This window comes from Sus scrofa, chromosome 10, assembly GCF_000003025.6.
Source record: "Sus scrofa isolate TJ Tabasco breed Duroc chromosome 10, Sscrofa11.1, whole genome shotgun sequence".
Classification (NCBI taxonomy): domain Eukaryota; kingdom Metazoa; phylum Chordata; class Mammalia; order Artiodactyla; family Suidae; genus Sus; species Sus scrofa.
This window is the reverse complement of record NC_010452.4, coordinates 40,759,516-40,903,694: the sequence shown is the minus strand read 5'-3', so window position 1 is coordinate 40,903,694 and position 144,179 is coordinate 40,759,516. Positions and strand designations below refer to the sequence as shown.

General features: G+C 43.0%; 1 protein-coding gene and 1 long non-coding RNA gene across 4 annotated transcripts; one reads left to right on the top strand and one right to left on the bottom strand.

Moving 5' to 3' along the window:
• LOC106505145 lies at positions 18,948 to 22,442 on the top strand. Its single transcript, XR_001299271.2, has 2 exons — positions 18,948 to 18,989; positions 21,608 to 22,442. It is a non-coding gene; the product is annotated as an uncharacterized LOC106505145 (long non-coding RNA).
• MTPAP (mitochondrial poly(A) polymerase) lies at positions 34,087 to 139,597 on the bottom strand. 3 transcript variants are annotated; one of them, XR_002336108.1, is made up of 11 exons: positions 139,125 to 139,597; positions 131,940 to 132,112; positions 131,192 to 131,425; positions 129,648 to 129,872; positions 123,931 to 124,142; positions 121,231 to 121,457; positions 117,158 to 117,250; positions 117,003 to 117,076; positions 114,656 to 115,334; positions 112,782 to 113,015; positions 34,087 to 37,026 (listed from the first exon to the last, which is right to left on the bottom strand). XR_002336108.1 is itself a non-coding variant. In NM_001317082.1 (11 exon segments), coding segments are annotated over 11 exon segments (1,743 nt in total). In that variant the 3' UTR covers positions 114,672 to 114,980.

Genomic DNA, 144,179 nt, shown 5'->3' with positions numbered 1-144,179 from the left:
CAATGACGTCCTGCTGTACAGCACAGGAAACTATATCCAGTCTCTTGGGATGGAACATGAACGATAAATAAGAAAGGGAATGTATATATAGGTATGACTAGGTCACTTTGCTGTATAGCAGAAATTGACACAACACTGTGTGTCAACTATACTCTAATTTTTAAAAACATGGTGGCTGATCAAAACCAGAGTCCTTTCAACAACCTTTAGTTCAAGTTCAATTTTAAGTCATCTATTTCCTCCCCTTATCTTCCACCTGATGACTTTGGAGTGAATCCTCAGTGTCATATGACTTAACTGATTCATGTTTCATATATTTGAATAGGCAGAATTATGGTCCAAAATAAAGTCAATGTGTTATAAAAGCAAAAACAAAACCAGGTTCCTCAGTGGCTGCAGGTGCCTCTTCCTTGTTCAGTCTTGGAGCCTTGTCTGAGCCCCCTGCAGCAGCTTTGGCAGCACATAGCTCCATGCCTGTCCTCTCTCTAGGTCAATGTTTTCTCTGAAATGGGGTCTTATCACCTGCTGGGCAGGCTTCTCATTGGCCACATCTCACTGTCTGCATGCTGATTCCTGGGCCAGAGTAGACTCACTACTTTTAGGAAGGGGAGCCTGCAAAAAGGGCCAGATCATAGGACCTTAGAGGGCAGTTGGAGGATTACAGTTTTTTGATGTGTGTGTGGGATTTAGCGTAGAGCCTGGCACGTGAGAAGTTGGCTAGCTGGTATTCACATTCCCACTGGTAGTCAAACTAGAAGTAGCAGCATTTCATTAAGAGCTTGCAGTTAGAAATAGCCCCAGGAAAAAATTTCCTTCAGAAATTAGGAGCAAGAAGTTCAGTTTCTTCTGTCTTCTCCCACAAACGTACCTAATTCTAGGAAACTCGTATACTTTCCTTTTAGCCCAAACTGCAAGAAGTCTCCATTCTTTTAGTCCAGCTTCTTTTAGTTATTCTTTTTTCCTATCCCATTTCTTACCCTCTTTCTATCTTGCTTCCTATCTTGGGTTTTGTACCTTGTTTGGTATCAAATCTGTGCTGGTGGAGTTTCCGTTGTGGCGCAGTGGTTAACGAATCCGTCTAGGAACCATGAGGTTGCAGGTACGGTCCCTGCCCTTGCTCAGTGGGTTAACGATCTGGCGCTGCCGTGAGCTGTGGTGTAGGTCACAGACGTGGCTCGGATCCGGTGTTGCTGTGGTTCTGGTGTAGGCCGGGTGGCTACAGCTCCGATTGTACCCCTAGCCTGGGAACCTCCATATGCCGCAGGAGCAGCCCAGGAAATAGCAAAAAGACCAAATAAATAAATAAATAAATAAAAATCTGTGTTGGAAGGAGATAGAATATAAATTAGTTAGGTATAAATTACAAAATAAATCAGGTATTTACTGAACATAGCTCAGCTGATCGAATAGGCATCTTTCATTTCCTTGTTAGATTGTGAATCAGTCAATTTACACAGCAAATGTTAAGTCTGTTTACTGAAAATAAACAATATTTGGCATGTGAGATTTATTTAGTTACTGCTTTATAAATGATGGCAACCAATAATGCAAAGATTAACATTAATAAGAAGGTATGCTCTCCTAAATTTCTCAGATTGCTTCCTGATAAAGTAAGTTCAAACTTCATTGATGAAAAAGTCGTGTGTGTGCTTGTGTGTGTGCATGTTTTTTTCTCTTGAGTATGCTCTACCTTATTCCAAAGCATAATTCATAACTTACCATAACTCACTTATTCGTTTGACAGGTTTTATTGAGTACCTGCTAATATGCCAGGCCCTGTAGAGTAATTTTCAGTTTGTTCATGGTCAAGGCTTCCTCCAAAGCCTCAGAGTGATTAGTGCTTGGGCCATTCATTTGGTATTTGGTGTCTGCTGTCTGGCTTTGTAAATTGCTTTTTTATGGCTGGCATTCTGGCTCTCCCCTCAGTGCATGGCCCTCTCTAGAGCAAGGACCTTTTCTTGCTAATCTTTGAAGCCCCAGGATCTACTCAATACCTTCCCTTTCACATATTAAGTTCTCAGTAAATGGTTTTATTATTGATATTATGTCATCCTGGTAATTCAAAAAAAAAATAAGTGTATATTACATGGGAGGTGAAATTTGATGCCTCCCATCTCAGGAAAGTTTCTCATGTGTACATATTAAGGCACATCCAAGGCTCAAGATTAGAGGTTTATGGAACAGTCAAAGCCGCAGATTAGCAAGAATGCAGGCAAACCTCTGGCTGTAAGAGTCCAAAAGTTGGAGCCTGAAGTCTCTACTATGCCTGAGTGGATGAATGGATGCCCTGCCTAACCCTGCAATTCAATAGGCACTGGCTAGAGAAGTGTGATGAGTGTTGCAATGCTAGAGGCTGCGGGCGTCCCTCTTCAGAGTGGACAAATGTGTCACGTACAAAATTATTTTTAAGTCCTAATCTAAATAGAATGTATCCTGTATGTTGGCCAAGAAAGAGCCATCTTGCAAAGTTGGGGGGGAGGATAATAGTTGCCCAGCAAAGCCTTGTTCATTCAATGTAAAATCGATTAGCTGGTAAGAGCCATGGTATTTAGCGTAAGGGTGATGTGATGCAGGATATAAAAATAATTAATTACATAAGTATCTCTGGATCACAATGATGTGTACAGTGTCACAGCAGCCCAATGTTCCCATGGCCCCCAATACAAAGACTCACAGAGAACCTCCTAGGGTGGTTTTTTTTTTTTTTTTTTTTTTTTTTGGTTTTATGAGGCCAACCTCAAGTCTCAGCAGCTCTACCTTATAAGTACCTTAAAAGTACCTTAGGAGTTCCTGCTGTGGCACAATGGGATTGGCAGTGTCACTGCAGGCCTGGAATGCAGATTCAATGCCTGGCCTGGCACAGTGGGTTAAGGATCCAGTGTTGTTGCTTGGATCTGATGCTGGCCCAGGACTCCATATGCTACAGGATGGCAAAAACAAACAAAGAAACAAACAAAACAACAAAAGCAAAAAAAAAAAGAAAGAAAGAAAAAGAAAAAAGAAAAAACCCTAACATGCAAAAAAAAAAAAAAAAAAAAAAAAAAGAAGTAGTACCTTAGAAGTACCAAGAATTTGATACCTTACACCTTAAGTAGTTCTCAAACTTGATTGATCACCAGATTTACCTCCTGAAACATTTTTTTTTTAATAATATTCTTTTTTTTTTTTTTTCTGTCTTTTTGCTATTTATTGGGCCGCTTCCGCGGCATATGGAGATTCCCAGGCTAGGGGTCCAATCGGAGCTGTAGCCATCGGCCTACGCCAGAGCCACAGCAACGCTGGATCCGAGCCGCGTCTGCAACCTACACCACAGCTCACGGCAACGCCGGATCGTTAACCCACTGAGCAAGGGCAGGGACCGAACCCGCAACCTCATGGTTCCTAGTCGGATTCGTTAACCACTGCGTCACGACGGGAACTCCTCCTGAAACATTTTTAAAAAACAAAACAAAACAAAAAAACAGATGCTGGGGCCATGCCTCCATAAATTTTAATTCAGTTGATCTCAAGTAAAAATTTTCCAGGTAATTCTGGACACTGGCCATGTTTGGGGTCCACTGGCCTGGATCACTCTCTTCTGCAGCATGCTTTGCTGGGAACTAAGGATTGGAAAAGAAGTGTAGCCACTGGCTGCCCCTGAGTCGCCTAGAATTATGAGTTCTTAGAAAGACAAAACTTGCACATGTAAACAAGCAGAGAATGACAGTGAAGCAGGAAAGTGCAGGGTGGATTTAAAGGCCGTATAGGACATCCCTGGACAGGAGAAGGTAGAGCATCCTTGGCAGGAAACAGTATCAGCAAAGACACAGAAATGAGCCTCACTAGGGGGCAGCTGCCTGGGGTGGAGGAAACATACTGGAGAAGATGGAAATCGATCTGACTTATGGCTGTTTCACAAGGGGCTGTGTAATTCTTTTTGAGGAACAATAAATGCTCAGAGACAGTGACCCAGCGGAAAGTGTGACTTGAACCAGTAATCCCCAACCCAGCTGCAGTTATAGGACATTATAATTGTCGGTTTGGTTTCACAATGTCCCACTTTTCCCCTCCCCAGCCCTCCAAGGAGTTCATCAGAATGGCATCTGGGCCCCTAAGCACATCAAGTTTTCCTTCTGTGAGGCTTCGCAAATGCTTCTTGAGAATTTCCAACTCGAAGATAAAGTAACACTTGGGTAAAAAACATCCAAGAAGCACATTCCCACGTGGGCACGGGCTGCTTGAGAGAAGTCACAGCTCTCCACACACTTCCCAGCCACGTCTTCGGTGGGGGGGGATATGGGAGAGAAAGCCCTTCTGGAAATGTCACCGTAGGGTCCTAACAGGACCTAATGCCTCACATTGCTAGTGATGGCTTAGGAAGTGTATCTACTTGTGTATTCTGAAGATCTGACACAAATCCGGTGTCATGCTGACCACTGGGAGGTAGAGCTCAATGTCTTACTTTAAGGAACTTACCTCATCTCTATGAGTTCAAATTGGTTTTTATTTTTTATTGACGTATAGATGACTTACACTTTTGTGTTCATTTCTGCTGCATAGCAGAGTCATTCAGTGTTTTATATATATATATATAAAATATAGTTCAATATATATTTATATATTATATATAGAGAGAATATAGTTCAATATATGTTGAATATAGTTCCTGTGCTATGCAGTAGGACCTTATTATTTATCCATCCTACTAGTTTTCATCTGCTAATCTCAAAGTCAGTCCATCCCTCCTTCAACCTCCTCCTTCTTGGCAGCTACAAATCTGTTCTCTATGTCTGTGGGTCTGTTTCTATTTCATAGCTAAGTTCATTTGTGTTGTATTTTAGACTCCACATATAGTGATATCACATGGTATTTGTCTTTGTCTTCACTTGGTACGATCTTCTCTAGGTTCATCTATGTTGCTGCAAATGGCATTATTTCATTCTTTTTAGGGGCTGAGTAGTATTCAATTGTGTATATGTACCACATCTTCATAACCCCTTCATCTGTAGATGGACATTTAGGTGGCTTCCATGTCTTGGCTAATGTGAATAGTTCTGCTATGAACATAGGGGTGCATATGTCTTTTTGAGTTAGAGTTTGGTCCTGGTAGATGCCCAGGACTGGGATTGCTGGATCATATGGTAACTTTATCCTTAGTTTTCTGAGGAATCTCCATACTATGTTCCACAGTGGCTATGTGGTATAGTGTAGGAGGGTTCCCCTTTTCCCAAATTTGGACGTAGTCTAGCATTTTAGACAAGCTAAAAAGACCATAAGAGCCCCAAATGGTGACTGACAGATAGAAGAAAGTGATAAGACACTGGAGAAGGTCAAGAAGATTCTCTTCCATTGATGTGTGAGGGTCATTCATTAGTATCTTTGACTGTGGCCATGAACACAAGTACCAGGTACTGAATAGGAAGAGAACGGGTGAGAGCTGGGAAGGAATCTCTCTTTCACCTTCAGCATCAGCAACAATTCTCATCACTTGCTCATTTCATGGTACCCTTTGTTTCTAAGAGCAATGTGCAAAAAACAAGAAAGCAAGAGCAAAAACAGTTCAAGTAGGTAATTGAAAGGAGCCTTAGAGAAAAGTTAAGTGACTCCAATTCTCTCCAAGAAAAGAAAAGCCAGAAGAAGGATTTAATAGAGCATTTAAACATGGGAGAGTTATTTTAAGGAGAAAAGCTAAAAGTGGCTTCAGTGAGAGGAAATGGCTTTCATTACAAAAAGAGAGGTTAATGAACTTGCAAAAAAAAAAAAAGTTTCTGATGTGAAGGACCATTCCAGATCTGATAACAGAGGAATTGGTGGGCTCTCCCTTCCTTAAGATCAGGAGAAACAGACTTGTGTCTGGAATGATGGAATTCTGGCAGAGGAGGAGGGAAGAGGTGGGTAAATGGCAGCCGGGGCTCTGGCATCCTACAGAATGAAGAAGGTAGGGGATGGGGTGTAAGGAAAATCTCAAACCCTGGGGCAGTTTCACATAAGGGAAAAACGCCACCCGAAACGCAGTACAACATACATCCAACACGGTAGGAATACCCAAGAACCTTATTGCAGCCCCATTTTTTTTTCCAAAAATACATTTTTTATTAAAGTATATTTGATTTACAATGTTCTGTCAATTTCTGCTGTACAGCAGAGTGAGCCAGTCTTATATATATATATTCCCTTTCTTACATTATCTTCCCTCATGGTCTGTCCCAAGAGACTGGATATATTTCCCTGCGCTGTACAGCAGGACTTCATTGTTTATCCATTCTCAATATAATAGTTTGCATCTATTAATCCCAAGCTCCCCATCCCTCCCACTCCCTCCTCTCCCCCTTGGCAACCACAAGTCTATAATCCATGTCTACGAGTCTGTTTCTGTTTTGTAGATAGGTTCATCTGTGCCATATATTAGATTCCACGTATAAGTGATATCATATGGTATTTGTCTTTCTCTTGCTGACTTACTTCCCTTAGTATGAGATCTCTAGTTGCATCCATGTTGTGGCAAATGGCCTGAGTTCATTCTGTTTCATGGCTGAGTAGTTCACTTTGCAATGTGCTGGGCGAGCAGAGGAGAAGAGAAGGTGTTCTGGTGTGAGAGTCCTCCCAGCCTCTTGGTCCCTGCGTCCCTGAGCCCACACTGCACTGTGGCGGCTCCAAAGGGATTATGGGCAACCCAGGCACCTGGGAAATTCCAGCCTAAGCCAGTAAGCCCTTTTCCTCAGGCCCAGCCCACCATCTCCATTTAAGAATATCTCCTAGGGTGCAGCCATCGCAACAAGCCACGTGTCTCCCATTCTCTCTTGATCTGTAAGTCAGTTGCATGTCGCAGGTCGAGGTGTCCAGGGAAAGGGGAGGTGATGGAGGAGGAAGGTGGAGGAGGGGCAGGGGGAGAGGGAAGGAGGAAAGAAGACAGAGCATCTCTCCCAACTGACGCTTTGGGTGTGGAACGTCACTTCCTACGTTGCGGGGGAGTTAGGATTCTGGACCTCTGCTTTTCTAGATGCACACTTAACTGTGGTAACCTTGGACTGTGTGTAAAAATTCCAGGCTGAACCAAACTCATCTTCATCCTAAGGGAGCAAAATGGTTCCTCCCTGCTGTTGGCAGGAACGAGGCGAGGCCAAGCCCAGGCTGGTATCCACGTCTGGGCAGCACCCACAGGTCCCTCAGAGGGAGAGGCAGGCGGCATATGGCTTGGACTTCATGGCAGATCAGGGCAGTAGTTTATCAAAACCAGAAGACTGGAAGTTCCCATTGTGGCTCAGCGATAATGAGTTCAATTAGTATCCATGAGGATGTGGGTTCGATTCCTGGACTTGCTCAGTGGGTTAAGGATCTGGTGCTGCCGTAAGCTATGGTGTAGGTCACAGATGAGGCTTGGATCCCACGTGGCTGTGGCTGTGGCTGTGGTGTAGGCCAGCAGCTGCAGCTCGGATTCGACCCCTAGCCTGGGAACCTCCATATGCTGCAGGTGCAGCCCTAAAAAGAAAAAAAAAAAAAAAAAAAGAAGAAGAAGAAGAAGGCTTCCATCTGGAGCTTGTATTCTAAAGCTTCTCTGCAATCTCTTTTCCTGCCTTGGAAATAACACCGTAACAAAACCAGCCAGGGAGGGAGAAAAGAGGCCACTCAGGGTGGCAGGAATCTAAGCACAGACCCCTGTTCCCGAGCCGACAGTCACTGTACAGTCTTGTCACGCTTGGAATCCAACTAGAGAAAAGGTGACTGAATATCCCAGCTGTTGATGCTGGTCTCTTCCACCCACGCACCCTCCTGCACTACAAATGACACTCGGAGGATAAGCCATTTACAAAAGGCCCAGTGATCCCAGAGACCTGGGAAGGTTTAATCTGGGGACCACAGAATCAGGGCCAAAATCATCCTCAGAACTTGCCTCTGACAGTGGAACCCCCACCATTCGGGGGCAGGGCTGGCTGGGGAGGCCATAGACCTGGATGCTGCTCTGAGCCAGGCCACTGGAAAGAGGCTGAGGTGGCGACGGCTCGGCTGAGGTCCCTGGATGCTTGAGAAAAGGAGTAAACACTAGGGCAGGAAAAGGTGGGGCTTCTCATTGTGGGGCTCAGGAAAGGCCGCTGTGCTTTGAAGCGAGGAATGCAGCTGGCGTGTCCCCATCTCGGGCAAAGTCTGCCCCAGAGGCTGAGCTGAGATCCAGAAGCGCAGGTGCCAGGGCCAAAGCCCTTCAGCGAGGCCGGCTGGACGCCGACGTGGGGCTGCTGCCTAGATGGGGCAGGAGCTGACACTTGGGAAGTGCCCTGCTGGACAGAGGTGAGAATGTCATGTGCACACTCACGTGCATGAACATACAGACACACACCACATACGCACCACACATCACACACGCGTACCCCACATGCTACACACCACACATCACATGGCACACCATGCCATGAGCACAGACCACACACATACCACACACACACACCACACACAGAACCATACCACACATCACATGCCACATACATACCACACACAGACACACATATATCACACACAGAGCACACACACACACCCCACACTCTACACACCACACACACACACCACATGGCACACGGCACACCATACCACATAACACACCACACACACACAAGCCACACCACACATCATACACACTACATACACCACATACATACCACACATAGACACGCATATATCACACGTGCAGCACACGTACCCCCCACACACTCTACACACCACTCACACACACCAAACATCACATGGCACACTATACCACAGGCATAGATCACACATCCACACATCCACCCCATAAACACACACATGCCACATACACACACCACATACATACTGCTCACAGACACACACATATCACACACACACACACAGAGGCCAAGGCCTACTTTGGAAAAGCCAGGTGCTCCAGGGAAAAGGGCCTTCAGAGCAGACAGACCCCTGCCCCCTCTGTTTCCTGTAGGCCCTGCCCCAGGGAGTGGCCACATGACCCCCGGAGGACCCCGGGTGCCCGTCTCCTCTCAGCCCCAGACAGGCCCTGGTGAGCCTGCTTCTGGCAGCCAGAAACAGGGGTCCCATTAAGGAGCCGCGTGGAGGGAAGCGGGGGTCAGGGGGTGGCAGTGACTACGCCCCCGAAACACACGTGTTCCGTCACCTGGGCTGATGAGGAAACTGGACATTATAACATGGAAGAACCCCGAAGATGGGCAACATACAGGGAGAACATTTCTTTTCAGAAGTAGTTTTTTTAAATCATGTGTGGCACCCCTGCTCTGGTCCAGACACGGGGCTGGGTGCGTTACCACAGTTGCCCCTCACCCTCTGAGTCCTGGGTGGGGAGGTTCTCACATCTTCACTTTGCAGATGGAGAAACCAGGGCAGAGGGTGCCTCAGACGTGGCACGTCCAGTTAAAGCAGAACCTGAGCCCATCTGTGTCACTGCAGAGCCCAAGTGCTCTGCCTCCGAGAGCAGAACTGTCCTTGAGCAGATCAGGACAGAATGTACCAGCGAGTCGGGGGAAGAGGTACTCCCGATGCATGTGCTATAAAATTTGTTTCCAATTCAGTCTGATAAAAAATTTTTAAACATGCGCTTATACTGAGTTGCAAAACAAAGCAAAACAATAACAACAAACATTGTTTCCAATCACCAGGCACAGCCACCAATTTCTCAGAGCTGGTAGCATCCAGCCGGCTTTGTATCTGAAGGCAGATGCCCAACTGCAAGACTGAATTGGCCACATGTCTAAAAAAGAGCCTTTTGTTGGAAGATCAGCAGAATGGTTTTTAAGTCTTAAAAACTTAAAACCCAGGAGTTCCTGTGGCTCAGCGAGTTAAGAACCCAACTAATATCCATGAGGATGTGGGTTCGAACCCTGGCTTCACTCAGTGGGTTAAGGATCTGGCGTTACCGAAAGCTGCAGTGTAGGTTACAGAAGCAGCTCAGATCTGGCGTTACTGTAGCTATGGCGTAAGCCGGCAGCTGCAATTTGGATTCGACCCCTAGCCTGGGAACCTCCATATGCCATGGGTTAGGCTGTAAAAAGAAGAAAAGAAAAGAAAAGAAAAGAAAAGAAAACTTAAAACCTGTGGGTGTCAGAAAGCTGCTCACGAAAATATCTCACGCTTAGCTGATTCTCAGTGCCGTCCCTGTGGTCACCCCATGCTATTGATGTCAACAAGACACACTTGTGTGACATGCCTCCCAGACAATTGTGGTCCTCTGCCCCTGTCACTTGATGGCTCCATCTCCTCCACCCCCATCCTGAGGCTGGGGACCTCGTGGGGACAGCTCTATGACTTACCATGATCGGATGCTAGAGGTCTTCTCCAGTTAATGCCGTGTGCCTGTTTTCTAGACTTTGCCTCCCACAGGCCTTTGGTCCATGCTCAGCTGGAGAAAGTCACAGAGCCACACTGGTCAAAGATAACATGGGAAGGAGTGTCCTCTGTGGCACAACAGGATCAGCAGTATCTCTGGAGCGCTGGGTCACAGGTTCAATCTCTGGCGGGGCACAGTGGGTTAAGGATCTGGTGTTGCCGCCTAGGTTGAAGCTCCAGCTCAGATCTGATCCCTGGCCTGGGAACTCCATATGCCCTGGGGTGGCCAAAAAAGAAGGAAAAAAAAAAAAAAAAAAAGATAACATGGCAAGGCCAAACTCTGACTTTCTTTAAGAAATTTAAATCAAGAGTTCCTGTTGTGGCGCAGCAGAAACGAGTCTGACTAGAAACCATGGAGGTTTTGGGTTCGGTCCCTGGCTTCGCTCAGTGTGTTAAGGATCTGGCATTGCCATGAGCTGTGGTGTAGGTTGTGGATGCAGCTCGGATCCCGAGTTGCTGTGGCTGTGGCGTAGGCCGATGGCTACAACTCCAATTAGACCCCTAGCCTGGGATACTCCATATGCTGCGGGTGTGGCCCTAAAAAGACAAAAAAAGAAAAAAAAGGAAATTTAAATCAATGAAGTAAGAATCTCCAAAGAGAGCCAGTTGGGCCCCTGTAATCCTGATGCCGGCATCCCTAGTAATCATATTCCTTTTAGGGCTGTTTGAGGCCAGCTTACAAGGGCCTGCTGTTCTCTAAAGCTCTGACCCAAATGTGGACACACACTCCCTGCATTTATTCTCACAACATAGTGGGTAGCACTCTGGAGTATTAAAAGGAGGCTTATGGGCAACAGAAGAGAAATGAGCCAAGAAACTAACATACACCCAGGCCATCTGGCATCGAAACACCATCAATCTCCGCCTTCCACAGATGCCTGCCTCTTTGAGCTGCTCCCTGCCTGATCCCAAAGGGCCTTCTTCATTGTCCGGAAGCATCGCTGATGGTGGTTAGGTACCTCAAGATCCAAACTCCCGGGGAAAGATCCAGAGAGACAGAAGCAATATCTCTGCCATGTCCAAAGTCCCCACTTGTCAGGTGATGCATTGATTCCTTCTCTCAATCATCATGTCTTTACGGAGCACTTCTGACATGCTAGACATCTGGATGGGCTCCAAAGACGAAGAGGTGGACATAACACCACCCCTGCCACCATTCTGTACTGCTTTGGCAACCCTGAGGCTCTTTCACAAGTCAGTGTGCATCTACCATGAATAAGGTTGATGTTGCCACAGAAGTTCCCCCTAGCTGTTGCCTTCCACTTACCTCAGCCTCTGCCTGAAGATCAAACTTTGAATTTAATCTTCAGAAAGAATCTCAATGGTTACTTCCACTTGGGTTGGGAGTTGATAGGCCACTGGATGGATGGTTGTCTGAGTTTTCTTAGTTCTATGTACCCAACAGCACAGGTAGTGCCAAGACAGGGAGAAGGGACTGTTCCCTTTAAATGAACTTTTTTTCTTTTTTTTGTTTGTTTGTTTTTTTAACCTCCTTACAGCTCATCTGTGGCATATGGAAGTTCCCAGGCTAGGGGTCTAATTGGAGTTGCAGCTGCCAGCGTAAACCACAGCCATAGCTATTCTGGATCTGAGCCACATCTGTGACCTACACCACAGCTCAGAGCAACGCCAGATCCTTAACCCACTAAGCAAGGCCGGGGATCAAACCCACAGCCTCATGGATACTAGTCAGGTTCTTAACCCACCTGAGCCACAGCAGGAACTCCCTAAAGGAAGTTTTGTGGTCTCTCATTGCAATGGATTAAGCATTGTAGCCACATCTGTACCACAAAATTGCTCTCTGGGTATCTTGAAGCTCCAAAGGAATCCCTTGGCCCTGGAAACTTGTTGCTGGATGTGTTCTACCTTGTGATGTTGACAGGGCCTCTGTCCCCAAACATAGCCTAGTCCCGGAAGTCTAGTCAAGCCAAGATGAAGGAAGCCCTGAGTCTCAATTCAAGTCTGAGACCAGCAACTAGCTTATGTGGGGAGAGGGGTGAGAAAGGAGTCTGGAAGCCAAAAAAGCCGAGTCAGGCACGGGGAATGCATCAGAGAAAGCTTTACAATCAAAGGGCACGTCCAAGGTCTGTGTCAGAGGAAGACAAGAGTGGAGGATGATGTTGGACGTGGTGTCCAGGTGGCCGCCTCCTCGGAATTGCGAGAGTGTGACTCAGGGCTGTACTCTGCTGTCCTTGCCTCCCTCCTTGAGTCTAGAGTGGTCAGACCCGGTTCTGCAGGCAGCTGGAGGGGGCAGAGTGCCCAGCTCTGGGTCAAGGCTTCCTACATTTACACCATGCCCCCCCTCCCCGAGTTCTTCCCACATTCTGAGCTCCGTCCTCAGCCCCTCCCCCTCCTCTGCTCCCCATCACCATAGGTTTCCCAGGGTTCCAGCCTCGCCCACTACTTCCCTCAAATGGAACAAACAAACAACTAATGGCCACCATTGCATTTTATCTAAGTTTCTCACGATGGTTTCCATAAATTTGCAACAAGTTCTAGCCCGTAGTTTCCTGTGTATTCTGGAGTGTACGGTATCTCATTTCCTGCCAGCCAAGGAGGTAACTCCCCATTGGGTTACTAATTGCTCTTTTATTCCATTCACGAGACTTGGCAGTTTTTTTGGCGTGATTTGTTTTACCTTGTAAGTAGATGTGAATACGTTAAAAGAGTTGTAATGTGATCTTAGGATTTTCTTTAACTATCAATCTGAAGGATGAAATGATCAAAGAGTCAGCGAGATGGAAATGTAGGAGGGAGTTGTCTGGTTCTCAAGGTGTGGTCTGGGAACCTCCGGGAATCACTGGGACTTTTCAAGGGAGTCCGGGGGCACCAAACTGTGTCTTTATTGGCATTAAAATGTTATGGACCTTTGCTACCCTCCTGACCTTTGCGTGGAAGCAATGGTGGGTGAGACTGCTGTGGTCTCAGCACACACCACTTAGGCAGTGGCCCCAAACTTGACCAGGAGTCATTATGTCCTTCAGTACCACACATTCAGGGAGGCAAAAAGTCCCAATTAAGGACAATGTAGGAGTTCCCTGATGGCCTGGTGGTTAAAGATCCAGTGTTGCCACTGCTGTGGCTTGGGTTAGATCCCTGGCCCCAGAACTTTCACATGCCATGGGCATGGCCAAAAAAAAAAGTTCCTACACCACAGCTCACAGCAACACCAGATCTTTAACCCACTGAGCAAGACCAGGGATCAAACCTAAGTCCTCATGGATACTAGTCAGGTTCATTACTACTGAGCCACGAGGGGAACTCCCTAATGGACTTTAATGTAGCAGAGTATTAATAGCTCATGGTTATGGTTTTGGATTGCACATTGTAACTAACCTTTCAGAAACTACCACTTGTTGAGTTTGGATGAAGTAACAAAGAAGAATAGCCGCAATTATCCAAAAAAAGACTAGGAAAATGTTCTCTCCTTTCCATAGCAGAGATCCAGTGTCGTCTAGACATTAAAAAAGGTTTGCAAAAATAGAAAATAATGCCACTCTTCTCCTAAGTATTTTTGCCTTGGAAAATACAGGTTTTTAAAAATTAAAATACAAGGTATATGTACTATATTTTTAATGAATTGATGCATTTTAAAAAATGTCTCAGTTTTAATTCCTAATCTGATAAATATTGACAGATAGAACCCACACAAACTAAAGTTCTCTGGGGTCCTCAATCATTAAGAGTATAAAGGGGCCCTTAGAATAGAATCATTGGAAACGATGATCTAAAATGCACACATACACATTCCTCTGTTCTTACTGGGCCAAAGCATCTCACTGCCTCATGGAGAAGAAGTCCTGGAACTGCTCATAAAAGAAGAATCCATCTTAACTAATGAGAGCTACAATGACACTCTCATCTCCCCAATAGTCACCACAGTGACCAAGGCAGCCTAGAGGAGAAAAAAAACAAAACAAAACAAGACCCCCAAACAGGAATTTGGGACCAAAGAATGGGTGTTGCCAGCACCTCGACAATAGCAAGTTTGCTCTGAATAATCAGAACTGTTCTATCATCTCTGTTCTTAAAGTCACATTTCCTAATTTCTCCATGACTTTTCCATGATACCTGCCCTTCCTCTTGATGTTGCTGCTCCAGGTTGATGGGCAGACAGAGACATGTATTTTGTGTTTTAAAACCTACTCAGGGAGTTTCTATTGTGGCTCAGTGAGCCAAGAACCTGACATAGTGTCCCTGAGAATGTGGGTTTGAACCCCTGGCCTCGATCAGTGGGTTAAGGATCCAGCATGGCCACAAGCAGTGGCATAGGTCACAGATGTGGCTCTGATCTGGTGTTGCCATGGCTGTTGCCTGGGCCAGCAGCTGCAGCTCTGATTCGACCCCTAGCCTGGGAACTTCCTGAGGCAAGAAAGAGAGAAAGAAAGGAAGGAAGAAAGAAAGGAAGAAAAAGAAAAAAAACTGAAGGTGAGGCCAGCAGTCTGTGTTGTAACAACCCCTCAGGTAACTCTGTCCACATCAAATGTGGGGACCACTGCCCCAGATCACCAGGAGAAGGGGCGTGTTTGTCTCAGACATCCCGCACCCACCAGGTCAGGGTATCTGACCCTTCCCAACTGGGCTTTTCTGCTCCCAGCCACTTCTCTTACTTCACATAATGACAGAACATCATTTTTATCTCCCTGCTAAGCCTTTCCCAATTGAAATGTGAGCAAAGAAGGCTTAAGGTATCAAGTTTTATTTCCAAAGTAATTCATGCCTAGAGACCTTAGTCTTTCTCTGCATCTCTGACACTTTCCATGAAGTCCTCGTTCTTTTATGGTTTTTACCCCCTCTTTTTGGAAGTAGTCACCTTTAATCTCTCTTTAGTTTAAACATTACTCATAGAAACATACCCGGGCAAGTGAACCTTGCAACTTGCCCTAATTTCTCCTGCCAATTTGAGAGCAAGAGTTGAAGATTTCTGTACGCTCATTTCTTGTAACACGGAGGCAAAGGAGGATTAGCTGAATGACCAACACGTTGGACACTCTTGGCTGGGACCGTGTTACTGTCACCAGCTGAGAGCATCTGAGGCTAATTCAGCATCTCAACTAGAACTGTGAAGCCTGGCCAGCTACCTAAAAAAACACTTCCAGTCAGTCAAATGTTTTACCTCTACTGGAAGAAGAATTCACATTTTATTTATTTATTTATTTATTTATTTTGTCTTTTTGCTTTTCTAGGGCTTCTCCTGTGGCATATGGAGGTTCCCAGGCTAGGGGTCCAATCAGAGCTGTAGCCACTGGCCTGTGCCAGAGCCACAGCAGCAACGCGGGATCTGAGTCGCATCTGCGACCTACACCACAGCTCACGGCGACGACGCCGGATCCTTAATCCACTGAGCGAGGCCAGGGATTGAATCTACAACCTCATGGTTTCTAGTTGGATTTGTTAAGTACTGAGCCACAATGGGAACTCCAAGAATTCACATTTTAGATTCTCCTGTTGGGGATTCAATAGTCTACTTCCTGCTGGAAGCACAAGACTGACTTAGCCAGATGGAACGGGACACAGGAAACCATGACAGTGGTCCCCCACCCCACAACATGCCAGAGAAGACCAAGAGAAGTGCGGAGGGCCTCCAAACCACCTTCAGATGTGGGCCATTCTGCATCTTCCTGCACTGATGGATGCTGTTGGGATAGTTCCCCAAGCAAGACTCAACTTTGGAACCTGTCACATCTAAAATATGCCATTGAATGCTGCTTCTGTTTTGTCTGCTTCCATGAACCATATCATGAAAAGTCTGCTATACCTTAATCAAAATGACCCGGTTTTGAATGCCAAATAACTGTATGCACACCCCTTACCACCTTCCAGGATGCATGTCTGCCTATCGCCAAAATTTCTGCCAAAAAAAAGTTTATGGATTTCTATAAGTTTGTTGGGAGGTAGGTTCCTGGCCTGGCAAGGCAGACATATGTGCGGAACTTTGAAAGGAAGTCTAGGTTTAAAATACTAAATGAATCTTTCTCTCCTCTGGTGCCTCAGGGAGGAAAGGACAGGATGGAGGGTGTTGGGCACAGAGACCTGTGTGTTCTTAGCCTCCACTCTCCTGCTGAACATCTGCAACACACATTAGGCACCTCATCTCAGGAGGAGGAAGGCATAAAAGGTCACATCCCTTATCTTGTTGGCAGGACCACCCAAGGTCAGATCCACGTCATCATGTTCTTCAAGCCCCCCCAGAAAAAGAGTCCACACCTTCATCCCCTCCATCTCATGACAGGATGCTCTGGGAAATGCCTTCCTCTCCATGGTGGTACCACTCATCCCATACGAGATGCTCTTGAATCAGTGAGGGTTCCTGGCAACAAGTACTAGAAATAGCTTCTGGCTCTTTGAAGCACTGAGGGGTTAACAGGAAATTATGTGAAGCTCTCGGGATTGGTGGGAAGCTGGAAGGACAGGTTTGGGATGGCAAGAACCATGAAAGGCCTGGCGAGAAGGGTCATAATGCATAAAAGAAGGCAACAGTCTTGTTGCAGGGTGATTGAGACGTCACTGGGACAGTCATGGGGACCACTGGGGTGAACCCAACCTCTGACCCTCCTCTCCTTCTGTATGTCACACGTACAGTGTGCAGTATCTAAGAGCAAGCATCTGATTAGTCAAGCTTAGGTCACTGGCGCAACCTATAGGGAGAGGCAGGTGGAGGAAGCCTTTGGCCATCTTGGCCTCCCTCGTAGGGAGAGGGATAGAGCAGCAGGAACCAGGTTGGGGGGCCTTCTGGCCAAGAGAAAGCTCACCAAGAGGCTGTAATTCCCAATAAGAAAGCAGAGTGGTTGTTTGGAAGGAAATGTATATGTTATAGCTGGTAACAATCAGAGAGCAGTCCTTCCCCCAGAGAGATGTAGGTATTGAATGTCGTGGTTTCAATAAATTCTGGCACGAGAGTATGAGCTCCTGAAAGGTATTCGTGGGAGTTCCCGTCGTTGCTCAGCGGGCTAAGAATCAGACTAGTGTCTGTGAGGATGTGGATTCCATCCCTGTCCTCGCTCAGTGGGTTAAGGATCTGGCATTGCTGCAGGCTGCAGCCTACGTCACAAATGTGTGTTGTGGTTATGGTTGTGGCTGTGGTATAGGCTGGCAGCTACAGCTCCAATTTGACTCCTAGCCTGGGAAGCTGCAAGTGTGGGCCTGAAAGAGAGAAAGGAAAAAAGGAAGAAGGAAAAGAAAGAAAGAAAGAGAGAGAGAGAGAGAGAGAGAGAAAGGAGAAAGAAGGAAGAAAAAGAGAAAAAGAAAAAAAGTTATTCGTGTCCCACCTGGTTAGATTTCCATGACCTTTGGTTGCAGTATTTCCTCCTCATACACTTTCCCTACATTTCTCAAGGCTGCTGTCCTGCACAGGGTCATCCAGGCTGCGTTTGACTAGCCGATCTCGGAGCTTTTGTTTCTTACAAGGTGCAGTGATTAAAAAAGGCTTTATCAGAGTTCCCTCTGTGGCACAGTGGGTTAAAGATCTGGCACAGCTGTGGCAGTGACCCAAGCTGCCTGAGAGACTATGCTGCCAGATCCTTAACTCGCAGCATCAAAGAGGGAACTCCAAGACACCTTTTCTTTCTTTCTTTCTCTTTCTTCCTTCCTTCCTTCCTTCCTTTCTTTCTTTCTTTCTTGCTTGCTTGCTTGCTCTTTTTAGGGCTGCCCCTGTGGCATATGGAGGTTCCCAGGCTAGAGACTGAATTGGAACTGAAGCTGCTGGCCTACACCACAGCCACAGCAATTTGGGATCCAAGCTGAATCTGTAATCCACACCACAGCTCACGGCAACACTGGGGATCCTTAACCCACTGAGCAAGGCCAGGATCAAACCTACATCCTCATGGATACTAGTTGGGCTCATAATCTGCTGAGTGACAATGGGAACTCTCCAGGACACCTCTTCTGAGAAAGAAAGAAGCACCCACCAAACAATGAGGCAATGTTTTTGGCGAATTTTTATTGTGTATATTTAAACAGCTATTTTAGTCTTATTTAGACATTGGTCTTATATATGCTTGCATTTATAAAAAGGAAAACACCAGAGAGAGAAATTAGAAACATCTTCATATTCATACGCTAACTTTTCCAAATTGCTTTTTAACTCAGAGTCGCTGAAAGCTGTGTTTTACTACATAAACTGTCCTCTGTGCCATGAAGAGTTTTAATGCAACAGTGCTTCTGAAAAGAATCCATCAAAGAGCTGAGAGCCAATGGTCCTGATCTCCTAAGCTGGCTCCACAATTATTTAGAGTTGGCCTTCTTTCGAATTCTCCTTTAAGAATTGCCAAATCCATCTGATTCACCATCTTTCCCTCTCCTCCACCCCCACTGAAGAATTTGGCCCCCAGGGATGCTTGTCCCCCCGGGACTCTTCCAGGCTGCCGCCAGCCATGCCCTTGACTTTGATGCTGGTGTTTTTAAAGGTTAAGCAGTGACAACAGGTAACAACTGACACTTGGTCTATAGTGATTGCAAAACACTGATTGCAAGATGCCTGGAGGAGAGACGGGATTAAGATGGCGGAATAGGACTGGAGCTCAGCTTTTCTCATAAAAACAACAAAATTACAACCAAATGCTGAGCAACCTTCAGCCGAATGGACTGGAAATTTTCAAAAAGATATCCTACTTCAGAAGACAAAGAGGAGGCCACATCAAGAGGTAGGAGGGGTGATTGCTTGATATAAGCAACCCCATACCTCCTGGGTGGGAAGCCCCAGGGACTGGAAAGTAACTCTATCACAGAGATTCACCTACAGGAAGTGAGAGTTCTGAGCCCCGTGTCAGATCCCCAGGGCTGGAGATCTGGCACTGGGAGAAAGAGCCCCCGAAGCATCTGGCACTGAAGGCCAGTGGGGCTTGTGCACAGGAGCTCCTCGGGACTGGGGGAACGGGAGACCCCATTCTTGAAAGGCGCACACAGACTTTCACGTGCACTGGGTCCCAGAGCAAAGCAAAGGCTCCATAGGAATCTAGGGCAGACCTGACTGCAGTTCTTGGAGGATCTTCTGGACAAACAGGGGGTGACTGTGGCTTGTTGTAGGGGGAGGACATTGGAGGCAAAGCTCTTGGGATCATTTATCAGCTTGCGTTTCTCTGGAGGTGGCCATTTTGGGAAAATCTGGCCCCACCCATCAGCTCTGAGAAGCCCCAGGCCAAACAATAATCCTGGCAGGATCACAGCCCACCCATCAGTAAACAGGCTGCCTAAAGAGCCCCCCAGGCCCACAGCCGCCTCTAATCTCACCCAGAGACAAAACCCCACTTACCAGTGCGCAGGCACCAGTCCCTCCAATCAGGAAGCCTACAGCAAGCCCCCTACCAACTTCAGCCACAAGGAGTGCAGACACCAGAAGTAAGAGAGGCTACAACTTTATTGTCTGCAAAAAGGACACCACACCAAAAACCTATAAAATGAAAAGACAGAGAACTTTAACTCATATAAGGGAGAAAGAAAAAACCCCAGAAAAACAGCTAAGTGATCAGGAGATTCTCCAGGAAAAAGACTTTAGACTGTTGATGCTGAAAATGATGCAAGACATTGGAAATAAACTGGAGGCAAAGATGGATAATTTACAGAAAACACTGAGCAAAGAAATACAAGATATAAAACTTAAGCAAGCAGAGATGCAAAATACAATAACTGAAATAGGATGCATAGAGATTTCAGAAGTATTAAAATATACTTTTAAAAAAATGTATCTTAGGAGTTCCCACTGTGGCACAGTGGGTTAAGAATCCGACTGCAGAGGCTCAGGTCATGAGCGAGACTTGGGTTCGATTCCCTGGCCCGGCACAGTGGGTTAAGGTGTTGCCACAGGTGTGGTTTAAGTCACAGCTGCAGCTAGTACTCAGTCCCTGGCCCAGGAACTTCCGTGTGTCATGTGTGCAGCCATAAAAAAAAAGTATTTTGCAACTTTAAAATCAATTAAATATGAGAAGGCAAGGTATGCTACCAAACTGATAGCTATTAATGCTGCCTTGTAGTAGTTATTATCACACAAGACATAGCCAGTAGAAAAGCATGAGTTTGTTTTTGTTTTTCATTTTTGGCTGTCCCGAGACCTATGGAGTTTCCTGGCCAGGGATCAGATCCAAGCTGCAGTCGTGACCTAAGCCATAGCTGTAGCAATGCCAGATCCTTAACCCACTGTGCTGGGCCAAGCATCAAACCGGCATTCCTGCGCTCTCAAGATGCCGCCAATCCTGTTGCGCCACAGTGGAAACTCCAGGAGTGCATGTTGTTTGGTGCCGTCTTTTTTTCTTTTTAGGACCACACCCGTGGCACATGGATGTTCCCAGGCCAGGGGTCGAATTGGAGCTGCAGCTGCTAGTCTACGCCACAGCCATGGCGATGCGGGATCTGAGCCACGTCTGCAGTCTACACCAGAGTTCATGGCAATGCCGGATCCTTGACCCACTGAGCGAGGCCAGGAACCGAACCCGATTCCTCATGGTTCCTAGTCAGGCTCATTACTGCTGAACTATAATGGGAACTTCCTATGGCATCTTGATGCCATCTTTTTGATGAATTTATTTTGACATCCATACATATTTCATATTGTCATCACACCATTAAACATCCAACTTTGTACATTACCAGGGAATGTAGCCAGCAGACACTCACCTTCTCTCATCTCCATCCTATTGTTCATCCCATTCTGGAGTCTGACCGTATCCTTCACCCCACTTCCCCTCTGAGCTTGAGTTTCACCCGGAGGGAAGGTGGGGTGCAGTCAAGGATGGGCTAAGGCTGAAGCTGACATCAGTGAGCCGATGGGCTTTGTGTGGCTGCTGGAACTAGAAGAGGACTGTGGTCTGGCCCTAAAAGGGAAAGTTTAGGGTGAGGAAGAGTGTGACAATCAAAGATTAAAAACCAGGCTAGAGTGTAGGTGATTGAACCAAGACCACAGCACCAGAGCACAGCTGATCTTGAGTAGAGTTGAACCAGAGTTTAGGTGGTTGGAGCAAAATCAAGGGCTTGGCGGTTAGCATTTGCCAAGAACAGGTGGGGGGTCCAGGGAGTGAAGCAAATCAAACCACAAGCAGCACCGATGATCTGATACAGATCAGCAAGTCTTGGTTAGACTTCATTATACTTCCTGCCAGAGAGGTGCTGGGCAGGGCCCAGGCGGACACAAATGAGCTGTAGATGAACTATAGCTGGAGGAGGTGAAGGGCACTGGGCCTCTGGTTGACACTGGGTCCTTCAAGCATCTTGGTACAATGAGGAGTTTTTCCGCTGGCTCTCAGCATGATTTCCTGATCTCTTTCCACAGCCATTCCCTGGAGTCACCCTGACTGTCCTTCGGTGAGAGAACTAAGTTCCAGAGGCAGAAACACACCTCTGGGTAGGTTTTCATCTGATGTTGTTGAACCCAGTAAAAGATGATGACAACTTGAAACAGAAATGAAACTTTCTTGAAGTCACGGCCACTCCACCTCCACCCACGCAGCTGGAGTTTCCTGCTAACGTGATGCTGGGGCATCTAGAGGTCCTGGCCAACTGACAAAACAATTTGCTCATGATGGTGGCTCCATGACAAAGCGGAAATCTCTTATGGACTGCTGGGGCAGCAAAAAGCGTCCAAAGAACACAGCTTTGTGTTATCGTAGCCGCAGGGAACAGTGGGAGTAGGAATACCTTTATTTTCCACTGTGAATGCTCCAAAGATGACAAACTCGGTGGGAAATCCCAGTCCTATAGATACATATGTTTCTACTATAATCCTTTTCAGTCCTAATCAAGGCCTACATTATCCATGAGCTTAGCCACCTTGGAAAAGAAGAAAAACAAAACCCAGGTTGCAAAACCCTACACACAACTTGCTCTGGACAGCACTTCTCAGCGCTCTTGGGGAGATAGGAAGCTTCGGAAATGTTTGCACAAGCAGCCACAGGGCCGAGAGCTAGCAGGAAGCTCAGTGTTTCGGGGGTTGTTTTTTCCGTAGCTTAGTAGAGTTCATTCTGATTACCCTTTGGTCTGACGCAGGGTAAAGCCGTGAGGTCTGTGAAGTCAATCCTTTTTAGAAGTTGAAGATAAAGGACCCAGCGTACTGATACACCTGAGTGTTTTCTGATCTCTCCTGAAATAAAATCCAGAGGCAAAAAAATTTTATCCAAGGCTTATTTACTTCACACCAGACCAGAATCTGTTCCATGATTTATTAATAATTTCCTTGATGGAGTTCCTGTTGTGACTCAGCGGGTTAAGAACGTGATATAGTGTCTGTGATGATGCAGGTTTGATCCCTGCCCTCACTCAGTGGGTTAAGGATCTGGCATTGGCATGAGCAGTGGTGTAGGTCGCAGATGTGGCTCGAATCCCATGTTGCTATGGCTGTGGTGTAGGCTGGCGGCTGTAGCTCCGATTTGACCTTCAGCCCAGGAAATTCCATATGCCACAGGTGCAGCCCTAAAAAGAAAATAATAAGAATTTCCTTCAGATTGTTCACTTTTGCCTGATAGGATGGTCACTCTGTATTAAATATTATATTATAATTATAATTTAAGACTCCATCTTGGAGTTCCTGTTGTGGCTCAGTGGTTAACGAACCTGACTAGCATCGGTGAGGACTCGGGTTTGATCCCTGGCCTCACTCAGTGGGTTGGGGATCCGGCATTACTGTGAACTGTGGTGTAGGTTGCAGATGCAGCTCAGATCCCGAGTTGCTGTGGTTGTGGTGTAGTTCAGAGGTTACAGCTCCGATTGGACCCCTAGCCTGGGAACCTCCATATGCATTGGGTGGGGCCCTAAAAAGACAAAACAAAAACAAAAAACAGAGATTCCATCTTTGCAAGTGCTCATGGAGAAAGAGAAAACTCCTGCTGGCCTTCAAGAATTGAGCTGCTGTGTTGAGGGAACCCTGTGTCTGGGGACTGTGGGCAGCTTCCAGAACTGAGAGTGGTCCCCAGCTGACATTCAGCAAAGAAACGGGGACCTCAGTCCTACAACCTCAAGGAATTGAATCCTGCTTGAGTTTGTGACAGGATCTAGGGCTCCAGAAAGGAAGGCAGACGCCTTGACTGCATTTCTCTCTTACAAGCACAGCCATAAAGTGTTTCTGAGGGATACAAAGTGGATTTTGTTAGTAAATATTGCCAAATAGCCCTTCATGGTGGTACCAACTGACACTCTCACCACGACCAACCGTGTGGAGGGGCCCAGTCCCCGCTATGAGATGAACGGGTCTCTGATCACTAGTAAAGTGGGACCTCTTTTCATATATTTATTGTCCACTTAGTTTTCCTCTTCAGGATAGCATCTGCAGCATATGGAAGTTCCCAGGCTAGCGGTCAAATCGGAGCTGCAGCTGCTAGCCTAACCACAACCACAGCAAAACTAGATCCAAGCTGCATCTGCGACCCACACTGAAGCTTGCAGCAATGCTGGATCCTTAACCCACTGAGCAAGTTCAGGGATCAAACCTGCATCCTCATAGACAGTATGTCAGGTTCTTAACCCACTAAACCACCAGGGGAACTCCTCCTCTTCATTTTTTGGTTGGACTATTTATCCTTTTTTATGGGTTCATAGAAATGCTTTATTCATTCTGAATATTAATCCCATTTCTCTCATATATGTTGCAAATATATAATATTTGCATATCAAAATCCATAGTTCATTTTCCCCCTAAAATTTGTCTCTTAATCATATGGAAGTTTTTCATTGATAGCGTAGTCAAATTTATTCATTTTTATGGGGGTTTCTGTTTCTTTCAGAGCCTTCCTACCCCAAGAGTATTTTAAAAAAACCAAAAACCCAATATTTCTGTAGTTTTGTTTTTGACTTTTATTCCATCAGGGATGTATTGGGAGCTCCCCACGCTTTCACCCACCCAGGTCTGGTGGCCACCCTACCTATTCATCTGATATGGCTTTGGGCAAGGTCCCTAGAGATTTCTGTATTGCTGAATCAAAAAAGACAGTCCTGTGGCTTAATTTTACTTGCCTCCTTGGCAGTACATGTGGGAGTCAGTGGAGCACTCTTTCTTTGGCAATGCTTCCCTTCCTTGGCCTCTGGGACGGCATCCTTGCCAGGCTTTCCCTCCATCTCACTGGCCTTCCTCCGGCTCCGTTATTGGATCATCATCTTTTTTTGGACCACAACCCATGACATGTGGAAGTTCCAGAGTCAGGGATGGAACCTGTGTCATAGCAGTGACCTAAGCCACAGCAGTGGTGCCAGATCCTTAGCCCACTGCACCACCAGGGAACTCCTGGATCACTGGATCATCTTCTTCCCAATCTCTAACTCTTGGTATTTCTTTCTTTCTTTTTTTTTTTTTTTTTCGTCTTTTTCCCTTATCTTGGGCCGCTCCTGCGGCATATGGAGGTTCCCAGGCTAGGGGTTGAATCCGAGCTGTAGCCGTCGGCCTACACCAGAGCCACTGCAACGCCAGATCCTTAACCCACTGAGTAAGGCCAGGGATCGAACCCACAACCTCATGGTTCCTAGTTAGATTTGTTAACCACTGAGCCATGACAGGATCTCCACTCTTAGTATTTCTTAAGGTTCAGGTCTGAGCTGTCTTCTCTGCCTCCCCTCGGGGACCTGAACTTTATTTAGTCTGTATAGAGATGGTTTCATTGCAATGTCTCTAGCCTGTATCTTTCCTTTGCTGCAGCTTTATATTCAGACCCTCGTCTGATTTTTCTCCCTGGACAATCCACAGCCATCCCAAACTTCACACGTTCCAGACCGAACTCTTCGTCCTCATCCCCTGCTCCAAACCTGTTCTCCCTCCAGGCTTCCTCACCATCCACCCTTGGACTTGGATAAGACACCTAGCAGTCATCCTTGGTTTTTTCCTTTCTCTCCCGCCATATCCAGTCTATCAGCAGGTCCTGTCCATTTAGTCCACCTGAAACATCTCGATTGGATGGGCTTCCCTCATCATCAGCATCAGCCTCATCCAGGCCACTGACCTCTCTCACTTGTACTTTGGCCTTGACTTCCTGGCTTCTCTTCTCTTGCAAGAGCAGCCTCCTTTTAAAACATAGCTCATGGAGTTCCCACTGTGGTTCAGAGGGTTTAGGACCTGACACTGTCTCTGTGAGGATGCAGGTTGATTCCTTGGCCTTGCTCAGTGGTGTTGGATCCAGTGTTGCTGCAAGCTGCAGTGTAGGTCTCAGACGTGGCTGGGATTCAGCATTGCTATGACTGTGGCATAGGCCTCAGCTGCAGCTCTGATTTGACCCCTAGTCTGGAAACTTCCATCTGCTACACGTGAGGCTATTAAAAAACAACATAGGTCATGGTCGTTCCTGCTTTCAGCATTCCTGTGGCTTCTCATTGTTCTTAAAAGAACCCAAACTTCTCTTCAGGGTCTCTAAATACTTCATGGGGCCTGGACCCTAATCTGAAGATACCCTTCCTCATGGGTGCTCCTTCAGATCTTTGACCAAACCCACATCTCCCCCATTTCAGGGTTGTATTTGTTCCCTGGGTCTAATGGAAAAAAATACCACAAACTCGGTGGTTTGAAGCAACAGAAGTTTATTCTCTCAACAGTTCCAGGGGCCAGAAATCCAAAATCACGTATTTTACAGAAGAGAAGCTGGGGTTTAGAGAAGGCCTCACATCTTCAATAACTCTTCCCTATTTCCTGGTTCCTTCCCTCAAAACTAAATATCTGCAATAAGATCAATTTTTTGTAATAAGAGCAACAAATCTTTTTTTTTTTTTTTTTTTAGGCCACAGGTGTGGCATATGGAAGTTCCCGGACTAGGGGTCGAATCGGAGCTGCAGCTGCCAGCCTACACCACAGCCACACCAGATCCACGCCACATCTGTGACCTACACCACAGTTCACGGCAATGCTACATCCTTAACCCACTGACTGAGGCCAGGGATCGGACCCACATCCGTTTACTAGTTGGGTTTGTTTCCACTGAGCCACAAGGGGAACTCCAACAAATCACTTTACAGGATCAAAGGGCAGAGAAAATATTTGTCATCTAGAGTCATACAGTGCAGCAACCAGACTACAACCAGATCAAAAAAAAAAAAAAAAAAAAAAGCTCTATGACTGGGGATTAAGTTATGGAAATAACACTAATGCAAGGTCTGTGGACTTGTGGCGTTTATGTTTATACAAAAGGAGCATTTGAGCTCTAGGAGGTAGGGCTGATCCATGTGTATTGTCTCATACGAGGAGGATTTCCCTGGACATGTCTGAACCTCCAGTTCTGTGTTTCATTCTGAGTCTCGTCTGTCCCCAAGGCTTTTAAATTGGCCCAAGAGAGGGATTATAACTATTTATGACTCTGCCTATAAAACACCACAGGGCTTAACCTTCCAGCAGGCGCAGGGCCGGCTCCATTTACACTTCAGTCTCCCTGCGGCTGCTTTGAAAGGGTCTGCTTTTCTTCTCCGAGGCCTGGGGATCTGGGCAGACAGACACACACGCTGGAGTTATCCCCTCTTAAGCAGATAATTCAAGGATTAATTTAGCTCGGTAAACACAGGGATCCCAGAGAGACAGCCAGTGGCCTCCTGGGGGCATTGGAAAACCTCGAGGGAGAAAAGCCATTCCAGATCAGCCCATCCAGCAAACATCACAGAGCTGGAGCCTTCTGGAAAGGTCTGGGGTCACCTTTGTGCACTGGATACCACTGTGGGTGCAGTGGCCTTTGGCAGGGAAGTCTGTCCTGGAGCGCTCTCGGCTTCCTCTTGCAGCAGAAGAGCTGGAACTGGTGATCAGTTCCCTGTGCAAACCTGGAAAGTATGATTTCATGGTTTCCCCAAGCCCCTACCCACCCCCAACACTCACCCTCCCAGGGGAAAAGTGACCCAACTGGCGGCAGCCGTCACTGCTGGGAGCTGCTCTTCCAACTGCTTTAAGAGGCAGCTGGTGGCCAACATCTTCATCTGCTTTTTCGATGCTTAGTGTCCCAACTCCCATCACTTCCTCCCTTCCGCCTGGCTTCCCCCCACCCCTCTCCCACCCTTGACTACATCAAGGATTTCTACTGGTTCAGGGTTGGCTGTATCACATGCAGTAAGGGTTCAGTGAATAGGGGGGATTTGGGTTAAAGAAATTTAAACCTGGGAGTTCTCATTGCAGTTCGGTGGAAATGAACCCAACTAGTATCCATGAGGATGTGGGTTTGATCCCTGGCCTCGCTCAGTGGGTTAAGGATCCATCATTGGTGTGAGCTGTGGTGTAGGTCACAGACACAGCTTGCATCTGGCTTTGCTATGGTTGTGGTGTAGGCTAGAAGCTGTAGGACTGATTTGACCCACAGCCTGAGAATCCATATGATGCAGGTGCAGCCCTAAAAAAAAAAAAAAAAAAAAAAGAGAGAGAGAGAAAGAAAAAGAAAATTAAATCTGTTTGTACTACAGGGCTTCTCCAAGGCTCCAACAGGCCAAAATGTATACATGTGCTCTCTTGGGGTCCAAGAGTGATGGACAGAACACAGTCTGGGGAACCCTGTGCTCAGGAGGCTGGGGAGAGGGAGCAGAGAATTTATGTGAGTCTGTACCTGCCAAGTGCTGCGTGTGCCTTGGGCAGGCATTGCCAGGGCGTCTATAGCCTCTTGACAATCCATGGAGATGGGCATGGTCAAGGCCACTCCTTAGATATGAGATGATGCCATGTGCACTCATAGTAAGGCTCAAACACTAGAAGCATCCAAACAACAAAACTGCCCCCAAGGATGGTTTTCTGATCATCCATTTAAAAAATCAGGCCATTGTACTGAGTGGTGCACCATCTGCTGTGGTGCGTGGTGCGTGGCCGAGGCGTGCTCTGCCTGCTGGGCCTGAACGCCTGGTCAGTGAGGTCATGGTGGCCTTGGCTGTGGCATATGGACACAGTGGGGGTGGGGGTGTCCAGAGATGCATCACAAACGGCTCAGTCAGAAGACACTTTGTAATGTGAAAATCTCAGGAATTCACCCAACAAAGATCATCTGCAGTCGAACAGGAGCTGCTGCTCATTCCAAGGCAGAAGGAGAAATTCTGGAAAGAAAAAAATGGCCAGAGCCAACTAGGGCTCTTGGGGGCCGTGGACCTGTTTGCAACATCAAAGGGAAGGAGTATGTGGATGAATTTCTGGATTTCAGAAAGAGAACTGATAAACAGTATTCTTGCTTTTTTTTTTTTTTTTTTTTTTGGAAATAAGCTTTTCATTTCAGAACCATTTTGGATTTCCAGAAAAGTTGCAAAGAGCCCTGAACGCCCACACCCGGTTTACCCAATTGTGAACAATTGTCACAACTAATGAACCAGTATGGTTACATCATTAACTAACATCCAGATTTTATTCCTATGTAGTTTTCACCTGATCTCCTCTTTCTGTTCCAGGACCTCACCCAGATGCTGCATCTCATTCCATCACATCTCCTTAGATTGTTCTTGACTCTGAGAGTTGTTCAGCTCTCCTTCTCTTTGGTGATCTTGACAGTTTTGAGGATTACAGGTCTAGTATTTTAAAGAGTGTTCTTTCTGTGTGGGTTTGTCAGGTGTTTTCCCTGTGGTTAGACTTGGGTTACAGGTCTGGGGAGGAAGACCACAGAGGTCGGGTGCCCTTCTCCACATCCTATCGAGGGTGTGTCCCAGCACCGTGATCTGTGTTCATCTTGACCTTGATCACGTGGCTGAAGTCGTGTCTATCAGATTCCTCCACTGCAGAGTGGCTCTGGTGGGCTCCCCTTCCCATGCTGTCCTCTTGGAAGGGAGTCACCATGACGTCACAACCCACACTTAAGGGATGGGAGTGATGTTCCACCCCCCTGAGACAGGAACATTGACATAAACCTCCTGGCATTCTTCTGCGTGGGAAATATGTCTGCCCGCCTCCATTCAAAAAGATGTACTCAATTATTAATTTATATCAGGTTGGACTCATGAATATTTACACTATGCTTTGTACAAATATGTGCAAATGACATTACGTTATCTATTTTGTAGCTCACATTACTCAAGCTTGGTCATCGGGAACTCTTTCAGTTGGCTCCTGCCTCCCTTAGCAGAGCCACATTGATGTGTGGGTGGAGGGGGTGTTTGTTACTTGGAGGGAGTTTTGAGTTCATCCTTGCTTTTCAGCACTACAAAATGCTCTAAGCTCATATTATATATTTCCTGTCCCAGCCCATTCTAGGAACATCCATTTCTCCAAGAAACCCTCTTCCCTTCTATGAGAGAATGATATTAAAAACCAAGACTAGATCTGGGTTGGGTGCTTATTGTTACTGAGGGAGTCATTTCTTCTAGGGCCTCCCAGCCAACAGGGAAAAAGAATTTATGTGTGTACTAACCTGAGCATATAACCACCTGTATCTCGATTAAGCCCACCTCAAGTTCATAGGGCTGTCCCCACCCCTGATCTAGCACTACATGGATTATTCTAGCCTCCTCTTCATAACCTGACAATCCAGCTCTGTGAAGCCTGGCTTCCACCATCTCCCGAACGCTGACTTTATGGTTCAGTTCCAGCTTACACGGCCTGGGGCTTCAGAAATCTCAATCCACATCCTCACGGAAGACAACGTTCCAACTAGAGTTCTGTGCTCCTGAGCAGTCCTTTTGCCTTTAGTCATTGAGTTTCCACTCATTCCCAAAGTTATTGGATTATCTTTTCTCCCCTCCCTGGGGGGTGTCATACGTTTATAGCACAGTTAGATTCTTTTGTCACCACCTGCATTCCTTCCTGGGAGCCTCTGACTTCCTAAATGAGTTTTTAAAATTGTATTTTATTGAAGTGTAGTTGATTTACAATGTTGTGTTATTTTCTGCTGTACAGCAAAGTGCCTCAGTTATATATATGTATGTATATGTTCTTTTCGTATTCTTTTCCATTACGGTTCATCACACGATACTGAATATAGTTCCCTGTGCTGTACGGTAGGACCCTGTTGTTTATTAAGTGATTTTTTAAATTTGCATATAATTAGGTTAAGTCTGTGCTGTAAAGTTCCATAGGTTTGGACAAATGTATAGTGTAATGTATCCGCTATTACAGAAAAGTTTCCCCATCCTAAAAAATCCTGTCTATCACCTACTCCATTCTCCTCTTGTATTTTTGATTCCTTCTCCCATTTTCAAGTAAGCAGATATTTTAGGTACCAAATAATGTTACACATAATTTTTAATTGCTTGGCATCAAGTAGTGACAAGAAATAAAAAGTTGTTTTAGAATAGCATTATAAAATATCTTGATTATAAAGTAACATATGTAACATATTAGTCACAATAGTTTAGAGGCACAAACTTTTTCTTTTACGTCATGGTGCACATTCAGAGTGAAAAAAGCTAAATCCCAGAAATTTCGCTATCTCCAGAGGTCAGGGCCTGGCCATGCCCAGGAAACCATCAATACTGTAGCAAGTGTCGAGCCCAGTGTTGAAACATGGATTCAGCTTCCCACCAGACCAAGTGACCTTTCTCAATTTTCATAAATCTGGGAGCTTAAAAACTTAGCAAGGACCCACCTTTTGCCCCACAACCAACCCTTGCCTGACCTCTTTTTTTTTTTTTTTTTTTTTTTTGTCTTTTTGTCTTTTTGTCTTTTTGCCTTTTCTAGAGCCGCTCCCGAGGCATATGGAGGTTCCCAGGCTAGGGGTCGAATCGGAGCTGTAACCACTGGCCTACGCCAGAGCCACAGCAACGCGGGATCCAAGCCGCATCTGCAACCTACACCACAGCTCACAGCAATGCCGGATCCTTAATCCACTGAGCGAGGCCAGGGATGGAACCTGCAACCTCGAGGTTCCTAGTCAGATTTGTTAACCACTGAGCCATGACGGGAACTCCTGACCTCATTTTCTTAAAAGTCTAAATCACGTTGATTTACAGACTGGAAGTTTGGCCATAAAGTCATTACTGTGCCCACTTTGCAGAGGAGATGAGCGCACAGTGCAGAGGACAATTTACTGACCCGGTGCTTGCAGCCAATTGCTGTTTTTCATCGACCACAGCTTTATGATCTCCAGAGCACATCTCGTGAAGGTAAAACTTTTATGACCTCCATTAATTCAGTGTCCCCAGCTGTCCTGTTGCTCAACTTGCTGTCAAATCACAGAAGTATATTTTGAGGATATTTCGAAGGGAATCAGTGTGAGGACTTCTTGGACAAAATTTATGGAGAGGGAAATTGAAGCAGGTGGATTGTCTACACATATACACATTTGCACGCACATGCACGCATACCCACACACAAGTGCACATGAAAGGGATAGGAGAGGGAGTTCCCTTTGTGGCTCAGTGGGTTATCCATGAGGATGTGGGTTCGATCCCTGGCCTTGCTCAGTGGGTTAAGGATCTGGTGTTGCTGTGGCTGTGGCGTAGGCCGGCAGCTGCAGCTCCGATTCAACCCCTAGCCTAGGAACTTCCATATGCTGTGGGTACGACCCTAAAAAAAAAGAAAAAAAAAGGCAGGCAATGTGTTCAGTGCCCCAGCAGCCACATCACAGAAATGTCCTTTTGTACGTGTGTTACGATTCCCGGGCTTGAGTTTTCCCTTTGGGTATCACTCCAGGCACAAGGGAGAGTGTGACACACAGTGGTTGGGAAGGAGGGAAAGCAGAAGGGATGGGAGGGGACGATGAGCAGGAAGAGGGAGGGACAGAGGCAAATAGGTGAAAAGAAGGAGGGAGGAGAGGAAGAGAAAAAGCAGGAGGGGTTGAAGAGAGGAAGGTTTTTTTGTTTGTTTGTTTGTTTGTTTGCTTTTTATGGCTGCAGGTGCGGCATATGGAGGTTCCCAGGTTAGGGGTTGAATCGGAGCCAGAGCTGCCGGCCTACACCACAGCCACAGCAACACAGGATCCGAGCTGTGTCTGCGACCTACACCACAGCTCATGGCAACACCGGATCCTTAACCCACTGAGCGAGGACAGGGATCAAACCTGAGTCTTCACGGATACTAGTCGGGTTCATTACACCACTGAGCCATGATGGGAACTCTGGATGAGTTATTCTTTACAGTAACCAACACCCTCTAATATAGCCTTTCCATAGGCTGTGCAGGGGAGGGGAGGTGTACAGAGAATTCCCTGAAAGCAGACGCACGAGGCAAGTAGAGCAGAACGGTCATTTGTTTTGCATTTAAACTGCATTTTAGACCATCTCTCCCAGATCTTAGCATGACTCATGTCTTATCTTTATGGTCTCAGCTCAACTGCTCCCCTCTAGAGAGAACTTTCCTGACTGCCTCAGTGTTCTTTATGCCACCTTCGTATTTTATTTTCCTGATGGTCCAGGTGCTCATCGGAAATTATTTAGATACTTGTGGATTGGTGGTTGGTTCCCCTGTGTGGTGTTTATCTTGCACAACTAGAATTTAAGCTCCATGAGAACAGATAACTTATAAAACTTACGCCACGGGTGTGGCATATGGAGGTTCCCAGGCCAGGGGATGAATCAGAGCTGTTGCTGCTGGCCTACACCACAGCCACAGCAACGTGGGATCCAAGCTGTGTCTGCGACCTATATCACAGCTTCTGGAAATGCTAGATCCTTAACCCACTGAGCAGGGCCAAGGATCGAACCTGCGTCCTTGTGGATACTGGTTGGATTCATTGCTGCTGGGCCATAATGGGAACTCACAACGTCTATATGTTGTTCACTGTTGAATGTCCAGTGTCTAGAAGAGCGCCTGGCACACATCTATTGAATAGATGGATGAATGAATGAATGAATTGAATGTCTACTCCAGAGACCGTTGGAAACAGACTCCTGAGTATTTCTGGGAAGTAACCAGGAGTCACAGCAGGTTCGAATCGGGATGCTGGTCAGTCCTCGGAGCCCACATGCTCCTTTACAGATGAAGGCGACGTGGGGACCTAGGAAGATAAGACCTGGCCCACAGGACCCCGTTGAGGTTCTGTGGCCCCAGCTGTTTCCAATTCCTGAGGCGGCCCTCAAACCACAGTTTCAAAATAAAGGCAAAATCAGACAGAGCACCAACCAGAGTCATCGTCTCGAGGGTGAATAACGGTCTGTCTGCTCTCCCGCAGCTGACATTAATCAAGGCGAGACCATCGGACACCAAAAGCAAACAAGCGGGTCCCTCTTTCTGAGCTTTCGGCCAAGGCCCGTCTCCTCTTCTGGGTCCCTTCATCCCTCACTCAAAGTTAGCGTAAGTAGGAAGAGTCTGAAGAGTTCACCACCTCCTGGGCGTGACACTACGTGTTTTATATTCTCCGTCTCCAGGAGGAGACCCTGTTACCCCCCACCCCCAATTTATAGGAGAATTTAGGCTGAAAGATGTTAGGAATTTGCCTGAGGTCATGCAGCTAAGAATGATGGAGCTTGAGTATCAGCTCAAAAAATTTTAATTTTTTGAATAAATAATGCATTCATAGCATCCAAAATTTGAAAAATACATATAGATTTACTTAAAGAGAACCAAACTTCCCCCTAGCTACCCCCATCCACAGATGACCAATATAATGTTTCTTGAGGATTTTTCTATAGATACATTATGCACACGTAAGTCAATAGAGGGGTGTGCGTGTGCGTGTGTGTGTGTGTGTGTGTGTGTGTGTGTGTGTCCGCGCATGTGTGCATGCAAGCACATACAGACATTCTTTGGAAACTCCTTTTTTTTCTTTTTGCTTTTCAGGGCTGCACCTATGGCATATGGAAGTTCCCAGGCCAGGGGTTGAATTGGAGCTGCAGCTCCAGCCATAGCCACAGCCACAGCAACGCAGGATCCGAGCCACGTCTTCAACCTATACTACAGCTCACGGCAATGCCAGATCCTTAACCCAACTGAGCAAGGCTAGGGATCGAACATATATCCGCATGGATACTAGTTGGGTTCATAACCCGGTGAGCCACAAGGGGAACTCCCTCCTTTGTAACCTTTTGCTGTGGAAAATGATGAATGTATACCAAAGCAGATGGAATCCTATGGTGGAATCTCATGTTGCTATTTCTTTGCTTCAAGAAGTGTCAACTCAACAGACCTGTTTTGTGAGTTCCCATCGTGTCGCAGTGGAAACAAATCTGACTAGTATCCATGAGGATGCAGGTTCATCCCTGGCCTGCTCAGTGGGTCAGTGATCTGTTGTTGCTGTGAGCTGCAGTGTAGGTGTGGCCCTAAAAGGAAAACAAAAACAAAAACAGGCTTGTTTTAGCCACACCTCACCTGTTCCCTCCCAAACATCATAGCATTTCATCCGTAAATATTTCTCTGTGTATATCTAAAGGATGAAGACTTTTAAAACATTTCCAAAACACAATAACCATAACGTAAAAATTTGCAATGTTTCCTTAATAACATAAGACATCCAGGCAGTATTCGGATTTCCAATTGCTTCATAAATGTCAGCCTTTTTAAAAACTTTATTTGAATCAGGATGCAAATAAGATGCACATATTGTGGTTGTTGATATGTCTTTTAAGTCTCTTTTAATCTAAAGATTCTCCCTCTACTCTATGTCCTTATGATGGATTTGTCGATAAAATTATTTGTTTGTCCTGTTGAATTCCAACAGTCTAGATTAGGTAAGAGGGGGCAAAAATCCCTTTTACACAAATAATACCATAAAATTCATAACTGTTTTGTACTTTTTTCACGTAACGGATGTGGTAAATCCATTTGACAAATACTTGCTGAGCGCCTAACACTTTTCTGTGTGCTGGAGATGAAACAGCATGTAAAGCAAACAGACCAAGAGAACAACCTGGGGATGGAGACGGACAAATGTAAATAAGTAAATAAACGGACACAGCATTGGACAACTGTATTATCAGAAGAATAAAGCAGGGAAAGGCTAGAGGCTGCGTGAGGAGGCTGCACGTTTAGGAAAGCCTCTCGGAGAAGATGGCATTTGAACAAATGCTGAAAGCAGGTGAGAGGCTGGGTCATGAGTCTCTCTGTTGGAACAGCATTTTCAGAAGAGAAACAGCAAGTACAAAGGCCACGTGTACCCTAGAGAAGCAAGCCTTTAGTCCAGGAGATGCAAACAATTCTCCCTCAGTGTACTTTTCCTCTTTTGCCTTTTGTATGGGGACTCTTTTGCCATTTAGGAAATTTGACTTTTAAAAATGTAGTCATCTAGGAGTTCCCACTGTGGCTTAGTGGATTGAGAACTTGACAGGGAGTTCCCGTTGTGGCTCAGTGGTTAATGAATCCAACTAGGAACTATGAGGTTTCGGGTTCAACCCCTGGCCTCGCTCAGTGGTTTGAGGATCTGGTGTTGCCATGAGCTGTGGTGTGGGTCGCAGACATAGCTCGGATCTGGTGTTGCTGTGGCTGTGGCATAGGCCAGTGGCTGCAGCTCTGACTGGACCCCTAGCCTGGGAACCTCCATGTGCTGAGGGCTTGGCCCTAAAAAGACAAAAAAAAAAAAAAAAAAAAAAAAAAAAAGGAATTCCCGTTGTGGCTCAGTGGTTAACGAGTCCAACTAGGAACCATGAGGTTTCAGGTTCGATCCCTGTCCTCGCTCAGTCAGTTAAGGATAAGGTGTTGCCTCAAGCTGTGGCGTAGTTTGCAAATGTGGCTCAGATCTGGCGTTGCTGTGGCTGTGATGTAGGTCTGCAGCTGCAGCTCTGATTCGACCCCTGGCCCTGGAACTTCCATATGCTACAGGTGTGGCCATAAAAAGAAAAAAAATTTTTTTTAATGCGGTCATCTTTATACTTTCTCTTTTGTGGCTCCTGGGTTCTGTGTCAAATTTAAAATAAGCCTGGATTTTGAGTCCCCATATTATTTCATGGCCCAACATGGCCTGGGTTTAATTACAGTTCTAAATGACCACAGAATCTCAGTGGTTGAACACAAAGCTAATTTCTTGCTCACACCATCTGTCCAGGGCAAACCAGCTCAGACTACTTTCACTCAGGGACCCAGGCTCTGGGTTCATCCACCATCGCTGTCAGGAGGACGAGTTGTAGCAAAGTGCACACCAGCACTTGCAGGCTTTTGCTCACATTTCATTGGCTAAAGCTCTACCTGCAGCCCACCTGAGCTCAAGGTGGTGGGCAGGGCAAGGTCAGGTATACGCAGCAGGGGACAGGACCATGTGTGAACAGACCCTGAGAGTCATTAGACCACCTTGCTCAAGTCAAGGGGAAGGAGCTGTTCTATTAAGCCCAACTCTCGGACTTTCCTGAACTCGCTCACAAGCAAAGTCGTGTAATACAGACACACTCCTAGACCCAGTTGATGGGTGTCTGTGGCCAGTCCGAGAATCTGTACAAGACAGATTCTGCTCAGACAGAGAGAGGCACTTAGTCTCTCACAAAGCTCCTGGTTTCCACTGCCTCCACGGCTTCCATTATTTCCACTGCTTGGATGGCCTCCACGGCCTCCACTGTCTTCATTGCCTCGAATCCTTCCATGGCTTCCACCGTCTCCATTGCTTCCACTGCCTCCACAGCCTTCACTGCCTCCACTACTTTCACTGCCTCCATTACCTCCCCTGCCTCCATGGCCTCCATTACCTCCCTTGCCTCCACTGCCTCCACTGCTTCCATGGCCTCTGTTACTTCCATTGTTGTCCATGGCCTCCTTTGCCTCCATTTATTCTATTGCTTCCACCACTTCCAGTGCCTCCACTGCCTCCATGACCTCCATTGGCCTCCACTGCCTTCATTGCTTCTACTGCTTCCACCACTTCCATTGTCCTCCATGGCTTCCATGGCTTCCTTTGCTTCTGGCATGAAGAGGCTGTATCCTTCCTACTTCAGGAGCCAAGGGGACACGATTTCCCCTGGCTACATTCACTTTTTTGGATGAGACATCTGGAACCAATGCATAAATTAATGCTGGTCATTTTCAGATAAAAATAAATAATCCATATTCTACAGCTTCAGAGAAAGGTGCTATTTGTTTAGATGATGGATTTTTTGCAGATTTAGCGAAGCCCATGGATCTTGGAACTTTCAACATAAACAATGAGGAAACCAAAATAAACCCTTACGGAGCAGAAGAGATAGGAACATTTTCTTCAGCATGAATCATGAGCTAATGATTGTTTCTAAAAATGTAAACGGAATTAATACATGCTCAGTCAGCAGCTAGAGAGGAGGAAGAGCCCAGTACCTGCCTTGTGTCCAAATATAGGACAGAGAATATTGATTTTTCTGCTTGCTAGAACACAATCTCTCTCAAGTTACCTGCAGTAAAGGGAGCCTCTATCGAGGATACACGTGAGTAATAAGAGAAACAGGGATCTTGTGGGTGCCTCAGCTTGGAAACAGCATCACCCAAACGTTGATGGAAAGAAACCATATCTAGAGCAACCCAGGCTCTCGCCCAACAGCAAGAGAGGGATTCGACATAAAAGAACTCCAGAGGACGGGTTCCCATGGTGGCTCAGCGGTTATTAAACCCACTAGTATCCACGAGGACATTGGATCAATCCCTGGCCTCGCTGAGCGGGTTAAGGATCTGGCATTGCTGTGAGCTGTGGTGTAGGCCACAGACATGGCTCGGATCTGGTATTACTGTGGCTGTGGTGTAAGCTGGCAGCTACAGCTCCCAATTCGACCCCTCATCTAGGAACTTCTGTATGCTGCATGTGCAGCCTTAAAAAGAAAAACAAACAAATAAACTACAGGGAAAATTGGGGCTCTGAGTGCGGATGCCTTGCTGAGAAGGGTAGCGGTGGGAACCCTCTTCATACCTGGACTCCACACATCATACTCCACAAATTGAGTGCTCACAGCCCACTGTAAGGAAAGGCACTAATCCAAGACCATGGTCTTTTGGGGGATCCAGGCCCCGTATTCACTGAAGAGACAGGGATGGTAAGAAAAGAGATGTTACATGACTCTTACCTCATTAGAATATGAGAGCGTGAAAAAGACAAATCTCAGTTGTGGATGAATCAGTCTAAAAACAATTGTTAAAAAAAGACGGTGGCAGATGGTATTCTTATATTCTTTCTTCCTCACATGGGCTCTTCCTGTTTACTGGGCTCACTGATTGAGGATTCCTCCCTGGGGTCCCTCCTGGTGGGAGGGCTGCCCATTGAGGTCAGGACTCATCATGTGACTTGCTTTGTCCAGTGAAATGTATGCACTATCTTCCCAGATGACTAGGCTTAAGAGCCTTGGCACAGGTTTTTTTTTGTTCCCCTCTGCCACGAGATTAAGACGGGGGCCCTCCCCCAGCCTATGCCTCAGAAGAGCCCGGAGTGAAAGTTGATGTGCCGCCAATATGTATATGAGCACGAAATAGATATCTGATGGTGTAAGGCACTAGGATTTTGGAAGCCAGGTCTTATTGCAACATAATGTAGCTCAGGCTAATGGATACAGATTCCAGGACCAGAAAAGTGGTGCTGATCTAGCAAAAACCCCAACATCGAGAACACATTGCCTAAAATAAGAAAAATGGACCAAATGAACTGGTGGTTCTAGTTAAGAAGCAGGGGAAACAAAACACGGGTAACATTGCATTTGCTTTTATTGCCTGTGCTTGACAAGGAGTACAAGAAAGAGAGAAGCTCCAAAAAGATTTCCAGTTAAGTTAGAGTCGAAAGAGAAATAGGTGAGGAGTTCCCGTTGTGGCTCGGTGGATTAAGAACCTGACTAGTACCCATGAGGATGCGTGTTCGATCCCTGGCCCTGTTCAGTGGGTTAAGGATCTGGCATTGCTGTGAACTGTGGTGTAGTTCGTAGACATGGCTCTGATCCTGAGTTGCTGTGGCTGTGGTGTAGGCCAGCAGCTGTAGCTCTGATTGGACCCCTAGCCTGGGAACCTCCATATGCAGTAGGTATGGCCATAAAAAAAAACAAAGAAAGAAAGAAAGAAAAAAGAAGGGGAAGTAGGGGAAATCTAGATATCCCCAAGGTAACAGAGTCAGAACAAGACGAGAAAGGGGTGTAAAGAGGGTGCTGAGATAGGGAACCTGGGTGAAAGCTGATTCGGAAGGAATGGATCCCTAAATCCCCTCATTCGCCCTCCACCCCTGGGCCATCTCTTCTTTGCCTCTCTGGAGAGGGTAAAAGAGCAGGTCAGGGGACAGGGAGATGGTGGTCACAGTTGCGGGTACAAGCATGTGTGTCTACTGAACATTGAATGGGGAGACTCCAGCCATTTTCTCCCATTCACTTCTAAGATCACTGATGGCCAGATCCTTTCTCTCCAGCCAGGAGACGAAAAGACGATGGAGAATCTCAACAGCACAACAGGAAACATCCTAAGATACTGACATTGGGGTCCCCCAAAAAATGGTCCACTGAGATCACACGATAGTGTGACGATCAAGTCCCTATCATCAACTCAGAGCTTCTTAATAGCCTTTTATTCCTTAGCTCTTAAACTCTGTGCCTAGGATGGAGACACACACACACGCACACACAATATTAATAGCCTCAGAGACACAAGATTTATCATCCATGACATAAGAATGAAGTTTTTTGAAAAAGGTTAATTCAGACATTTGAAGATCGAAAAAGAGCTCTTAGATATGCAAATCAATGGCAGAAACAACAAACTCAACGGAAATTAAATTTGAGGAAATCTCCCAGAAAGTAGTCAAAAACACAAGATGAAAAAATGAGAGTGAAAAAGAATAAAACTAAAGGACCAGGTGGTCCAACACTAATATTTAATAGGAATTCCAGAAACATACTAGAGAAAAGGGGCGGGAAGTCACCAATAAAATGACTGAAGAATATTCTTCAAGCCAAAGGACTGGAGTGGCCAGAGTCTATTGAGATTCATACCAAAGCGCATGTGAAACCACAAGTTCCAGGAAACATTAGAAGATCCTACACATTTCTGGGGGGAAGACACAGATCTCACAAAGGGTTGGCATTCATGGCTTTAGACGTCTCTGAAAAGACAATCAAGGCAAGAAGATATTCTTTTTTTTTGTTTTTGTTTTGTTTTGTTTTGGTTTTGGCCACACCCTCGGCATGTGAAAGTTCCCGGACCAGGGATTGAATCCGATCTTTTTCCAAGACCCCTGGTTCCCACTACTGTCTGTAAATTGTCACATTTGGGAGGGGTTCTTGAAAGTTCCACAGACATTTGAAGAAATGTATAAATAAAATCTACTTTGAGGACTTAAAAAAAAATTTTAAAAATTCAGGCCAGGGATCGAATCCAAGCCACAGCCGGGACCTACAGCTGCAGCAATGCTGGATCCTTAACCCGCTGCTCGGGGCCAGAGATGGAACCTGCACCTCTGCAGTGATTCCAGTCACCACAGAGACAATGCTAGATGCTTAACCCACTGCACCACAGGGGGAACTCTGAGGCAAGAAGATATTCTAAAGATAAAACAATATCTGACCTATTATTCTCTATCTGGTAAAACTTGAGTTTGAGTTAAGTATGAGAGTCACTCAAAGACATACAAAGCCTCAGCAATGAGGTCCTAGTATATGGCACAGGGAACTACATCTGTCTTGGGATAGAACATGATGGAAGATAGTATAAGAAAAGGAATATATATATATATATATATATATGACTGGGTACTTGCTGTACAGTGGAAACTGGCACAACATCGTGAATAAACTATACTTTAATAAAAAAATTTTTCAAAAAAACAAGTGCTTATAATTACATTAAAAATAGGCATTCCTGGAGTTCCCGTTGTGGCACAGCGGAAATGAATCCAAGTAGGAACCATGAAGTTGCAGGTTCGATCCCTGGCCTCACTCCGTGGGTTAAGGATCTGGCGTTGTTGTGAGCTGTGGTGTAGGTCACAGACGAGGCTCGGATCCCACATTGCTGTGGCTCTGGTGTGGGCTGGCAGCAACAGCTCCGATTCAATCCCTAGTCTGGGAACCTCCATGTGCTGTGGGTGCAGCCCTAAAAGGACAAAAGACAAAAAAAAAAAAAAAGAAAAAAGAAAGAAAGAGGCATTCCTATTGTGGCTCAATGGGTTAAGATCCTGTGAGGATTTGGGTTTGATTCCTGGCCTCACTCAGTGGGTTAAGGATCCAGCATTGCTATGGATGTGGTGTAGGTCACAGTTGCGCTCCAATTCGACCCCTGGCCTGGGAACTTCCATGTGACGCAGATGCAACCTTAAAAAGAAAAGAGATAATTTTTAACATTAAAAAAAAAGACCTCTTACATCATTTTGCAGGAAGCTCCTAGAAGCACTCCACCAAAATGAGCAAGTCCCGGAAGAATGAAGAGGAATCCCACACAGAGAGAGGCAAAGGGCTTCCCTAGGATGATGAAGGGAGCTCCCAGATGACCAGACAGAGGCGACCCCGTTAGCACAGGGGCACCGTGCTATGACCTGGGGGTCATCAGAACGTCCCCATGGCCACCTCTGGAAACCAGTGCCCTGTTGAGCTCATTTGACTTGTCCTGTCCATGTCCCGAGGAAGCACCATCTCCTCCTCTGTTACCTACACTCCACCATTCACCCCATAGGAATGTTCTCTTTGGCTCAGGTACCCCTGGGAGCTGGGTAGGCTTGGTGAGTTTGGACCCAGAAAATCTCTGCAGCCTACTCACCCAACCAACCACGTGGTCGCTGGGACCCAGGAACTGTTCCACAACCAGGTGTTTCAACCACGTGAGTACAGGGTTCCCCAAAGTCTTATATCCTGAACTTTCCAGAAGGGCCTCTTTCCATTCACTCAGGGAATCTTGACCCAGAAATTCCACTGAATTTATCTTCTCCTGGGAACCTAGGGTTAGTATTTTTATTTATTTTTTATTTTATTTTATTTTTTCCCCCTTTTCCAGCTGAACCCAGGGCGTATGGAGGCTCCCAGGCTAGGGGTCAAATTGGAGCTGTAGCTGTGACCTACACCACAGCCATGGCAACACCAGATCTGAGCCCGTGTCTGCAACCTACACCACAGCTCACAGCAACGCCAGATCCTTAACCCACTGATCGAGGCCAGGGATCGAACCAGCATCCTCATGGACAACTATGCCTGGTTTTTAACCTGCTGAGCCACAATAGGAACTCCTAACTTCTTGATTATACATCTTTACATTTCATTTAAGAAAATAAAATTGCCACCCGAAGCATCTGCCATGAAGTATCTCCCTCAGCATATGTTAGATTATAATAACAAAAGATTCATGGGAAAGAGAAATTTGAATGACTCTGACCCTGTGGGGGCATTTTTCCAACCAGATTCACTGGAATGGCAAAAAAACAAAAAAAAAAAGAGTAGGAATTAAAAGGTCCTGGAATTTGCCATTAAATCATGCAATGTTTAGAGCTGTGAGGAATTTTACCACTGCCCAGTCTAAGCCCCTCACTTTTATAGGAGGGATGGGGGCCCCAGGAGGGAAGTGACCCACCCACGGGCATGAGACAGAGGCCGGGTCCATTATGGGCCAGAGTCCAGGTGTCCTGTCTCCTGCCCCCCAGCCCGGGGTTTGTCCTGGACACCATGGTCTTATCAGGGAAGGAGCAGTGATTTCCCAAGAAGGCTCCTGCCTTGCAGACCGTGAGAACAGGATTTCCTAGACGAAGCAAAGCAAATGGCCACAGCCTGTGAGGCTGACATGAGTGCAGCCTCCTCCCCCGAGAGAGTGGACGTGGTGGGCCACCTACTGGTCCACCCGTTGTGCACGTCTGCTCCGGACTTAGAGACTGTGTGTGTGTGTGTGTGTGTGTGTGTGTGTGTCACATCTAACACACAGTATGTGCTCAGAGGTTGGTACCATTATTTTTTTTATCTTTTTCGGGCTGCACCAAGGCATATGGATGTTCCCAGGCTAGGAGTCGAATCCAAGCTGCAGCTGTGACCACAGCCACAGCAACACCAGATCTGAGCCATGTCTGCAACCTACACCTCAGCTCATGGCAACACCAGGTCCTTAGCCCACTGAGCTAGGCCAGGGATTGAACCCTCGTCCTCATGGATCCTAGTTAGGTTCATTACCGCTGAGCCACAGCAGGAACTCCTGGTACTATTAATATCATCTGCTTAGGAGAAGCCACAAGCATTCAGGGCCTAAAAACATGGCTAGTCTGGGTCAGGAAAGAAAGAAAGAAAGAAGAAAGGAAAGAAAGGAAAGAAAGGAAAGAAAGGAAAGAAAGGAAAGAAAGAAAGAAAGAAAGAAAGAAAGAAAGAAAGAAAGAAAGAAAGAAAGAAAAGAAAAGAAAAGAAAAGAAAGAAAAGAAAGAAAGAAACAGCCCTGACCTAGCCCTGTCTCATGTGTCAAGTTGAAGGCAAACCCGCCTCCTTGCCGAAGCAGTGCATGTGGATGTGTGCTTGTCCACCCCCTCACAGAGCCTCCACGGACACGCCAGAGAGGAGGGCTGATGACAGTAAAGGAAGACTGTTGTCCCTTAACCCCCAGGTACACCCCTTTGGTGGCAGGGGTACATCAAGGGCCAGCCTCTGCGGCAGCCTGCAGACAATGAACGTACCAGCCAAAGAAGCAGGTCCCTGCTCCTCACTCGGCCGCGTAGCCACCACGGGAGAGACATACAGGAATGAAGAGGGATTCATGGAATCAGAACAGCATCAGAGAAACTAAAAGGAAGCAAATCTGAATGGCAGACAAGGGACAGAGGACTTTAGGAGAAGGATCAGCAAAGCCTCCAGGAGTTCCGATCATGACTCAGCGAGTCAAGAACCCAACTAGTATCCATGAGGCAGGTTCTATCCTGGCCTCGCTCAGTGGGTTAAGGAACCGACACAAGTTGCAAGGTAGGTCTCAATGTGGCTCGGATGAGGCGTTGCTGTGGCTGTGGTGTAGGCCGGCAGCTGTGGCTCCAATTTGATCCCTAGCCTGGGAACCTCCATATACTGCAGGTATAGCTGTAAAAAGAAAAAAGAAAAAAAAAAAAAAGGAAAAAAAACCCTCCAGAAAAAGGAAGAGAGGCCCCAGGCTTTGAGAATATGGGTGGTAAAGCGTTTTGTACCCAATTCTATGTGTCTCGGGGGAGGGGATCCCCACACCACCAAGCAGCTCTGTGACACCATCCAAGAATCCTGCAATTCAGTTTGACTCTGAGACTATCTACCTGGAGGCAGAATCCGATCTCACAGCTAAGGGCTCACTTCCGAAGCCAACTACAGTTCCAGACTGTGCTCTGTGTGTCTAACCCAAGAGCTGCATATGGAAGGCTCCCTTCACCCCCTTCTTGGGCTTGATTAATCTGCCAGAGCAGCTCAAGGAACCTAGAGCAGCATTTTTTTTTTTAACTAGATCTCATCTCTGTTCTAAAAGGATGTAAGGAAGACCGGGCAGATGGAAGATGCCCAGGGCAGGGGTTGGGAGAGGGCTCGGGGCTTCCATGCTGGGGTGCACCCCCTTCCCCAAACCCTCTTGTGTCCACCGCCTGTAAGTTTTTTAAACCCTGTCCTTTGGGATTTTCCTGGAGGCTCCATCATATAGACACGACTGAGTACATCTTCGCCCTTGCCATCTCCAGCCCTTCTGCCCTCCGCAGAGGTCAAGGTGGGGCTGAAAGTTCTGATCCCTATCACATGATCAGCTCCACTCCCCATCTTTTGGGGAGTAACAGTCAAATGACAAAAGATGCCATTCTCTCATTGTTTAGGGAATTCCCTGGGTTCAAGGTGTTCTGTGTGTGTGTCTTTCTTATTCTAAATTACAAAGACCACGTGGGTTTGGGTCTCTGGTGACGCCCCCTGACAGCCTCTCCTCCCTACCCCAACCGGGTCACCGTCTTCCTTCTGCTCACACTTCTCAAGTGGCTTCAAGGCCAGTTTTCTCTGAAGCTCACTGTTGGCCAGTGTCTGGTTTTCAGCAGCCCCAAGACCCTCTAAAAGATGAGGTGTCTGCCTTCAGGTTGCATTTCCTAAATTAGGAGGGTTTAAGCTGGATGAATAGGACGGGACAAGGAACACCATCCAAGCTGGGCAAGAAAGTGAGAGGTCATATTTGACAGGAAGGATTGATCCCACCCCCCAGGAAGAAACCATACTCACAGCTGGTGGGGCTCTGGGGACCTCACCTGGCATTTTGAAGCCATCCTGCAATTGTCTTGTTTTCATAAGCCCCCTTCCCCGCTTCTCATAGCTACTTCCCCATCCCCCGTGGTTGCCTTCCCTACTTCTGGCCTCCCTTTCTCTGAACCCCACACTCCACAGGTAACCAGCACTCCCTGGCCCCCCATTTTCCTTCAGGGACTCCTACACATCAGAGCTTTACCATCCTCCTCTCAGATGGGAGAGGGCATCTTTCCCCCATGGAATGGATCCACCCACGGGGCCGGGCTGTGCAGTTTCTGTGAAATGCTGGGCCTGGGTACCAACAGCCTCTGCTTCCAAGAGACCTGGACTCAGGCAAACCAGCAGTCTCCTGGCTTTTGCCGTCCACCTTCCCCTTGCTTTGCTCCTGAGTCCAAGTCTCTGTCAGGCTCTCTTGTCCCTTGGGATGAGTTTTCTTCTGGGAGAGTCCTCAATCACTTAAAAACAAGTTTAAGGAGGAGTTCCCATTGTGGCTCACTGGGTTAAGAACCCAACTAGTGTCCATGAGGATGCTAGTTCAATCCCTGGCCTCAATTAGTGGGTTAAGGATCTGGCGTTGTGGTGAGCTGTGGTGTAGATCGCGGATGTGGCTTGAATCCCATGTTGCCGTGCCTGTGGGGGCTGCGGCTCCAATTTGACCCCTGGGAACTTCCATATGCCACAGGTGTGGCCCTAAAAAAAAAAAAAAAAAAAAAAAGTTTGTTTGAGGAGTTCCCTGGTAGCTCTTTGGGTTAAGGAGCCGGCATTGTCACTGCTGAGGTGCAGGTTTGAGCCTTGGCCTGGGAATTTCTGCATGTCTCGGGCATGGCCAAAAAAAATGAGTTTGGGGAAGATCTGCCTTACCTGGTCATCCTCAGGCAGGTCTACACTTCCCACACTCAGGCTCAAACTGGGACCCGCAGCACAGGTGCAGAGACCAAGGGCCATCTTGGCACAGGTCTGTACTTGGCCTCACAGCCTAGGGTCAGGGTGGTGGGGAGGAGGGTTCTCCTACCCATAGACAGTTGTGCTGATATTTGGGGTCAGACTGAGGTCACGCATGTCCCCCACTGCCAGAAGGGCTGGCATTGCCATCTCCGTCCAGAACACCCATCTGTTATCTGCAGCAACAGTGGCTTCTGTTCAGCAAGTCACCCCAGAGCCTCCCTTGGGAGCAGAGATGTGGGTTCTGGAGCCACGGCTGGAGGACCTGTTGGGTTACTGCAGGGCAGGGCAGAGCAAGGCAGGAGCTCTGGACAATACAGAGCTGTCTTGACAGCCCAGGGCTCCGGGAAGGGCGCTGCCAATGGTGAGTTTTTATTGAGCAGCATGGGAAGCAGCAAGCCCTCCCTTAGGCCTTTTTTTTTTTTTTTGGAGACGGAGAAAGAGGGTTGATGCTTTGGGGAAAGATAAAGTGGAAAATATGCTTCTCATTATGCTATGCGGAGGCAGATGAGGAGGGTCAGGCCCGGGGTTCTGAGGCAGTGGCTTGAGCACCGATTTCCTCCAGTGGGGCCACTGCCTGAATCAAGCACATTCCGGAGAATCTGACACCCTAAATCTCAGGGCATGGGAACGAGAGGCCTGGGGAGTGCAGGGTTTATCTCACCACCTCTTTTCTTTCCCTTCCTCTTAATCTTTCCCCACCCCAGCGTCCCCCACGCCCACCGTCTGTTTTCCTGCGTCCCCAGTCGTCCAGACTCGTGCCTTCTGGCTGCCCTGCCTCACACCCTGTCTCCCGAGCGCTGCGGCTTCACATCCCGGCCCCCGGGCCATCCGTGCCAGGGGCTGCCCAGAAGGCAGACAAATCAGAGGCATCTCTGCACGGCGTCTCCCCTGCATGTTGGGGCCCGCGTCCACCATCTGCTTTCAATGAAGTGTGGGTTTCGGTACATATTATGGAAACAGGAACGGAAAAACCATCGGGGTCCCTCCTGCAAAAACAATCATTATCCACTGAAACGGGCTCTTAGCAACTTCCCGGTGGAGAGCACATCGCTGTTAATGAAGAGGAATTCAGACAGAGATTCTGGCGGGGCTGGTAGGGCTGGGCAGACAGGAGAGGGGAGAGGAGGAATGTTTTCACCAGCCAGGGGGAGGGTGCCCGAGTGCAGCGAATGGAGCAATCCCGCAGTCAGGGCTGTGCAATCCGACACCAGCCCCCAGCCGCCCAGTTTCTTTTGGACTCCAGAACGTGGCTGGCAGGGCCACCGTGCCAGGAGGTGGGCTGAACGGCCAGAGCAGCACCCGCCCTCAATCAGAGCAAGCTCTAGAAAGACCTGTATTGGATGGGCCTGGCCTGCCCTGGGGGCTGCGGCTGGCCGAGGAGGGATCTGCGATCAGAGTGGACCCCTGCTGGGTCTTCCTTTACCCACGTGCTGTGCGTAAGGCATCAGCTGCAGCACGTCTGTAGCTTAGCAAGCAGGGATGGTGCTGGTGTGTGCTGGGCTCCTAGTAAACAGCAGGGGATAAAACAGAGGCTGGACGGATGGGTCTGGTCAATGTCTTCTGTCTTTTCTCCGACGTGAGAAAAGCCAGCACAGGCCTTTGCAGAGAGTGGCACAGATTGACATACTGATAGGACCCTGTGTGTGTCTGCTCCTGTATCAACACCCCACCATCCCTCCTGCTCAGAGATGCCTGAAAAATGCCTGAAATTCCACACTCACAGAGCCCTTGCCTCCTGCCGTCCTAAGGTACCATTATCTCACGCTTCCAGCTTCATCAGTAATTGGCATCTCAGGGAGAATTAATTCATCAGACTCTCCTCAAGGGACGGTCTTAAGGGAGGGAAAAGGAAGAAAATGTAAGCTAAGTATTGAGGTGGGGAAAGAGGGTCCAGAGGACAAGGTCCCCTGGGGCCGTGAGGAGGGAGGTGCTGGGTTGACCTGCCGGTTCCGGAAAGACACGGCCCAGGGACCAGCACCCACAGCGGTGCTCTCAGGGAGGGGGCTCTGCTGAGAGGGGTGGGTTTTCCAGAACAAGGTTCCAGATCGTGGGGTCCAGGTTTGACCCCCACCCACCACTTCCGGATACGGACTTCCCATTGGCCCACTTCTCCACCGTAATTCTCACTAGTTGGTAAAAGGGAGCGAGTGAGGCGCAGCTGTCAGTCTGAGACTTGGTCCCTCAAAGCCTGGCCCTGGCCCCAGTTTCCTGAGCATCACTGATGGGTGAACAGCTCACACAGGCGCTCACGTGCGCACTCCCAGCCGCCAGCACATCCCAGAACCCTGAAGTGGACTCTTCGCAATAGCCAAGACCTGGAGGCAACCTAGGTGTCCATCAATGGAGGAATGGACAAAGAAGATGTGGTCCATATACACAATGGACTATTACTCAGCCATCAAAGAGAACAAAATAATGCCATTTGCAGCAACAAGAATGGACCTAGAGATTCTCATACTAAGTGAAGTGAGTCAGATAAAGACAAATACCATAATGATATCACTTACATGTGAAATCTAAAAAAATGACATAGGTGAACTTATTTACAAAACAGACTCACAGACACAGAGAACAAACTTATGGTTACTAAAGGGGAAAGGGGGATAAATTAGGAGCTTGGGATTAATAGGTACACACTACTAAATAGAAAACAGATAACCAACAAGGATCTATTGTATCGCACAGGGAACTATACTCAATATTTTGTAATAACCTATAAAGTTAATTTTGAAATCTGTGAATTTGTTTTATAAATAAATTCTCTTGTATCATTTTATTAGATTCCACATATAAGTAATATCACATGATATTTGTCTTTCTCTGTCTTGCTTCACTGAGTCTGACAACCTCTAGGAAACCGTGGTAGGGAGGAAGATTTAGGAGGATGGGAATAGCGTGTACACACCACTGTATAAAATAGATGATTAACAAGGACCTACTGTATAGCACAGGGAAATCTACTCAATAGTTTGTAATAACCGATATGGGAAAAAAAAGATTGGATAGATACATATATAACTGATTCACTTTGCTGTATACCTGAAACCAACTCAACACTATAAATCAATAATAATCCAATAAAATTTTAAAAAGATAACCTAAAAGGGAAAAGATTCTAAAAAAGAATATGTATATGTATGTATAACTGAATCACTTTGCTGTACACCAGACACAAATACAACAGTGTCAATCAACTATACTTCAATAACAATAAAATTTAAAAACCCAGGAGTTCCCATTGTGGCTCAGAAGGGTAAGAACCCAACTAATATCCATGAGGATGTGGGTTCAATCCTTGGCCTTGCTCAGGGGGTTAAGGATCCAGCGCTGCCTCAAGGTGTGTCATATGTCACAGATATGGCATAGATCACAACTGCAGCTTGGATATGATGGCTAGCCTAGAAACTCCATATGCTGCAAGGGGCCAAAAATATAAAACAAAACAAAACAGAGTTCCCGCTGTGGCTCAGTGGGTTAAGGATCTGATGTCTCCATGAAGATGCAGGTTTGATCCCTGACCTTGCTCAGTGGGTTTAGGATCCAGCATTGCCTATAGCTACAAGGTAGGTTACAGATGTGGCTCAGATCTGGCGTTGCTGTGGCTGTGGTGTAGGCTGGCAGCTACAGCTCCAATTCACCCCTAGCCTGGGAACCTCCATATGCTGCAGGTGTGGCCATAAAACAAAACAGTGGCCTCTAAGTGCTCAACTGAGAGAAAGAGTCACTTGACACACAAGCTTCACTTATTGTCTTATTTTAAGGAATTACAGGGCTACCCCCACCTTCAGTGACCACCCCACCCCCTCGAACATTTAGGACAAGACAAGATGTTGCACCACCAAAAAGATTACAACTCGCTGAAGGCTCAGAAGATGGTTAGCAATTTTTACCAATAAGGTTTTTAAATGTTTTTAATTTTAAAAATTTTTATTTAATTAATTTATGCATTTCTATGGTCTCACTTGCAGCATATGGAAGCTCCCAGGCCAGGGATTGAATGCAAGCAATTGCTGCGGCAATGCCAGATCCTTTAACCCACTGCACTGGGCCAGGGATTGAACCTTCGTACTGGCGCTGCAGAGATGTCACCAGTCCCCTTGTGCCACAGCGGGACCTCCGCAATTAAGTATTTTTAAATTAAGGTACTTAATAGACTATAGTGCAGTGTAGCCATGACGTTAATATGCAGTGGGAGACCAAAAAAATTTGTGCAACTTGCTTTACTGAGGTAGTGACTTTATTGCGGTGGTCTGGAACCAACTCCAAGGTCTGCCTGTTAACTACCCCTGTCCCGTCAGTTCCAACCACACTGACAACCCATCAGATTCATAGAATTTGGCTCATTTAGCTCCAGCTGACTCATTAGCCCCTTCATTTCAGTTGGCCCAGAGTTATTAGACCACGTCCAGGGGTTGGAACTAGTTAAGTGTGTTTCCAAACATGGGAAGAAACTTAAAAAAAAAAATTGCATTTTGGCCCACAGCATGCAGAAGTTCCTGGGCCAGGGATTGAACCCACACCACATCAGTGATTTGAGCCACTGCAGCGACAACACTGAATCCTTAATCTGTTGAGCCACTAAGGAACTCCGAGAAGGAACTTTTAGTAAAGAGGTTATCTGGACTTTTATTTATTTATTTATTTATTTTTAATTTTTTTGTCTCTTTGCCTTTTCTAGGGCCACTCCTGTGGCATATGGAGGTTCCCAGGCTAGGGGTCCAATCGGAGCTGTAGCCACTGGTCTACGCCAGAGCCACAGCAACACGGGATCCGAGCCGCATCTGTGACCCACACCACAGCTCATGGCAACACCGGATCCTTAACCCACTGAGCAAGGCCAGGGATCAAACCTGCAACCTCACGGTTCTTAGTCAGATTCATTAACTACCGTGCCGTTGCTTTAGGCAACGCGGGATCCTAAACCCACTGAGCAAGGTCAGGGAACGAACCTGCATTCTCATGGAGACATCAGGTCCTTAACCCACTGAGCTACAATGGGAACTCTGTGTTTTATTTTGTTTTATTTTTTTGGCCACCTTTCGGCATATGGAGTTCCCGGGCTAGGCGTCAGATCCAAGCCGTAGTTGGCGACCTCTGCCGAAGCTGTGGCAACACTGGATCTTTTTTAATCCAGGATTGATCCTGCATCCTGGTGCTGCAGAGAAGCCTCGGATCTCGTTGTGCCACATTGGAACCCAGAAACTCCTATAGGTTATTCACTGGCCTGACTTCAGTATTGCTGTGTCTCAGGGAAGAGGGAGGCTAAGGAGTGGGGGTGGGGGGAGCAGTCAGAACATGCACAGCGTTTATGGATTCTGTTCACTGTCTTATGGGGAGTCGCAGTTTGTGGTGCCTCAAAACAACTACAGGGGTAACTACAATGAGGAATCGAAGGTCACTGATCCCAGCTCACTGTAACAAACACAGTAATAAGGAAAAGTTGAAAATATTGTGTTACCCAAATATGACAAAATGTTGGAAAAATGGTGCCAATAAACTTGCTCGACGCATGGTTGCCACAAACCTTCGATTTGTTAAAAACATGGTATCAGTGAAGCACAACAGAGTGAACTGCAATAAAACAAAGGATGCTTGTATTTGGGGGGTTTTGTGGCCGGGTCCATGAAAAGTTCCAAGACCAGAGATCAAACTCGCACCACAACAGCGACAATGCCAGATCCTTATTAACCCGCTGTGCCACCAGGGAACTCCAGCCTGTATTTTGATTTGAGGCTCTGTCTGTCCTCTGCTTAGTGGTCACAAAGCAGGATCCCCGAGGAAGTGAAGGAACCCACGTACAATAATAAGAACAGACACCACACAGCGAGGGACTTCCTGTGCCCATGCATTGTTCCCCGACCTCTGCAATATGTTAACTCACTTAATGCTCCAAACGGCTCCCTGACGTCAGTTCTCTTATTGTCCCTGTGGTGCAGACAAGGACACGGAAGCCCAGGGAGGTAATCTTCCCCAAGTCACCTGTGGTCAACCCGGTCCCTGGCTCATCTTCTACATTGGTGACTGCCACCCAAGGTTATTAATGAACTCTGCAGGACTGGTGGAGGTGGCCGTGGCTGGCTTTGTGCTGCCACCGTGAGGAAGATCACACTCCAGCTGGGTCAGTGAGAGTCTCAGGCACCGAGCGAGGGAGGGGGATGTGGATGGAGATGGGGTCCAGGCCGTTCCCCCTCAGCAGGGGTCTGGGAAGCCGGGTGGAGGACGACAGAGCCGGCCTGGCCTGTGGAGGACGGGGCCCCAGCTCAGAGTCCAGGGGCCAGAGCCAAACAAGAGGCCAGGCGACCATCCAGCTGGGTCATCTGTTAGAAACATCAGATGGAGCAGAGGGATGCAGGGGTGACCCAGGTGTGGATCCAGCAGGATGCAGGTGTGACCCAACGTGGCAGTGGAGTGGGGAAAGGTGGGGACAGACCCAGGACAGGGCCCCAAGTCACCTGCAGCCCTGGGTGGGGGCAGGGGTGGGAAATTTGGGGCCTCCTCCCATCCCTGCTTGGCTTAGCCCTGGACTGACACTGGGCTATGGTCCAGCCACTGGTGCGTTCCAGGACTCCTAGCTCATCCCACCCCATGCTGGGTCCGGGGAAGGAAAACGGGGCAGTGGGTTGAAGCAAAGACTCTGGGGTTAGTGACACCTGAACTCAGACTTCTGCTCAGCTGTGACCTTGAGCAAAGTAAACCCCCCTCTCAGTCATGGGGATCATGGTACAACATGCAACTCCCCAGGCCACGGGGTAGTTAACTGAGATGAAAAGCACAGGGCTAGCGCAGAGGCTGACACGTAATCACCGCGCATCATAGATATACATATATATATTTTTTTGCTTTTTAGGGCAGCATCCACAGCACATGGAGGTTCCCAGACTAGGGTTCAAATTGGAGATATAGCTCTTGGCCTACACCACAGCCACAACAAAGCCAGATCTGAGCCGCATCTGCGGCCTACGCCACAGCTCATGGCAACGCCGGGTCCTTAACCCACCAGCGAGGCCAGGGATCAAACCTGCGTTCTCACTGATACTAGTAGGGGTCATAACTGCTGAGCCACGACGGGAATTCCCAATCAACACGCATCAGATGGTCCCTGTCACTGCTGTTGGGAGCAGCAGAATAACAAAAGTTACTGATTTGGGTTCTGTTTTCTCCCCTAACTTCTAATGAAGTGGGTATCCACCCTTCCGAAGAGTCACCCCCTTTCCCAGCCCTGCAGAATCCAGTTTAGGGACTGGGGACTTAAGGGATGAGGGGGGGTGGGGGAGGGGAGGGGAGGGACAGGAAGGGGATGGGGCTTGATCCAAACAGTCACAATAAAGTGAAGCCACCTTTGACTTCAGGGACATTTTCTCTGAAAAGCTCTTTGCTCCATCCTGGGAAACTGTCGAGGCTCTGGGGAGTCAGGCTCCACGAAGCAGGGCCTGCTGGTCCCCAGTTTGTGTCCTGGCCCTTCTGGCCGCACCTGTGTCTTAACCAACTCCCTGGGGCCATCAAAGCCCATTAGCCATGTGCACCAGCCTCCTTGCAAAGCACAGCTTCAGTCTCCATCTTTTATTTTTTTTTTTAATTTTTTAGTCTTTTCTAGGGCTGCATCCACGGCATATGGAGGTTCCCAGGCTAGGATATATAGCCACCGGCCTACACCAGAGCCACAGCCACATGGGATCTGAGCCGCATCTGCGACCCACACCACAGCTCATGGCAATGCCGGATCCTGAACCCACTGAGGCCAGGCATCGAACCCGCAACCTCTTGGTTTCTAATTGGATTTGTTGACCACTGAGCCACGACGGGAACTCCAGTTTCCATCTTTTAAACCACGAGGTCAGGATCTGCGTTTCTGTGTTGGGACAAAGCTGTCATCATCTCCCACCTCCGGCTTTGGGACAGGACGTGAGGGCCATACTGGCCCCCCAACACCTCCCCCGAGACCCTGAAAGCCAGGTAAAAAAGATCCTCACCCCAGATCACCCTGCCCCCTTCCAGGATAGCCTTCCAGAGGTCAGGGGACACCTGCGGTGCCTGAGAGTGACAGCGGGACGCTGCCCCCCCCCCCAGCTTATATGGCCCTGCCCAGCTAGGCCTATAGGACTTCAGGATACAGCCGCTAACAAAGGAAAATACCAGGGGAGCCTGGTTTTCTCAGCTGCCCAAGAGGGGAAAGGAAGCTGGGCTCAGTGACTCATACAATGGCATGGAAACAATTCAAGGAACTGTCCGAAGGAAGTGACCAGAATAGCCCGGCCGATGGCTGCATGCTGGTGAGGCCAGGAAGATGGAAGCCAGGACTGCCGCAGCCCAGGAGAGGGGTGGTCAAACTTGAGAAGGGGGAGTGGGGAGAGAGGGGCCCGAGGGGGAGTTTGGGGTTGGTACATGACGACTGTTAGACTGAGGATGGGGTGCTGGGGTCCTGCTGTACAGCATGGGCAGCTGTGAGTGCTCTTGGGTTAACACGTGATGGAAAATGGAAAAGAAAAAAAAAAGGAATGTGTGTGTATATGGGTGGCTGGGTCACAGAAATTGAAGGAACATTAGAAATCAACTATAATTTAAAAAATTAAAAAAGTAAAAACTAAAGGAGGAACTTTCCTTGTAGCATTATCTGTCCTTTGGAAACATTCATTGAAATGAAGGCGTCTCTTGGAGTTCCCATCGTGGCTCATCGGAAACGAATCCGACTAGGAACCATGAGGTTTCGGGTTCCATCCCTTGCCTCGCTCAGTGGGTTAGGGATCCAGCGTTGCTGTGACCTGTGGTGTAGGCTGGCGGTCACAACTCCGATTAGACCCCTAGCCTGGGAACCACCATATGCTGGGTGTGCGGCCCTAAAAAGCAGAAAAAGAAAAAAGAAAAAAAAAAAAGAAAAGAAAAATGAAGGCATCTCTTGACCCCAGGCCCAGGAGGGAATGGTCTTTGGGGGAGGCCACAGTGCCAGCTCAGGGTCCTTGGGGAGTGGCCACAGGCCACCTTGTCACCACAGAAAACCGACCTCTCCCCATTCCCAGAGCCGATGCTTCACCTTGTGCTGGGGGTGGCAGGAAGGGCCCATTGGGTCTAATGGCCTGGGCCCGGCTGGGGGGTCCCCAGGGGAGAGGACCTTATTTGCAGAGAAGCGTGAATACAGATGCTAATTGGTGAGGTTGCCTTCCCCTCCCTCTGCTCCAATACGGTCAACTCTGAAAACTGCTCTCAAGGGTGCAAGAGTTTCAAAGTTTTCAAAAGCCAGCTAACTAAACACGGAGCCCAGGAGAGGATAAACAGCCGTCTGCTATCACATTCGGGATCCTCGGCTTCAAAGGACTCCCATGTGTTTACAAAAAGAACACGAGAGTTCTCTGTGTTTATTTTAAAATAAGGACTGTAATAAACAGTCTTTCCAAAAAAAACCCCAAATAACAGACAGGGGAAAGAACCTTCTTTCTTTGTTTTATGCATCGCTCAAAACATCACACTCCCCTTGGCTTTGGCTGAAATGAATTTGGTTTCTTTGCAGAAGTTCACCGTTTATAAAATACATACGTTTTATGGACTTTGATCTCCCCACGGGCGCAGCTTGAGGTTGGTTCAAAGTTCTACAGAGTTAAACACAACCACATGTGACCGGGTGGCTCACACGTACCTTGGCCCATGTTGGCGGATGCCAGACCAGGATTGGAACCCTCTGAGAGGTGGGCGAGGCCCAAAGGGAGGGAGTACGCCTCCCCCAGAGGACCTCTGCCCATCCTCTGTCTCTCTCCTGCCCCCCCCCACGGTCGGGGGGAGGTGGGCACTCTGCCCAGGAGAGGGGTGAGCAAACTCGGTACAGGTCCTCACCGCACCCGGACCTAAGAGAATGCCAGCTGAGCCGGACCCTCATCAGCCTTACCTTTCCTAATCCTCCCAGACCTGGGATGCTTTGATGAAAATGCAAATTGTGGAAGATTGAAAAAAAAGGGAAAAAAAAAAAAAACAAACTGCACCTCTTAATTACAAGTCAAAAGTAGAGGCATTTCAAATCTGTGTGTGTGTTTATAGGTTGGTACAATACAGAGATAAATAGGTGATAGATAATAGTTGATGGATGGGTGGGTGGGTGAATGCATGAATAAATTGATAACAGACGATAGCTAGATGGATGGATGGATAGATAGATAAGACAGAAAGGATGGATGGATGAGTGGGTGGATGGATGAATCGATGGATAGACAGATAGATAGATAGAAACAGATGATGGATGGATGGATGAGTGGGTGGATGGGTGAATGGATGGATGGATGGATGGATAGATAGATGGACAGAAATGGATGGATGGACAGATGGATGGACGAGTGGGTGGATGGGTGAATGAGTGGATGGATGGATGGATAGATGGATAGATGGATGGATAGACGGATAGATAGATAGATAGATAGATAGATAGATAGATAGATAGATAGATAGATAGATAGAGATGATGGATGGATGGATGAGTGGATGGATGGGTGAATGGATGGATGGATGGCTAGACAGGAAGAAATCGATGATGGGGGAGAAAGACATAAATTCATAGTTAACTCTAACTCTAATCCCATTCTTCCTGAAAGAAAATTCTTTACTACATCCTTTTCGGCAGTTGCCAGGGCTCCTCCCTGACAGTCATTGTCCCCTTCTTTCACACTGACAGAGCTCTGGTTACTTCCAGCATCCACCTCTCCTCTGTAGGACTCAGGGTTAAACCTGATGGCTCTTGAGTCAACCATCATGACAGCAGTTCCCTTTCCGGGGACTGGCTGGGTGTTGAGTGGGAGAGCAGCTCTGGTCCATGAGATATGACGGATGGTTATCTTGGACACTACTGGGAAAGGCTTTCTTCCTGAAATAAAGGGACATATGAAAAGAACGCTCTCTTTTATGACTCCAGGATGTCTGAAGCTGATGCAGCGGCCTCAACACCAAGAGGGCAGCTAATTTAAGATGACAGAGCAGGAAGATAAAGAGACTCTAGGTCTCTGATAATTGGTTAGACCACTGAATTAATCAACTGTTAAAGCGGCCTCATTCTGGACTTCCTGTAATAGAAAAACTCAATTCCTTTATTATTTAAGTATTTTTTTGGTAATTATGTTAAAATATAACCCATATACTATTGAAAATGTATCATAAGGGTTTTAAGTATATTCACAGAGTTAAACAGCCACCACTGCAAATTACGGTTAGAACATTTTCATCACCTCCCAGAGGAATCTCATATACATTTTAGTTCTCACTCCCCAATCCTCCCATCCCACCCCCAGCCATAAGCCTCCACTATTTTCTGTCTCTTTGGAATTGTCTACTGTGAACAATTCATATAAATGGAATCATACGATACACTGGCCTTTTGTGACTGCCTTCTTTCACTGAGCATGTTTCCAAGGTTCATCTATACTGCAATGTATATCAAACATATATTTCATCCCTTTTTATAGCTGAATAATAGTTCATTGTATGAATAGGCCACATTTTGTTTATCCATTTGTCACTGGATGGATATTTGAGAAATTTCTCCATTTTGACTTATTATGAATAATGCTGCCATGAATGCATGAATACACTTTTATATGGTCCTTTTGTTTTTTGTTGTTGTTGTTGTTGTTGTTGTTTTCCCATTTCTCTGGCATCTACACCTCAATGTGGAATGGCTGGGTTACTTAGGTAATTTTGAGTCGGACTGTCTGTTACTTGCAGTAAAAGCATCCTAATTGATGCACTTTAAAGTAAATAACACAAAGAGAAAGCTGTTGGTTTCTACACCCACCCACACTTCCAGCCTATGGCTATTCTCTCTCCTTGATGTTACTGGGAGAAAATCAAGTTCAAGAGTACTGGAGTATATTGCATATGATCTAGCTTCCTGAAAAGTCATTTGTTTTGTTGGATTTTTGCAGGACCTGAAAAATGATTCGCTACAGTCTCCTTTACTAGAACATAATTGTCAGTTCCAGAGGCTCTAAAATTTCAGAAAACTGCCATGCAGTCCACTCAGTCTCTTGACCAGGATGAACCAGTGCAAGCCTCCATAGTAACCTGCCAGGTTATCTTCCAGTCACTTAGTTGGGTTCCCCTGAGCATGAAAAGCTTTGGCAACTTCAGGAGTATTTCTGAAAGTACCAGTAATTTGAAAAGACTTGCACCTTTCTACATAAATTTTCATATATTAGTTATAGTTAAGTTTAGAAGAAATTGGCAGGAAGAGGGCACAGATCTGGAAGGAAGGGGAATGGCTTTGAGATTCTGGAGGCCCAAGATGAAGGGACAGAGACGAAAGGAGGAAGAAAAGAGGCAGAGGCAAGCTCTGTCAGTTTGAAATTTGGAGGAGAGCCCCCTCTGACCTCAGGAATTCTTCACAGACGTCATCTTGCTTGCCATCCTTTTTTATTTTATTTTATTTTTGTCTTTTTGCCTTTTCTAGGGCCGCTCCCACGGCATATGGAGGTTCCCAGGCTAGGGGTCTAATTGGAGCTGTAGCCGCCGGCCTACACCACAGCCACCGCAACACGGGATCCGAGCCGCGTTTGCAACCTTCACCACAGCTCACGGCAACTCGGGATCCTTAACCCACTGAGCAAGGCCAGGGATTGAACCTGCAACCTCGTGGTTCCTAGTCGGATTCGCTAACCACTGCACCACGACGGGAGCTCCTGCTTGCCATCCTTGCTATTAATATTAGGATATGTTAGATAAATGATAGTTGACTTGATCAATTAGATAGACAGACAGATGGACAGATAGGTGGACAGACATGATGTTATAGTAGGTTAGGGAGTTATAATAAAGTCTAGTTAGGAAAACAGAAATCATAGATATTCCAAACAGAGAAGTTTTAGTAACACAGGGAATTGGTGACACAGGTATCAGAAAGCTGAAAGAACAAAATGAAATGCTGGAAGAACCCAGAAACTAGTAACTGCAGAGACAGTGTTGAGAAATACAGTGGAAGAGGTGGTGTCACCAGCTATGAGCTGGCACGAGGGGGTCTCACGGGGCTGTTGGTGGGACCTCTGGAGCAAAGTCCTATCCCACTGGTCTCCAGACATGTGGCTAGGAGCCCTCTGGAAGTCTCTTCCGCCCTCCTTCTCTACCTTGCCGACCCCTTCCTGTGCTTACCATTAACGGTCCTAGCAGGAGGCTAGCAAGGGAGACTGGGAAATGTAGATTGCAGAATCTCAGCCCCCAAGTCACAGGGCAAAATATAGGAACATGGTCTCGGAGCCAACGAACAATAGGTAAACCAACACCCCTTGGGCCAGCAACACCACACACGGCCCTCCGCCTTACTGGAGATTTCATACACTGACAGCGATTGATGCATCAATCTGCCTTACAAACGAAGATCTTTCCCTCTCCCCCACATGGTGACACAGCGGGTCCCAAATGTCCTCTACTCATCTCAGACTGTCGTGAACCCCTCTTCCAGGTCCGCCACAATCCCACCTGAAAGTCTGTAACCTGGGAACGAAATTGTGAGGTTAACCATCCAAAGCAAGGCTGATAGAAAATGATGCGATCACAAGCAAAGAGGACAAAGCATCGCTGCTACCTACAGTCTTCATTTCTTTTTCTTTCTCTTTTTTTCTTGCTTTTTAGCACCACACCTGCAGCATATGGAAATTCCTAGGCTAGGGGTCTAATCAGAGCCAGAGCCACAGCCACAGCAACTCAGGATCCAAGCTGTGTCTGTGATCTACCTCACAGTTCATGGCAACACCGGATCCTTAACCCACTGAGCAAGGCCAGGGATCGAACCTGCATCTTCATGAATACTGGTTGGATTCATTTCTGCTGAGCCATAATGGGAACTCCCTACAGTCTTCATTTCTATAGGAGACACAGCCCACTGCTGATTTCTGTGACTTCCTTCTTCCATTTACCCACAGCCAGCCAGCTCCTCAGTTGGTGGGAATTCAATCTTAACTTTGTTTTCCTACTTTCATTCCTAATCTTCCACAGACCCACAATTCTTAGGTTATTAGAATTTCCCATCACCTCTTGTCATAGGAGTTAATGGGACCAAGAACATCCCTGGAGAATTCTTGAAACTCCAGACACAGTCCTCCCTGCCCCTATAATGTAGCAGCAACCTCATCTTCTGGTAATCAGGATCAGTCAGCCCAGCCAGAAGACAGACCCTTCTCTGCCTGTTAGTTCAGTGGCATGAAAGCCCAAAATGTCCAGGTAGGAGTCTCCACTTTGCTTTGATGGGAGCACCCCGTCCCCTGGTGGAAGTAAGCATCTGCCATAACCTAAGAACTCTAAACCCAAAGTTGCTGAGACGGGAAGGAAAATATCCCCAGTGGATTTATTATGATAGGAGCTCCATCACAGCTAATATTAATTAATTAATCGTGATGCCACCATGTACCCATGAGTTGCCAACACCCAGTGTTTCTGTTGGCAAGGAGCTCAGCCCTGCTTTCAAAGTCAAAGACAGAGGCAAATCCACCCCATATTCCTATCTCTGTGGGCCTGTTTCCTGGGCCCCCGCCCTTCTGGTACCTTAAATACTCTACCAGTTCAGGTCCTGGTCAGGTAAAGAGAAAGCACATTAGGTATTTCAATGCCCAGAGATCATCACACAGGCAGCCAGGCTCAAAGAGCAGCCAGTGCATGCTAAAGGGAACCGGGGATCATGCACAGAGGGAAATGAACTACCACACAGGGCTGGGAGGAAAAGGGCTGGGGGGCTCTGCACAGCTGGTGCTGCAGTCTCTGAGGACAGGGTACCAGGCTCTGGAGGACAGATCTTGAGAGGGGAAGACTTCTGGCCAGGGCCAGGTTCACCCCGAGACAAGAGAACAGGATTTGGAGCCAGAAAACCCAGGTTCTGACATCAGTCCTGCTCTCATTGGTTGAATGGCCTTCCAGAGGTGGCCTAACAACTGCCCCCCTCCAGATCTCAATTTCCTCATTTTGAAAAGGTGGGTAATACCATGGACCTCAGAAGGCAGTTGGGAAGATGAATGGAGACAATACATGAACATGTGCTTTGTAAACGCTGTGTGCCACTTTCATGATGATGCATGAACTGCAACGCTGCCGCATGGTCAATCTTGCAGTGTTTGATGGTCAGTCTTGTTGAAAAACCACACAAGGGAAGTAATAGGCCCTAGAATTGGTCGCATCTGGTACAAGTCGCCTGTGGGGAAGACTCTGGGAGTGGATGAGAAGTTCAGGGACAGGCAAAGCGTCACCCCAAAAGGTCAATCTAGAGGAAAACATAGTTTCAAAGTCTCAGAGCCTGACTCAGACATGGGGTCTGGGAGAAGCAAGCACTAGGGGCTTCAAGCTGGACACCCACGGCCCAAGTCCATTCTGGGAACAAGTGGGGGTTGGTGGGGGGATATCCATGGTGCAAGGGGGCATGACCGTGACCATCGAGTCGTGGGCTCAGGACTTGCTATTTGGGCAGAGAGCAGCTTCTTGGCTGCTGGGGACAGAGCCTTGGTGGAGTCCAGCAGGGCTGAGCAAGGGGGACATGGGGGATGGACCAGTGACCTGCACTGCTCTGTCGCCCTGTTCTTCAGGGCTGCTGTCAGAGGAACTCTTGGGTGTTTCCACTGTTATCTTTCAGCTTGCTTCCTTTCTAGGGCACATAGAGAACATGCAGTCGGGATGAATGTTTTGTTTGGGGTTGTTTTGAGGTATAATTGACATAAAACATATTAGCTTCATGTATACAGCATAATGATTCAATATTTGTATATAGGGATTGCAAAATGATATCGCCATACTATGTCTAGTTGACATCCATCGTCACACATAGTTACACTTCTTTTTCTTGTGATGAGAATCTTTAAGATCTTCTTTCTTAGCAACTTTTAAATATGCAATAGAGTATTACTAACTGTAGTCGCCATGCTATGCATTACACCCCCGGGACTTATTTATTTTGTAACTGTTATAAAAGTTATTTTACCTTTTGACCCTCTTCACCCATTCCACCACTCCACTCCACCTCCCGACCTCTAGAAATCACCAACCTAGTCTCTGAATCCATGAGCTTATGTTTTTGTTTTTATTTTGTTTCTACGCATAAGTGAATTCAAATGGTATTTGTTTCTGCCTGACTTATCTCAGTGAGCATAATGCCCTCAAGGTCCATCCATCTTGGTGCAAATAGCATTAATTCCTTCTCCTTTTTTTTTTTTTTTTTTTTTTTTGGCCTTCAGTCCTTTTAGAGCCGCACCCATGGCATATGGAGTTTCCCAGGCTAGGGGTTGAATCGGAGCTGTTGCCGCCCGCCTACACCACAGCCGCAGCAACGTGGGATCCAAGCCGCAGCAACGTAGGATCCAAGCTGTGCCTGCGACCTACACCACAGCTCACGGCAACGCCGGATCCTTAACCCATTGAGAGGGGCCAGGGATCGAACTCCGAAACCTCATGGTTCCTAGTCGGATCATTAACCACTGAGCCACGACAGGATCTCCCAAGAATTCCTTCTTTTTATGGCTCAAAAATATTCCTCTGTGTGTGTGTGTGGCAATCACATCTTTATCCATTTATCTATCAATGGACACTTAGGTTATATCCATGTCTTGGCTATTGTAAATAATTCTGCAATGAACATGGGAGTGCAGACATCTTATAGAATTAGTGTGTGATGAATACCCAGAAGAGAAACTGCTGGATCATATGGTAGCTCTATTTTTGATTTTTTAAGGAATCTCTACACCATATTCTATAATGGCTGCATCAATTTATATTTCTACCAACAGTACACAAAGGTTTCCATTTTCTCACATCCTCATAAGCAGATGGTATTTTTTTGTTCTTTTTATAATAGCCATTCGAACAGGTGTGAAGTGATGGCTCACTGTGCCCTTGAATTGCATTTCCCTGATGAGTAGTGATGTTGAGCATCTTTTCACGGACCCATTGGCCATCTGTATGTCTTCTTTGGAAAAATGTCTGTTAGTATCTTCTGCCCATTTTTAATTAGATTTATTTGGTTTTTTTTTTTTTTTTTTTTTTTTTTGCCGTTGGGTTGTATACATACCTCTTCTATTTTAGATATCAACCCCTTATCAGATATGAGATTTGCAAATATTTTCTCCCATTCAGGAGGTTGCCTTTTCACTTTGTTGATGATTTCTTTTGCTGCACAGAAGCTCTGTGGTTTGACAAGTCCCACTTGTTTATTTTTACTTTAGCTGCCTATGATTTTTGGTGCCAAATTAAAAAAATCACCACCAAGACCAATGTCAAGGTTCTTACTGCATATGTTTTCTTCTTTTTGGAGTTTTATGGTTTCTGGCCTTACATTAAGTTTTTAACCCATTTGGAGTTAGTGTTTGCATCTGGTCAAGGATACAGGTCAAGTTTCATTTTTTGCTTGTGGCTGTCCAGTTTTCCCAGCACCATTTATTGAAGAGACCATCCTTTCCCCATGGTATAGTCTTGGCTTGTTTGTCATAAATTGACTGACATTTAGATGTGGTTTTATTTCTGGGTTCTCTATTCTGTTCCATTGATCTAGATGTCTATTTTTATGTCAGTGCTGTACTGTTTGGTTTATGGTAGTTTTGTAATATAGTATGAACTCAGAGAGTGTGATGCCTCCAGTTTTGTTCTTTCTCAAGCTTTGGCTATTGGGGTCTTTTGTGGTTCCAGACAAATTTTAGATTACAGTGAATCTGTAGATTGCTTTGGGTGGTATGGACATTTTAACAATATTAATTCTTCCAATCCATTGGCATGATATCTTTCCATTACTTTGTGTCTTCTTCAATTTCTTTCCTCACTGTCTTAGAGTAGTCAGTATACACCTTTTACCTCCCAGGGTAAATACATCCCTAAACATTTTACTCTTTTTGATGAATTAAGACTGAAGATCTTAATGGGGATAAAAATCTTTTAAAGTCCCTTTTCTATCAAGTATTCATTTTGTTTATTTACGAATATTGACTTCAACAGAAAATACATTTTATATGAGAAAAAAATTTTTTTAGAATGATGCATAAGAAATGGGGCTGGAGGAGTTCCCATTGTAGCTCAGCAGTAATGAACCCAACTAGTATCCATGAGGATGCAGGTTCGATCCTTGGCCTTGCTCAGTGGGTTAGGGATCTGGCATTACTGTAAGCTGCTATGTAGGTCACAGATGCAGCTTGGATATGGCATTACTGCGGCTATGGTGCAGACCAGCTGCAATTCTGATTAGACCCCTAGCCCGGAAATTTCCATGTTCCGTGGGTGCAGCTCTAAAAAAAAAAAGAAGAAGAAGAAAGAAATGGGGCTGGAAAATGGGCTACATATTCACAAAGTTCTTACATTTTATGTGAACTGGTGAAATGTTAACTCTCAATAGCCCATAGAAAGTAAATGCCATATACTAAAATCCCTACAGCAACCTCTAAAAAGGAAATAAGAAAGGAGGGTTCTCTGTATGACCTTGAAGGTGTTGGGGTGGTGACTACATTTTCCCTTCCCATAACATTCATCCACTAATGGCGGGCTTGACCATGTGACTTTGTTTGGTCAACGGAATTGGCACAGAAGAACTAGTTTTGAAGTTCGACCGTAAGACAGATCACACTTCCACTTACTTTTCTGGGCATCTCAGACCTTCACTATGAGACTGACATGCTCCAGGCTGTTACAGCCCCTCCAGAAGAATGAACACATGAATCAAACTTGGTTGACCCTCAGTCTGGAAGATATTTGCCCCAGTTCACCAATAGACATGTGATTGAGGAACAAATACTTATTGTTTTAGGACACTGAGGTTTTATGGCTGTTTGCTATGGAGCAAAAGTTGACTCCGATACAGTAAAACTTGAAAAAGGGAAGAGAAGTGTGTAATAAATACAACTCGTACCACAGAAATGCAGAGAATTATAAGAGACTACTCTGAACAATTATAAACCAACACATTGAATAACCTAGAATTGGTACAAACATAGAAACATACAACTTAACAAGAATGAATCGTGAATATATAAAAACTATCTATGAGGATGTAGGTTTGATCCCTGGCCTCAGTCAGTGGGTTGGGGATCCAGTGTTGCTGTGAGCTGTGGTGTAGGCCAGCAGCTGTAGCTCCAATTCACCTCTAGCCTAGGAACTTCCATATGCTGCAGATGCAGCCCTGAAAAACAAAGGAAAAAAATTAAGACCAATCCTTCTCAAACTCTTTCAAAAAGAAAGGAACACTTCCTAACTCATCTTATCAGGTCATCTGATACTAAAGCAGACAAGGACACTACAAGAAAATTACAGATCAACAGACCTAATGCACATAGATGCGAAAACCCTCAACAAAATAGTAGCACAGCAAATTCCGTAACATGTTAAAATAATCATACACCATGATCAAGCCGGATTTATCCCTGAGGTGCAAGTGTGTTTCAACCAGTGTAAATCAATAAACATGACTCATCACAGGAACGGAATGAAGGAGAAAACACTAATACAAAATCCCAGTGGGCGGGTGGAAACAGGGAGGGAGATGTCAGGGCTGAGTTCTTGGTGGATTTGGGGATCAGGGACCACTCTTAGATGTATTGGCCCAGATGCAAAGTCATGAAAGAGGATGGCATCACCAAGTGAAAAATGAGGGTAGCAAGAGAAAAAGATCCAAAAGAGGATCTTAAGGGAGTTCCCTGGTGGCCTAGCAGTTAAAGATCTGGTGTTGTCACTGCCGTAACGGGGGTTCAATCCTTGGCCTGGGAACTTCCCTATGCTGTGGGTGAGACAAAAAAAAAAAAAAAAAAAAAAAAAAAAAAGAGAGAGAGAGAGAGAGAGAGAGACAAAGAGACAGAGAGAGAGAGAATCTTGAAAAATGTCATTTACACTTATGCCCTCTTAACAAGAGGGGCTGTGGAGGCCAGGAAAGGACAGGTACCCGAAAGGTCCTGAGAGGAGAAGCTGACCTAGGAAAGGTTGTTTTCTTGAGGATGGGGAAGGAGGTCGGAGCCAATCCACCAGAGGGAGATCAACTACACAGAAGGCTCCAGGCAGGGAGGAAAGCGCTGATGAAGCCAAGGGGTCGAGAAGTCAGAAAGGGATGGAATGAGAGCCGGGTACAGCCTCAGCAACCGTGGAAAGGGAGCCTCTAGTAACTGTGATTTCTGTTTGCACTTCACAGGGTAGCTTCAAGAGCAGGGACACCCACCTCCCACCCCTAGATATAAGGATATCTAACCTTATAGCCGGAACAAAGGAAAGAGGCTCTTGGAAAAGCCCTGATAACAGTCTGTCTGCTCCTACCCACCCGACATTCCATTCATTCCAACAGGATCTTTGAGCAGAACGTGGGACAGGTACTGTGGGTCTACTGATCTGAATCAGGAGCACAGATGTGGGTGCCGAAGTCAAAGTCACTTGACTTTGCAGCTGGGAGAGGTGGCTGTGTGTCCTGTCGTGTCCCCTGGACAGCACTGCATGGCTCTGCAAGACTGCAATAGTCACTGAGTGCCCACCCCCACACTCAAACCAGAGAAAGCTTTCACAGAATGTAACAGTTCCAACAAAAATACTTGAGCGTTCTTCAGTTCCTTTCATCTGACCCTGATATTTTCCCTTGAAACTGAACCCCAGTGGCTCCAAGGAGCATGGAGAAAGGGAGCAGATGGACGATGAGATAGCAGAGTTTGGATGTGCCTAAGAAATAGAACTAAATCTTGAGGTATCCAAGCTTTTCCATCTGTGTCCAAACTGCCAATAATCCTTCTAAATATTAGGAATGGCACTTTGTCAGCCATCCCTCTGGATGATGACAACAATAAGGGTTTAGTCTGTGCCAGGCACTGCTTCAATCACTTTACTTATATTATCTCATTGAGTCCCGACAGAGTTCTGTTGGAAAGGCAGACCGAGCTTCCTCCTCATTTAGACATGCAGAAATTGGAGTTCCCGTTGTGGCGCAGTGGTTAACAAATCCGACTGGGAACCATGGGGTTGCGGGTTCGATCCCTGGCCTTGCTCAGTAGGTTAAGGACCCGGCGTTGCCGTGAGCTGTGGTGAAGTTTGCAGACACAGCTCGGATCCCAAGTTGCTGTGGCTCTGGCGTAGGCCAGTGGCTACAGCTCCAATTCGACCCCTGGCCTGGGAACCTCCATATGCTGCAGGAGCAGCCCTAGAAAAGGCAAAAAGACAAAAAAAAAAAAAAAAAAAAAAAAAAAATTAGAGACACAGAAATGCTGCATTGGAGTAGATGAGAGAACGGCCGAGGTCATACGAGACAGGGATTTGAACTCTGGAAGTCTCACAGCAGAACCTGTACCTCAACCACCATGTGAGGCCATCTCTCAAGGGTATGTACAAGTTATTTTTATTCATTAGACTGGAAGAATATACAAAACTTGATTTGAATTTTATTTTTATTTTTTAATTTTTTTTTATTTTTTGGCTTTTTAGGCCCGCACCCATGGCACATGGAAGTTCCCAGGCTAGGGGTCGGATCAGAGCTACATCTGCCAGCTTACACCACAACTACAAGCAACACCAGATCCGAGCCATTGTCTGTGACCTACACACAGCTCATGGCAATGCCAGATCCTTAACCCACCTTGCAAAGCCAGGGATTGAACCCTGGCATATTCATGGATATGAGTAAGATTCTTAGCCTGCTGAGCCACGATAGGAACTCCTCTAGCCCCATGTCTTATTCAACAGTAGTTATATAAGCCATGACGGAAACAACTAACTATATGGTATACAAAAGAATAGTTTTGTTTTGGTTTTTTTTTTTTTTTTTTTGGCTGCACCCATGGCATGAGGAAGTTCCAGGGCCAAGGATTGAAACTGTACCACAGCAACAACAACGCTGAATCCTTAACCACCACTGCGGAGCCATCAGGGAACTCCAAAGGAGCAGTATCTAAAATAAATTGAACCATAAATACTACAAATAAAAGGGTAGACAGATATACTGGTGCAAAGCTAACAAAAGCAAGTGGAGATTGTAACTTTAATAGGAGATGAGGTTAAACTCAAGACAAAAAGAATTAAATGAAACAAGGGGGAAATTTATAATTGTTAAAAGAATGATTTAAAACGAGGATATAATTGTCCATTCTTTTCAAAATGACAACAAAAAATGCAACAAAAATATTTTACTTATAGCTATAACAATTGAGGAAAAATAAATTTAAAATATAATAACTGTAGGAAAATATAAATAATTCCTTTCAGTCCTGGCAACTTTAATGGACAAAAAAGTGAGGATCCAAACCCAATTAACAGTAAAGTTGCAGAGTTCCTGATGTGGCACAGATTCCTAATCTGACTGTAAGGGCTCAGGTTGCTGTAGAGGGTCAGGTTCAATCCTTGGCTCAGTGCAGTGGGTTAAAGGATCTGGTGTTGCCACAGCTATAGAGCAGTTTGTAGCTATACCTCAACTTAATTCCTGGTCCAGGAGTTTCCATAAATTGGCCCAGGTGCAGCCATAAAAAAAGGAACCCTCCCCCCAAAAAACCAGTAAGGTTGAACACACACACACATTTATACATATACATGTATATTTATATAATTGAAATATATATATATATATACACAGATATATGACTTTGTACCCTGAAAACAGAATCGCTATATTTCCAAGCACCAATGGAATGAAAACTAACCTCATTATCTCCAATGCTATAAAATTAGAAATGAAGTTAAATAAAAATAGAGGCATACTCATAAAAATCTTCTAGCCATCTGTTAATTTTTTCATCTTATTTTAAAAACTTTCATAGAAATCATGACTAAAATGATAGAGGTTAAAGAAAATAACTACAACAAAAATATCAGGGCAAGACAGCAGATCAGATAACTTGAAAACAAATCCACACACACACACACACAAAACCTAGTATTAATAGATTAATTATATATATTTTTTCAGACACAGAGCCAAGTGTACACAATTAAGGTAAATTCCCAGGGCCTGAATTGAAGAAGGCACTGATTATCATAATAGTGAGTGCAATGGCAGGGGGTGGAGGGTAGAGAATAGGATTTTAGACTCAGTAATCAAGGGATCCCACGAATAAGGTGAGGAGTTGAAAATAACACTTCTATGTAAAATTAGATTTTTTTTTCTTTTTAGGGCTGTACCAGTGGCATATGGAAGTTTCCAGGCTAGGGGTCAAATCAGAGCTGCAGCTGCCAGTCACAGTGGCAGCCACAGCCACAGCAATGTGAGATTTGAGTCATGTCTGTGACCTACACCACAGCACATGGCAATGCCAGATCCTTAACCCACTGAGTGAGGCCAGGGATCAAGTTTGCATCCTCATGGCTACTAATCAGGTTTGTAACCCACTGAGCCACAGTGGAACTCCCCAAGGTGGAATTCTTAAGGGCTACAAAAATCTGAAAATCTGTCTACAAATATAGGTAAACAACAAGAAGTTTGTCTTAGCTTGGGGACTGGGTAGAAAAATGTTTCCCTGAGACTTTGTAAACCACAGGCCTGCTCTCATGCACATCTGAAATTTGAAACAATATCATCTTCATAGTCTGTCATGTCTAAGAGTAGAAATTAACAAAAAATACTATCTCCAGCCACTGATAAGCCCCAAAGCATCTGACAGAGAAATATCTATAATCTCTCTAAGGAAGAAGCTCTCAAGCCAGACAAGACATGATTCTCTCACATAAAGACCTCCTAAATTCTCACTAGTTTCCATAATATAAATTGAAAATAAAACAAATGCAACAAGAGAGAAAATGTTTGTGCTTACAAAGGAATGATAATTTGGATAAAATTCTTTTCAATGGCAGCAATATAGCTCAGACATGCAGAGGGTAAATATGTTTAACTTAGAATTCTATACCTAGCTAAACTATCATACAAGAGTGAAGTTAGATATTTCCATATAGAAAAAGGCCAAGAGAGTCAATGACTAACAAATCCTTCAAAAATAGGAAGGAGTGAGGCAATGATATCCTCCCCACATGAACCCTGAATACATCTCTACATACAGGGGGTTAACAGAAGGCTAAGCCAGAGTTCCCACTGTGGTGCAGTAGATTAAGAATCCAACTGTACTGGCTTAGGTTGCTGTGGAAGTGCAGGTTCAATCCTCAGCCCGGTATAGTGGGTTAAAGGATCCCACATTGCCCCAGCTGTGGCATAGGTTGCAGCTCAGATTCAATCCCTGACCTAGGAACTTCTATATGCTGTGGATGTGGCCATGAAAAAAAGAAGACTGATCCACCAAATCTCTCTTAAACACCTTTTATTAAGTATTATGAAGTACTTATTAAGTATTATCCACCTATCTTCATCTTTATGAAGATGCAGCTAGGATAAAACCTGGGTAAGGAATAATAATAATCTCCCACAGAACTTTCTATTTTCTGGAGAAAATAGCCCCCTCCAAAAAAAATTAACCAAAGGCTAGGGAAATGGTTCTAAATCATGGCTGCATATTAGAGTCACCTGAGATGTTTTATTCATTTTTATTTTATTTTTTGGCCATGCTTAGGGCTTGCAAAATTCCCAGGCCAAAGATAGGACCTGTGCCACAGCAGTGACAATACCGGAACCTTAACCACTAGGTCACCAGGGAATTCTGCGTGAGAAGCTTTAGAAGGCTACTGATGCCTGACTGACCCCTAGAATTTCTGATTTAACCAATCTGAGGTAATTAACTTTACGTGTGTGTGTGTGTGTGCGCATGCGCGCGCCTTTTTATCTTATGGAGAAATAAGACATCTTTACCTTAGAAAGGAAGAGTCACAGGTAATTAGCTAAACTATACACAGAATCCTGACCCACAGAAAGTTGAGATAAGGCATGTTTACTGTTTTTACACACTCTGGTTTGGGGTTGTTACAAGACAATAGCTAACTAACATACCTAGTACTTGTAATACAAGGTACTTGGCTTTATGTAAGAATCTGGCTTAAAAAGCATTTGTACTCTCTGAAACCTTTGTCCATACCTGACCATGCTTGACATACGAAGGAAAAATCATTGATTCTGGCCCAGGAAGTCTTCCCTTGAGCCCAGCTTGGCAGCTGGTTGGCCAGGCATCTCTTGTTTTACCACTCTCCATTTTGTCATCTTTTAAAAAGGGTTAATAATTCCTGCCCTACTTTTCTTTCCACAGCCACACCTGCAGCATGTGGAAGTTTCCAGGGGTCAAATCAGAGCCACATCGGTGACCTACACCACAGCTTGCAGCAACGCTGGATCCTTAACCCACTGAACAAGGCCAGAGATTGAACCCACAGCCTCATGGAGACTAGGTCGGGTTCTTAACCTGCTGAGCCACAATGGGAACACCCCTGCCCTATTTTTCATAGTCACCATAGCCACCAGTTGAAATCACACAGATGAAAACACTTCCAACAAGTAAATGACTGTACAAACATAAAATGGATAGTTTTAAATAGCCAGACTCAGCCCTGCGGACATTCTTCTCTTCTGTTCCTTTAAATAATCCATTCCTTAGACCAATCTCCACCAGGCTTTTATATGTAGCCTGAGAAATATGATGGATTGCGACTGTGACCACCTGGTTAGGCAAAAAGCAATGCTGAGATGCCACTGTTTATGCAGAGCGTTTTCAGAGCCCTTCCCTCCTCTAGGGAGCTGGCTGTCAGACCACATCCTGCATGTGGAGATGAGCACTTCCTCCCATGAATCAGGGTGGGGCCGAGGTGGAGGTCTTTCCTGGTGTTACTAGTACAACTGAAGCCTCTCCTCTGTTCAGTATACAAAGAAAGTACCTCATGACTTCCTCTAGTCTGGTCTCCAGGGTCTCATCCTTGTCAGGAAATACTGAATTTAGAGAGGAAATGTGTTTGCTAAAATAGAAGTAATAATTAAGTCATGTAAATCAAAATAACAAGATAGGCTTGGGGCTTAAAAAAAAAAAAGAAAATCCCAGTAAACCAAATCTAAATATAATCATATGAATATGCGACTAAGCTCAGTTAGTTAACAAGAATTTTATCAAACAACATGTATCCAGATGTTTTTGTGCTGCTTAAGTGCGGCTCTGCATTTTGTGAAGTGTCCGTAGTGAACTTGAAATACATTAGTGATCAAGAATGGAGAGGGTTCTATTAGAAAAAGATCCCAGTAAATAGTATGTAGTGTATTTGCAAAAAGAAACAGGATGATAAACTTGAAACTGATGAATGAGTAGGAACAGGATGGGAGGTCAGAATGGAAGTGAGCCATCTACAAGTAAACATTTTTGTATCTTTTCTGGATCTTTGAACCATATAAATGTTTTATATGTTAAAAAATTAAATCAAAATGGATTCTTTTAAACCTCAAAATTGAATACAAACAGAAAGCAAATAAACTTAAACGCGTATCAAGTTGATAAAATAACTACAAGGGCAAAAAAGAATTATTTCAAGTAACTTTTGATTTTAAGGAACTTTTGATTCTGCCTATTCCAGATCACTTTTCTCTCTGACATCTGTAATGGAATATATTCTAAGGCCAAAAAGAATGGCAAACAAAACTGAAACTTTACAGACTAAGTTTGTTGATAGTTATGATACTGGTCTTTGTAGTGAGTAACTTTAGGTGTTGCCTTCACTGGATGTGTCTGAGGGTGTTTTCAGATGATATTAACATTTGATTGGTAGACTGGGCAAAGCAGATGGGCTTTTCTAATGTGAGTGGGTCTCATCTAATCCATTGAGGGCCTAAATGGAACTAAAGGTTGATTCTTTCTCAAATAAGATGTGTGTGTGTGTGTGTGTGTGTGTGTGTGTGTGTGTGTGTGTGTATGTATATATAGTGTGTTTCTCTAGAGGGAACCTGACCAATACAGTATTATAATTTCTAAAACAATTTGCATGAAGCAAATAAATAAATATATTGATCTTCTTAGGAAACAAAAGTTTCTATGTAGAAAAAAAGGGGATGAAAATATACAAGAAGCTAAGAAAAAGACTTCTACTGTGACATTTGTGTAGTAAGTATGATTAAGGACTCATGAGTACTTTGAAAATACAACTCCCAGCTTTGTCCAGTGAAATGGCTAGTGGCTGTGAGCACACACGGCACCCAGATTTTGGTTTCTAAACGCTGTTCCCCATTACAAGGGTACATTGGGGGTTTGAAAGCATCATACGTAACCCTAAGAAATTCCCAGCTAGCCAGAGAGAATCATTGTTTCACAGCATGAACCAGAATCACCAATTTTTCAAGTTCCTTGCAAGCTGGATGTTTTTAATTTACTACAGACAAAAACCTCCATAACTTTGAAAGGGTATGGTCCAAGCAAGTTTGATTGAAATATATACATATGCTGGCTTTCCTACTTTTTTGGTGGGAGTCTCTAGATTTTTATTTCTGGTCATGGAGCATAGATAAGACTTGTTGATAGTGGTTGAAGAGCCCTCCAGAGTGGAGATCAGGCCAGGGCACCCTGGCACTTCATTTCTTCCCATGGAATATGCTCAAACTATCTTCTTCTTTTTAAAAAATGTTTATTATAGTTGATTTATAACATTCTGTCAATTTCTGCTGTATAGAAAAGTGACCCAGTTATATATATACATACATTCTTTTTCTCACATTATCCTCCATCATGTTCTATCAAAACTGATTGGATATAGTTATCTGTGCTATATAGCAGGACCTCATTGTTTATCCATTCTAAATGGAATAGTTTGCATCTACCAACCTCAGATTCCCAGTCCATCTCACTCCCTCCCCCTTGGCATCCACAAGTCTGTTCTCTATGTCCATGAGTTTGTTTCTGTTCTATAGATAGATTCATTTGTGCTATATTTTAGATTCCACATATAAGTGATATCATATGGCATTTATCTTTCTCTTTCTGACATTTCACTTAGTATAAGAATTTCTAGTTCCATCTCTGTTGCTGCAGATGGCATTATTTTGTTCTTTTTATAGATGAATAGTATTCCATTGTGTATATGTACCACAACTTCTTAATCCATTCATCTATTGATGGACATTTAGCTTGTTTCCATGTCTTGACCATTGTGGCTAGTGTGCAATGAACACAGGGGTGCATGCATCTTTTCGAATGAAAGTTTTTCCCAGGAGTGAGACTGCTGGACCACATGGTGGTTCTATATTTAGTCTTCTGAGGTATCTCCGTACTGTTTTGCATAGTGGTTGTACCAATTTACATGCTGAAACTGTCTTTTGTAGCAACTTGTCATAAACTCTTTTCCTTAAAAAATAAGCTTATAGACATGTTGTGCTCAAGTTTAAGAGAGTTGCTTTTGTCAACCAAAGTACCCATTTTCACACAAGTCCCAAATGTCTGATGGGCACTAACTATATACACACTAAATACAACTGAAAACACTTTACATTCCTTTTCATCCTAGGGACATGGCTTTGCAGGATGAATATCTGTTGGATGGCACCACAAGCTGGCTCAACCTGCCTTCCTTTTCACACTGACTGCAAAAAGATGTTCAGAGTCAAATGTGAAACTCACCTCCACCTGCATTTGGGGCACTAGTGATGTTTCTCTTATATTAGTCATAGTCCTGTAAGTTGCCTTGAATCCTTCTCGGAGGCACATAACAGGATAAAGAGAACACTGGCTGAACTTAGACCCTGGCAGGAGCTCCTCAAGCGCCAGGATGCTCTCATCTTGGAGCCAAAGATGCCTTGACAATAATTGGGGATCATTTACCTAAGAGCATAGGCCTGGACCCCGATGTAGTACTGTCCTCTAAGAAGAATAAGTCCATGGAAAGCAGCTCTCAGTTGGTCAAGCCAATGCATGAAGCCGCCATGTTGGTTTCTTACAAAGCACAAGTGCACCAAAGAACAGACAGTGCTGCAGGATGTCCCCCATCACAGGGACACTCACAGACCTTTCCAGAGTGCACCAACCAGGAAGCTGAGAGATGTAGGAACTGACCATGCTGAGCACCTGATATACACTGAGTGCATCAACCTGTAACAGACCTGCAGTAGAACATTCTTACACACAAAGAAACTGAGGCTCACAGAAAATAAGTTGCCCAAGGTCATGCATCTGCAAAGCAAGAATTAAGACCCTGGTGGGCCTTATTAAAAGTCCTGGCTCACTGTAGCAGGTTTGCAGGCCTGTCTGTCCTTACCTCCATTTCCCAAGTGTCACATGTGTGAATGTCACTTTGACCCATGATGAGGAAGAAGATGTGAAGTCTAGAAAGTATTTTAATTCTTTGGAGGAAAAGAACCTTAAAAACATAAAGCCATGTGTAATGAGGCTAGAGAACCCCTAGATGACTGTCTGGTTTGATTTTGGGTCCCTGTGAAAATTAGGGAGCAAATGTCAAAGAACAGATCTTGCCCTCTGGCATCTGTAGATGTCACAAAAATTCATGGAAACACAGGAAAAGTCCTGCAGACTTTTGTAACCATCGCGTTTAAATGCCGCAACGGGGCCTGCATGGAGGTGGCCACAGCATCAGCATCTGGCACCATCAGCCCCATCAAGATGCCTGGAACACAGGTAGTCCAGGACACAGCCAGCCCTCTCCTCCTCCTCCTCCCACATCCTCCTTGGGAACTGTGGTTCCCCGTCTGGGCTGCTGACACCACACCCAACCAGTGGATTCCACACTCAGACCTCCCCTGGAATCCCCAGGCAAACTTGCTTCAGAGCATGAGCTTTACACTTCTCAGACTCCTCAGAGCACTCCCAGGGAGTGTCCTGAAACATTATCACCCCCTCCAAAGACAATCCATAGGCTTCTCAGTTTGTTTATTTGTTCATTTCCTTTTTAGGGCCCTACCTGAGGCACACGGAAGTTCCCACGCTAGGGGTCAAATCAGAGCTGCAGCTGCTGGCCTACACCACAGCCATAGTAATGCCAGATCTGAGCTGCATCCGTGACCTACACCACAGCTCACAGCAACACCAGATCCTTAAACCACTGAGAGAGGTCAGGGATCAAACCTGCATTCTCACAGATACTAGTAGGGTTCATAATTGAGCCACAGCAGGAAATCTGGCAATGGCTTTTTAGATAAAACACCAAAGGCACAATTCATAAAAGAAAGAACACATAAGCTGGACTTCATGAAAATTTTAAACTTTTGCCCTGCAAAAGATAGTGTCATAAGAATAAGAGCATAAGTCACAAACTGGGAGAAAATACTTGTAAAATACACATTTGAAGAACTGTTATCTGAAACACAGAAAGAACTCTTAAAACTGAACAAGAAAATAAACTACCTGCTTAAAAATGGGCAAAATATCCTGAGACACTTCATCAAAGATTATATATAGAGCTGGCAAATAAGCATGTGAAATATGCTCCACATCACAGGTCAAATTAAAATAACAATGAACTATTACTACATACACATTACAATGGCCAAAATCCAAATACTGACAACACCAAATGTTGGCAAGGACACAGAACAATAAGAACTCTCATCCATTGCTGGTGGAAATGCAAAACAGTACAGCTATCTTGGAAGACATTTTGGCAGTTCCTTACAAAACTAAACATACTCTTATCATATGATCCAGAAATTGTGCTTGTTGGTATTTACCCAAAGGAATTGAAAACTTATGCCCACACAAAAGCTTTACATGGATGTTTATAGCAGAATTATTCATATTTGCTAAAACTTTGGAAGCAAACAAGATGTCCTTCAGGAGGTGAATGGATGAATAAACTGTGGTACATCCAGACAATGGGTTAATATCTGCCAAGAAAAAGAAATAACCTATCAAACCATGAAAAGACCTGGAGAAAACTTAAATGCATATTACTAAGTGAAAGAAGAGAATCTGAAAAGGCTATGCAGTGATTTTAATGATGTGACATTCTGGAAAAGGCAAAACTATGGAGACAGTAAAATGGTCAGTGGTTGCCAGGAGTTGAAGTGGACAGGGATGACTAGGCAGAACATAGGATTTTCAGGACAATGTAACTATTCTATTTGACACTATAATGATGGATACATGTGCCCAAACATTTTCCAAACCCACAGAACACCAAGAGTGAACCCTAATGTAAGCTCTGGCCTTTGGGTAACTATGAGGCATCAAGGTAGGTTCATGAGTTGCAACCCCACTCTGGTGGGAGCGTTGACAATGGGGGGATGGGGATATGAGAAATCTCTGTACCTTCTCCTCAGTTTTGCTGTGAATCTAAAACTGCTCTCAAGTCCTTTGACTCCTTTTTTTTTCTTCTTTTCTTTTTCTTTTTAGGGCCTCATTGGCGGGGTACGGAAGTTTCCAGACTAGGGGTTGGATCAGAGCTGCTGCTGAGGCCTAAGCCACAGCCATGGCAACACCAGATTCGTAACCCACTGAGCGAGGCCAGGGATCGAACCCACATCCTCATGGATACTAGCTGGGTTCTTAATCCACTGAGCCACAACAGGAACTCCTCAAGTCCTTTAGGAAAAGGGCTTTCACCTACATCATTGTATAACCCGGCAAATTATGTTTCTTATAAAAGGCTTCCTTTTTTTTCCCCTAACCCTTTCATTGTTATTCAGATATTTTTGCCTTGGAAGTGGTGTAAATTCTACTCTCCCTCCTATAATTTTTCATTTAAATAACTCACACTTAGCCTTAATGATAATAGCAGGCACTTTACTTAAGATTTCTTATTGAAAATGCAAAAGAGATCGTATGATCCCAACTTTGCAATCTGGCTGCTCATCCCCTGGGCTGTGTGCCTCCCAGTCCTTGTCACTTCAGCATCTCCTACCTTGACCTCTATTACTCCACCTGACTCTGATCCCCTTCTCCCACCCTGTGGTTTTGTATCCTTTCCAAGAAGAGCGCTCACACCTCAGGATCTGACTCCTGTGAAACCAGTCAGTCCTCAGGGACATGAGGCAGGCCCTGCCTCCAGGACCCCTGCTTGGGGCTGGCCCCTCTCCACCAGTTCCACCTTGGCCCTTTCTGGAAGCAAAGCGAATCTGACCCTAGGAGTACTTGCCTCACTGAGTCAGAAAACACATGCTTTGCAATTCAAGAGGATGTCACAGGCAGGGCTGTGCATGTAGCAAGAGAGAGGAATGTGGGTGGTGGCCCCGAAACGAGCTGCTGATAGAGGGTCCACTCGGGGAAAATGAGAAGGTCTTTGCTCACCAGCCGCCAGAACCAGAGGTTGTTTTCTTCCCAGGTGGATGCAAACTGCAGATACACTGGCTATCAGAAGAGGACGTGAACTTTTGCAAAAGCAAAAGAATGCCCAGCTTCAAGTTCCCTGTGGCACAATGGAATCAGAGGCATCTCTGCAGCACCAGGTCGCAGATTCCCTTCCCAGCCCAGCACAGTGGGTTAAAAGATCATGGATTGTTGCAGCTGTGGAATAGGTCACAAATGCAGCTCGGATCTGATCCCTGGCCTGAGAACTCCATACGCCAAAGAAGAAGGGGGGGTGGAGAAAAGAATGCCCGGCTTGAAAGTTAATCATAAGACCATTCAGGGCAGAAGCTGGCCATTCTTTGCAAGATGGCCAGATCGCCAGCAACTCCAACTCACAAACCCAGGACTGGTCTGGGTTGAGGGTGAAGAACTGCAGTGGGGCCTGGGCCTGAGAACTATTCCCACCTTCATGAAAAGTGGGGCGGGGCAGGGGAGCTGGGAGGGCATCGTGGAGGAGGGGGGCTGCAGAGCTACAGGCTGCAGGTTTTGGCTGGGAGACTCACATTATAACCTACTTCATAGTTTATATGCTGAAGTAGTTAATTCAACTCTCTTTTTTTCAGGGTGGTGGGGAGGAGAGGGTCTGGGAAGAGAGGGAAGGAAGGGAGGCCAAGAACAAGTCATCTGACAACCTTTGAATTAGGTGTCTTCGCTGTATTGGAAAAAAAAATATTTGGCTGCTGGCTTAAAACCTAAAAACCTTGAGAAAAAGAGTAAACAAAGCACAGTAGATGGGTACCCTGGGGGAGGTTGGAGCACCAGATCAGAACTGCAAAGGCAAACTTGAACTCTCTTTGAAGTCTTGGGCTTGGTCTTTGAAATTCATCCAATTTTGCATCCTGCCCATTCATGTTTATTTTAATATGAAAATAATATTCTTTCTCCTCCAAAATCTTCACACACAACCCAGTGCTCCAGGAGGATGCAGACAGGAGTGCATAATCCAGTTTCATCTGTCCAAGGATTTGAAGAAGTGGGTATCCAAAATCTCCATGCATTTGGAACAATTTCCAGTTGACAGTATGGCTGCCATGGGTGAAACACACAGGAGTGCGGACCCCCGGTGCTGCGTGACACTGGGACAGAGAGGACCTCTCTCTAGGGGAAGATGGCCAGAGACACTGGAGCCCACCCTCTGTAAGTCACACTAGGGAAAACCGTTCTATCTGGTGGTAGATCAGACTGCCAGTACCTTGTTAGGGTCTTAGTTCCTTGTCAGCATCTGCATTAGTTCAGGTAGGTGGGGCTGTGACAACACAACAAACGCAAACATGCTATGTCTCGACACAAGAGAACCATCACCATCCAAAGAGGTCCAGGCACTCCACGTTCACGTCCAAGAACCCAGGCTGGAGGTGGCCATGCCATCTTTAACATGTGACTTCCAAGGTCGCGCGGGGGTGCCACCCCAATCACCAGGAAGAGGAAAAAGGCCTGTCAGAGAGTGAGAGCTAGTTTTCAGGCCTGCAAGGGAGACGCAGCCCACTCACTGTCAGTCATGTGATCACACTGAATCGCAAGGAAGCCTGGGAAAGGAAGCCTGTCTGTACATTCAGCAGGAAAAGGGAAACATAGATTGTGTAGAATAGTACTTGTTGCCAACAATGCTCAAGACCAGGAAGTCCCAGGAAGCAGTGTATATTAATTTCAGATTGATTAAATAATGAGATAGTTGCTACAAGGGGCATCAGCACATTTCTAGATGATTCCAGGCCCTCTTCAATATTCCAGGTATGTTACAGAGGTTCAGCGCCAAATCAATGAGCTATTGGAAAGATCACTGAAGCCTTTTCTGCACGTCATTTTTTTTTTCTTTTTCTTTTTGTCTTTTTGCCTTTTCTAGGGCCACTCCCACGACATATGGAGGTTTCCAGGCTAGGGGTTGAATTGGAGCTGTAGCTGCCGGCCTACGCCACAGCCACAGCAGTGTGGGATCCGAGCCGCATCTGCAACCTACACCACAGCTCATGGCAATGCTGGATCCTTAACCCAATGAGCAAGGCCAGGGATCGAACCCGCAACCTCATGGTTCCTAGTCAGATTCATTAACCACTGAGCCACGACGAGAACTCCAATTTTTTTTTCTTATTTATTTATTTCTTTATTCTTCTTTTTAGGGCCACTCCTGTGGCACGTGGAAGTTCCCAGGCTATAGCTGAATCAGAGCTATAGCTGCCGGCCTACCCCACAGCCACAGCAATGACAGATCCAAGACGTGTCTGCGACCTACACCGCAACTCACAGCCATACTGGATCCTTAACCCACTGAGTAAGGCCAGGGATGGAACCCGCATCCTCATGGATACTAGTCAGATACGTTTCTGCTGAGCCATGACAGGAACTCCCACATATGGATTTTTAAATGACAACCCTTAATGCCAAAGGGAGTGGGTAAATGGGCGCATTCTTTTAAAATGTTGACTGTCAGGTGAACTGGAAGACCGTTCTCAGTACAGTTTGCAACATGTACAAAAAGCCTTAACACATACACACCTAGCAATCACGCTTTGAAAAAATAATCAGATACCATGTGCATGCAGTTATCTGAAAGAATGTGCTAAGGAATTATTTACAATACCAAAAACCTGAGATCTAAATACCCACCAATTAATTATATTACTACTATAGCTACTGCTACTAATAATAGTGATAAAATGGAATATTTATTAAGAGTTTATTATGTAGCAGGCATTGTTCTACATGCTTTACTGATGAACATATTCTGGTCTCCATTATAACTCTATGAGACAGGTATTTTAACCAGCCTCACCTTACAGATGAGAAAACTCAGGTACACAGAATTTAGTAACTTGCTGAAAGTTACCCAGTGATCAAAGGGAAGAGACCCCTTCATTTTTTTTTTTTTTTTGGAAGGTACTATTTTCGGTGGTTTGTCCCCCTGCCCCAAATGCTTTTATTGGGGATGCTCATGACTGTTGAGAGCCAAAGGCCAAGGGCACAGACAGGGCAATGCTAAGACCCTGGTAATGACCATCACGGCAAGTAAGTCCTCTCCTTCAGCCTGACCCGGGCTGTTCTATTTTGGTCACCTCTCTTTAATCTTCTATCACTCCAGTGCTTAACCTTTGGCAGAAGACAGAAGGACAATGGAAAGGGGGTAAGAGTATGTATCCAATCCAAGCAGTGGACATTGGGGCAGAGTTTTCTCTAAAGGCCACAATGTTTCCCCAGGTCACCTGCTCTCCCAGAACCTTGCCACTGCCCTCCTAGGAGGTGATTCCTGCAGAACCACCAGGACACATGGCACTTATAAGATTTTGAAGCCAAAAAAACATGTTCTAGGGAATATTGTGTCTTAACAACATGAAATAGTCTGTATTGTAAGCCCTAATATTGTCAGCACACATCTGTATGTCAGTATAAAAGTTGTGTACACGGGTACATGGGGTACATTTAGCTGCAGGAACAAGTATGGCTACACCAGACCCTGAAATCTGAACAATCGTTCCTTTGGGTACCAAGATCGTAGGGAACTTTTTTCTTTGTGCTTACTTTTCATATTTCTACAAGGAACACATGATACTCATGCAATTTGAAGCAAAGCACTTGTACTTTTTTTTTTTTTCAGATTCTTTTCCCATACAGATTATCACAGAATATTGGGTGGAGTTCCCTGTGCTATACAGCAGGTGGCCGTTGGCTAGTCATTCCATATACCACAGTGTGCATATACCGAGCCCAAACCCCCAGTCCATCCCTTCCCTGCTACTCATCTCCTTTGGTAACCGTGGGTTTTTCAAAGTCTGTGAGTCTGTTTCTGTTCTGCAAATAAGTTCATTTGTATCCTTTTTTAAAGATTCCACCTATAAGTGATATAATATGATGTTTGTCTTTCATTGTCTGACTAACTTCACTTAGTATGATAATCTCTAGGTCCATCCATGTTGTTGCAAATGGCATTATTTTATTCTTTTTATGGCTGAGTAATATTCTATTGTATGTATGTACCCCATCTTACTTTATTTTTTTTAGGGCCACACCCACAGCATATGGAGGTTCCCAGGCTAGGGGTTGAATCAGAGTGGCAGCTGCTGGCCGACACCACAGCCACAACAACGCCAGATCCGAGCGGCAGGGTCAGTTACCTACACTGCAGCTCACGGCAATGCTGGATCCTTAACCCACTAAGCGAAGCGGAGGATTGCAACTGCATCCTCATGGATAGTGGTCAGGTTCATTAGTGCTGAGCCACAATGGACATTCCATTTTATGTTATTTTTATTAGAGTATAGTTGATTTATAGTGTTGTATAAATTTCTGCTGTACAGCATAGTGACAGTCATATATATATATATATATACACACACACACATACATTATATGAGAGATAAATATATCCCAAGAGATTGGATATAGTCTCCTGCGCTGTACAGCACTTGCACTTGCAAAGATTAACAAAAACAAATATGGTTGGTAGGGTGGATGTGGTGGGGGTCAGAGAGGGAAGGCATCTCCTGCCTTCCCAGCTGGAAGCTTATTTGCTTCTGAGGCTTCCTGGTCAGCAGAGCCTAACGTCATGTGTCCCCAGCACCCGAGCCAGCCAGGTTCCTTTCCGTCAACAGCATCTCCAGCTGGGTCTCTTGTCCAAGGGGCAGTCCCTTAGCCTTTGTTTTCTTGGTCCAATCGGAGAAGATGCTTGATTACTTGAGGAGTCATGTAGGTATTTCCCTTTATGTCATCTGAGGAAATGAGGCCAGGTGTACAGTCCACAGGGGGAGACAATGGAGGTTCCTTATATTCATCCCACAGATGTTGACTGGACCCCTACCGTGAGACACACACCATCTTTCAGGTCAAGCAACCTTGCACTCAAGGATAGTAAACTAAGTCAGCTCTTCCAATACATTCTTCTTTTTTTTTCCCCCCCAGGCTGCACCCAAGGCACGTGGAGGTCCCCAGGCTAGGGGTCTCATCAGAGCTACAGCTGCCAGCCTACACCATGGCCACAGCAACGCAAGATCTGAGCCGTGTCTCTGAGTCTACACCACAGCTCACGGCAACGCTGGATCCTTAACCCATCACGCAACGCCAGGGATTGAACCAGCATCCTCATGGATGATGGTTGGGTTCATTAACCGCTGAGCCATGAAGGGAACTCCTTCCAATACTTTCTTTGGGTGCTTTTTTTTTTTTTAATAAAGTCACAAAATAAAGTTAACTTTGATATAGATATGAACCATAAATGCCTCCTATGGTAAGATTTTAAAAGTTCTATGTGTGAGAATAAGAGTTTCCTGGTAAGCTCATATTACCAATATATGTCCAAACAATTATTTGACTGTGACTCACTTAGATTCTTTACTGAGTTCCTCAGTCTTCAGTCACACCCTGAAGCATCCATTCTCATCCCTGAAATGAAATAAGGGCTGCAGCACAGAGAGACTGCTCCTTTGCAATGTTACCAGCGGCATCCTTTGGATGGAGACATCCTCCCTAGTGGAGCTTTAGAAAACGCTTCCTGCTGAAAGCACATCTGTGACCTCAGACTTGCCCAAGTCTGAGGAGGCTGACGTTCTTCAGATTTAAACCCGCCCTTGGGAAACACCCTCAGCCATTTGTGGTGCTGATGCTCAATTCTTTTCTATCTCCTCTGTTTCCTGGAAGGAAAGAAATCTCTCCTCTCTGAGAGAAGTGTGGGCAACAAGTTTCTTAAAAATCCACACTTTTCTCTCCATGGACAGGAGCGAGCACCTCCTCCAAACACTGAAGGGACAGACAGGATGTATGGACTTGTGGCTTGTGCAGTTCCCCAAAAAACATTTATTTCATGACAAGTTAAGCATGTGCTGACATGTCACATGGAATCTCGGAGTGCTCTGCCATCACAGAGACAGCAGAGGATCATGAAGTGGCCTTTTCACGTCTGGGTCAGATGGGCTGAGAAAACGAGCTACAAGCAGCCCTGGAACAAGCGGGGTCACCCTCAGATCATCAGCTGGACCCTGAGGGAAAAGGGTTTTATTTTCAGCCAAGCAAAGTTCCAGTCGCAGAACCGTCTGTGGATGCCAGACCATTTCTCCTCTGAGCCTTTTCCAGCTCAGGAAGTTGTCCTGACATGGATTTTTCATGGGTCCAGTGCAGAGCCTACACGCTTTAGGCAGCACAGCGCTCTATGAGACTGGATGGAAAGGCACTCACAGTGGGCAGCTCTGGGTTGGAGGTTATGAGCCATTTTTTTTTTTCTCCTTTATTATGTTTTCAATTTTCAAAATTGTCTACAGGAGCACATATCACATTTAAAATTCTTAAAATGAACTTCAACAGTCGATGGCAAGCTATATGGAAAAGGCAATGAGTCTCTATAGAGACCCCAAGGCCGCTGAGTTCTCAAGATGCCAGGAGACTTCTTGTGGTTTGTGCCCAGGAGGGGGATTTTTCCAGAAGAGCCTTTCAGAAAGTGCTATGGAGCACAGTTGACTAAAACCCTCTGTGCAAGGACCTCCACTCCTAGGGTGGTGATCTGTGACATAGCAGAGCAGTAGGGGAAGGAAAAGCTAGCTTGACTCTCTGAAACTACATAGTTTGTTGGTCATTGTGTGACAGATACATAGCTCTATAATCTCCTACATTAGTAGCCAATAGACCAGCAACGTTTTGAAAGAAAAGAAAACCACTGAGCTCCCTCTGCAGGTCAATGATAGTATTAACATTGTCTTCTGGCAGAATCCAAGAACCCTTGTCCACCAAGCTGCAGTTAATTTAAAATGAAATGAAATGTGCCGACACCGAAACAAACAAACAAACAAAAAATACCAACAACAAAAATCTAAACTAAAAAACCCCACTTGATCCTGCAGTAGAACAAGACAGTATTTTAAACAAGGACAGAAAAAAGAAACAGCCCTTGTAATTGCAATTCCACAAAAAAATGTAGCGGGGGTGGGGGTGGGGTGAGGCGCTGGGAGGATGATTAAAATAACATTACCAGCTCAAAAGCCAAAACTAAGGCTTCAAGGCAGCATTTCTAGCTCCAGTGGACAAGGGCCTCCCTCACATTCTAAAGTGGCTTCTTGGAACCAGAATTGGTAAAGCATAGGTGACAGCATCAAATGGGATCTCTTTGTCCTTCTTGCATCTCTAAACGTTGGTCAGCTTCTTGATATCAAGCTCTGTGAAATTCTCATCAGTAAAATGAGAGTGGCTTAGAGCATGTCTCAAGAGTCCTTTAAGTTCTAACAGAAAAGGAGCAAATACGTGATAGCAATAATACGTATTTGGTACTAAGCTGTAGATTAAAGAGTGAATGGCTTTCACCCACAGGGTGGTGGTGGCTTGGAAAGCAGCAAACCTGGGGCTGAGTCCCTCTTGGCCACATTGCCATCAGTGAGCCTTTGGAAGGTCCCGTCTCTTTTTTGTGTGTGTGTGTGTGTCTTTTTAGGGCCACACCAGCAGCATATGGAAGTTCCCAGGCTAGGGATCAAATCGAAGCTGTAGCTGCCGGCCTATGCCACAGCCACAGCAATGCCAGATCCGAGCCGAATCTGCAACCTACACCACAGCTCACGGCAACGCCGGATCCTTAACCCAGTGAGCGAGGCCAGGGATCGAAACCGCAACCTCATCGTTCCTAATCGGATTCCTTAACCACCGAGCCACGATGGGAACTCTGGAAGGTCACTTCTTTTAGGTCAGTTTACTTACTGGTAAGAGTGGGAATATCAACAACAGTCGGTTGGAAGACACAATGAAGAGAAGTCCCCATTTTCCTAGCAGCAATAATAAGGATAAACTACCTAGGAATTCAGCTAACAAGAAATGGGAATGATTTATATGAAGAACTTTAAGCATTCGACTGAGGGAAACAAAAGAAAATCAAGCGCACAAAGTTTATCCTGTTCTCGGGTAAGTGGACTCAACATCATATGGCTGTTAATTCTTCCTAAATTAATCCATTAATTTAACACAATCCCAATTTTTTTTTTTCTTTTTAGGGCCGCACCGTGGCATATGAAGGTCCCAGGCTAGGAGTCAAATCGGAGCTGCAGCTGCCAGCCTACACCACAGCCACAGCAACGCAGGATCCAAGCCACATCTGCAACCTACTTACACCACAGTTCATGGCAATGCCAGATCCCTGACCCACTGAGCGAGGCCAGGGATTGAACCCGCATCGTCATGGATACTAGCCAGATTTGTTCATGCTGTGCCACGATGGGAATTCCTACACTGCCAATTTTAAAAACCAATCAGTTTATGTTGGAACTTGACAAATTGATTGTAAAGTTTATATAAAAAAAGTTAACAAAAATAGCTTGGGAGGCTTCTGAAAAATAAGAGTAATAAGAGGGATACAAGTCCTTCTAGATACCAAAACAAACTACAAAGCTATAATTTAAATGGTTTGGTTAAACCATTTGTTAAAAACAGTTTGGTACTGACACGTTGAGGTCTATTTCTGACCTTCTATATTATTCTAGACAAATCAATAAGATAATATAGAAAGTCAGAAATAGACCCCAATACAAACTGGAATTTATTATATAATAAAAGTAGGATTTAAATCCACAAGCGAAAAATGTGTTATCTGATAAACAGAGATGAGACGATTAGATAGCCATCTAAACAATAATGGATACCTCTTTCATATGTCATAGTAGGATAAATTCTAGCTACATCTAACACTTAAATGCAAGCAATGAAATTGCAAAAATATTGAAAGAAACCATGAGATAATTTTTTTAAATAATCCTGAATTGGAAAAGGCTTTCTTAACTCTAGACAAAAATTGCTATGTTGTACCATATAAAAATATTTCTACATGATAAAAACCACAACAATAGCAGAGTCAAAAGACAAATGGCAAACTAGAGAAAAATACAACCACTTCATGGCCAAGAAGCCAAGCTCATCAATATATAAACAGTCCTTACAAAAAAATAAAAAGGCAATAAAATTTTTAGGAAGGAAGCAAATAATTCACAAAATATGAAATTTAAATGAACTGAAAACTTTAAAACATACTCAACCTTGCTCATGATAAAATAAATGCAAACTATGACCATGACATCATTTTTTTGACTGATATTAGTAAAGATTAAAAAAACACATTCTTGGAGTTCCCGTCATGGCTCAGTGGTTAACAAATCTGACTAGGAACCACGAGGTTGCAGGTTCGGTCTCTGCCCTTGCTCAGTGGGTTAACGATCCGGCGCTGCCGTGAGCTGTGGTGTAGGTTGCAGACATGGCTTGGATCCCGTGTTGCTGTGGCTGTGGCGTAGGCAGGTGGCTACAGCTCCAATTAGACCCCTAGCCTGGGGACTTCCGTATGCCACAGGAGAAAAGGCAAAAAGACAAAAACAAACAAACAAACCAAAAAAATCACATTCTTGGTGAGGGTATAAAGTTTTTGTTTTGTTTTGTTTTGTTTTTTGCTTTTTAGGGCCACACTCATGGCATATGGAGGTTCCCAGGCTAGGGGTCGAGTCGGAGTTGTAGTTGCTGGCCACAGCCACAGCTGTGTAAGATCCAAGCCACGTCTGTGACCTACACCACAGCTCACATCAATGCTGGATCCTTCACCCACTGAGTTAGGCCAGGGATGAATCTGCATTGTCACGGATGCTAGTCAGACTTGTTTCCACTGAGCCATGATGGGAACTCCTTGTGAGGGTATAAAGTAAAAGGCACTCTCATACATTGGTGAGAGGGCAGTTTGGAAGTACTTTAAAACTGCAAATGCACAAAACCTTTGTCCCAGAAAGACCACTTCTAGGAATTTATCCTACAGATACATTAATACATAAAACAATAATAACACAAAATATTATTAGCAGCATTGTTTGCAGTTACAAAATATTGGGGGGAAATGTCTGAAAAGAGAGACTGGTTAAACAAACACTAATTTATACATTCAATGGAAATTTATGCAGCTATAAAAATGGATGAGGGAACACCTATTATCTTATAGAGAATGATTACTAAGACAAAATGATAAATAGATGCAGAGAGGAAAAAAGGGAAAAAGAAAAGGTATGTAACTTTTTTTGCATAAGCATGAAAGATGTCTGGGAATATAAGCAAGAAATGTATAAAATTGGGTGCCAATGGGCAAGAAAACCTGGGTGACACGGGGCAGGGTAAGAGGAAGACTTTTCACCGTGTTTCATGGTATATCTTTTTGTAAATGTTGACTTTTGAACTATGTGAATGTTTTACTTCAAAAGAATTAATGCAGCAACATGGATGGAACTAGAGACTCTCATACTTAGTGAAGTTAAGTCAGAAAGAGAAAGACAAATACCATATGATACTGCTTATATCTGGAATCTAATATACAGCACAAATGAACCTTTCCATAGAAAAGAAACTCATGGACTTGGAGAACAGACTTCTGGTTGCCCGGGGCGGGGGTGGAGATGGACTGGGAATCTGGGGTTAATAGAGGCAAACTATTGCCTTTGGAGTGGATAAGCAATGAGATCCTGCTGTATAGCACTGGGAACTGTATCTAGTCACTTATGATGGAGCAGGATAATGTGAGAAAAAAAAGAATGTGTATAGGTATATGTGCCTGGGTCATCTTGCCATACAGCATAAAATTGACAGAACACTGTAAACCAGCTATAATGGAAAAAAACAAAAATCATTAAAATAAAACAAAATTAGAATCTGGGAAAAAAAAGAAACAAAAAAAGAATTTAATATTATAAGGAGTATATCTTCAAGCTCACTTCAGGGGGAGGGTTAAAGGTGACAGATAATCTATAGCACAGAGTAGATACAGATAGATAACTGGCAGCACATAGTAGGTACTCAACAAGTGGTTCTGGAAAAATGGTAAGCATTGCTGTCTGTTACGGGCACTGTCCAGGGGATGGTCCCAACATCCCCATTCTTTCTCTGGAAGCGTTCCTTCAGGTATTCAAGATCTCTGACTGGCCTTCCCCACGATTCTTTCAATATGTTTGAATCCTACATGAAATATGACTTTGGCTCACACTCTTAAGACCCAGTTATAATTTTTTTAAAATGAAAATTGAAACCGTACTCTCATGGAATTCATGCAAAGATTGAGAAGGGAAACTGCCTTTGCAAGATTTTCTTTCAGGCTTGGTGAACAAAAGGAAAACCAGAATAGATTAACTCAGACTCTTGAGAGGCACTGCAGACTGTGCAGACAGAATATGGGGTATGCACACCAGGATCTGTTTCCTGGACAAATTATGACAGCACTGCTCCATTATTTTCAGACAGAAGCAATGCTGCAGCCTAGCTGGGCATTCTGAGCATCAAATGGTCAGAGGCATACTATCTCATTAGTCAACTAAAAACAAGGCATTTCCCTTTATGCAGGAATGGACACAACTGGGGGGAAGGGAACCGAGCCCTACCATGTTCTAGACCGGGGTTCCTACAGACTGGCCTGGCCTGTGAACTGTGTATTACTGGTCCTTGGAGAAATAAGCACAGAAATTGAAAGTGAGAACATAGAATAGTATGTCTGTTGAATTGGATATTTTATTTATTTATTTATTTATTTTTTGTCTTTTTGCTATTTCTTGGGCCTCTCCTGTGGCATATGGAGGTTCCCAGGCTAGGGGTCTAATCGGAGCTGTAGCCACCTACCTACGCCAGAGCCACAGCAATGCGGGATCCGAGCCACGTCTGCAACCTACACCACAGCTCACGGCAACGCCGGATCATTAACCCACTGAGCAAGGGCAGGGACTGAACCCACAACCTCATGGTTCCTAGTCGGATTCGTTAACCACTGTGCCAAGACAGGAACTCCGAATTGGATATTTTAAAATTAAGCTTTCATTTTACATTTTACTCTGTATTTCATTTTTATTTTTCCCAGTAATTCTTTTTATTTTACTTTACGAAAATGTAAAAGTCTAAAATAGATTGGAAATTTAAAAAACAAGGGCACTGATCCTACATCGGAGATAGTTTGGGAGGTACTGGTCTGCTCTATGCTCATTTTCTTCCACTCAGAGCAACTCCAAAGTTCTAGTAGAAACTGTGGTGTCCCACATGGTGGCCACTAACCACATGTGGCGACTGAGCACTTGAAATGTGGCCGGTCTAAATCGGGATGTGCTGTAAGGGCAAAGCACACACTGGATTCCAAATCTTTGTGCAAAAAAACGTACATGACGTCAATGTTTTAATAGTGATTACGCGTTGAAATGACAGTATTTTTGATATACCGGGCTCAACAAAATATTAAGATTAATTTTTTTGTACATATGAATGCGGCTTCTAGAAAATTTAAATGACAAGCTTATAATTTGTGGCTTATATTTGTGGCTCACACTGAACTTCTGTTGATAGTGCTGAGTGCTGTTTGAGACTTTCCTTCACCTCGGAGCCAGTGTTTCCACTACATATTCAGCTCAAATGTCACCACTTCAGTTAAATCTCATGAACCATGATTATGAATAAAGCTGCTGTAAGGGGAAAAAAATGTGTTTTGGGGGGGTTGTTGGCAATTCCCAGGCCAGGGATCAAACCCGTACCACAGCAGTGACAACACCAGATCCTTAACCCACTCAGCCACTGGGGAACTCCATAAAGCTGCCTTTTTTGTAATGGCAACTGTTTTTTTTTTTTTTTTTCGCTTTTTTAGGGCCACATCCATGGGGTATGGAGGTTCCCAGGCTAGGAGTCGAATAGGAGCTGTAGCTGCTGGCCTACACCACAGCTCACAGCAATGCTGGATCCTTAACCCACTAAGCAAGGCTAGGGATCAAACCTGCATCCTCATGGATCTTAGTCAGATTTGTTTCCGCTGCACCACGACAGGAACTCCCATAAAGCTGCTTTTTAATGTGACTCTTTATACATTCACATAAGGATTTTTCTGTGAATATAGTTTATATTTCCTTTGGGTAAATACATAGGAATGGAATTGCTGGCAAGCATATGATTAACTTGTAAGAAGCTACTAAACTGATTTCCAAAGTAGTACCATTTTGCAGTCTCAGCAGCAATGTGTGAGAGTTCCAGTTCCTCCTACCTTTGCCAGCACTGGATACTGTCTGACTTTTTAAGGGAAATTATTTTATTTTTTTTGGCTGCGTCCATGGCACACAGAAATTCCTGGGCCAGGGATTGAACTTGTGCCACAACAGTGACAACACTAAGATCCTTAACCCACTAAGCCCACTTAGGGAACTCCTAAGAGAAGTCATTTTGATTAATTAGTAGTCCCATTTATATTTTATTTTGCATTTCTCTAATGACAAATGATGTTGAGCATCTTATTTGGCAACAGTATGTCTTCTCATGAAGTGTCCATTCGACTCTTTTGCCAATTTGATTTTTATTGAGTTGTTTTCTTATTGCTGAGTTTTGAGAATTCTGCATACATTCTGGATACAACTCCTCCATCAGATATGTGGTTTGCAAATATTTTCTTCTTGTTTTTTCATCCTCTTAACAGGATCAATGCAGATCAAAAAGTTTTAAATTGTGAGCAAATTTGACTTATCCTGTTTTTTTAATGAATTGTGGGTTTTTTTGTTTTGTTTTTTTTTGTTTTGTTTTTTTTTGTTTTTTTTTTGTCTTTTTGCCATTTCTTGGGCCGCTCCTGCAGCATATGGAGATTCCCAGGCTAGGGGTCAAATCGGCGCTGTAGCCACTGGCCTATGCCACAGCCACAGCAACACGGGATCCGAGCCACGTCTGCAACCTACACCACAGCTCATGGCAATGCCGGATCCTTAACCCACTGAGCAAGGCCAGGGATTGAACCCGCAACCTCATGGTTCCTAGTCGGATTCGTTAACCACTGAGCCACGACGGGAACTTCTAATGGATTGTGTTTTTTGTGACATATTTAAGAATTCTTTGCCTGACTCAAGGTAATAAAAAGATTTTCTTACATGCTTTCTTTGAGCAGTTTTATACTTTTATGTTTTATATTTAGATCAATGATCCATCCTGTGTTAATTTCCATATAAGGTGCGAATTATCGGTCAAGACTCATCTTTTTTGTATAAGGACTTCCAATTTTTCAAGGATCATTTGTTGAAAAGACCATCCTTTCTCTATTTGTCTTTGCACCTTTTTCAAAGATGAATCTTTACATTGGTTCTCTATTCAGTTCCACTGATCTTAGTTTTCTATCCTTTCACCAATTCAACACTGTCTTAACAATAGTAGCTTTTTAAATTGAGGCATAGTTGATTTACAATGCTGTATTATTTTTAGGTGTACAGCAAAGTGGCTGAGTTATATATGTATATATACACATATATCCATTCTATTTTTGCTTTTTAGGGCCGTACCTGCAGCATGTAGAGGTTCCCAGGCTAGGGGTCGGATTGGACCTATAGCTGCCAGCCTACACCACAGCCACAGTCATGCAGGATCCAAGCCATGTCTGCGACCTACACCACAGCTCATGGCAACGTCAGACCCCTGACCCACTGAGCAAGGCCAGGGATCAAACCCGCGTTCTCACAGATACTAGTCAGATTCATTTCCGCTGAGCAACGGCTACTCCTATATCTATTCTTCTTCAGACTGTTTTCCCTTGTGGGTTATTGCAAAATATTGAGTATAGTTTCCTGTACTATAAAATAGGTCTCTGTTGGTTATCTATTTTACATATAGTAGTGTGTATATGTTAATCCTAAATTCCTAATTTATCCTCCCCTTTCCCCTTCAATAGCCTTGTTTGTTTTCTATGTCTATGAGTCTATTTATATTTTGTATACAAGTTTATTTGCATCATTTTTTTTTTTTTTTTTAGATTCCACATACAAGCGATATCACATAACACCTGTCCTCTGGTCCACTTCACTTAGCACAATAATCTCCAGGTTTATACATGTTACTGCAAATGGCATTATTTCATCCTTTCTTATGGCTGAGTAGTACTTTATTTTGTGTGTGTGTGTGTGTCTGTATCAAATCTTCTTTATCCATTCATCTGTCAATGGACACAAGTTGCTTCCATGTTTTGGTTATTGTGAACAACGCTGCAATGAACACTGGGGTGCATGTATCTTTTCTAATTACAGTTTTCTCCAGATATATAGCCAGGATTGGGATTGCAGGATCATACGGTAGCTCTATTTTTAGTTTTTTAAGGAAACTCCATACTGTTCTCCACAGTGGTTGTACCAGTGTACGTTCCCACCAACAATGTAGGAGGGTTCCCTTTTCTCCACACTCTCTTCAGCATTTGTTATTTGTAGGCTTTTTGATGATGGCCATTCTGACCAGTATGAGGTGATAGCTATTGTAGTTTGATTTGCATTTCTCTAATAATATTTCTAAATGTCTTGAAATCAAGTAATGTGAACCCTCCAACTTTTCCTTCTTTTTCAGAACTGCCTGACTACTTACGTTCCTTTGCCTTTCCATATAAATTACATCTCAGCTTGTCAATATCTATAAAAAAATTCCTCTTGGGATTTTGACTGGGATTGCTTTGATTTATAGATCAATTTGGGGGAGAACTGACAATGTAACTCTATTGATTCTTCCAATCCATGAACAAGGTATGTGTCTCCATTTGTTTTCCTTGGTTTGTTTCATCAGTGTCTGTAGTTTTCAGTGAATATACCTGCATATATTTTGTTGAATATATACCTAAGTGTGTGTGTGTGAGCACATGCACACTTTTTAAATTGTTGAATTTCAATTGATAGGGCAGAGAAATACAATTGATTTTTATATATTAACCTTGTATCATTTGTTCTTCATAAACTCACTCATTAGTTCTAGGAGGCTTTTTTTAAAATAGATTTTTGTTGTTGTTGTTGTTTATAGACAGTCATGTTGTCTGTGAATAGAGAGTTCTATTACTTCCTTTTTAATCCTTAACATTTTTCTTTTTCTTGCCTTATTGTTCTGGAGAGGAATCCCAGTAAATGATGAGAGGGAATATCCTTGCCTCATTCTAGGTCTTATAAGGAAAGCATTTAGTCTTTGACCACTAAGTGGGGTATTAGCTTAAGACTTTGTAGATGCCCTTCATCAGGTTGAGGAAATTCCATGTTATTTCTAGTTTGCTAGGAGTTTTATCATGAATAAATGTTGAATTTTGGCAAACAGTTTTTCTGCATCTACTGAGATGATCATATGGTTTTCTTCTTTAGTGTATCAATACAATGAAAACACTGATTGCCTTTTAAACACTGAACCCACCTTGCATTCCCAGGACACACCCCACCGTGGTTGCCCAGTATTCTTTTTGTTGAGTGATTTTTGCATCCTGTTTATGAAAGATATTGGTCTGTAGTTTTCTTTACTGCTAATGAATTTGGTTTGGGTATCAGGGTAATGCTAGCCTTATAAAATGAATGGGAAGTGTTTTATTTGCTGGAATAGAATGCATACAAGTGGAATTTCTTAAATGTTTGAAGGAATTCACCAGTTAAACCATTTTGACCTGGAATTGTCTCTATCTTGGGTTTTAAACTACGTATTCAACTTCCTTGATAGGATATTCAGGTTATTTATTTCTTCTTCAATAAGTTTCATTAGATTGTGTCTTTCAAGGAATTGGTTCATTTCCTCTAAGTTGTCAAAATTGTGGGCATAAAATTGTCAGCAGAAATCTTTTACTAGGATTCAGCCTTTTTTTTCCTCCTTGATATTGGTCATTTGTGTCTTCTATCCTTTTTACACGGCTTATGGGTTTATCAATTCTAATGACCTTTTTAAGGAACCACATTTTAAAAAAAAGTATTTCAGAAGGTATATGACTTCAAGTTAGCAGGGTTTTTCTTCTTTCAGCACTTTAAAGAGCCACTCCATCATCTTCTAACTTGGGTAGTTTCTGATGAGAAGTCCTGTGACTTGAAGAAGCCTTAGTTCTCTACACAACTACATTTTTTTTTCCCCTCTAGCTGCTTTCAAGATTTTACCTTTGTCTTTGGTTTTCAATGTTTGAATATGAAATCCCTTGGGCTTTGTGTGTTTTGGTTTTATCCTGCTTGATATTCTTTGAGCTTCTTGATTTGGTATTTGTGTCTATCATTAATTTTAGAAAATTCTCAATCAGGTATTTCAATGTTTTCCACAGTGCTGTCCCATTTTACATTCCTACCAGCACTGTACCAGGGTTCCAAATTCTCCACATTTTTGCCAGTATGTGTCATTTTCTATTGATTTTAATATAATAGCCATCATAAAGTAGTAGTATTAACGTAGTATCTTATTGTGGTTTTGATTTGTATTTCCCTAACATCTAATGATGCTGAGCATCTTTTTATATACCTATTATTGGCCATTTGTATAACTTTTTTGGAAAATGTCTATTCAAATTCTTTGCCTATTATATTAACTGGGTCTTTTTGTTGTTGTCAAGTTGTAGGAGTTCTTCGTACATGCTGCATATTAATTCTTTATCACTATGTGTTTGGCAAATATTTTCTCCCATTTTGTGACTTGCCTTTTAACTCTGCTGATATTGTTTTATGATGCTTAAAAGTTTTTGCAATTTTTTTTTTGTCTTTTTGCCATTTCTTGGGCCACTCCCATGGCATATGGAGGTTCCCAGGCTAGGGGTCGAATCAGAGCTGCAGCTGCCAGCCTACACCAGAACCATAGCAACGTGGGATCTGAGCCGCGTCTGCAATCTACACCATAGCTCATGGCAACGCCGGATGCTTAACCCACTGAGCAAGGCCAGGGATCGAACCCACAACCTCATGGTTCCTAGTTGGATTCGTTAACCACTGAGCCACAACGGGAACTCCAAGTTTTTTAAAATTTTTATCAAGTCCAAGTTATCTTTTTTATTTTTTGCCTATTCTTTTGCTGTCTTTTCTGAGATCATTAGCAAATCCAATGTCATGAAGCTTTTATCTTACTGGCCATTTATATAGCTTTTTTGGAAAATGTTTATTCAAATTCAGGGTTTTATAATTTTGGTCTTACATTTAGGTCTGTATTCATTTTGAGTTACTGTTTATATATGGTGTAAGGGAAGGGTCCAACTTCATTCTTTTGTCATGTGGATATCCAGTTTTCTCATTAGAAGAAAAGACTATATTTTTACTGTTGACTGGTCTTGGCTACCCTGTCAAAAATAAATTGACTATACATGTGAGGGTTTATTTTCAGACAATTTTATTCCATTACTGTATATGTCTATCTCTATGTCACTGCTTTGATTAATGCAGCTTTGCAGTTAAGTTTTTGAAATCAGGGAGTATGAGTTCTCCAATTGTGTTCTTCTTTATCAAGATGTTTTGTCTCCTCAGATTTCCTACAGAGGAACCCTCTCTCTCTTCAAATTCATCTACTGAAGGCCTATTCCTCAAACTGACAATATTTGGAGAGAGGGCCTTAGGAAGTAATTAAGGTCAAACGATGTCATGAGGGTGGGACTCTAAACTGTTCCTAAAAGAAGAAAGAGAAACCCCAGAGACCTCTCTCTTCACAACTCAAGGACACAATGAAAAAGCAGCCATCTCAAAGCCAGGAAGTGAGCTCTCAGCAGAGACCAGCCCTGATGGCATCGTGATTTTGGACTTCAGAACTGTGAGAAAACACAATTCTGTTCTCTAAGCCACCTGGCCTGTGGTATTTTTTTTTATGACATCCCTAGCACACCATTACCTAACTACTGTGTGTACATGGAGAGGGGAAATCAATACAGGAAGTGAGGAGAACAGTCAGGAGGGATGGCAGCTTGAGCTAGGGCGTTTGAAGTGGAGATGACGGAAAGCAGACATATCTGCGCTATGCTCTGGAGAGCAGCCCACAGGACGTGCCAATGGACTGGAGTGCGAGGATGTGGGAAATAAAAGAATCACATTCCAGATATAGAGGGAGGTAAATAAATCAGGCCAACTTTCTGTTTTTAGCTTGGTCTTGAAGAAGAATCACTTGGCTAAAAAATGGAAATAAGCTGGAAGATGAATGAGGAGATATTTTTCAGAGAGAAAGAACAGTAAAGCTGTACAGGTACTAATTACTGTTTTATACCATGATGCAAGGTATGCTTTACTATAACAGGAGCCTGCAATCCGAGTAAACTGAGGCAACAGCATCTGAAAGAGACACAAGCCACTTCCTCCCCACCTCCTAAAGTAAGGCCTTATCTATGTTTCTTCCACACAGTAACCAATGGCTTCTTCCCTCAGTGGAGAAAGAACGCACATCATGACAAAGGTCTATACTGCTCTTAAATCATTTGGGCACATATGAGAAAAATGATCATTTTTAATGAGCTTCTGGAAACTTCTGTGAGACTACTACTTTGGAGCCAGAGGGCAGCCCTCATTTTGCTTTCACAGTTTCAGAGAACACTAGCCCTTTTAAAAAAGATTTCTAGTCCACCACAGCAGCACAGCCTGCTTTTGTAGCGGAGAAAATCAGAAGTCATTCTTTTTTTTTTTTTTTTTTTTTTTTTGGCCGTGCCCATGGCGTATGAAGTTCTTGGGCCAGGGATCCAACCTGTATCACAGCAGTGACACTCCCAGATCCTTAACCCACTAAGCCGCCACCAGGAAATTCCAGAAATAATTCGTTTTTACAGAAAATTTTTCTTATTACTAAAAGTGTGCTTTTGTTTTTTTTGGTCATGTTGAATAGCTTTTGTAATGTGCCACTACACAACTAACCCTCCAGAGCCTTCAGCAGCTGACCAGCCTTCTTTGCCCAGAATATGTGTTAAGTATAGTTCCTCCTGAAGGATAAAGCAGAGACAAGAGGGTATCGCTGAGCCAGAGATGTACCAGGACACTCTTAAATGAAGCAAAATGCCATTCTTTTGTTATATGTCTAATTCAGCTCAAAATTCACTCATTTATCCATGCCCCATTCTAAAACCACCCAATCAAAAATTGGAATAATGTAGCTTTATCTAATACTGACATTATGATTCTGATCTATTGACCAATATCCAGCCATACTGACAGCCACAAAAGTAAGCTGTCAAAAAGCACAAAATACCTCCACTGCTCCAAGGATATGCTACGTGGCAACTCTTATTCACAAAATTACTATAAAATTCATTTCTAAAATTTCTCTAGCCAAGGCTAATTATGTAATTTTTAGTTAAATTAGTTACACTGCTCTAAACTCCTTGCAGATTAATATTTATGCCAAGAAATAAGCACCATAATGAATAGTATAGCAAAAAATACATTACGGCTTATTGATGCATTTCAGGACTAAGTATTAGTACTGTATGTGTGAAGCATTATTTTTCCTGATGTTACACCTAGAGTACATATAACCTTGTTATTCATCTCTTGTTAGCTACAACTTGTACTCGCAGAATTAAAGCAATACCCACCATTATTCTTGTACTGTTTTTTCATATCAATGTGAGTCATGAAACATCTACTTTTCCATCACTTAAGGTTAAATCCTCCTTTCATTTAAATGAGCAGGGTATTCTAATTGAAAGCAGGTTTCAGAGGAAGAAACCAAGCACAGACACAGCTCACGAAATTATTTTCATTAAACCTAAAAAAATTAAAAATATCCAAATTCAGGAGTGTCTTGCTAAGTTAGTGATTTTAGATCAAAAGGCATTCATTTTTTTTTTTTTTTTTTTTTGCTTTTTAGGGCCACCTTGTGGCACATGGAAGTTCTCAGGCTGGGGGTTGAATTGGAGCTGCAGCTGCCAGCCTACACCACAGCCACAGCAACATGGGATCTGAGCAGCATCTGCAACCTACACCACAGCTCATGGCAACACTGGATACTTAACCTACTGAGCAAGGCCAGGGATCAAACCCGAATCCTAGACAGGTTCATTACTGCTGAGCCACAATAGGAACTCCCGAAAAGGCAATATTTTCTTAAGAGAACTTAGAAGCACTTTTCTAGTTGTCCTGTTTCCAGATCAGTAATTAGAATGCCTTTCTCTCTTTACCCCCGTAACTGCTGTAATTAATATAAGTCCATAATGACTCAGTACATACAACAACTATTCTCTTGAGATACAAAAAAAAAAAAAAAAAAAAAATAGCTTCCTGGCAACAGATATTGGTCAACACAATCAAAATTAAATTTTTTTTCCTTTTTACTCTTAGGGGGGAAAAAAGCCAAAAGTTAAGACCAATATAAAGCAATTTTATTTTATGGTATGCTTTAAAAGAGTAGGATTTTTTCAAGTAATGTATTTATCATCATTTAAAAAAAAGATTTTTAAAAGGCCAAAGAAATACTTTTTTAGTAGATAATTATAAGGTTATCAGTATAAATCTAGTGTATAGAGTAATTGGTGAAAACCAAGGTTTGCTAATAAAATCCAAGTTCAAAGAGTTAAAAAATCATAACCCTAAATCATTACGTGACTTTTATACATTAAAAAAAATTAATCAGGAGTTCCTGTTATGGTGCAGCAGAAACAAATCCAACTAATATCCACAAGAATGTGGGTTCAATCCCTGGCCTTGCTCAGTGGGTCGGGGATCTGGCATTGCCATGAGCTGTGGTGTAGGTTGCAGACACAGCTCAGAACCCACATTGCTGTGGCTATTGTATGGGCTGGCAGCTGTAGCTCCGATTCGACCCCTAGCCTGGGAACTTCCATATGCAGTGGGTGCAGTCCTAAAAAGCAAAACAAAAACAAAAACAAAACCTATCAATACTGGCTTCTGCTTCCAGCCAAGATGGAGTAACAGGAACTGGATTTACCAGCCCACTTAAAACAACTAAAAAGCTGTGAAAAAACAGTTGTCATGATTTTGGACATAAAGGGGGAAAAAGGTGGACTCTGAGATGTCTTTCCCAGCTCCTGGCCTTGAGTTTCCCAGATGCAGTCCTGGGAAGGGGAACCCAGGCAGAGACAAGAGGACCTCCTGAATCAGGAAGGTGGGTCCTAGGCTCTCAGTTTTCAGTGCAGACACTGGAGAGGAGGGAGGTGCACAAACAGAATAAAGCTGAGTCTTGTTTTTCAATGCTTTCTGCCATCGCTGCCTTATGAGTGGAGAGTTTAAACAATTTTCATTTAAAGCAATTACTGGTAAAGGTCTTACTTCTGCCAATTTGCTATCTGTTTTTTTATATCATATTTTTTGGTTCCTCGATTCTTCCATTACTGCCTCATTTAGTGCTTAGTTTATTTGTTCCAGAATGCTATTATGATTCTCTCATTTACTTTTCTGTATGCTTAACTTATTTTCTTAGTGGTTATCCTAGGGATTACAATTAACGTATTAAATTTACTAACAATCCAGTCTGAATACCAATTTAGCTTCAACAGTATATAAAATCTCTGCTATTACACAGCTCTGTTCCCTCTTTATGTTGTAATTATCACAAATTACATCTTTATACACTGTATATCCACTATATAGATTTATAATCAGTTTTATGCATGTTCCTGAAATCATATATAAAATAAAATTAAAATGACCAAAAAAATCAATAATACTCGCTTTTCTATTTACCTATGTAGTTAACTTCATTCTTATACTTTTTTTCATATGGCTATGCGTTAATTCTAATGCCCTTCATTTAAAGCTGAAGGTTCCCTTTAGCATTTCTTGTCTACAGGTGACTAGCTGCCTCAGCTTTTATTCATCTAGGAAAATACTCTTTCTTCTTCACTTCTGAAAGACAATTTTGCCAGATATAGTAATCTTAATTGACAAGTCTTTTTCTTCCAGCATTTTCAAAATATTAGCCTGGCATCTACCACCTCTTTTTTTTTCTGCTTATATTTTTTTTAGGGCTGTACCTGTGACATATGGAAGTTCCCAGGTGCCAGGGGTCAAATCCAAGCTACAGCTGAGGACTATGATATGCCACAGCAATGCAGGATCCAAGCTGTGTGTGCAACCTACACCACAGCTCATGGCAATGCTGGATCCTTAACCTGGGGAGCAAGGCCAGGGATCGAACCTGCATTCTCATGGATGCTGGTCAGATTCATTTCCACTGAGTCACAAGGGGAATGCCTCAATTGACCTATCTTCAAGCGCACTGATCCTTTCTTCTGCCTGCTCAAATCTGTTATATTTTTCTAAAGAATTTAATTCTTTTCACCTCCAAAATTTCTATTTGGCTCCTTTTTATGGTTTGTGTCTCTTTATTGATATTCTATCCTTAGTGAGACATTATTCTGTTTTCTTTCCGTCTTTGCCTATAATTTCCTTGATCTTTTGGCATATTTAAGATGTTCTAAAGTCTTTGTTTAATACATCCAATGTCTATGCTTTCTCTGGGACAGTCACTGTTAATTTATCTTTTCCCCAAATAATGGTCATACTTTGTTTCTTGCATGCATCGTAATATTTTTGAAACCTGGATATTCTAAATATTATATTTTGGCAACTCTGGGTTTGCTGTTGCTGCTTTGAGGGAGGTTGTAGTTGCTTGTTTAGTGGGTTTTCTAAACTAATTTCGTAGACAGTATACTTTGTCATTCGTGGACACTGAAATCTCTGTTGTTTAAGCTTATTGTTCGGCTAGTGATTTGACAGGGATCTCCTCAAATGACTTAAGCCAATCATCATCCTCACCACTATCATCACTGTCACCTCGTCTTTGCAGATGGGCTCTGTTTGAGCACGCCAATGCTTAGCCAAGCTGTTTATGACTGCGTTTCCTGATTCTCTGGATCTACAGATCAGCTGGAGGTGAAAGCTTAGGATCTTCTCAAGTCTTTAATGAGCAGGGCTCCAGTCCTGTGAATGTGTTGGGGCTTTCTAGATTCCTATATATCTGAGAGTTTTTCAAAGCCCTTATATGCCTATGTATTTCTTTTCCCAGTCTCTTCTCTCCCAGGATTTTTCAATGTGTCTACCACTTGTCCCAAGTGTTACCTCTTACTCCCAGCAGTTATAGCAGCATATGTGCCAATAAACGCTTTTGACAAATGTTTCCCAGGAATCTCATTTGTCTCTGAGAAAGCTCTGAGGTAGACGAAAGAAAGCTAAGCCCTTGAGCTGATTCTTCAGGGAGTTATCAAACAGATCAAAACACATAATAACAATTATTTGAGAACTGGGTCTATATTACTCCCTGTGAACCAGGAAGCTACACTAAGTATGCAGGTTGCTAACTGCGTAGCCATTGCCAAGTGGAGGAGTAAAAAAATGGTACGAAGGTGAATTAAAATGCCACAGAGCTCTCTCGGAAATTCAGCAGCGTCTTTCTTCATTATGAATTCTCCCACTGTTTTAAGTTTCTTGTTAGATTTCAAACTTGGAGAAAAGTTGATTCAGTAAGTTTTTGCCAATGTAATCACTTTTTAGCAAAGGGATGAAGTTTGGAGTTCCCTGCTCCACCACTGTCAGTGAAGACACGCACGAACAAATGATTTCTGACAAAGGCACAAAGTCAGTTTGATGAATATCTGCATGCAAAACAAGGTATTCAATTCATACTCTACACCACATACAAAAATTAACTCAAAATGATGCATAAAGTAAATTTAAAATGTAAAGACATCTCCAAGAAGTAAGATGTAGAAATGTAAAACATCTACAACAAATGAAAAAATCTGTTGCCTTGGATAGGCAAGAATTACCTAGACAGGACTCCAAAAGCATGATCTGTAAAAGAAGATATGCAGAAACTGAACGTTATCAAAATCTAAAACTTCAGCTCTTCAAAAGACACCGTTAGGAGTTTGCTTTGTGGCTCAGAGGTAATGAACCCAACTAGTATCCATAAGGATGCAGGTTCCATCTCCAGCCTTGCTCAGTGGGTTAAGGATCTGTTGTTGCTGGAAGCTGTGGTGTAGGTCACAGATGTAGCTTGGATCCTGTGTGGCATAGGCTGTGGTGCAGGCTGGCAGCTGCAGCTCTGATTTGACCCCTAGCCGGGAAACTTCCATAGGTTGCGGGTGTGGCCATAAAAAGCAAAAAACAAAAAACAAAAAAAAAGACACTGTTAAAATAACACAAAGGTAAGCTAAAGACTAGAAAAAAAAATTTGATAAAGGGCCTGTATCCAAAATATATAAATAATAAGAAAAACTCAAAATTTTTCATTGCAAAAGATTTGATCATACACATCAATAAAGTATATAAATATAAAATATACAAAAATATAATAAGTATATTACATATAATAAGAATAAAGAAGATATACATAGTACATTAGCAAGGTGGCAAAGTAGGAGGTCCCTGCCTTAGAACCCCCAAAAGGCAATTTAACAACTACTCAAGTTGTTATCTTTGAGTTGTTCTTCCTCCTATATAGTTTGTGTCCTACAAAGCATTCGTTTCTTCATTGGAAAAGGCTTCCCTCAGATATCCTGTGTGTTATTTCCCTACTGCTGCACAGATTACCACAAATGTAGTGGCTTAACACACCACCCATTTCTTAATGTACAGTTCTGGAGGTGAGTCCTAAACCCAGGGTGTGAGCAGGGCTGCTTCCTTGTGGGAGCTCTTGAGAAGAATTTGCTTCCTGTCCTTCTCCAGCTTCCAGAGGCTGCCCATGCCCTGGGCTCATGCCCTTCTCCATCTTCGAAGCAGCAGTGGGGCATCTTCAAGTTCCTCATCACATCTTCTTTCCTCTCTCTGACTCTTCAGCCTCCCTCTTACAAGTACCCTTGTGATTATACTGGGCCCGCTGAGATAATCCAGCCACCCTCCCCATCTCAGGGCCTTTAACTTAACCACACCCACAAAGTCCCTTTAGCCTTGCAAAGTGACAGGCTCGGGTTCTGGGATTAGACGCAGACGTGGCTGGGGCCATTAGTCAGTCCACAGCTACCAATCATTGATTACTGATGAAGATGATGATATATGTCTACACATATTTGATCTTCATCTTTTTACTGCCAGTTCTGAACAAAGATACAAACACCATATAATGAAGGAAGAAATCAAACTTTCACAGAGAGAGGTTTTTCCCAAATCTACTTCTTCTCTTTAACTGCATAACAAATTACCACAAATATAGCAGCTTAAAACAACATACATTGATCTTCTCACCATTTCTGTGGTTTGGGCGGGAGTCAGAAATAGATTTAACTAGTCCTCTACTCAGTCTCGAAAGGCTAACATCAAGGCTCTGGCTAGGGTGCAATCTCACCTGCGGCTTGGGATGCTCTTAAGAGCTCTTATGTTTGTTTATTATGTCTTCGTACGCTCTTCAAAGCCACCTTCAGGTCCAAGCCATGTGGCCGTCTGCAATACGGCAGCTTGCTTCTTCAAAGCCAGCAGGAATTTCTCTCCAGTCTGCTAAGGAGTCATATCAGATAACAACCACAGGAATGATGATTCAACGATCGCCTTTGCCATTTAATGCAACCCAATTAAGGCAGTGACCATTCCATCCTACTCTCAGGTCTGATCTGACTCAAAGAGAGGAGATTACATAGGGCCAGTCCTCCAGAGAGTGGAAAACTTGGGGGCCATCACAGAAATCCGCCTACAACATTATGTATTAATTCTGAATCTTTCTTTTAGAAAGAGAAGTTTAAATTTTTTAAATAGAAGCTGAGCTCTTAGATTTTTTTTCCTGGTACTATTTTTTTAACTCAATGAATTTTATCATCGCAACCCAATTTTACAACATTTCCATCCCAATCCCCAGCCGCAACCTGTCTCCTTTGGTAACTGTAAGTTTTTTCAAAGTCTATGAGTCAGTTTCTATCTGCAAGTAAGTTCACTGTATCCTTTTTTTTAGATTCCGCATATAAGTGATAGCATATGATGTTTATATCTGTCTAACCTAACATGATAATTTCTAAGTCTATCCACGTTGCTGCAAATGCCATTATTTCATTTTTCATGGCTTAGTAATATTCCATTGGGTATATGTACCACTGATTCTTTATCTGCTCCTCTGTAGATGGACAGTTAAGCTGCCTCCATGTCTTGGCTATTGTATATAGTACTGCAATTAACATTGGGGTACATGTATTTTTTTTGAGTCATGGTTTTCTCTGGATAGATGCCCAGAAGTGGGACTGCTGGATCAAATAATAATTCTATTTTTAGTTTTTTGAGGAATCTCCATACTGTTTTCCATAATGGTTATACCAATTTACATTCCCATCAACAGTGTAAGAGGGTTTCCTTTTCTCTACACCCACTCCAGCATTTATTGTTTATAGACTTTTGATGATAGCCATAATGGCTGGTGTAAGGCGGTACCTCAGAGTAGTTTTGATTTGCATTTCTCTAACAATTAGTGATGTTGAACATCTTTTCATGCGTCTTTTTGGCCATCTGTTTATCTTCTTTGGAGAACTGTCTGCTTAGATCTTCTGTCCATTATTTGATGGGATGGTTTGTTTCTTTGGTGTTGAGCTTCAGGAGGTGTTTATATATTTTGGGGATTAATCCCTTGTCAGTCACTTCATTTGCAAATATTTTCTCCCATTCTGTGGGTTGTCCTGGTACTACTTTTATTTCTTAATACCTTCAAAATTATGGGCTAAGAACGGGAGCGGGATAAGGGAAAGAAAACAATGCTTATTAATTACCAAGCTGTGGGAGATCCTATACGTTATATCTTATTACATATCAGAGAAAAGAACTGTATTTGATGGAGTACCCTGGTGGTCTAGTGGGTTAAGGATCTGGCATTGTTACTGCTGGTAACTCCCTGGCTCAGGAACTTCCACACACTGTGGGTATGACAAAAAAAAAAAAAAAAAAAAAAAAGTACTGCATTTGAAAAAAGAAGGTACTATAAGAAATGCAACCAAATCAAAGATTAAGCATTCTTAAGGCTTTTAAGTACAGATAAGAAAATTAGACAATAATAACAAATGCCATTAAGTTGACAGGCTAAAACTAGTATTTTTAAAATTTCCTAAATATGTGATTGGAGATGCTTCTGATGGCCTTGAAAAACTAATATTCCACATTTCCCAGTGTAATGAACATTTTATTTTTAAAGCAAAACAGATTTTGTTGCACAGAATTTAAAACAGACTGTAGCTTATGTAACTAAATTTAATGGCCTAAAATATTTTCTCCTAAATCATGCTGCACATATTTTATTAATCTATGAATAAAAATTTATTCCAGGATGGTACTGCACATATTTAATCATAGTCAAGTCTCTCTTCATCAGAAGATCAAATATAGCTAATATTACTTAGAAAATGGGAACTACAAAGGGCTTTAGAATTAAGAAACATTTTAAAACCACATTTAAATTCAAATACTACTTAACACAATTTTCACCCTGAAGCATCAAGGATAAACTTGAAGTACTGGCTTTGTTCAGAGTAATCAAGATAAAAACATCAAATAATTTAGTCTGCAAAATGATTTTATTAAATATTTAGAGACCTAAATTAAAGTTCCTGGAAATATATAAATGGTAGAATATATGTAGCAAATTATAAATACAAGTTGAAAACTAACTCAAAATAATATAGATATTGTTAATTGCTGCTTCTCTGTTACCTAAACAAATATATGCTGATAATTAAACTAATAAACCACAAACATGAAATAATCAAATATTAGAGAAATAACAGAAAAGATACACTTAAAATATTTCACTGATATATAAATTCACTAATATTGTGTGTTCATAAATAAAACACTCTGATAATAACATAGGCTTTAATTCAAAAGAGAATTTTTAAACTCTTTTATAAATCATAAAATTTTCAAGATGCACTTTGGCCTAAAATGCTTTCATTCTTGACCTCAGCCCAGATAAATATTTTGGAAAGCTGGAAGAAAAAGTGTATTTCCTAGTTGTTTGAGGTGTCTGAATATGATTGGAAAAAGAAGATATTTTTCCCCATTCTTACTTGGGCGCTTTGCCACTCATTCACACATGGCATAAATTTAAACTTTGAATTGGCATGTACAAGATCCTCTATGAGGAAATCACAATCCAGAAATAAAAGCTGGCGATTTCTGAAGCAGAGCCCAGCAACATATGCAGTACCTTGCTTCCTCAGTGGTGAACCAGGCTTTCCCTCCAGCCAGGTGTCTGCGCTGCTATACATACAAAGCCCAACTCAACATGTGAAAGTCCCTTGCAAGGAAGTAAACCACAGGAACAGTATACATCAGTCCTATAAAATTACAAATATATATACATAAGGGATCAGAAGCTGGAATCAAAAAGAGCTCACCGGCTTCCGGTAACATCAGACTAGGTAGTACCTACCACCTCTCTCACTGACGACAACTTTCCGCCAGGCAAAACAAGAAGCAGTTGCCTGAGAGCATCCAGATGCTACTAGGGCAGTGAAGACTTGCAGGGCCGTGGAGAAGCACACCTCCACAGGTGAGCCCATTTGGACATCTGCTGAGCAGAGCTTTCAGAAAGGTCACGGGGAAACGGGACAAGAACTGGAGCTCAAGGTCTATCAAGGAAAAGAGGCCTGGTAAACGCTCCTGGCTCTGGGTGAGGCTAACATTCTGAGAGGAAAGATGAACCAGAATCTGGAACTCAATCCAACTTCAAAATCTCATGCCCTTTCTTTCTAGATCACGGTGATTCAGGATCCTAAGTCCTCCTACCCACCTTCCGGAAGCAAAAATACATCCATCCTGAAGGAAGATCAGCATCGCCCTCCCTCACGTCATCTACTGTTTTTCACCTACCAGGTCAGCACACAGGGTAACAACAGTTAGGTACACAAGGAGAGGGGTCAACAACATCATGGAAAACAGGAGCCGACCAGATAATCAAGTTATTAGACAGACTTCATAAGAAAATCAAAGTTGTGCCTGAGAAATTTGTCAGAAAATTAGAAAAAAAAATTTTTTTTAAGTACCAAATAGAAATTCTAGAACTGGAAACAAACAAACAAAACCTCCTGGAATTGAGAATTCAATGAAAGGGTTTAAAAAATTAGACACAGTTAAAGAATGACTCCACAGCACATCATCACAGGCGCTGACAAAATCAGCACAATCCATGTTGCAGGAAACGCTATAAGAAAAACAACTCGGTATCTTCAAAAACTTGCAAAAAGACAAAAAAAGAGATATGAAGCAGAAACCTAAAAATTCAAGAGACTTCAGAAATGCATCAACCAATCACAAGGTGGGGACTATGACCGGACCCCAATAAACGTGCTTTGGGAAAAAACAACTGTGAGATCCGTAACACAACTGGAAACCTGAACTCTGAATGGATATGAAGATATTAGAGAATTATTGCTTGCGTTTGTTCTACGTAGGTTTGATAATGATTTGTGATTATGTTAGAGAAAAGTTCTTATCGTTCTGGAGGGAATGGACATATTTACAGATAAAATGATAGTATGACTGGAATATCCTTAAAATAATACAGGTGGGGTAAATAAATACAGTTATAGATTAAAGCCAATTGCCATGAGTTAATTACTGAAAGAGGTGATGGATTTATGCAAGTTCCTAATACTTTTCAGTTTACTTTTGCTTGTGTTCAAATTCTTCATAATAGGTAAGTTGTCTTTGCCTACTACTTTTAGATTTGTAGAGCTCATTAGAAAAATTGGCCCTTTTCATTAGTATTAGAATTTTAAACTTTATTTATGGTTGCTTTGTGGTATAGTTTTCCATTCTAAAGTAGTCAAACTTATCAATATATTCTTTCATAAATGCATGTCATGCTTTGAAAAGGCACCCTGCCCTACCCTAGGTTTATAATATTCATCTATGATTTCTTTTGCACTTTATGATTTCACTCCCCCGCCTCACATTTAGATTCAGACCCACCTGGAATTTATTTGGGTAAAGAGTAAGACTAGGGTCAAACTTTTCTTTTCCAATAGCTACCAGTTGTCCCAACACAATTTACTGAATAATCCATCTTTCTATTGACTTGAAATATTGCCTTTTATTACTATAAATTCCCATATATAGTTTGAGTATATTTCTGTACTGATCCAAAGATTTGTCTATCTCAAGCCAGCAGTATTGTTTAAATTACCTTGCCTTATATTTTAATGTTACTTATTAAATAAAACAATTTTTTGGAGTTTCTATAGTGGCTCAATGGTTATGAACCTGACTGGTATCCAAGAGGATGCAGATTCAATCCCTGGCCTTGATCAGTGGGTTAAAGATCCAGTGTTGCCGTGAGCTGTGGTGTAGGCTGCAGACACGGCTCAGATCCTGAGTCGTGGCTGTGGCTGTGGCAGACAGCTGTAGCTCAGATTGGACCCCTAGCCTGGGAACTTCTATATACTACAAGTGTGGCCCTAAAAAGAAAAAAAAAAAAAAAATTTCTTCTGGCTACTTTTATATATTTATTCTTCCTCATATACTTCCAATGAGTTTCAAGTTTCTTTTAAAAATCCTTACAGGATTTTAATTGGTTGCACCTTTATTAATTGATACATACGCAAAACTGTTACCCTTACACTAAGCCTCGCTCTTCAGGAATAAACATCATTTTTTCCAGCAATTCAAAATTTTTGTCTCTCTTGGTATTTACGTCTCAGTTGGAGAGTGTCTGGCACACAGCAATCCGGGGAAATATTTGCTGAATGAGTGACTCCGTTGTACCAGTATTTTGGGATTGTTATTACTAGAGAAGTTTGAAAACTTTAAGAAGTCAATAGTGTGTATAAACAGTTTGATGTTAGAGAAAAAACCAGTGCTTTTGACTAATTAGAACCTTCAGTCGGTGTCTGTTTTGGACACCTACACAAAGATGTTCCCTGATATTTAGAATGACCTTAAAGCTCTGTACAATTCCAAGGTATCTTTACAATAAACAAACACATATAATTTAATATTAATTTACCATAAAACGTACTTTCTTGACTCCTACTCCTTAGAAAATTGGTTCGCATGGATCACAGAAGGGGTCACTGGGCTGGGAAACAAGCCAAAAGACTGGTGTATTAGAAGATAGGTACTGACGTGAACTAAGCTAATGCCAACAGAAACAGAGAGAGATTAATTAAACAGGAGAAAAAAGGAGTCTAAAAGGATCTCAGAGTTTGAACTCAAGTGGCTGAGAATAATGGTACCAACAACAGAAATAGGCAAATTAAGAGGTTAGCCAATTTTAAGGAAGAAAATTTTCATTTAAACTGCCGATTTGGAGCTGAAGCACAAAGTCCAATACACAATAATGATGAAGTTCTAGCGGTGGGACTAAAATAGTGATTTGACAGTCCTCTGTCCAGAGGTGAGGGTGAAGCTCTTGAAATCAGTCTTCTATAAAAACTGATTATTTGAGTCTATCTTATCACCAAACAACCGGTAAGTCAAGTACCACTGCTCACCGTTACTCTTAGTCATCATTTCTTAAAAAAAAAGAAGGGATCAAGTAAAAATATAAAATGTGAAAAATTTTTTTACTTTTTTTTTTCTTTTTAGGGCTGCACCTGTCTCTGGGCTAGGGGTCAAATTGGAGCTGTAGCCATTGGCCTATGCCACAGCCACAGCAACATGAGATCTGAGCAGCGTCTGTGACCTACACCATAGCTCACTGCGACACCGGATCCTTAACTCACTGAGAAAGGCCAGGGACTGAACTTGCGTCCTCATGAATGCTAGTCAGATTCACTTCTGCTGAGCCATGACAGGATCTCCTGTAAACCTTTTTTAAAAACGCAATTATATAAAGCTAAAGGAAACCACTCAGTACTGGTAACTGAGCTTTATAACCAGTGATGCCAAGAAGAAAAGCAGGGAAACTCCAAGGATGCTTATTACTGTAGGTTCAATTAGAGAATTGGGAGAAAGGGGGGATGCTGTCACATACAAACAACCCTTTTAAAGTCACCAAAATCAACTGCTAAAAAAAAAAAAATAAGGCCAAGCTTGCTCTAGTTTTATAGTGATATGTATGTCTACAGAAGTATAATTTACATTTTACATGGATTTTAAAAAAACAGATTTTTGAGCTTCAAATTCCATTGCAACATCAGCCAGCCTCATTAATCCACCTTCGACTCAGTTTTTAAGAGTTTGTAAAAGAGATGTTAATGTCACTTCTCATCATTCTCCAAGCCCACGTGTTAAGCTTAGCAAAGATTAATTATAAAACACTAATCATTAAGTTACATTAGTCTAAATCCTATTCCAGTAACTCTGCAATAGGAAAAACTTCAAAATGTACAAACTTTCACTGCACTTGACAAGTGTCACATGTTAATGAGCTGTGGTGACACAGAACGTAACACAGACCTCATTCGTAATCTTTTGTTAATTTGTTCCATTTCATTTGACAGCATCGATGATAGTTTAAGTTTCCAATGTGCCATACTTCAAAATAAACCCAGAAGAAAGAACAATCTATAATTTATATTTTTTCATTTACTTAGACTTGGCCTATTCCAAATTAGCTATTTTATCATACATGTATCTTCACCGTGTAACATTTATGGTTTCAAGTCCTCTCTTTCCAATATTCTCTTTAAAACATCTCAGCATCACATCCTCAAAGCTTAGAAACTTTGCCATGAGAGTTTAAATGGATTCATCGAAGGGTAGAGAGAAAAAGTGAATAATGCATTTAATACGTCCTTGACTCCACTGAGTTCTTAACGATGGGTGGACATGCATACGCACAGGTAACATGAGGGATCACATTTAAAATATGAGTAGTGTATTTTTCCAGAGTTCCCGTCATAGCTCAACAGTTAATGAACCTGACTGGCATCCATGAGGACAGGGGTTTGATCCCTGGCGTCGATCAGTGGGTTAAGGATCCAGTGTTGCTGTGAGCTGTAGTGAAGGTTGCAGAGGTGGCTCGGATCCCGAGTTGCTGTGGCTGTGGTGTAGGCCGGCAGCTACAGCTGCAATTGGACCCCTAGCCTGGGAACTTCCATGTGCCACGAGTGCAGCCCTAAAAAAAAAAAAGACAAAAGACCAAAAAAAAAAAAAATGAGTAGTATATTTTTAAAATGTGGTGATTTATATATCCTATATCATAGAGATTACAGATTAAAGATTCTATCTAAAGTAGACATTTTCTGGGAGCTGCTCCATGGGAATTCCAGAGGAACGCTGTAATGTTTATATTCGTTGGAATATGTACCCACAAGTAATTGGACTCAGCATGGAAACTGAAATAAGCCTTTCAAGTATTTAAAATAAATTTTCCAACATCATCCCAAGGTGAAAAGTGATTTCTGGTCATGTTTTCAATCTTTTCCAAGTATATACTGCAAAGAATTTCTCATTAGTAAGGCTTTACATAAAATTATATGTCATTACCTGATGATATTTCCTGATGATCGCTTTAAACCTCTTAAACTTTACTTACTTGTTAAACATTAGAGAAAGACTCCTGTGAGGTATATGAAAATCAGCTTCTGGACCTTTGTGGAAAATTTCACAGCCAAATTTTACCGAATTTAATGATGGGACCTAAGGTACTCAAATCTGCTAAGAAAAAAAGGAGCAGTGCTCGGTAACTGCTTGCTAACAGATGAGTCATCTAAAGCAGTGCTTTAGCTTCTACTTTTCCGTAACACAGAAACCTTCAACGCTTTCCCGCTGAAAACACACCACCTCCTTGGCTCACCATGGGCAGTCTCACCATCTCCCTCAGCCTTGATTCCCTGAGTACCAGAGCAAAATCCCATCCCTGCTGGCCTGGCCGGCCAGGTCTCCAAACACGCCTCCTCCTCCTGGCTCCTATTTACACTTCTGCTCCCAGAATGACAAACTCCAGGCCCTGGCTCTGGACGACACAGATGACAATTCCCGTCAAGACCTATCCTATTCTATGTGATGGATGAAGCCTTTTCTGATCATCTTGGGCAGAAAAGATTTCCTCCTTGTGACAGCATTTTGGATGGTTTCGCTGCATCAAGACGCAATGACAGCTACTCACCAGCTGAGTACCAAGCTCTGGCGAGTGGAGAGAGCCACCACCTGGCTCGGCTGCTCTTTCTGCCGCTTCTGCCACAGATGCTCACTGCGCAGGTTTAGACTTAGGCATGCAAAGGGAGCATGTTCCTACTCTGGCACCAGCAGGCCGTATGGAACTGAACAGAGCTGTCCTTCTAAAGCCAAGGAATCTCTAGGAACATGAAGTGACTTGAAACAGTCTAATTCTGTTCTCACCCTAGAGCAAAACAGAGAGGCAAGTAGTAAATGACAGCAGGGAGGAGCTTTGTGAATGAGACAGATTACACGCTGCTTTCCTAGAAGGTCTCTGGACAATTCTCTCATTTCCTAAAAGTGGGTAATTATACTAGTGGGCTACAAAACCTGGAATGATGCGTAACTGAAATCAGTCGGATCCAGGTAAGCTCATATCAAAATTACTTTCACACAGAGAATAAAGCTTACTGCTCATGAAAGCTGGTGAATGAAAACATCATAATAGCTAGAAAAGAAAAACTTTGGAAAAAAAAAGTCCTTACTTTTATTGCTGCAATTAGTTTTAACTAAGAGCTGGCAATAACGATGATCCCCAAGATGTCACGGGAACTTTTAAAAATTTGTCAAGTCATAAAATAAACTTAGGAGAAAACATAATAAATTTGTTTGTAGCCTACACAAGTTTACAAGAATTAACGCTTGATGTTAAAAGATTAGTGTAGATTAAAACTCATGCCATGATTAAATCTCATTCTGCAAAGTAAAACAGACCTAAAGGAAAGGAAATGCTAACACATTTGTATACTTTCTGTGCTTAAATGACCATTTTAGACTTAACACCAACCTAAAAAAAGAAAATATCCAATCAAATATGTGAACAAGAAAAAAAATCATTTCATTTAGAAACTCTTAAATATTTATGCTTTTTAAACCTCTTTTTAACTCTTGATACAGATTTCTAGCCCAAAAGAATCAACCTAATTAAAAAACAAGTGAAAAATGGCTTTTAATTTAAGGACACCACATGTATAAAAGAACACTGATGCTTGTTTGTTGGCTTCAGATGTGAAATCAAATAGCATAGCCACATGGGCACAGGACTTATTTGCTTTCTAATAATTTTATTAGTGAATTTCCCATAACATCCCAAGCAGAGCTCATTAGAACTTCTGGCCTAAAACTTAGATGGGAAACTATTTTGAGAACCACTACAAACTCTATATCTGAATTGAGTAGCAAGAATAAAAATTATATACCACCAACACTAGAAAGCACAGCTAAAGACAGAGAATGTGGACCAGGTGCCAGGCCCCTGACCTTGCACCTATTTATGGGCACCCCCTACTCTTCACTACGATCTGGTGAAGGAGGCGCTGTTAGTGTCCCATTTTACAGATGAAACAACTGGAGCCCAAAGACACCAAATAATTCACTGTGAAGTCAGTCTGGCTCCAGCCTGTGTTTTCTAACATGACCCTACTTGTTTCTTAAACTGAAAAGTACTCTACAGGAAATGTAATGGAAATTATATCCCAATACATATTTATTTCCCACAGAGGGAAAGGAATTCTCAAAAGAGAAGTGAAGGAACATTGGCAATATCATATATTAGCAAAAAAAGGACTTTATTTTGAAAATAGAAAAATGAACTAAATTATATTTTTAAATACCGTGGATCAATATTTTTATATATGGGGCTTAGAATACCTAGAAGGTAGTAACTGAAGTATATGCATTCGTATCTTTTAAGAATATGAACATTTTTGGAAATCAGTACCAGTCTGTCTATATGTGAATAAGAGTATTGTGAAGAATACAAAAATAAGGAGTACTATCAAATTTTGCAGCTTTATTGTATTCTTTGCCTATATATGTACATACCTAGAGAGTTCTTTTCAATGATTTACACCCTGGGACTGATGTGGAATCAACAACGGTTTGATTCTAAAACTGATCTGTATGGTTTATCTGAAGCACATTCCAATCTTCTGTCACCTGTTCCCTCGGCTAACGTTTCACCACAGCATCCCTGGGCATCAGACCAAAAATGTCGCAGGACATCGGACCAGGTTAAGGGGCCCAAAGAGAAGAGATCATGAAGAGAGACAGCAGAAGACAGGGTGATCTGTGAGTTTCACGCAGTTCTTCCAGGTCCAGAGATCATCGTACAGGACAAAAACCAGTTCTGAAGGCAAAGCAGCCACCATCATGCCTGAGTGTTAACAGCTCTTTTCCCATTGGTGTCTGTGGGATGTTCTGTGCTGCTACTTTTTATGGATTCCAACAAGTTTTTAATTCTTTCACTTGCAGGCTTCTTTCGCTTCTTGACAAAAGATATGTTATTTGCTACAGAAGGCAGCAGCAGGGTGGCCAGCCCCCAGGGCTGGTTGCTTGACTGGCGTTCTTTAACTTCCTGATGTAAAATCCAGGCGCTTTCTCTGGCCAGCTCTACAAATTTTTGCAGCTGGCTTTGACTTACATTTTTGCTTATGTTGAGAGAGGTTTCAAATGGATTCTGAATGTGCAGTGGAGAAGATTCAGGTTTGTTTTGTTCCCTTCCCTATAGATTATTACGAGGAAGAAAAAATTTATAAGTACATGAAGGTCCCAGATATAAAAACCGTTTGGTTTAATAAAATGTCAAAACCATGTAAAATACTAGCATTAACTTTACAGGGTAAAGAATTTCTTTCTTCCCCAAGGGGACTGGGTATGCATGCTATGCATGAGTGCATATACGTGTACGTACTTCTGACTGATTTTTTCCACTGTACTTTTATGAGTATTCTTTAGAGAAAAAAAAAACTAGGTTTATGAGCTATGGATGATGATGTCACTGCTCAGAAGAGAGGTATCTGGACTAAGTCAACCACTAAAAGTATTTTTAAAATAACATAAAAATTTACCTAACAGAATAGAGCTGGGAGAGAAAAAATTATGAAAAAAAAAGTGACAGAAAATAAGATACACTTATTTTTGAGACTTGCTATTACAGTGGGACTAGAGGCACACAGACTCAGAAGCCTTGGATTAAATATAGTAATTAATGTTTCCCAAGTATGAAATTGAGAAAGGAAGAGAAGGAACAAAGGATTATTCATTATTCATTTTAAAACTCTAAAAGTTTCCTATATACATTGCTAAAGATCTGACTTAAATAAGGCTCTGCCAAGTAAGACATCCCACAGAAATAAAAAGAAAAGCCAGAGCTACGACTCACATGAACATCAGTGTTCTATTAGCCTAGATGATCTCTCCCTTTCTCAAATGATATCACACACAGAACTTAAATCCCGCAAACCAGAAGTAAAGAGGCCTCAGTGTGGGCAGCCCAGTTAACCCCTAACTTCTCTCAAGCCTCTTCTGCCCAGCAGGTCCTGCCTGTCTGTCATCTCTGAGCCCCAAGGGGCCAGGGCACAAAAAGGGTCAAGAGCTTCCTGTGTTCTGCGCCCTCTTTTTCTACATTGCGTTCCACAGTTCTGTGCCTCTACCCACTCCCTTCCCCACACCTTCTCTCTCTCACTTGTTTTTAACAAAATCTCCATGAGCAAGATAAGGGATCGGAAAGAAGGAAAGAAAGAGAGTAGAACAAACAACAAAGACTATTTAAGTATGTGTTTTATGAAGCCAATATCCTAAGGGCTGTACCCAAATAACCACATACTAAACAGAATAAACCCAGAGAGTCATCTTAAGTATCCCCATTTACAGACAAATTTTGCCTAGGGTTTGCTCCGATATTTTCTTTCATGGAAAATGTCCATCATTCCAGCTACTCAGATGAACCCAAGTCATAAATTCACTCACCCAAGTTAAATGAAATCCTAAGGGCTCAAACTGAGGGAATTACTAAAATCTACCTTTGGGACTAGGTATTCTGTTTCTTCCATGGAAACCCAAATCCAGCTTAAAGAGAACTGGATGAAAAATTATGTTTTCTAAAAAACTTCTCAGAACATATTCCCCATTTTGAAAGACACAGTATTAGCAGTAAGTGACAACAAAGGTATCACGGCAAAGTGACAAAGGCAGATGTCCAAAGAGATGGTCTTTGCTCTTCTAAACACCAGATGAATGATCTTAGCCATGAGGCATCAATTTCCTTATCACTACCTATCACTGCAGCATTGACATGCAATGACATTTGTTAGAGTGATCTGAAAACCACTGAATATTAGGACAGCAGGAGACCACATACCTAATAACCAAATATTAAAACAGTATTTACCTGTCGAATATTTATGGAATTTTTATTGAAAGCGAAATTTCCAAAATATTCAAAAAATTCTTTCAGTAGTAATTCTGTAAGAAAATTAAAACAAGGAAAATAAGAAGAAAGTCCATTTCAGTCCAAAAAGGAACAAAGAGAAAAAAAACACCTACCTAGTGATTCTGTGTTTCCTGAAGGTTTAATTTTATTCAAGTCACGAACAAATGTACAGTTGTGGCCTTCTATTATACACTTATCTTCTGCATCTTTAATAAACAGAAACAAAAAATACATTTCTTTCAAAGATATTCTCTACTTCAAAAACCTATAGTCACATAAATCAAAGTTATCGATTCATGCACCCTATTATTAGTGTTTATATATATATATTATCAGCATTAGTAGGATTAAAACTTCATTAAAAAAGACTTGAGACCAATTATACTATTTTTACTTGAGCAAACTAGAACTGCCTATCAACATTCAGTGATTCCTAATCTATCTTCTGAGGTTATCAGTTTTCTAGTTATAAACGAAAACGCAGATTCACCAGCTTAAATCTTGGCACCATCTTAGATCAGTGATACTTAATTTCGATCTCCATTTTCAATCCTACCAGCTTTTTATGCATTTACTTTCAACAATTTATCTATGACACACACAAACTGAATGTCCTAAGAGTTTTGAAAAACTTCAGATAATTGCTAAAATGCAGTGCCCTAGAGGGACTGAGGTTCGGTACAAGTTCAACAGCACAGTGGACGTAAGCATTCACCTTTTCTAACAGTACTTATAAGTTCAGTGGTTAACTGTTTCAAAACTAGGGTTATTGATAAATACACACCATGAAATCCCTCAGCCATTCTAATCTACCTTCCACTGTACAATACGCAGGCAACCTCCTCCTCCTAAACATCTAAGCGAGGGCACCTGAAAACAGCATCCACCTTTCCTAGCTCCAGGATGGCGCTCTATCCTTTGTGTCCTGCGCTCCTCCAGCACTTACTGAGGAGTGACTGCTTGCATGTTGACCACTCCCTACCTGCTCCCTGGTCTGGGATTATAGCGGCCCCTGTCCAATCACTGTCCAACTGCCCCTCCTCCCAGCCCAGTCCACAACAACAGTGTCCATCTACAGCAGGCACACAATCCAGAATCTGAACAATCGCTGATATTTGACTTTGTGTGATTGTGTGTTTGTGTGTGGGGGGGGAGTGGTTCTGGTTATTTTTTGGTTAAGGCCTGAGTTACTGACATAAATTCCTCAAGAATTATTCTAGATTCTAACTTTAATCCTAGATTCTAAAATTAACTGCTATAAATTTTAATAGCAAATTTGATGTGCTCTATTACACGACTTAAGAATTTATATACAGTTCCACTTAGATCTATATTTATGGGACTTGGGCATGTGTTTCACTATTTCAAATTATCAACAGTTTATATTATTCATGACACAGTGCCAATCACATATATTGATGCTCTTTTAGCTGCTGTGTCCTTGTTTATCCCCCAGGAATATATTTCCAACAGAAAAATGAGATCCACACTAAAATATTCTTAGGAATGTACAATGATGAAAAACAGACTATCTCTATGAATCTTGGTCTTCACTGAAAGAGTTTTTAACAGAAAGCAGTAAATCTGAAAGGAGAAAAAATATCTTCTGGTTTAAGATAGGGCCACCTTGGTTTTCTCAAAATCCCTAACAAAAGCACTCAAACCTAACAAACAACTCAGTCTTTTTCCCTCTCGCCCCTGTGTCTCTCCTTTTAAACTACCACCCAAACACCAGCTACACAGTCCAATGTAATAGCCACTAGTTACAAGCGGCCACTACAACTAAAAATTCGGTTTCTCAGTCACACTAACCACGTGTCAAGGGTCTGATAGCCATGGGTGACGACTGGCTGCCCTGAGGTACAACATGGACAGAGGACATTTCCCCGATCACGGAAAGCCCGCTGGAGAGCACTGCCGCAGAGAAATGATTCTCAATCTACTCAGACATACAATGCCCTATTGATTTTTGTTCATTCCTGTGGCAATGACATTCTTCTTAAAAGTATTGTATAAAACACTGGTAAAAACTCTTGAGCAAATACAAACTTTCTTAGTTGTGAGAAAAAAATGCTTTGTAGGCACCTTAACTCTAATGATAGGGTCCTTCCCCTTAAGTGAACTTAAAACTCAATGAAAAAAATTAAGGTTATGTATTTACTAAATTTGATTTTTTTGCTTCCTTTGGAAACCTTTAGATTCTCATGGGTTGGTACAGCAATTACCACACCAACATGATACATAATGGTAAGTGAAATTCACTGAGTAACATTCTCACAGACACATTCAGATTGATAAACTTACCCGCATTTTTCAGGGAACTAACACTGTACTACCATAACTCAATCTGTCACAGAGATCACTACTGGCCATGGTATATAGATAACTAGGGGCTACATATAGATAATCACATCTATGGGTTATAAAATTAACTGAGGCTAATCTTTCTGGTCAAAAGAACCAAAATCAACACTGCATCAACCTCATGCATTTCTAATAAACAACTTGAAGTGGACAGGCGTCTGAGTAAGGAACGTAACAGGAGGTGCCAAGTTTATATGAAACCTGATTAATTTTTTCTTTGGTACAAATCCTTTATAATGCTGTATTTTTATAAGGACAGTTTACTGCAACTAAACCTGAATAGCTAAAATTATATACCTAACTATATTCGACTTCTATTACAACTATTAACAGGGCCAAACCTTTCAATATACCATGGGTCAGCAGTAATTAAATGAGAGAAGCCAATAGGTGATTCTGCTTTACTAGTTTATGCAAGCTAACTTTTTAGCATGGGAGGGGCACACATGTAAAACGCTTAGGCAACTGCCATTCTGCTTCCCACCCATCGTGCCAACATAATAAGCATTTCAGAGGGAATGATTCCAAACCCTAGATCCAGGAGTTCCCATTGTGGTTCAATGGAAACGAATCTGTCTAGCAGCCATGAGAACGCAGGTTCGATCCCTGGCCTTGTTCAGTGGGTTAAGGATCTGGCATTGCTGTGAGCTGCGGTGTAGGTCGCAGACGCGGCTTGGATCTGGCGTTGTTGTGGCTGTGGTGTAGGCCAGCAGCTGTAGCTCCAATTAGACCCCTAGCCAGGGAACCTCCATCTGCACTGGGTACGGCCCTCAAAAGAAAAAAAAAGGAAAGGAAAAGGCACATTCTCGGCAGCAAAGCGAAGAGCATAAACAAGGAAGTGAAGAGAAAATGTCACAATCATGTTATTGGCTGAAATGAGGGAACATGTGAAGAGATATGATGGGGAAGAGGCTGGAAAAATGGGTTGTGGCTACAGGTAAAGATCTGAAACACCAAGCTGAGTAAACTGAGGTTTACTCTATAGGGAAGAAGATCCCTTTAATGTTATTTTAAACAGGGAAGATCCAGGGACATACTTTAAAAGAATGATCTGGATGCCACATACAGGATGGGCAGATGATGGAATATATACACATTTTAAGTAAATTCCTGAATTATCTTCTTTTTATTTATTTTTTTGGCCATACCCATGGTATGTAGAAGTTCCTGGGCGAGGGAATGAACCCACGCCACAGCAGTGACCTTAGCTACAGGATTGACAACGCTGGATCCTTAACCTGCTGCGCCACCAAGGAACTCTGATTATCTTAGAATTTAGGGCTGTAATACTTTAGGATCTCGTCCAGCAGTCTACCAAAATTTCAACTTATTTAAAACATAAAATTAAAAACTTAGGATCATAAAATAGCATGAGACGGTTTTTAGCATCTCTAAGAGAAATCTGCAAATAGCTTCAGACTTGGAAAGCCATCTCTGAAGCTATGATCTGATTAAAAACTGCATCTGGGATCTGTTTTTTTTCTAAGGTCATTCCAAGCTTGGTCAACTAAGGGAGAGCCTCCAGCTGTCTCATGAGAGTTGTTAAAACAGTGTTACCAACTGATAAAACAAGTCAGAAGCCTCAAAAAATTCTCCATTTCACAAATCATCGGCTCTCATGACCCCTGGTGGACATTAAGAAAATTAAAAACACTGAAATTTTAGATTCGAAGGCTTTGAAAATACATGACCTCCAAACACACACGTGTACACACACACACACACACACACACACACACGCGCGCGCGCGCGCAGCTTTGATAACACCTGGTAATTCTATCCATTCAAAAATTAGAAAACTGAGAGATGCTTTCAGTCTCACCCGCTAGGGATTTCAAGGAGTCTAGTGTTGGAAGAATAGGGGGTGATCTCCTCTGGAGAAAGAAGATGACCATCATGGTGAGGGAGAAATTTGTAATCCAAGCACCAGGAATACTACTTGTTAACGAATGCACTCGAGCCCAGCATCGGATGCTGAACACCAAGGCTCTCACGCGTGAGTCCAGGGCACCGTACAGATAAAGCAGCTCGGAACTTTTCAAGGCGATCCTTCAAAACAGAAAAATAACAGGCATTTTCGAGCTCCCAAATTATGATCCCAGAGTAGGAAAAAAACACATTCCTGGGGACATACCTATATCTTACTATACCTGAACTTCAGAACAACATAAGCAGATCATCAAAAGCATTATGCATTTGCAACGGGAAATTTAATATGAATCGTTATACATTCATTACCATAAAAACATTCTTTTAAATGCTAACAACCACGACACAGTTTCTAAAGCTTCAATTTTTTAAATCAAAGTACCTAAACATGACTTGAATAATAAGGGAACACACTACATAAGTGCTCTCTATTAACTATCATAGACATATTTGTAAATGAGAGGCTTCACACCTCAGCTGCACAGTCCTTTGTTTGAGTTATCATTAATTCACGTGTTTGTCTGTTGTACCCACTGCTTTTCTAATATTTTTAGGGGGCATTTAAGAATCTCCACAGTAAAATGTCCAGGTATGACTCTATAAATTTAGATCAGAGAAAATACAGACAGAATGAACAAAGTCAGCACCACAATCTATTTGGGCTGCAGGCATTTGGAACGATGTTCTGCAGAGTGATTAAAACTAAGCTGGCAAGTTTATTTCTGGTCTTCCTATTAGATGTAGCTGGAAAGGAAATGCAGTCATTTGTAGGATTTACACTGGCCACAGGGAGAAAACATAATGATTCTTCCAGCATAAAGATTTCCTGATAACTGAATTTTTAAACTAATCTGATCTCATTATGGATTACAGGTGAGGTAACCTTACACTTTACCATCCAAATCAGGACACTTTAAAATAGGAAAGGGGAGTTTTATCTAGTGCTTTGACAGACAAGGAAAACATTCTACTTACTTTATCAAGAAAGTAATAAAGGTCTTAAAATTCAACCCAAATTACTTAAAAGTTTAATATTTATAAAAACCACAACCCATGAAGATAAAATGTCGATTAAGAAAAAAAACTTCAGAGCCTATTTTCAATAAATTTTCTATTCATGTTACAATGCAAAGAATTATAAGAAATATTTTAAAATTAAGCTCCTACTGATCAAAATACATCTTGCAATTTCTCAAAGAGCCAAGAGAGGGCACAACATCATTGAACAGTTAGCAATTCCAGACTCTGTAAAGCACCACCAAGGTTGGCACTTACTTCCTCAGTTTAGAAAAGAGGAGGAGAGAAAAGAAAAAAAAGGCGGCATTTAAGTGAGTGAGGAAATGGAAAATTAGAAATCCATGATGATCAAATGTTTTATCTATGTAAATGAAGCTAAACTAAACAAAAAATAAGTATCAAATAGTGTGAGGTATCTGATGTAAAGAAGCAATGTAAGAGTATAAAAATCTGAAGCATATTAAAATAAAAATTTAAAAACTATACCAACAAGACAATGAAAAAAACACTATTACAAAGTTCATAAATTTCATTTTATTCTATTTGCATACTATAAAGAAAATATAACAATGATAGAAAATACAGTACATATTTTTGTTTATTTTTACTCCATGGGTTACTTGAGAGAATTCAGAAGTACTTAGCACTGACTTGACAGTGAACACCTGAGCTGAATCAAAACTGCTCTAGATTAGATTTTCTAAATCTATTTTTAGTTCTAATTATTTATCTAACAGAGAGTATAGTGAAGGTAAATGCATGCAATAAGAATACTAGAGGGAAAAGAAAAACTCTTCAGCTGAGTTTTCCCTATGAGAACCAGAGAAAAGCAATCAGAGTCTGAAGGAACTTGTCATCATCAACCCCATTTTTTTTTTTTTTCCCCCTCCTAGGGCCACACCCAAGGCATATGGAGATTCAGGTTAGGGGTCGAATTAGACCTGTAGCTGCCAGCCTACACCACAGCTAGGACAACGCCAGATCCTTAACCCACTGAGCGAGGCCAAGGATTGAATGCTTTCTTGCGAATACTAGTCAGATTCCTTAATCACTGAGTCACAACAGGAACTCCCCCCCCCTTTTTTTTAAGCAAACAGGTTGATAATAAAATAAAGACATACTGAAGAAAAACTATGCAGTCCTAGAGTTGCGGGCTGCTCAGGCCACTGTGTGACCTCCGTTTGTTTGGCCAAAAGGTGACTCCATCTAGAGGCGATTAAGAGGTCAGACTCAAGGTGCTACTCTATTTTCTAAGTGTACCTAAAAGACTAGAGAAGACTACATACTTACGAACTTTTGAGATGTTACCAGGCTACTTAAGTAAGAACAATGAAATACAGTTCTTCTCAGAAGGTTAACATTTTAACACAGTATCTTAACATTTTACTAGGAATACACACGAAAGATACAAAGAGCATAAGAGAAAGTATTTCCTACTTTTTAATTCGAGCATTAAATTTTTAAAAAATTATTATTAAAGCATCTCAAAGAGTCAAAAGCCATTGTTTCTGTACATGAAAACCTATGCTAACAGCTTGTAACACTCACATTTAAGATAACAAATAAGAAATCATACCTATTGTTAGTGGTCAAATCACACTGAAACCCGGAGGCCTGGTGCGAGAACCTGACCAGGGGACACCGAGCATTTAGGATCTTCTGCACCCCGACACAGCCGGGGCCAAAGTGATCAAGGCACTCCCCTATCACAGACAGGATCTTCTGAGTCACAATTCTTTCCGAAGGAACATTTTTCACTTGAAATTCCATCAGAAAATTTCCTGAAGCCTGAATAATAAAGACATTTATAAATAGGGGCTTTTTATAAAAAGGAATTTCTTAAACTTTTCTAAACCGATGCTCTAAGTCATTTCTGGCCAAAATATACACACACAAACAAAACCCCACACAAACACACAAACAAAAAAATTATTAAACACACACACACCAATCTCTTCATGCAATCACAGCCAAAAGCAGACCTACAAAATCTTCAGTTGTCTCAACAAAAAGACAACCTATGCATTGGGAGAAAATATTTGCAGATGATGCAACCAATGAGGGCTTAATTTCCAAAATATACAAACAACTCATAAACTCGGTCACAATAACAAAAAGAAAACCAATCAAAAAATGGGCAGAAGACCTAAACAGACAGTTCTTCAAAGAAGATATACAGACGGCCAACAGGCACATGAAAAGATGCTCAACGTTGCTAATTATTAGAGAAATGCAAATCAAAACCACAATGAGGTACCACTTCATTTTGGGCAGAACAGCCATCATTAAAAAACCTACAAATAATAAATGCTGGAGAGGGTGTGGAGAAAAGGGAACCCTCCTACATTGTTGGTGGGAAAGTAAATTGGTGCAGCCACCATGGAAAACAGGATGGAGGACCCTCAAAAAACTAAAAACAGAGCTACTTTATGATCTAGTAATCCCACTCCCGGACATATATCTGGAAAAGACAAAAACACTAATTGGAAAAGATACATTCATCCCTACATTCACAGTAGCAGTATTTACAACAGCCAGGACAGGGAAGCAACCTAAATGTCCACTGAGAGATGAATGGATAAAGAAGACATATAACATAAACAATGGAATACTACTCAGCCATTAAAAAGAATGAAATAATGCCATTTGCAGCAACATAGATGGACCTAGAGATTATTATAAGTCAAAGACAAATCATATGATATCAACTCTATGTGGAATCTAAAATATGACACAAATGAACTTATGTACAAAGCAGAAACAGACACAGACATAGAAAACAAACATATGGCTACTAAATGGGAAGGAAGTGGGAGAGGGATAAATTAGGAGTGTGGGATTAACAGATGTAGAAACTACTATATATAAAATAAAAAAGTTCCTACTGTATAGCACAAGGAACTATATTCAATATCCTGTGATAAACCATAGTGGAAAAGAGTATTAAAAAGAATATACGGAGTTCCCGTCATGGCTCAGTGGTTGACGAATCCGACTAGGAACCAGGGGATTGCGGGTTCGATCCCTGGTCTTGCTCAGTGGGTTGAGGATCCGGCATTGCCATGAGCTGTGGTGTAGGTTGCAGACGCACCTCGGATTCCACGTTGCTGTGGCTCTGGCGTGGGCCAGAGGCTACAGCTCTGATTGGACCCCTGGCCTGGGAACCTCCATATGCCGCGGGAGCAGCCCTAGAAAAGGCAAAAAGAAAAAAAAAAAAAAAGAAAAATTAAAAAAATAAAAATAAAAAGAATATACATATATATAGATGAATAACTGAATCACTTCGCTGTACACTAGAAACACAACATTATAAAATCAATTATACTTCAATAAAAATATTTTTAAACAAAGCTTCAGTTGTCCTTTGCTTCTCTAGAGTGTAAAATACCAACCTATGCTGATGCGACTCAGATGTGGCGTTGCTGTGGCTATATCATAGGCCAGCGGCTACAGTTCAGATTTGACCCATAGACCGGGAACCTCCATATGCAGCAGGTGCAGCCCCGAAAAGACAAAAAAAAAAAAAAAAAATTCACTATGAAATCTTCAGAGTTCCCGCCGTGGCTCCGTGGTTAACAAATCCGACTAGGAACCAGGAGGTTGCAGGTTCAATCCCTGGCCTTGCTCAGTGGGTTAAGGATCTGGTGTTGCCCTGTGCTGTGGTGCAGGTCACTGACATGGCTTGGATCTTGGGAAGCTGTGGCGCTGGCTTAGGCTAGAGGCTGCAGCTCCTATTGGACCCCTAGCCTGTGACCCTCCATGTGCCGCAGATACGGCCTTAGAAAAGACAAAAAGACCAAAAAAAAAAAAAAAAAAAAAAAACCTAAAAAATCACTAGCTTTTTAGAATTAACTTATATACCAGAGTATATTATATACAATAAAGTAATACTATATGTAGAACCACAGACTATAAATTCAGTGAACATACATGTGGCCTTTCCATTTTCATCAAGATCTATAAACCCAAAGTAGTTATAACAGGAAATATATGCATACGATGTAAGCAGATCAATAGAATAAAAAAGATAGTATATAAATAGATGAAACTGTATATAGGAATTTATTATTTAATAAAATGAACTCCAAATTACTAGAGGAAAATTGCCATTCAATGAATGAGTCAAGTGGCCATTTAAAAAAGACTAGTCCAAAACCAAAGTAAACTGAACGTGGATCAAAGACTTAAATGTAAAATGTTTCTATCAGTAAAGCTGCTATAATCTTAAGCACATATTTCAAAGTATATGTTTATAACAACAGCATAAATTAAACTAACATACAAAATGCTGTCAAATTGTTTAGTGAGACTACAGCGCTGCCTTTTAAAATATCTTTTTTCTAAATAGCTCTCTATTTCAGAAATCTAAGTTCCAACTCAGTTTTCAACTCCTCCCTCTGCTTCCAAAAACAACAACAACAACAAAATGTTTCTTACTTGTATGACAATAGAGTGATTAATAATACTGCTGCAGGTAGCAGTCAACATTTAAACACTCAGTAAAGGCCAAAGCACTGTTGATCAGTTCTCTCAGACACTTCATGATTTGGTGCTATAGCACTACCCCAACTTTATTATTATTATTATTATTTTGTCTTTTTGCCATTTCTTGGGCCGCTCCCGAGGCATATGGAAGTTCCCAGGCTAGGAGTCAAATCGGAGCTGTAGCCACCGGCCTACGCCAGAGCCACATAACGCGGGATCGGAGCCCATCTGCAACCTACACCACAGCTCACAGCAACACCAGATCCTTAACCCACTGAGCAAGGCCAGGGATCGAACCCACAACCTCATGGTTCCTAGTCAGACTCATTAACCACTGAGCCACGACGGGAACTCCTATCCCAACTTTATAGCTAAGCTGAGGCACAGAGAATGTAAATCATCTCCCCAGGGTCACACAGCTAGTAAGTAAAAGAATTATTCTGCAGTTTCACTCCCAAGCTCAAGTGCTCACCATTATAACATGTTATCATGTACCTTGATTACTCAGCAAGGTCTTTTACTTAACATAAAAATAGCCTAACACAATTTAAGTGTTGTGTTAAAGAATTTAACAAGAATTTAATGCAACTCCAAGGACATTAGTCTTAATAAGACTGATTCATTTCACTTTGATGTATTTTGTATTCCTTAGCAGGGACCCTTCTGCTAGGTAATTATAAGCTGAGCACAGAACATATGTCGGGCACTGTGTGGGACAAGAAAATGAACAATGGTCCCTGCCCTGCCCACACTTACCACACAGTGAGACTCACATGTCAACCACTCACTAAACATAATACAGGCAAATTGGAGACAGACAGAAATATGAGCAAGGTACTACAAAGAAGGCATGACTGGACCAGGAAAAAAAAAAAAAAAACACAAGCATGGAGTCAAGAGGTGGAGTCAGAAGTAGGCCTTGAAAGCTGCTTGGGAATAACAGCCAGGAATGGAAGGAAAATGGTCCTCCCTGAAGAGACAGAACAACTGTTTAGCTGTTATTCATATTCTAAAAGTGCCTGACAATCAAGTAATTAAATGATGGAAAACTAGGCGTGTGCAACTATGGAAGGAGAAATTATTACTAAAATGAATGAGACAGCTCATTTCAATTCTATGTTAAAAAGAAGAACCATTCTAAGTCTGTGGACGATCCAATCTGTGTTTTAAGATAACTCCAGCAGAGACTGAGGGCTGGAATACCAAGGCGTGACACAAGGAATATGTCAAAAGCAGGATGTTACGATTAACTAAGTGAGAATTTATAGGGACCAAAGTTTTGAGGATGTAACGGAAGACCCAAAAGATAGCTATCTTTGCTTAGATGACAGGAAATGTGAGGAAAGCTAAAATACCACTACTTAACATGTGAATCATATATAAGAACTTTTAAAGAATATTTATAAGGAGATGAAGATAGAAGTTTTGTTTTCAATGTTAAGTTTCAAGTTTCAACTGGACATCTACAGAGATGACCACTAGTCTGAAACACAAGAAAGAACAGGGTCATAAAAACATCTTACAAAAACACCGAATCCTGGGAGTTCCCACTGTGGGTCAGTGGTAACGAACCTGACTAGTGTCCATGAAAAAGTGAGTTCAATCCCTGACCCCGCTTAGTGGGTTAAGGATACAACATTGCCATGAGCTGCAGTGTAGGTCACAGATGTGGATCGGATCTGGTGTTTCTGTGGCTGTGGCGTAGGCCGGCAGCTGAAGCTCCGATTCGACCCCTAGCCTGGGAACTTCCACATGCTATAGGTGCGCACCCCTAAATAGCAAAAACAAACAAACAAAAAACCCCAGAGAATCCTTTTCAAATCAAAACTGTAATTAAATTAAAGCATCTTTTATACTATTTGGGATGACAGCAAAGATACTGATGAACTGTACTGTCAGACATGCACGTTAATAACAACGTAAATGGGATACATCATGCCTAAAGAGTAAGAAGAAAGGAGGGAGCAAAGGGCAGAGTAAAGAAAGAATGCAACAGGAAAAGAAAAGGAAAGGAAAGCAAAGCAAAGAAAAAGCATATAAAATAGGAAGTAAAAACTAAGACAGTAGAAATAAACCCCCAAATTACCAGTAATAATAAATAATAAATTAAAAAGAGTCACAGATTGGACTAAAAGCATAAAATTCAGTGTCTATTTATACCCAAAATATAACAACATATGTGAAGGCTGAAAATACACATGTAGAAGGATAAAATGAGACAAGTAACAGGAGCCACCTTAACAAACAAAAAAGAATTTAAAGGAAGGGTATTTATAGAAATGATGGACGTAATTTAATGATAAATGAAGAACCCACTAAAAAGGTGTAATAATCATATACCTATATACCTACATGTGGCTAACAGATTCTTTGAGTAAAGCAAAAAGCAAAAGAATTCTAAGGAAAAATTAACAACAACAAAAAAAAATCATGAGATGTAAAAAACACTTCAGAACTAGATCACACAGATTAAAAAATCAGTTAAAATACACATAATCTAGTAACACAATAGGTAACCTTGGCCTAACCGAAAAACTTCCAAAAGAATGACTGTTGTATTATATTTGTTTAAGATTTACCAAAAAATGATCACATATTAGACCATACAAAGAAAGACTTTACAATCCCAAAGAATCAGTATCAAATGGATCATATTCTTTTACCAAATTGTTTAGAAATCATTGGCACAATACTGTAAATCAACCGTACTTTAATAAAAAAAATTTTTTAAAGAAATCAAGTTAAAATTTTGTTAAGTCCAAAATTTATTTTTTCTAATTATCTTAACTTTGCGATTTATAGAATTACCTTTTGGGCACTAAAGTTTCCAATTTCATCCAGATCCAAAAACATGTCCAAATCACATCCTAATTTCCCAAAACTGTTCACTGAAGAGCCAAAGGGTCTGACTGCACAGCCTGGAAAATATGCAGCCGCTATGTCCTCAATAAGAGAGCAGGTGAGATAGCGGAGTTTGGTGTTCTCTTCTGTGAGCTGGAATGTCTTCAGGAGGGCAGTCAGCTGATCATCTACCTAGCTGGCCAAAAGAAAACCCACAAAATACAGAAAACATTCAGGTAAAACTATCATTTTACTTGTAAAGATGTGATGCCTTAGGAGAACAACCTGAAAAATACAGTCTTTTAAAATTTAGCCTTAACAGTGGATTTTACAAATGAGGAATGAGGACCAGCAAAATGAAATCTGGCTAGGGGAGTTCCTGTTGTGGCTCAGCAGTAACAAACCCACGTAGCATCCATGAGGATGTAGGTTCGATCCCTAGCCTTGCCCAGTGGGTTAAGGAACCAGCACTACCGTGAGCTGTGGTGTGGGTCGCAGACACGGCTTGGATCTGGTGTTGCTACGGCTGTGGTGCAGGCTGGCAGCTGCAGCTCCAATTCGACCCCTAGCCTGGGGACGTCCATACGCCATAGCTTGGCCCTAAAAAGCAAAAAAAAAGAAAGTTGGCTAGAATTAAAACTATTGCTTTTCTTGGGCCATGAGTATAAAGTATTGTTCTAGGAAAACAAAAATAGTCAAATGCTCCAGTGGAGGAGGTCAAAACAACCACAAAGCCAGACATTTAAACAAAGTTGACGGGAGAGAAGAACACTGTGAAAGGCGAGAAACACTAGAAATAAGCAAGGCTTCAGGGAATGAAGGTCCGAGATCCCTCAATTCCTTCGAATATCAATCCTGGATGTTTACCAGAAGACTACGGTTAAAACGATCACATTGTGAAGGCCTGTAATGGACTTGAATATTTTAAAATACAAATCACAGCCTTAAATGCCCATGTTTGAAAAGAATACTGAAAATAACTGAACTAAGCATTTAGCTCAAGAAAACTAAATAAAGGAAAGTAAAGGAATGTAAAAGGTTAGAAGTCTTAAAAATTAGAAAATCAAACCAAAAAAATAGTATATTGAGAAATAAAACCATAAACACATACTTTGAAAGGACTAGCTAAACCTGTGACAGGTCTGAGTAAGAAAAACCATAACTAATGCGAACATTATCAGAGCAGAAAAAAGAGATAAAACCACAAATGAGATATTTTGAAAACTTATAAAAGAATGCCATTATGAGACAGTTTAAAACCTTATAAAAAGAATGCCAGTGGTATGTCATTGTGTTGACAAGAGAAAGAAAACCCGAATGATCCAAAGGCCCAAAACTCTGAAAGAAGGTGGTCACTTCTAAGGAGTAAAATGGGGTGGGAGGTGGGGGAATGGGGAAGGATGGTGTTTACTTGTCACTCAATATATTCTTGAATATTTAATAACAATCTTATACAAAACAAGCCAAACACACACACATATAAAGTTAGGGAAATATACCTATAAACTTACACTTTCTGCACAACAAAGTAATTCAAAAAGCTTCTTGCTTGAAGGAGAGGACTGATTACTACACTGAACACTTGACTGTTCCGAAGGCTGGCTTGATGGATTCCTCAACTTTAAACTGAAGTACCGGGACCTGAATGGAATTGCAGCCTCTGCGCCCCGGCTTGGCGTACGAGTCACACTCTGCAGTGAAGCTACACTTTCCTTCTGACAAAATTCTACAACGGCATAAAGACCCTACCAAAAACATAAGAAAAACAGAACACATTTCAAAATACTATTTGTAACACAGTATTTGAGTTCATGTTTCACAGCAATTATCAGAACACGAAAAATAGTAATTTTTAAAATTTACCGTGATAAACACGCTAACACAAGCAATGGTTTTAATCATTCTAAGCAGATTGAGAAAGAAACATTATAAAGTGATATTAGTTAAGGAAAGCTGAAAAGAATGCTGAAAGAAAATTAAAGGGCAAAACAAAGATTTCCTTCCACTGGCCTCTATTTATAAGATAATTTCAAGTATTCAAAATTGCTTATAACTCTGTAATACTTCTGTAAGGATTTCTAGTCTCATAACAACAACAACAACAACAACAACAACAAACCTCATTAAAGAAATTTAGATAAGGAAAGATGCAGCATATAAAAAGAGAATCTAACTTGATCATACGGCAGAGACAACGGAGGAAAAAAACAACTTTAAAAAAGCATGAATGTGACGTTAGATTGTTTTTCAAGTACTTACAAAGCTTTCATAGAAGAAGTGGCTGTTAACGGGTCCGTGTTGGGATAAATACTGGAGAAACTTCTTCTCACTGATTTTATTTGGGCAGTGGATTAACACTGTCCGCTGGGCCTGTTCTCGTCTTTCTTCTTGCACCTCTGAGAATCTCTTCTTGGGAATCCTGTCTTCAGAGCCTGTGAATGAGACAAGACATTGCCAGCACACACACAGGTAAAATTTAAAGCATATGTTGATAAGGTATATAAAGACTTTATACCTGACTATGACCAACGTTATTCTAATCACACTTTCTTTCTTCTCCTCCTTTATTAGGGTTTGAAGCTATACTTTCAGTTTTCATTTTACCATTCTCTTGTCACTGCCATTAAACTGTCCACTCTGTTCTGATGGATTTTTTTTTTTTTTTTTTTTTTTTGTCTTTTGTCTTTTTGTCTTTTGTTGTTGTTGTTGTTGCTATTTCTTGGGCCGCTCCCACGGCATATGGAGGTTCCCAGGCTAGGGGTTGAATCAGAGCTGTAGCCACCGGCCTACGCCAGAGCCACAGCAACGCAGGATCCGAGCCGCGTCTGCAACCTACACCACAGCTCACGGCAACGCCGGATCGTTAACCCACTGAGCAAGGGCAGGGACCAAACCCTCAACCTCATGGTTCCTAGTCGGATTCGTTAACCACTGCGCCACGACAGGAACTCCTGTTCTGATGGATTATATTCAATGTATAGTGCTACAAAACGGAAAGTTTCACAAAATTTTAAAAGCAAAACTAGAAAAGTAAAATCACTCACTTAACGCCTCCACAAAAACACACATACAAAGTCTGTGTAAGCTGTAATATTCCAAAGCCTAAAAGAAATTAGACTTTAATGTAATGTATTAAAGTAAGTTATTAGTTTTTCTTTATAAAAGGTCTTGGTCCTGGTCAAACAATTAATAACGAATTATCAACTATCATGTGCTCGGCATCACAGGGAAACCAAAGAATTTGAAAACTGAGTTACTGTCCATAAGGAGTTAATGACACTTTTTACTGAAAAAAAAAAAAAAAAAAAAAATAGAGGGTTGCTTGGTTTTGTTTTTGGTTTTTTGATTTGTTAGGTTTTTTGTTTGTTTGCTTTCATTAGAAACCATCCAGGGGTTAGTGGTTCACAGGAAATGAAGACAAGAGCTGTGATAGGCAAATATTACACTTAAATATTAATAATCCACTGATGAGGAGCTCCCACTGTGGCACAGCGGGTGAAGGATCTGGTTGTCTCTTCAGTGGCTGAAAGGTGCAGGCTGGATCCTCAGCCCAGCACAGTGGTTTAACGATCCCACACAGGTAAAAGTTGCGGCCTAGATTCAGTCCCTCACCCAGGAACTTCCGTATGCCACAAGTGTGGCCAAATAATAATAATAACAATCCACTGATCAAAGCAAAGATCCACCAGTGAACTAAGTATAAGGAAAAAGAAAATTGCTCAAGTTCTAATTCCAAAGAGATTACAAACAATACAAATTACAAGAACAGAGAATTAACTGATGCAAGAAAATCAGCAAAGGCTTTCAGCCTCGTCTTCTTTCAAAAGATTACAAAACTGGAGTTCCCGTCGTGGCGCAGTGGTTAACAAATCCGACTAGGAACCATGAGGTTGTGGGTTCGGTCCCTGCCCTTGCTCAGTGGGTTAACGATCCGGTGTTGCCGTGAGCTGTGGTGTAGGTTCCAGACGCGGCTCGGATCCTGCGTTGCTGTGGCTCTGGCGTAGGCCGGTGACTACAGCTCCGATTGGACCCCTAGCCTGGGAACCTCCATATGCCGCGAGAGCGGCCCAAGAAATAGCAAAAAGACAAAAAAAAAAAAAAAAAAAAAGATTACAAAACTGATAGATTTGAAGGGAATACTGCAAACACACTGAAGCTTCATTTCAGCAAACCAAGCCATCCTCATGGACAGGACAGAGAAATGTGGGCTAACGATATAAAAGAGCCGGCTGGACCCTAAACTCTGCTCGTCAGCAACCTAGTCAGGTCTCCCCAGAAAATTTATACCCCAACCTGCGCCACATTCCTGATCAAACGTATGGGATATCTTTCCTACACTCACCTCACAACGTCCTCGCCTCTACACTGGCTGCCAGTCTCTAACATGGATCTCTTACTTCAGGCCTGGACACCCAGCCGGATTCCCAAACGGGTCTCATTCACTCTAGTCTTGTCCTTCTCAGGCTGTTCTCTACGCTGCTGCCAAAGTCATCTTCGAAAAATCATCTTTTTTAGACTGTCTCATTCCCTACCACATTCACATTCAGGGCCGGACCCCAGAACCTGGGTATAAAGTTCTTGGCATCTTGTCCCCTTGCCTCTCCCCTGTCAACTCCCACCACCCCCTCCTCTGCGCTGGAATCTACGGTGCTCTGCACACAACACCATCACACACAATATGAACTGTTCACACTACTTCTCTCTGGCTGGAAGGCCCACCTTCTCGTTTCTGCCTCGCAAACTCCCACTCATCCTCCAAGTCCTGCTCAGGTGTGTGATGACAGCTGACTCCCCAAGGCGGAATCACTTCCACCTCTGTGTTACCTTACTGCGACATCTAGGGAAGAACATGAGTCATGGCATCGAGTTTATGACCATATGTTAGGATGTCTGTCTTCCGTATTTTGGACAGGGGCTACCCTTACTCGGATCTGTCCACCAACAGCCCTCCCAGTTGGACTCTTATTTCCTTTTTTTTTTTTCTTGATAAGCTGTGATATGGTATGGTAGAGGCTTTGCCTAGACCACCTCACCCACTTTTCCAGCTGTGATTACCACCTCTATCTTCTTGTCTCCGGTCTATACCGAGTTTAAACCATGTCCAGCTGCTTACTGTAAAAGTAAAGCCAAACTGTTATAGAGTCAAAGTATAAATCCTCCCCCAGTTCTCTCCCTCTAATACCCAAGTATTGGGTTTGATACTTACTTACCTTTCCAGACATTTTTCAAGGCATATATAAACATAAACATTTTTATCTCTCCAGAGATACATTTTTTACACAATTGAAATTACCAAAAAGGTACTATAAGTTCTATTCTCTATTCTGTAATATGCTTTTAAATATTTAATACATTGTGGGTATCTTTTCATGTCAGTAGATGTATTTTTACCTCATTTTTAAAAATAACTGCAAAGTGAAGTAAGTCAGAAAGAGAAAGACAAATACCATATGATATCACATATATCTGGAATCTAATACATGGCACCAATGAACCTTTCCACAGAAAAGAAACTCATGGACTTGGAGAACAGACTTCTGGTTGCCAAGGAGGAGGGGGAGGGAGTGGGATGGACTGGGGATTTGGGGTTCATAGATGCAAACTATTGCCTTTGGAATAGATGAGCAATGAGATCCTGCTGTGTAGCACTGGGAACCACATCTAGTCACTTATGATGGAACATGATATTGTGAGAAAAAAGAATGTATACATGCATGTGTGACTGGGTCACCTTGCTGTACAGCAGAAAATTGATAGAGCACTGTAAACCAGCTATAATGGAAAAAATAAAAATTATAAAAAATAAAATAATAAAAATAAAAATACTGCCTAAGTATGCTTGGATACTTATGGTAATTTAGTCAATCCTCTACTGATATTTAAATGGTTTATCTTTCTTCACTATTACAAACAACGTATACAAAGTCTCTGCACTTTTATGCAAGTGTATCCCTGCAGCTGGCTTATGGGAGAAGAGCAGAGACTGAATCTTAGAGGGAGACAGAGAGGTGTGATGAAAGATGGAGCAATGTCTTGGGAAGATGGGAGGCAGGACCCACGATATTAACAGCTCTGGCCTTGAACATCAGTAGGTGCTAGGTGCGAGTGATGTGGACACGACAGAGTCTCGAAGGAGGGGACAAAATGTCCTGAGTTTGTTATCTTACAAAAGGCTTGTTAAATGTACAGACCACACAAAATTGGGAGGAAAAACTAGTAAGTGCTAATATTTGAAGACAGACTCAAATTTGCGATGGTCTTAATGACATAATCTGGTAAGCATAAACACAAAAAATAAATATTGTTCTATATTTAGAATTTAAAACAACATGAAGACACAAGCACATAATGGGGGAAAAATTCAGTTAGCAGTAGTTGTTGCGTATAAAAGAGGCCCAAAAGTTTGATTTGATGGAAGCTCAAAATGCATCAAGGAATGTCTTAGCTTCTCAGGGGAGAAGGAGGGAGGATGGATACAGATATGAAATCCAAACTCAAGGGGTACTAGTATTTCTTTAGTGTTTACTGGTCAGGCCGCACATGGAGTACATGCCCTGTTCTGGGCATAATGGATACGAAGGATGCTAGTGAACCAGGGAGCGTCAGATAGGAGTAATAACAGGTCTAGAAACAGACAGAAAAAGTGGAGACTTACAACCTGGTTAAAAACTAATGAGAACCTGGGAGCTGTCCTTCCACTGGTGCAGCACTTTGCAGTTTTCACAAAAACATTCTCTTCCAAATCTCACAATAGCCTTTTGAGATACCGTAGGTGTCATTACTGGTGAAAAAGCTGCACAAAGTCAACGTCTAACAAACTGGGTAGCCTCCTGTAGAGCCTGGCAGCTGTTTGGTTGCCTGGCATCTGTTTCCCCTAGTTCTGGTACCAGCACAACCCTGCTTGCAGGGTGTGGTGGGACTGCCATCACGTGTGCCCCCAATAGACCAGCCAGGACTATCCAATCATTTTAAACAGTTCCTCTTGGTCCAGAAGGTGGGGTTGTGATGATGACAAGTTCTTTCTCAGAATTTTTCAAGTTCAGGCAAAAGATTATTTCTTCTTCCCTTTGCAGAAAGCTGCAAGCTGTGAACACAGAACTGCTAATGGCATCCAACCCCCCACCTCTCTCTTAAAGCCCCACAGAAGAAAAATCTGAGATAAGGAGGCCACCAAACAATAGCTGAGGAGCTGAGGAAACAATAACTCACTCTGACCACATCCATCCAGACCCTAAAGTAGCCACGTCTCCTTCTCGGGTACGGTGACATGGTTGGTATATCCTCCCTTTCTACTTAAGCTAGTACGAGTTACTGTCACCTGCACCCAAAAAGTCCTGAACAATACACTACCTATTCTTGTCCTTACATCAGGGTTCTTTCTACTACTCACATGAAAATTATGTCAAAACTAAGACCAACAAGGAAATAGGAAATTAGTAGATTATATAACTATTTTTCAGCCATTAAGAGCCTGACCAAAAATGGAAGTGGGCTTATTTATAAAACAGTGTGTTTCTTTTCTTTCTCTCCCCCCCACCCCGGTCATTTTTGGAGTTCCCAGGATTAGATCGGAGCCACAGTGGAGACTAAGCCACAGCTGCAGCAGCACCAGATCCCTAACCCACTTCCCAGTGGCTCCCAAGATGCTGCCAATCCCATTGCGCCACAGCAGGAACCGCAAGTGTGTTTGTTTTCTTTTTATTTTATTTTATTTTATTTTATTTTATTTTATTTTATTTTATTTTATGGCCACACCCCCAGCATAGGGAAGTTCCTGGGCCAGGGACTGAATCCAAGCCACAGCTGCAACCTCCACCACAGCTCTGACAATGCCAGATCCTTTAACCCACTAGGCCTGACCAGGGATCAAACCTGAACCTCTGCAGTGACCCGAGCCACTGCTGTCAGATTCTTAACCCACTGGGCCACAGCGGGAATTCCAATAGTGTGTCTCTTGTTACCAGAAAATGTAACTACCAAAGTTGTGGCAATGAGTTCTCACACTGAGTAAAAAACTGAATTGGATATTTTTCAGTTTCCTTCTAATTACAAAACTATATACTTCTAAGTGAATTATAAGGTGTAGGTAGCTTCTCTTTAAAAATGAAAAAGACATTCAAATGAGGATTGTTACTAGTTATGCCTCATGAGTCCCTAAATATTTTAGAGGGTTATGTTATCCGAATGATACAAAATGAGGCACATTTCCTAAGAAAAACAACAAAGCTTTACTAAGTGAAGCCTTGGAATCAGAGGTTTTATTCTTACCTTTGCTATTGAATAGCTGAGTAAATATAAACAAGCCACCTGGGTTAGTCTGTTTCCACAATTATAAAACGGAGTAATAATTACTCTTTCCAAGCCTAGTTCAGAGGTTTCAATATCTCAAAAACCATACAAAAAACTCAAACGTAAACCATGTTAAAATGCAATAGCTTCTTTGGCAGAAGTTTTGCTCCAATTTCCAGTCACTTAAGAATTTTTAACAGAAGCAGCGTCTACTAAATACAACACAATCGGCATTTCAATGAACTGTCGTTTTAACTAATATTTCTCACTCTGTCAATATGAGTCTTTCAGACAGACCGATGAGGACAGCAATCTTATCATTTATTTTAGGGGAAATACTGTACTTGTTTAGTCTACCTTAGAACTGTCCCCAGAAATTATTTTGTTTCTTAAAACTATAGCTCCAGGAAATGGTAAACATCAACACATTTTGTTTAACAAAGGATTCTAAATTAACTTGGCTGCAAGTCACTTAGCTCTCTGCGCCTCTTTCCACATCACTAAAATGGAGACAGGGATGCATTTCTTGCTAGATTTGTTCAAGAATTGTAAAGAACATATACGCAGCTCCGGGGTCACAAGAGAGGTTCAAGCATGGTGGACTTAATACACTTGCATATAAATTTAGAACGCCTGAGGGACAACAACCTGTTCCAGTGGATTCAAACCTGGTACCAAGCTGATTTTGCTCAAAATGGCCAGAAACATAAAGCAACCGACAGTAATTTCAGAGGCAGAACCCTCCACTGGATGACCGGGAATCCCCGTTATTAATCAACGGCTTCACCACGCTCAGCCTCCATCAGCACCTTGTAAGCATCAAAACCAGTTACATTTGGGAGTAAGGAAGCGACTGACTGAGCCGAGGCATCACTTTCATTACCCGCAACGTTACTTTGCCAAATTGTCAAACACTAGCAAACCGTGCTGCCGGCACGCACTTCACAGGTTCCAATAACGTCATCACTGTGCACAAGAGTCTCCGGAAAAGAACCGTCACACACCCACCCCGCCGCCAGTCCGAGCCACGGCGGCGGCCCTCGGTTCCCCGAGGGAGGTCTGCCGAGGACGGGACGCGGCCTCCCCCAACCCCAAAGGGTCCACGGCCGCTTCCCCTTCCCTCTCCCACCGCGACTACAGACCCGGCGCCTTTACCTGTCTCCGCGCTCCCCGAGAACTGCTCTTCTCTCCTGAGGTCTGCGGCCACCGTTCCCGGACAACTGAGAAGCCTACGGAGAGCACGCTGGACTTGATTTCTCTGAGCACCGAGGGACAACCGGGTCAACAGTCCCACGCCGCGGGCCGCCATTGTCAGAGCGGCGGAGACTCCGAGCCAGGAGGTCGCCGGGCGTCTGCGCATGTGCGCCGAGGCCCAGAGGATGGGAAGCCTAGAGGGTCAAAGTAGGAGAAAAACGTTCACGTGTAAAAGAAATTGAGACGCGGTTTGAATGGGGATGGCTGAGGTTTTCAACACGTTTTATTTCCGCTCTCCGGGTTCTCCAAAAGAAGACCCCCAGAGAACGAGCACACCACCTACTCTTTCACATAGCCGTGAAAACAGAACCAGAGAGCAAGGGCAGGAGGAAAGAGCACTGACTTGGGAACCTAAGAATATAATAAACCATAACACTGTTTCTTTTTGTCTTTTTTCTTTTTTTTAAAATTATATTGAAGTATAGTTGATTTACAATGTTGTGTTAATTTCTACTGTACAGCAAAGTGATTGGGTTATACATATACACATATACATTCTTTTTCAGATTCTTTTCCCGTATTGGTTATCACAGAATATTGAGTAGAGATTTCTGCGCTCTACAGCAGGTGGCGTTGACCATCCATTCGCTGTATAACTGAATAACACTTTTTCTTGACCAAACACTGTTCTATGTGCTTTACAGGTGTTGACTCTTTTAATCCTTGCAACAGCCCTGTGAGGTAGGACTCTTATTATCTCCATTTACTTATGGGTAGGCTAAGGCACAGAGGGGTTAAGTGACATTTCTAAAGTTGTACAGCTAGGCAGGGACAGAGATGGGAGTTAAACCCAGGTTTCCTGGTACAAGATTTCTTTCTTTCTTCCTTTCTTTCTCTCTTCTTTCATCCCTCCCTCCCTCTCTTTCTCTTCCTTCGTTCCTCTATTTCTTTCTTGCTTTCTTTCTCTTCCTCCCTTCCTTCTTTTCTTCCCTTTCTTTTTTTGGAACAATTTTATTGAGATTTAATTCATATATTCATATTACACAATTTGCCCCTTTAGGTGTGCTATTCAAGATTTTTAGTATATTCACAAAGATGTGCAATAACCACAATCATTTTAAAGCATTTTCATCACCTCCAAATGAAACCTGTGCCCATTAGCTACCACCTCTCATCGCCACCCTCCCCCCCAGCCCTAAATAACCACTTACCTACTATGCATCTCTATAGAATTGCCTCTCTGGACATTTCATATAAATGGAATCATACAATATGGTGTAATGGCATGTCTTGTTACCTCATTCCTTTCTATAGCAAAGTAATATTCCATTGTATGAATATGCCACATGTGGCTGGTTATCCATTCCTCAGTTAATGGGCATTTGGGTTGTTTCCACCTTTTTGTTATGATAAATAATGCTGCTATGAATGTTCATGTACAAGCTTTTGTGTGGACGTATGTTTTCATTTCTCTTGGGTACACCCAGGAGTGGAATTGCTGGATCACAGTATAGCTCTATGTTTAACTTTTTGAGTAACCACATGCAGCTGCATCATTTTCATTCTTACCACGGTGTATGTGTTTTCTAGTTTCTGCACATTCTTATCAACATTAGCTATTTTCCATAGCTCTTTTTTCCATAGCTCTAATTTCTGCACATTCTTATCAATGAAGCTATTTTCCATAGCTTTTTTTTTTTTTCCTGTGATCATGGGTCATTTGTGTATTTTCTTTGGAGAAATATCTAATCAGATCCTTTGCCCATTTTTAAATTAGATTGTTTGTCTTTTTTCTATTGTTTTATGAGTTCTTTATATATTCTGGATATAAGTCCCTTGTCAGATATATGATTTGCAAATATTTTATCCCATTCCATGTGTCGAATTTCACTTCTTTGATGGTACCTTTGAAACATAAAAGGGAATTTTGATGAAATCCAATTTCTCTGTTTTTTCCTTTGTTGGCTGTGCTTTTAGGGTCGAATCTAGAAAGCATGGCCTAACCCAAGGTTGTGTAGACTTACCCTTATGTTACTTCTAAGATTTTATATTTTTAGCTCTTTCATTTAGGTCTTTGGTCCATTTTAGGTTAATTTTTTATTTAGTGCTAGGTAGGCATCCAGCTTGATTTTTTTGGATATGGATATCCAATTATCCAAGCACTTTTTTTTTTTTTTTTTTTTTTTTTTTTTGCTTCTTAGGGCTGTGGGTGCAGCATATGGAAGTTCCCGGGCTAGGGGTCAAATCAGAGCTGCAGCTGCCAGCCTACACCATAACCACAGCAATGCCAGATCCAAGCCATGTCTTTGACCTACACCACAGCTCACAGCAATGCTGGACACTTAGCTCACTGAGCGAGGCCAGGGATCGAACCTGCATCCTCATGAATACTAGTCAGGGTTCCAAACCTGCTGAGCCACAATGGAAACTCTGATCCCAGCACTATTTGTTGAAAAGACTGTTCTTCATCCATTTATTGCCAAATGCAAGCCCATGTGCCCAACACACAGTGAGGCCAAACAATGGGGTAATGTCAGAGTTTGGAGCATAGAAAGGTTTATTGCAGAACCAAGCAAAGAGACAGGTGGCTCATGCCTTAAAAAAGCCCAGACTCCTGGAAGGTTTTCAGCAGAGCCCTTTGAAAGGCAAGGTGAGGGAGGGGCATGGTTAGTTGTGGCGAAATCCTTAGTTCTCCACAAGCTTCTACTATATAGCATATGGAACTATATTCAATATCCTGTGATAAAACATAATGGAAAAAAGAATGTATATAAATGTATAACTGAAACATGGTGTTGTACAGTGGAAATTTACACAACATTGTAAATCAAGCACACTTCAATAAAAAAAAAAAATTACCCCCATAGATTCTCTCAAACATGGGAAAAAAAAAACCAAACTCCAGTTATTATTATTATTATTTTTTTTTTGTCTTTTGTCTTTTTGTCTTTTGTTGTTGTTATTGTTGTTGTTGTTGCTATTTCTTGGGCCGCTCCCGCGGCATATGGAGGTTCCCAGGCTAGGGGTTGAATCGGAGCTGTAGCCACCGGCCTACGCCAGAGCCACAGCAACACGGGATCCGAGCTGCGTCTGCAACCTACACCACAGCTCACGGCAAGGCCGGATCGTTAACCCACTGAGCAAGGGCAGGGACCGAACCCGCAACCTCATGGTTCCTTGTCGGATTCATTAACCACTGCGCCACGATGGGAACTCCCAAACTCCAGTTATTATTGAATGCTTGTTGCCAATGGTAGTCTCAACTAATTGGCTCACAAAATGTTTTTGCGTTTTGCCCTCAAGTTGTGCAGTATCTTGATGTGGAATCACAGTTCCCCCACCAGGGATTAAATCCCAGGCCGAGGTGATAAAAGCACCAAATCCTAACCACTAGACCACCAGGGAACTCCCTGGCTTACAAAGTTTACTTTTTTTCTTGATTACATTGTGACCTCCTCCAAAAAGGTATGCTGCAGTCCTAACCCCCAGCACCTTTGAATGTGACCTTATTTGGAAATAGGGTTATTAGAGTTGTAAGAAGTGAAGATGAATGGGGGGGACGGATGTGACTGGTGTTCTTATAAGAGGACAGCAGGTGAGGTCGGACATACAGAAAGAATGCCAGGGGCTATAAATATAGACCTGGATTCTGGTCCTGCCTCTGTCAGGGACTCGCTATGTTTGTGTGTCATTAGGGAACAAACTCAAATTCTTGCTTTCATCATTTTACTCTGCTAAACTGCAGGAAGAGGAACACAAACACTTAGAATTCAATTAAGACAGAGTCCCTTAAAACTCCATGCCAGTACTATGAGGTGCTATAAGGTTTATATCAAGAATAAACCTGAGTTGCCTTTGTGGTTCAGTGGGTTAAGGACCCATGTTTCTGCTAGGATGTGAGTTTGATCCCTGGCCTCCTTCAGTAGGTTAAGGATTGGCATAGGCTGCAGCTGCAGGTCGGATTCGACCCTTGGCCTGGGAACTTCCATATGCCACAGGTGTGGCGATAAAAAGAAAACAAACAAACAAACAACAACAACAACACAGAGTAAACCATGTTTCTGCTTTCAGAGAGTCTAGCCTCTGCTGAAGCAAATAGCTAAGTCAACAGGTATGTTCTGTCTAGTGGTATTTTATTTTATTTTATTTTTTATTTTGTCTTTTTAGGCCCGCACCTGAGGCATATGAGAGTTCCCAGGCTAGGGGTCGAATTGGAGCTTCAGCTGCTGGCCTACACCACAGCCACAGATCTGAGCCGCTGACCTACACCACAGCTCATGGCAACTCGGGATCCTTAACCCACTGAGACAGGCCAGGGATCGATCCTTCATCCTCATGGATCCTAGCCAGATTGGTTACTGCTGAGCCATTACGGGAACGCCTGTCTAGTGGTATTTTATGTACAACGGTTTGAATCTGCTAATCCCAAACTCCCAACCCTTCCTCCCTTGGCAACCACAAGTCTATTCTCTATATTTGTGATATTCTCTTTTATTATATTTTTTTTTCTTGTTTGGCCACCCCAAGGCATAGAGAGTTCCTGGTCCAGAGATTGAATCCAATCTGGTGTTGAAACCTACGCCACAGCTGCGGCAACACTGAATCCTTAATTGGAACAGTCTGGGGACCGAACCCATGACCCTGTCTCTGCAGAGACACCACCAATCCCATTGTGTCCATAGCGGGAACTCCTCTTTTATTTAACCCTTGTGAATAGATTGTTGAAACCATGGAATTAAGGTTGGCATGAAGTTCTGGGAAATAAAATAGATGAAATATGTAAATTGATCATCTGACAAAGCAATTGTTTAATATATCCAATGTGCTCATTGGATATATTTCTAAACTCTATCCCCCACCCCAGCTACTCCACAAATTCAAGACAGGAGGCCTTTGGAGAATTATAGCCTGAGTATCAACTTCTCACCGCAACCACTGACTAAAATTCAGTCTTAAAGTTTGTTAGGATTTGTAAGAGACACATAAAATTGCCCAAGCGGAGGAGTTCCCGTCGTG